The sequence below is a fragment of the Syngnathus acus genome, chromosome 2, assembly GCF_901709675.1.
Source record: "Syngnathus acus chromosome 2, fSynAcu1.2, whole genome shotgun sequence".
In the NCBI taxonomy this organism is placed as follows: domain Eukaryota; kingdom Metazoa; phylum Chordata; class Actinopteri; order Syngnathiformes; family Syngnathidae; genus Syngnathus; species Syngnathus acus.
This window is the reverse complement of record NC_051088.1, coordinates 9,539-141,697: the sequence shown is the minus strand read 5'-3', so window position 1 is coordinate 141,697 and position 132,159 is coordinate 9,539. Positions and strand designations below refer to the sequence as shown.

Below are 132,159 nucleotides of genomic sequence, written 5' to 3'. Positions count from 1 at the left end.
GCCCACAGTGTCAGCGCATTTACACAGTTGGATGCTGAGCGTAAACTGCTTTGTACAGTGAGTTGGGGCTCACTGCATGAAATTGGACAGTCATTGGATACATCAGAATCAGAATTTGCTTTATTATCATTGTCAGTGAATCGTAGACTACATCTCTAGGATGAGGCGGTTCGGTAGGCACTGGTTAGCACAACCGCCTCACAGGTAGGAGGGTGCGGGTTCGATTCCACCCCCGGCCCTCCCTGTGTGGAGTTTGCATATTCAAGATTCAAGAGTTTTTTATTCGCCATGTTTGAGCGTGCCTGTTAGGGTTTGCAGAATATCTTCATCGTATGATTATGTTGGAATGTAACCTGTAATAATTTACCTAGCTTGTCCTGTCTTACCAAAAGTAGTAGACCAAAGTGCTAAGATCTTTTCACCTGATTGACTAGCTGCAGAGGAAGCAATCAAAGTTGCTTTGTTTACACAAAGTCGTAAAAGGCCCCCTGCTATGCTTTGATCAGCAGGGAAGCGCCTTCACCCCATCCTGTGTTCCCACACCCCCACTTTCAACCCCACTCTGTTTCTCTCAATAAATATGCACCTGATGAGGCCTGAGTCAGACTTCATTCGACCATCGCTGTTGTTTACAGCGACGAGTGAACTCTCCACCTGCAGGTGTCTGAAACGACTAACTTGTCTCCAGTGTGGTTCTTGCAAAATAAGTTAGAGTGAGCACTACCCTAACATTTTGGTGCCGAAACCCGGGACCCTCATACCCGCCATCTGGCTGACGGAGGACGACGCGCTGTACACCGTCGACGGGCCAGCGTCCATTAGGAGGACCTGGTAAAGAAAGACCTGGGAAGGAAATTCTTCGCTGGGCCAGCGTCTTAGGTCTGCCTTCGTCTGACAGAGGTGGATTGACGGGATCCGGCAGTGCAACGAACCAGGGGACAAGTAAGTTAAAGAAAAAAGCGCTGATACGGCTTTGGTTTGTCCTAGCTATGAGATACGGCTTTGGTTTGTCCGGGCTATGAGATACGGCTTTGGTTTTTCCAAGCTATGAAACAGCTGGGATTCTAGTCCCAGTGGAAGGAACGGGCTAAGAAAAGACAGAGTCTCTTTTTCCTAATTGAAGAAGGGCGTAGATTCTTTTTTTTTTGTCCGTTCTTCCAAGCTGTTTGGGAGGGTTTTACACCCATCCTGGATAGGCCTAAAGATAAAAAGCGCTGGAGTTTGTGTGGTTGAGAGTGCGACTGGTAGGATAAATTGACTGCAAAGAGAAATTGGTGGAAGGTCAATTTAAACCTGCGTTGAGGATCCTCAAAGAAAATTAAAAAAAATAAAAAATTGTATGAACCTAAAATACCAAATTAAGATGGGAAACAAAACCGGTAAATCCCTAGCTCTTGAAGGAGATGAGAAGTACATGGCGTGTAAATTTCTTAATTGTATGCAATACATGCCAAAGTGGAAGAAAAAGTATGGAGTAGAAGGGAAGTTGAAAGTTGAAGTGTGGAAGATAGTGGTTGATGTTTTGGAGGAGAGTGTAGATAGGAAAACAAAGGGACTGAAAAAGAAAAGAAAAGAGAGAGTTGAATTGTGCTAGACCAGGGATGGGCAAACTTTTTGACTCGCGGGCCGAACTGGGTTCTAAATTTGGACCGGAGGGCCGAACCAGGAGCAGATGGACGTAGTGTTTGTGTGAAGTAATATAAGCGACCTGTAAAGGTCATTGCATAAAAGATTTTGGCCTTTAGTAGGTAGTAAAGCATGGATATTCCAAACAAGTTTTTTGAAAACAAATGCATTTATTAACAGCATTAAAAAAAAAAAAAAAAATTCACTAAAAAACTGCTATCAGTGATTCTCATAAAATACGACACTGTTATTATGAATAACAGTCTCCATCACTTCAGTTGCCTGCAGGTCAGATTAATGAAAGATGTTTATCTTATGAGATCACATCAAACGGCAAACATTCTGACCAAATATATCATCTTGAAGAATCGGTGAAAGCATACATCCAAATAAAGTAATCAAAACGGCAACACGGTGAGGGGTATCTGAAAATCAGAGCAGAGTTTTAACTCACAAACATCTGGTAACAGAGGTGAGGAAACGGGAAACACTTCCTTAAAGTAAGCCTTAAGAACTTTACAGGTTAAGATTAGTCGCAAACAGGTGGTGCATCAATGTCCTTGAGCATCCTGCATTGTTTGAAAATGAGAATGGTCGCTAGCTTCAATCCCTGCTATGTGTACAAATCATATTCAAAATGCATTTTTTTACAACAAACTTGAGAGCCTCCCCTTCATTTTCAGTGGGAACAGTGTTGTTGGTCTCCCTTTTTTGCTAGTGCGTCATAGTCTGGAGTCAAATTTGTTGTGGCAATTCTTAGGAGAGATCCGAGGTGTTGGTCCGTTTACCTCGATCTGTGACGGGTTGATGTTGACGTGGCTGAACGTCACGTCGCGTACGTCGAGCCAAATTGGCCACTCTTTTTTTAAACACTCGGCACTGTGTCCACCTTGCTTTTCCTTGGGCGACTCATTTTAATAGAAGGATTCCAGGGGAAGGTTTGTGGGTGGCTTTAACGTAAAACTGTATCTGAAAGCGCGAATTACAAGAATGCTGTCGTCACAGCCCACACTCTAAATTCGGGACTGATACAAATTGAGCGCGAGTGCGCCATGTCCGTACTACTGAGTACGTGCACGCACTTGTGAGTGTGCACCGAGCTTTCTGACACGGCTTCCGGTAGTAAATGCGCAGGCGAGCGGTTCCCCATCTACTGGGGAAACGCAGTCATTGCAGGCAAAATGACCAAAAAAAAAAGTTTAATAATACAATTAATTCAGGGTTGGCGGGCCGGATTAAACGGTCCCGTGGGCCGGATGTGGCCCGCGGGCCGTAGTTTGCCCACCCCTGTGCTAGACTGTGGTTGAAGGCTTCACAAGAGAGATCTTGTGCAAAGAATGCGAACTATATTTCGAAGACGAGCGAATTATGGTCATTTGGCAGGAATAAAACAGAAGCCTGGGGAAGATACTGATGATTTTCGCTTAAGATTTGAAAAAGAATTCAGGGTGCATAGTGGCACCCCATTCAATGATGCAGCTGAGAGTGCTTATCAGCAACGTCTTAAAAACGTGCTCATCACTGTTTCCCCCCCCCCCCCCCGACTTCGGCAACTGGGTGAGGAAACATTTGGTGGAAGTAGATATTGCAAGTGTGACAACAACTATGCAATGGGCCAGACATGCTGAAAAAGTGATCAAAAGAGGCAAAAGTTCTGATGTATTTCATCTAGGTGATGATGATGATGTTGACCTAGATGAAGATACAACAGTCTTCTTTCATGGGTCCCAGCAGGCCAGAGGAAGAGGTAGAGGCCAACAAGGTCGTCGAGCTCGAGCTGGCAGGCTCCCCTAACCCAAACCCCCACCATCGGAGCTGTCCGTGACATCACTCCCATCAATAACTGCACCTGCCATCTATGCAGGTGACTTCAACTGTCAGCACACAGACTGGGGTTACAACCACACAACACCTAATGGAGTGGCGCTGAGTGAATGGGCCTCCAACACTGATGCTCTGCTGCTGTACAACCCCAAGGAGCCTCCAACGTTCTTCTCTGCACGCTGGAACACCTCCACCAACCCGGACCTGGCCCTCGCCATCTGCCACAGTAAAGACCCGAAACCGGAGAGACGCATCCTGGATAGGTTTCCCCGATCACATCACCGGCCATCCATCATTAAAGTCCCAGCACTGGTGGAACCGGTACCAGGGAAACCCGTCAAGCGATGGAACTTCCGAAAGGCCAACTGGGAGTCGTATGCTGAGGAGACTGAAAGAAGGTCAGCTGGCCTGCCAGACCCAGACACAGCCGATCTGGATGCGGCCTATGCAGCCTACTGCCAGGTCTTCCTGGGTGCGGCAAAGAAGACCATCCCACGGGGCTATAACAGGAACTACATCCCGGGTTGGGACAAGGAATGCAGCCGCCTTCTGTGTGATCACCAGAGGGCTAGCTCCAGAGAAGAGGTGGACATGACTGCAGCAGCACTGCTCCAGAAGCTGGATATCACCCGTAGGGCCAGATGGACAGAAGTCGTCGAATCAATCGACTTCACCCATTCTAGTCGCAAGGCGTGGCAGACCATCAACCAGCTCACAGGCAGAAATACAACACCCCACAGCTGCCCAGTCACAGCAAATGCCATTGCATCCCATCTCCTGAAGAACGGCCGCTTCCCGGATGTTGATAAAGTTTTTGCCCGACTGATATCGTGTGAGGTGTCTGGCCTCTCGGGAGCGGCCAGTGTCGATTCCAACCTCTCGGGAGAATTCACAGCAGAGGAACTCAGTGAGGCCTTGAGCAAGCTCAAGCCAGGCAAATCCCCTGGCCGTGACAACATCCACCCAGAGTTTGTCATCCACCAGAGCACAACAACATCTGGTTGGCTCTGTGCTTTCTTTACATCATGCTACCGGAGATTAAAGCTCCCAAAGACTTGGCGCCGTGCCTCTGTCATAGCTCTGCCGAAGCCAAATAAACCTGCAGAAGATCCTAAGTCATACAGACCAATCTCGCTGCTCTATGTCCCATTTAAGATCTTGGAGAAGATGATCCATAGCCGCATCGAGCCAGTGGTGGACTCACAGCTCCCACGGGAACAAGCTGGTTTCCGTCGTGGAAGATCAACAGCAGACCAGGTAACACTACTCTGTCAGGACATCGAGGACAGCTTCCAGGACAGTGAGAAAGCTGGGGTAGTGTACCTGGATCTGACGGCTGCATATGACACCGTGTGGCACCGGGGACCCCACCTGAAGCTGCTGAGGACAATACCAGACCGGCACATGGTGAAGTTCATCATGGAGACAATTTCCAACCGCAGCTTCATCCTCCAGACCAGCAGTGGCCAGTGCAGTAGGCTCAGAAGACTGAGGAACGGGGTACCGCAGGGGTCTGTCCTCTCGCCGATGTTGTTCAATGTTTACATCCACGACCTACCTGATACCGCATCGAGAAAGTATGGCTACGCAGACGACCTTGCCATCATGCTGAGCCGACCAACGTGGAAGGCGATGGAAGAGGGTCTTAATGAAGACATGGGCACACTGGTAGCATACCTTCGGAGGTGGCGTCTACAGCTCAGCGTCGGAAAGACAGTCGCAGCGGCATACCATCTTAGCACCAGAGAAGCCAGGAGGGAACTTGAGGTGCGCGTTGACAACAAATGTCTGGAGGTCCAGCAAGCCCCGAAGTACCTTGGAGTGCGTCTGGATCGGACATTATCCTTCAAACAACACCTGGAAGAAGTCAAGGCCAAGGTGACATCCAGAGCCGCGCTGATCCGCCGCCTCGCTGGAACAACCTGGGGAGCCTCCGCTAAGACGCTGCGAATATCCACCCAAGCCCTGGTCTTCTCTGCAGCAGAATACTGCAGCCCAGTCTGGAGCAGAAGCCCGCATGCGAGAAAGGTCGACGTGGCTATTAATACCTCCCTCCGGATAATAACTAGATGCTTGAAACCTACTCCTGTGTCCCTCTTGCCGGTCCTCGCGGGAATAGCACCGGCCGGCCTCCGACGGGAGGCTGCCACCCTCGCCCTGGCCAGGAAGGCACAAAAATATGACTGGCACATCTTGCACAACACCACAATAACACCAGCACCACCAAGCAGACTCAAGTCCCGCCACCCCTACAACAAGGCAGCACAAGAGATGCTCAACTCCACCTCTGAGGACATCTCCAGAGATGCATGGTTGGCAGCAGCTTGGAAGCAGGGGTGGGAGTCGGCCGGACCCTCCCGAGTCCACCGCTACATTTGGGACCCAGGAGATGGCGCCATTGGAGGGGACGACCTAACACGCCGGCAATGGACCACGCTGAACCGCCTACGGACTGGGGTCGGTCGCTTTGGGTCATCAATGAAGACGTGGGGCTTGGCGGACAGTGCGGCATGCGAGTGTGGTGACCCTGAGCAGACCGCCGACCATATAATCAACATCTGCCCCTTATATGGACCACCCTCGGAAGCCAGCCTCTTCGACCTAGGACCAGAGACGCGGGCATGGCTACGCGACACCGAGTTGGACATCTGACGTTACACGAAAGAAAGAAGAAGGTCGCAGGCCTCCATATAATTCAAAATCCCCATCAGATTCAGAGACCTGTTGGAACTGTGGGAAACGGGGACACTTCGCAAGAGAGTGTCGTCAGGCAAAACGACACCAATCAAAGGGTGGAGGAAGTTACGCCCCCTTTTCTTGTCTTCCGGGTTAGAGCAACGCTGGCGTCTGGACTGTTGACTGCCGCTTCTACCCCGAACCGTGTCCGCTATTTGTTTGTCCCCTGTCTGTTTTGTGTTTCCCGTTTTAAGTGTGCCCGTTTTTTTTTTCTTTTCTTTTTCTCGCCTTTTCTCCTGCCCACCGCGTATCTCTGGAGCTCTGCCCGCACCTCTCCGATCCCGCTCCCTCTGACTACGAGCTACGCTAGCCAGCTAGCCAACCCACCACCGGACCCTCCTACCTCCCGGCTCTGAGCCTGTAGCTGCTTGCTCTTGGCTCGGCAAACGGCTCCAACCCAACTTGCTGGCCACTTGGCCGCCGTCCTCGGGGGGAGCACCCGCTCGCTGCGAGCTCGTCGGTCGTGGCTCGGCTGGGTGCCGCCATGACACACTGGGGCGTGCTGTTTGCACGGGTACAGTCGGGATTGACCAACACCACCACCCACTCCACCAACATCACGACTCGGTCCACTGCTGCTTCCATGCATTTCACTGCCTACCAACTTCTAGTTAACCAGCTACTAGCTATTTCTACCATTTTACCTGGATTATTCCCAGCTGCTGTCACGTCTCATCTCCTGCATGAACTATCACTTCTGCTACTCCGGGCTTCCATTCCACTAACTTCTCGTCCATTTGTCTACACTGCTGCTGATCTTCATCATTTCAACAATAATCACCGTCTCCCTGCTGCTGCTGCCTCAGCTGCCAGTAAGGCTGGGATCCTCCGCCGTCGCCGCTACATCCACCGTAGCTCCGGACTATCTTTTAACCGACATTTCCCTGATGGCTCACCCATCCCCTCTTTCTGGACTAACTCTCGCCCCCCCGTCACCCCCACCTTCCGTACTGTCAACTTCAACAATCTCCGCTCCCCCACCCCCGCTCCTTCATCCATCTCCCTCGCACTGCTGAACTGTCGCTCCCTCTCCAACAAATCATTAGTTATTTTCGAACTACTATTGGACAATAATTTGGATCTGCTCCTTCTCTGTGAAACATGGCAACAGCCCCTGGACTATTTTACTCTCAACCAAGCCACTCCGTCTAACTACAGCTACATCGCCAAACCCCGCCTCTCTGGGCGAGGAGGTGGTATTGCTGTCCTCCATAAGCGGTCCCTATCCATCACTGAATTGGACCTCAACCTCCCATCTATTTCATCCTTTGAATATCTCGCTTTTTCCCTCCCCAACTCTACTACTGCTGTTCTTATCTACCGCCCCCCCAAGTCACATCCGTCTTTTCTTTCTGAACTTTCTGAACTTCTCACCATCGTATCCTCAGTCTCCTATCGCCTCCTACTAATCGGTGACCTCAACATCCACATCGACCAGCCAACTGCTCCACTGACGTCTGACTTCATCTCCCTTCTGGACTGCTTTCATCTCACCCAGCACATCAACTTCCCCACCCACACCAAAGGCCACACCCTGGATATAGTATGCTCCTCCTTTCCACTCACATCCAACCCCCGTCCTCTCACCTTTCCACTGTCAGATCATCTCTGCATCCTCTTCTCCGCCCCTCTACCCTCGCCTCATAAATCCACAAAACGCACCATCTCCTACCGCAACATCAAGACTGTAAACCCAATCACGCTTTGCCAGCTCTTAGCCTCTGCTCTTCCCTCCGGCCCCACTTCTTCCTCCCCTGATGACCTTGCCACCACGCTCAACAACATCCTTTCTGACTCCCTTGATTCCCTAGCCCCCTGGAAAACTTCCTCTGTTACATTCACTAACTCTGCCCCTTGGTACACACCGGAACTCCGCACCATGAAGCAAACTGGCCGTCAACTCGAACGCCTCTACAAAAGAACCCGCCTCACCGTCCATGCCGAAACCTTTAAACAACACATCTCCTCTTATCGTGATGCTCTTCTTGCTGCCAAATCTGCTTACTTCTCATCTCTCATTAATAACACCAACCGAAACCCCCGCATACTGTTCTCCACCGTCAACAAATTGCTCCAGCCACCGGTCACCAAGCCACCCTCCTCACCCGCCCTCTGTAACTCCTTCCTTGCCAACTTTAACAACAAAATCACCCAAATCAACAGTTCTCTGACCGACACCATCAATAACTCCTCCTCCCCCACCTCCCCTGTCCTCCTGCCCCCCCTTCCTGACCTCCCGCTCTTCCCCTCTCTCACTGCCTTCTCCCTTGTCGACTCCTCCACTATCCTAGACATCATTACCTCATCCAAGACAACCACCTGCTCTCTCGACCCTCTTCCAACGACCTTAACTAAGGCCTGCCTCCCTGTCCTCCTCCCCCACCTCACCACCCTTTTAAATCAGTCTCTATCCCTTGGCCACTTTCCCACTGTCTATAAACTTGCAGCCATCACCCCATCCTCAAAAAGCCCACCTTGGACCCACTCAACCTCTCCAACTACCGTCCCATCTCCAACCTTTCATTCCTTTCCAAAACCCTCGAACGCATTGTCTCCGCCCAACTCCACACCCATCTCCAGTCCAACAACCTCTATGAACCCTTCCAGTCCGGATTCCGCCCACTTCACAGCACTGAAACAGCTCTAGTTAAAGTCACCAACGATCTCCTCATTTCTGCAGACTCTGGTGCCCTCAACATCCTACTACTACTTGACCTTAGCGCAGCCTTTGACACTGTGAACCATTCCATCCTCCTCCAAAGGCTGCGCCAACTAGGTGTTGAGGGCACTGCACTCGACTGGCTCACCTCCTACCTCACCAACAGAAACCAGTTCATCTCGCTCTCCGGTCACACATCCATCCTCTCCCCAGTTACACAAGGGGTCCCCCAAGGCTCAGTTCTTGGCCCCCTCCTATTCATCTGTTACCTCTTTCCCCTTGGTACTGTCATCCGCAAACTCAATCTGGACTTCCACTGCTACGCTGATGACACCCAGATCTATATACGTACGACACCAACCCGTAACCCTTCCCTCACCCATTTTGAAACCTGCATCTCTACAATAAAAGCATGGCTGACCCACAACTTTCTCAAACTCAACAGTGACAAAACAGAGCTCCTCCTTATAGGCACTAAATCATCCCTTAATAAAACTGGATCCATCACACTCACCATTGACTCCTCAAACATCACTCCCTCCCCTCTGGCACGCAACCTTGGCGTTATTTTTGACCCCACACTGTCCTTTCAACCTCATGTTAGCTCAGTTGTCAAGACCTCCTACTTCCACCTCCGACGCATCGCCAAAATCCGGCACTGCCTTTCTCTCCCTGCCGCTGAATCTCTCATCCACGCCTTCATCTCATCCCGGCTTGACTACTGCAACTCCCTTCTCACTGGAATCACTGCTCACTCACTCCATAGACTTCAACTAGTCCAAAACTCTGCTGCCCGCCTCCTTACCCACACCCGGTCCCGTGAACACATCACTCCTGTTCTCCACTCTCTTCACTGGCTCCCCATTAAGGAGCGTATCATTTTCAAGATACTCCTCCTCACCTTCAAAGCCCTTCACCACCTGGCTCCCACTTACCTATCCGACCTCCTTGTCCCCTACTGCCCCAACCGTCCCCTCCGATCCTCCAATACTTCACGTCTGACAGTCCCAAAATCTAAACTCAAATCCTTCGATGACAGAGCCTTCTCCTGCACATCACCCCGACTCTGGAACTCTCTCCCTCAGTCTGTCTGTGACTCACCCACACTCCCCATATTTAAGTCCCGTTTAAAAACGTACCTCTTCTCCCAAGCTCATGACCTCCCCGACCCATAACTGGTTTCCTCTTCTTAATTTTATCCGATTGTTTCTTCCCCGTCCCCCTCCCCTCATGTATGTCTTTGCCTTGTTCCCTGTAAGCGTCTTTGGGTTTTTGAAAAGCGCTATACAAATTTAATGAATTATTATTATTATAATCAAAGGGTGGAGGAAGGGGCAGAGGAAAAGCCAAATTGTCAGCATGACTAGATTCCTCCCCTGTGATCTCTTGTGCTCATACAGAGAAAGAAATAACAGATGTCCATATGAAAGCAAGACATGTCATTGTCAGATTATTAGAACGTTTTTTAGATTGTTAGAGCTCCTGTCCATGCAAGGAGTATGACAATGCTGTTGTATGCCCAATGACAAATGACCAGAGATCAAATTGTGTATGTACACTAAAGTTACAATTTGCAAATCAAGTGGTAAATGAATGCGACTGGCTTCTAGAAGATAAATAAAAACTTAGAATGTGCTGTCCTCGTGTGCGTGGGAGGGACCAGCTCATGATCGACCACAGGAAATGGCCAGCCTGTGACGAATCATTGGTGCTGGGATCTACCTTACGCGCAGGGCTGTGCATGTGTGTTAAAATGATGAAAATTGGCTAAACTTTTAGTGTACAGTAATTTGCTAGACTGTGGTCTATCCAATTTGCACCGCAGAACAGAAACGCTTTTGGAAGATAAAAATGAGAGGAAAAGAGAGAAATCTGTTTGCGAGCAGAAACTGATCCACACTAGTGCATGTTAAGTAAGAAACGACAGAACATGCTTTCAGGAATTGGAAGAATCAAAATTGTGAATTTAAGACATTCACATTTAATAGAAATAATTGACTGGTTGTGTTATAAGATTATACAAACTTCTATATGCGAGCTGAATCTGAGAGATTGGGTTCTTCAAATTTAAAAACAAAGAAAACTGAGAAGCGTTTTGGAAAGAAAGTCAAATTAAATGATGATAGAGTCATATGTGGTAAAGAACACATCCTCCCAAAAAGTTTGTCAAGGTGTGAGACATGGGCGTCGCCAAGCCTCAGAAGGAGGGAGAATGTTGTACAGAGAGTGGAAGATAAAAAAAAATATATATATATACAACACTTTACTACATATAGATTCTCTAATACATATGGCGTTGTACCATTGAGTTAGATTTTTTTTTCTCAAACTTTTGCTGTAAACAATTGGAAGATGATTGAAAAGTAACTGAAGACGCTATGAGGAAGTGGTGTAGCTGTTTGGAAGGGCACGCGCTTATGCGTTTCCCTGGCTAATCAACATTATTTAACTGATAAGGGGATGGGCAAAGCAACCATCTGCTACAGGACTTACGGTCCATTCCTCCAGTAACCAAGATCAGAGAATCTCCTTTACAACAGGAGGCAATAAATGGGATAGCCTCTGTCATAAATGGTCTTTGGTCAGGAGGAGTCATTCGGAAGTGCTCAAACACTTCTCGCGAACACTCTCATTTGCCCAATTCAAAAGGGCAATAAAATTGACTGGTGAATGATACAATATATGCAAAAAGCAGACGAAGAACAGTCCTTGGCAGATTACATGATCAGAACGCTCAGACTGACAGCGGTGTCAAATGCAAATTTACTGCCGCCTGATCTTTCATCCTCACAGGTCGACAACGCCATCAAGCCAGGAGACTGGGTCTACATCAAAGTCATCAAAAGAAAGAACTGGGCCAGCCCACGGTGGGAGGGACCATTCCAAGTCCTGCTGACTACCCCCACCGCAGTAAAGATCGCTGAACGGCCCAGCTGGATTCACCTCAGCCACTGCAAGTTGCAGAGAGTGCTGGACCCCTAATTCGGAGTGGTGGGGAAGGCTGACTTCAAAGGGGTTGTCAGGGTTTTCCAAACTATCTTGATCGTATGATTATGTTGGAATGTATGTAACCAGTAATAAATAACCTAGCTAGATTAGTTTTATGCTTACGTTGGTGTCTAACCAGTAATAAATTACCTAGCTTGTCCCATCCTACACAATGTCGTAAAACATCCCCTGCTATGCTTTGACTAGAGGTCAAGGGTTTTCTCTTCCCTATCCAGTCCACTGTCACCCCCACCCTGTTTCTCTTAATAAAAATGCTCATGCAGGAGGCGAGAGGCAGACGTCATTCGATCATCGCTGTATGCACAGCGACGAATTGACTCTCCGCCTGCAGGTGCCCAAAAAGACTTAATTGTCTCCCATGTGGTTCTTGCAAAATAAGTTAGAGTGAGCACCACTCTAACATTTTGGTGCCGAAACCCGGGACCTCTCATACCCGCCATCTGGCTGACGGAGGAAGACGTGCTGCATTGTCGACAAGCCAGCGTCCATTAGGAGGACCTGGACAAGAAAGTCCTGGGAAGAGAACTTCTTCGCTGGGCCAGCATCTTAAGTCTGCCTTCGTCTGACAGAGGTGGATTGACGGGACCCGGCAGTGCAAGGAACCAGGGGACAAGTAAGTTAAAGCCCTAAAGTTGTGTGATTGTGTTGTTGTGAAACGCGTAAAAGTAAAAGTGCACAGAGGAAAAAAATAAAATAGGCAGGACAGAAGATTTTAAGTCTTGTGGAAGGAGGGGGTGTTGTAGAGTCCCCCTCCGGATGAAGTGGCTCTTCTGGAGCAGTGGTTTTCAAACTGTTTTATATATTTTTGTAAAATCTCACGTACCTCCGTGTACCCTCATTTGACAACCACTGTTCTAAGGGGTACAACTTCGCGTTGGCAGGGCTGGGTAACAAGACTGTTGTCTTTAGTTCCCAGGGAAGGAGGGGGTGTTGTAGAGTCCCCCTCCGGATGAAGTGGCTCTTCTGGAGCAGTGGTTTTCAAACTGTTTTATATATTTTTGTAAAATCTCATGTACCTCCGTGTACCCTCATTTGACAACCACTGTTCTAAGGGGTACAACTTCGCGTTGGCAGGGCTGGGTAACAAGACTGTTGTCTTTAGTTCCCAGGGAAGGAAGGGGTGTTGTAGAGTCCCCCATCCGGATGAAGCAGCTCTTTTTTTTTAAAAAGAGGACTTCGCGTAGGCAGGGATAAGAGTTTGTGTGGTTGAGAGTGTGTCTGGTAGGATAAATTGACTAGAAAGAGAATTTGTTGAAAGGTCAATTTAAACCTGCATTGAGGATCCTCAAAGAAAAAAAAAAAGATTGAAAAAAAAACTGGAAAAACTAAAATTAAGATGGGAAAAAGGAACGATAAATCTCTAGCTCTAGAAGGAGATGAGAAGTTCATGGCGAGTAGATTTCTTAATTGTATGCAATACATGCCGAAGTGGAAGAAAAAGTATTAAGTACAAGGAAAGTTGAAATGTGAAAAAAATAAAAATAAATAAATAGAAAGGTGAAAAGTGATGAGGCTGCTTAAAAAAAAGGCAAAAGTTCTGATGTATTTCATCTAGATGATGATGGTAATGATCTAGATGAAGATACAACAATCTTCTTCCAAAGTTCCCAAAGGGGCAGAGGAAGAGTTAGAGACCAACAAGGCCGCAGGCCGCCGTATAATTCAAAACCCCCATCAGATTCTGACAACTGTTGGAACTGTGGGAAATGTGGACACTGGTCAAGAGAGTGTTTTAGAAAGAAAAAGGAAAAAAAGCGGTGCCAATCAAAGGGCGGTGGAAGAGGCAGAGGAAAAGTCACATTTACAGCATGACAAGCTTCCTCTACTTTGACCCCTCATGCTAATACAGAGAAAGAAAGAATAGATGCCCATATGACAGCAAAACATGTCATTGTCAGAAATATTAGAACATTTTTTGGATTATTAGAGCTCCTGTCCATACAAGAAGTATGACAATGCTGTTTGTATGCCCAATGACCAGAGATCAAATTGTGTGTGTACAGAAAAGTTAAAATTTGCAAATCAAGTGGTAAATAAATGCAACTTGCTTCTAGAAGATAAATAAAAAGTTAGAATGTGCTGTCCTCGTGTGCGTGGGAGGGACCAGCTCATGATCGACCACAGGAAATGGCCAGCCTGTGACGAATCATTGGTGCTGGGATCTACCTTTCGCGCACGAGAGCTGTGCATGTGTGTTAAAATGATGAAAATTGGCTAAACATTTAGTGTAAAGAAATTTGCTAGACTGTGGTCTATCCAATTTGCACCGCAGAACAGAAACGATTTGGAAAGATAAAAATGAGAGGAAAAGAGAGAAATGTGTTTGCGAGCAGAAATTGATCCACACTAGTGCATGTTAAGTGTCGAGCCCTCATGAGAAATTTGAAAAAGAAACGACAGAACATGCTTTCAGGAAATGGAAGAAGCAAAATTGTGAATTTACGACATTGCAATGCTACATTTAATAGGAATAATTGATTGATGATGTTATAAAGTTATACAAACTTCTATATGCAAGCTAAATCTGAGAGATTGAGTTCTTTAAATTTAAAAACAAAGAAAAAATTCAGATTAATTTGCCAGTAGTTTTTATGAGTTGAGGTTTTTTTGGATTGATGGATTGTTCTATCAGGAACCTCGAGTTGAAGATGGTATATGAATGTTGTGTGGTGAGCTTGGATGAATTGAGACCAAAGACTCCTTTTTGGAGACTGTATGTGAGATGCAAATGAGCATTGATGAATGATTCCCTGAATGAAAGGAAAATACAGGTTGAATGGTTGAAGTTGTTGGCGACTACTATGGAAAATTAGTAGAGCGACTTTGATGAAAGAGTGATTTTGAGTAAGTTAAATGCTAAAAAGAAAAACGTAGCTTTTGGATTGATAATTAACAAGAGAAAAAACTGGAGAACCAGTAACACATCCAGAAGATGTGTGAGCTGGGAAATTGAGAAGCGTTTTGGAAAGAAAATCAAATTAATTGATGATGGAATCATATGTAGTCAAGAACACATTCTCCCAGAAAGTTTGTCAAGGTGTGAGGCATGGGCGTTGCCAAGCCTCAGAAGGAGGGAGTGAATAGGACAGATAGTGGAAGATAGTAATAATACAACACTTTACGACATATGGATTTTCTAATACATTTGGTGTCATACTGTGGTAAATTTCTATTCTGGTATCATGCAATGTATATCTCACAAGTAAGCCTAAGTGTGACCGGGTCATGTTTCAGGTCAGGTTTGTGCGGGATTGTTTGGGCCTTGGTCCATGATCTCATTGGCACGAGACATCTGGTTTCCATTAACAACTGACAAGATATGCACCCGAGTGAGGAAAGGGAGGCTAACTCATAAATAATGAGGAGATATTGGGAGTAATCTGTTGGTCCTTTCTTTAAAACCCTTCCTGGTGTAGATAGGTTAGCAACACGAGAGATTTAGAGGTTCAAAAGAAAGACCGTTAAAAGAAAACAACATTACTGATTTGGACAATTGCAGGCTAACAGGAGCATGAGAAAGAAGAGCTAAGAAGCGGGATCCAATTTGATCAGGGAGATTGGAAATTCACAACACCATATTCTAAGTCACATTTTGAGCAAGCATGACACAAGTAATAACGTTTGAGAGATCAAGACATAGATCAGGGCTAGATGTCGAACGCAGACCTCGATGCGTTAATTTTGAATAATGATACTGAAAAAACAATGTGCTGTCCCATTAAATTGGAACTAGAGACAGAACGTAGCTCGAAAATAGGATGAGTTGCAGGACTTACAACATAAAGACGAGATCACTGTTACTAGGAGAATTTGAAGTTTGGTAAACAAACGTTACTAGCAGCAGCTACATTTGGTTACAAGTTTGATGTCCCAGTCTGTCGCTCTCAGTGCCAGGATCCCTGAAACTCGATCCCGAGACTCTGCCTGCAGCCGTGGACGTCTACAAAACGGTGCCTGGCTTTGACGCATCTTTGACCTTTGGCAAGGACAAGGAAAGACTGTTGTTGTGCTTGGAGGGGGGCAAGTACACTCCAGAGAAAAGACGACATCCTTGGGGACGAGAAAAGACAGTGAGAAGCAGAGGAACTCACAATGATGAAAATGGACTCATTTGAACAATGGACTCATTCGAGAGTGATGGATGGGTTGGCTCTGAAGCAACAACAAAAGAACACCAACTTGAGAGTGTGAGGTGCTGAAAAAGATATGGACTTGAAGTGTCCGACAACCAAATCGCACTCCTTGCTGTGGCGTTACCAAACTTGATGGAGCTTGGCTCAAAGTGGAAGGGAGCTTCATTGTGCACTGGGTTTGACAGAACTGAGGAGATTTGTGAAAAAAATTAGATAATGCGTAGAGCTACAGAGAAAAGCATTATAATCGGAGACTGAACAGATTTGGATAGAACAAATAGGCTAAAACGGTAGGAAACATCTGATATTTTGGCTCGTCAGGCTCAAGAAGGAGAGGTTGAGTTATATACATTTTAGAATAGGACATTTGGACTAAAGTGAATTCAGTCAAGAGGAAGCTAGGTTCCTCAATGTACCTACTCAATAAAATAGTAAGTTTGTTGCCCCACAGTGGAGTTTGGGTGGTCAGAAAGTTGGATACGTTCAATTTTTGACTTTCACACAATCATGCATAGGAGTCGCACAAGGCGGCAGTTAACAATAGGGGTCTGACTGCAATAGGGGTCACTTACAACTGCACCGACATGGAAAAGTAGAAGCAAGGGAGTTGAGTAAAGGATTATATGCTAAACAGTCCGCTACACAGTTACCAATAGGAGGTTCTATCAAAAGAAGCTACATGAGAGATGTATAGAATCCCTTTGTCTGTGTTCTGTGTTCGTGCGTAATCTCTGTAAAGTTGTGTCAGGCTGTTGTCGTTTGTCTGAGCCTTGGGTGCGCGCTCGGTGTGTGTGCGTTTATGTGCACAACCTGTGTGGGTGCGAATGTGTTAGGAAGAAGACGGCATGGATAAGGGAATCTCCTTTAAGACAGGAGGCAATAAATGGGAAAGCCCCTGTCATGAACGGTGTTTGGTTAGGAGGAATCAGTAGGGAGTGCTCAAACTCTTCCCGCAAACACTCCTATCTGCCTCGTTAAAAAGGGCATTACAATTGACTACAAGAGTTGCAAAGGGCAGATGAAGAACAGTCCTTGGCAGTTTATATGATCAGGACCCTCAAACTGAAAGATATGTCCAATGCAAATTTACTGCCGCCTGATTTTTCCTCCTCACAGGTCGACAACCCCATCAATCCAGGAGACTGGGTCTACATCAAGGTCATTAAAAGAAAGAACTGGGTCAGCCCACGGTGGGAGGGACCATTCCAAGTCTTGCTGACTACCCCCACCTTAGTGAAGATCGCTGAACAACCCAGCTGGATTCACCTCAGCCACTGCAAGCTACAGGGAGTGCTGGGCGCCTCATTTCGGGGTGGTGGCGAAGTCTGCGAACAACGATTCCAACTCCGCTAGGCGGGGGTATGTCTCGGTGTTCCTGTCATCTTAGTAGCAACGGGGCTCCAGATGCCAGGTGGATCCTCTGCTGCGTTGTGGTTGGAGCATGCTATGGTCTATGGACTCATCTGAACAGACCAAGTGATGATGTTGACCGTGGGAAACGATGGTCACACGATGAGAACTTTGAGGACCGGTCATGAGACCCCAGAAACCCATACGAAACCAACACGTGGTACCGGTACGTCAAGTTCACTGAGAGCCCACACACAGGAGGGGTGTTATGTGTGTTCAAAACACCCCCCTTCCTCCACGCAAGTTCACTTGGAGGCCAGGGCAATGAATGTCACTGAAGCGAAATGTATGGCATCCATGGGAGGAGTTGGATATCAACACCGTGCTGTCACCGTCAGCGACGCTACCCCTACTGCCCTGGACTCGCAGAAATGAATCTGTGATTGAACTCTTTTGGATTGATCCCAATGTAACTGTTGGAGGACGACAGATGCCACAAGTGGCCTAAACAAAAAGGCTACCTGGAATGGACTACACGTGTTTCATCCGAGAAAACAAGACCCACGAATGCATTAACGACAACTGCTCTCCAGGAGGAAACTGGATGGGAGCTTTGGACATCACCGCTGTGTGCCAGGATGGGAGAGCCAGTTCAAGGCGTAGGGGCTCTCCTGCCAACATGGCTGCACCATTGGACGGGACCTAATTCATTCAGAACGGATCGTGGCTTTGTTTTTTTGTTTTTTATTGATAGCATTCTGGTCGCCTAAGGCAGAGGGACCGTGTGAGACTTTTCCTGCGATTTAACATCGGCCAGCAGGTTTTTAGATCACACACTAAGTTTGAACTGGAGTATTGAGGAACTACCTCATCTTCACTGGAAGTTATTGCTATCATTGTTTATTATTTTTACTATTCTTCTTTATGTTTTCTTGCTTGTGTTTGTGGATTGGGTTGACATAATCATATGATAAAACAGGAGGGATATGTCAGGGTTTTCCAAACTATCTTGATCGTATGATTATGTTGGAATGTATGTAACCAGTAATAAATAACCTAGCTAGATTAGTTTTATGCTTACGTTGGTGTCTAACCAGTAATAAATTACCTAGCTTGTCCCATCCTACACAATGTCGTAAAACATCCCCTGCTATGCTTTGACTAGAGGTCAAGGGTTTTCTCTTCCCTATCCAGTCCACTGTCACCCCCACCCTGTTTCTCTTAATAAAAATGCTCATGCAGGAGGCGAGAGGCAGACGTCATTCGATCATCGCTGTATGCACAGCGACGAATTGACTCTCCGCCTGCAGGTGCCCAAAAAGACTTAATTGTCTCCCATGTGGTTCTTGCAAAATAAGTTAGAGTGAGCACCACTCTAACAGGGGTCCCATCATTTAGGGTGGGACGTCTCAATGTTGGTGAAGAAAACAACGATCCCCACTCCGCTAGGCGAGGGGATGTCCCGGTGTCTCTGCCATCCTAGTAGCAACGGGGCTCCATATGCCAGGTGGATCCTCTGCTGCGTTGTGGTTGGAGCGTGCTATGGTCTATGGACTCAACTGAACAGACCAGGTGACAATGTTGACCGTGGAAAACGATGGTCACACGATGAGAACTTTGAGGACTGGTCATGGGACCCCAGAAACCCATACGAAACCAACACTTGGTACCGCTACGTCAAATTCACTGTGAGATCGCACACACAGGAGGGTTGCTATGTGTGTTCCAAACTCCCTCCATCCTCCACACAAGTTCACTTGGAGGCCAGAGCAATGAATGTCACTGAAGCGAAATGCATGGCATCCATGGGAGGAGTTGGATATCAACACCGTGCTGTCACAGTCAGTGACGCCGACCCGTCCCGCCCTGGACTTGCGGAAGGTACCTGTGATCAGCTTTTCTGGACAAATCTCAATGTGACTGTTAAAGGACGAACACTGCCGCAGGTGGCCTACACAGAGCGGCCACCTGGAGTGAACTATACGTGTTACATCCAAGGAAGTGAGACCCACAAATGCATTGACAGAGACTGCTCTCCAGGAGGGAACTGGATGGGAGCTTTGGACATCGCCACTGAGTGTCAGTATAAGAGAGCCATTGCAGGTGGTGAGGGCTCTCCGACCAACATAGCTGCACCATCAAACGGAACATACTTCATACAGAATGGCTGGTGGCTTTGTGGTCACAAGGTTTATCCGATGCTGCCCGCCAACTGGACAGGAGTGTGTGCACCAGTGTGGGTAACAGACCACACCTACAGGATACAACATCGTCAGCTGACGACAGCACACAACTCTTCTGGATGCCGACGCAGGGCGATTACGACCTTTGACCCCCATGACCCTGTCTGGGGTGCGAATGTTCCGGACGACCATAAAGTATGGCCTGTCGGAAACAAAGTTGTTCATGCGCTTTTTCCTTGGATCGGAGTTGGGAAACAATCTCTCTTCATCGAGACACTGAACTATCGTTTTCAATCCTTTGTGAATCTCTCACTGCAAGTCGATGATGGACAAAATAGAGAGATCCAGGCTATTAGACGAATGGTCTTGCAAAACAGGATGGTTCTGGACTTGATGACGGCAGTACAAGGTGGTGTGTGCCACATCATTGGGACTTCCTGTTGCACATACATTCCAGGAGATAACGACACGCACATCAAGGAAGCCATGAACTCACTGAGGAATTTACAGCAGGCCATGTCGGAGGATAACATCCCACATCAATGGGATTTCTTTTCATGGCTATTCTCTGGCGCTTGGTGGCAGTTGCTGTTGAAACTTGTGACTCCTGTGCTTGCTGTGCTGGTATTGTTGTGCTTGTTTACGACCTGTGTTATCCCATGTTTGAAGTCTGCTGTGACAAGGTTTGTGTCTTCTACCGTGGCACAAGTACATATACAACTTCTCAGAGATGACGGATGTGATGACTATGGTGTGCTGCGAGACGTGGATTGCGTAGATGCTGTTTAGCTCAGCATTATTTTACAGAAACTTGATGATTTGATCATCGAAAATGCCTTGCAAGTGATGGGTACAATGATGTACTGTTTCTGTGTTTTTCTTTTTCTTTTTTATTGATAATATTCTGGTCACCTAAGGCAGAGGGACCGTGTAACTCTTTTCCTGCATTTAATCTAGCCGCAGGTTTTTCAGTTGCACACAAAATTTGGACTGGAGTATTGAGGGAAATACCTCGTCTTCACTGGGAATTATTGCTGTCATTGTATTTTCTTTCTTATGTTTGATTGATCGGGATTGACATACTCATATGATAAAACAGGAGGGATATGTTAGGGTTTGCAGAATATCTTCATCGTATGATTATGTTGGAATGTAACCTGTAATAATTTACCTAGCTTGTCCTGTCTTAACAAAAGTAGTAGACCAAAGTGCTAAGATCTTTTCACCTGATTGACTAGCTGCAGAGGAAGCAATCAAAGTTGCTTTGTTTACACAAAGTCGTAAAAGGCCCCCTGCTATGCTTTGATCAGCAGGGAAGTGGCTTCACCCCATCCTGTGTTCCCACACCCCCACTTTCAACCCCACTCTGTTTCTCTCAATAAATATGCACCTGATGAGGCCTGAGTCAGACTTCATTCGACCATCGCTGTTGTTTACAGCGACGAGTGAACTCTCCACCTGCAGGTGTCTGAAACGACTAACTTGTCTCCAGTGTGGTTCTTGCAAAATAAGTTAGAGTGCGCACTACCCTAACAGTGCCAAACAAGGAATTTGACTTCGGTAAATCACACCCTCTGTTCAACATTTAGGTGACTAACAACACTCAGGACATGTGAAAAATGGCACATATTCTCAAACATCCCCTGATCTTAAACTCCCAAAAGGGCAAGGAAAAACTCAAAACTCCAGCTAGGGGAAATGAGAAACCTTGAGAAGAGACCACAGATGGGAAGGTCCCTCTTCCAGGATGACCAGGCTGCAATGGATGCAGAGAGGACACATAGTACAAACAGTGTAGACAAATTCAAAAAAGGTGTGGAGAGCAGGATGTTATTGCACAGTAATGACTCTGAGACTCTAAGAGTGGTGTGAGTTCATCAGAGCAACAGCCTGGGGGAAGAAGCTGTCTCTGTGTCTGCTGGTTTTGGCGTACCGAGCTCTATAACGCCGTCCGGAGGGGAGTAGTTCAAACAGACTGCAACCCGGGTGAGAAGGGTCTGTAGAGATGTTCCTTGCACGTTTCCTGGTCCTGGACAGGTACAAGTCTTGGATAGATGGGAGGTTGATTCCAATGATCTTTTCTGCAGTCCTGATTGTCCGTTGCAGTCTGTGCTTGTCTTGTTTGGAGGCCGATCCAAACCAGACAGTGATGGAGGTGCAGAGGACAGACTGGATGATGGCAGTGTAGAAGGTCTTCAGAAGCTCTCGCGGCAGGTTGAACTTCTTGAGCTGTCTCAGGAAGTACAGCCTCTGCTGGGCCTTCTTCCGGACAGAGTCTATGTGGCCGGTCCATTTCAGGTCCTGAGAGATTGTGGTTCCCAGGAACTTGAAGGTGTCTGTGGAGAGAATAGTATTACTGCAGATAGTGAGGGGTAAAAGTGGTGAAGGGTCTCGCCTGAAGTCCACTGTCATCTCCACGGTCTTGAGCTGGTTCAGCTCCAGGTGGTTTTGGCTGCACCAGTGGACCAGCCGCTCCACCTCCTGTCTGTACGCAGTCTCATCACCGTCCTGGATCAGTCCGATGAGAGTGGTGTCGTCTGCATACTTCAGGAGCTTCACAGGAGAGTCACCTGAGGAGAAATCATTGGTGTAGAGAGAGAAGAGCAGTGGGGAGAGGACGCACCCCTGAGGGGCTCCAGTATTGGTGGTCCGGGTGTCAGATGTGATGCCCCCCAGCCGCACACGCTGTCTCCTGTTGGTCAGGAAGCTGGTGTTCCTGTCTGGGTACTGCGGACAGTTGGGAGACTCCGTCATGCCCAAGATGAAAAGGTTTAATGGGCTAGGCAGGATATCGTACACTGTCTGGACAAGGAATCTTTTGTGCTGTGGCTCCGCTCGTCACAGCTCTGTCCATGACTTTCAGTTGATGGCTTACACCCAACTTGTCCAGGTACCCTACTGCCTCTGGATTACAGCTCTGCTGGTCCTCCGCTCCCCACCTCCTTCCTCACCTCCTCTTGCACCAGTGCATCTGTCCTTCCCCTTGGCCTTCTCATACTGTGATGTTGTAAAGGTCCCCAGGCCAGCTCCACTACGGGTTACGGTTCCAACCAGGGCTCTGTGTCGTAGTCGAGACTCTGCCTGTGATACAGCTTCATTGGCTCTCCACTTCCCTCCGGTTTTCACTTTGACCCCTGCCTGGGCCACCTTGGGGTCGCTAGAGTTCCTGTACATCAGGGGTCCCCGAACTTTTTCCTGTGAGGGCCACATAACTTTTCCCTTCTCTGATGGGGGGCAGTTTGTCAGTTTGTAACAAAAAAAGTGTGATGATTGCAGGAGTGCCTAAATGTAAAAATGTATTGTTTTCCAGAAAGCACAAGCAAATAACCCTTTCTGGATTCTTCACAGAACAAAAGTCAGGAAATAAATAATAACACTATTCATGAAATAAATAATAACCAAATAACCTTCTCTGGGTTCTTCACAGAAAAAATCCAGGAAACAAACAACACTATTTTGGAACATAAACTTTCTGTTGTGCCGTGCACAATCTTAACAGGTCCAATTCATGTTAACAACTGATACGAAACAAAATAACATTATTCAAAAATGAAACGAAAATGAAATGAAACGAAACATAACAAAACAAAATGGTATTATATGTACTTTTCGAAAGTAAAAAAAAACTTTTTTGTTTTTTTAATTTATTTGCATTTTATTAAACCTACAAATGTGTCAGATCATTTTCCTGTAGTTCTCGCTAATGGTTGATAATGAAAAAAGTTCATAACTAAGGAATATTTTATTTGCAAAAGTCCAACTTTATCATTAAATACAAATACACATGTATGAAAAAAAGATCTAAATGCTCTCTGGTATTGTTCAGGGGGCCGGACCAAATGTGGAGGTGGGCCATATTCGGCCCGCGGGCCGTATTTTGGGGACCACTGCTGTACATCATTACTTCTCCAGCACTTGTCACCTTAAACTCCTCTTCTAGTGATCTCAGGGGCAGTTGGAGCTTGGTGTTACGTTCATAAAGAGCAATGTTGCTGAGGCTCTTAGGCAAACCCAGCCACCTGGAAGCTGCTGACTTTCCTCTCTAAGCCCTCCATGATTGATATGGGAGACGTCGACGAGCAGAGGTCAAAGTACTGTAGGCATGATGCCATGTTGGTAGATCAAAGCCTTGAACTTACTGGGAAGCCTAGACCGGTCCACTGCTCTCAACCAGCTCTCCAGCTCCTGACAGGTTTCCTGAACCGATGCTGAATCCTTTTGCTGTTAAATACCTTGCATTCACTGGTTTCTCAGATACAGTTGGGATTAATACCCCTCGGATGCTGAAGCGGAACCTGTCCACAACTTTGCCCCTCTTCAACACCAGTGACCTTGATTTTTTGGGCTTGCACCTCATCTTTGCTTATTCACACAGCTCCCCCAGCCCTTGCAGGATCACCTACTCGCTGGTACTGACTTGGTGGTAATAGTCAGGTCGTCCATGGACGCCCTCACTTCCTGGTCCTTTCTTTCTGGCTCTGTCAGTGCTGTTCAGCTCTGCAGAGAGTCAGCAGCTTTCTTCTCAGGATAGTTCGCAGCTCTACCAAGGGGGGCGGGGAATGTTGCTCCTCGCTTGCCCCCTTGAACAGCGTCTTGAGAGACTTGAGCTCCTGCCAGATCTGGTGGATTTTTGCAGCTCTCTGGTTCATGGTGAAGGATGCTCTTTCTGTCCTCTTTTCCACTGCTCTAAATCTTTCCACAGCTAGACTGACAATGTCTGTCATCATCGTTTGCAGCCTTAAGGCCGTGTCGCCCTTCGCGGACCGAAGGAGTTTTGTATTCTCATCGAACTGCTCCCAGACTGCCGTCTTGCAGATTTGTGGCCATTTGACTCGAACCCTCTCCGGAGGTCTGTTCTGGTGAATTGGTTGCAACTCTTGGAGGTTCCTGGTTCTGTGGGGTATTTCCGGGCCTGGCTCCTCCTGCATCTCACCAGTTTGAGGACCTGTGTGTTGTGGTGCGAGCTCTCCCTCCAAACATTTCATCCGGGTCTGGTGAATCGTAATACCTCAGCTGCTCTTGCAAACCTTCCCGCATCTGCACCTCATGTTTGTTGTCGATTGTCATTATTGCCATTTGATTTTTGCCACATTAATTGTTGTCGATTATTGCTATTTTTCATTAACCTTAGGTCTGTCAGGTTGGTATGGTCATCCTCCCCCCCTCTCGAGCATCCCTGGGGGTATGTTTCTGGTCGCCGCTGGTTTTGCCAGCAAAGTGATTGGTAGAATACATCTCTGGAATGCTCCTGTGCACATAGTCAGTGATGTAACCAGGGGTGTTTCAGGTCTTTCAACATCAAACACCCTCACCCAGGCGACCCAGCCATGGTTGCTCAGACCCGGCTTGAGTTCAGGTGCTATTTGATACTCCACCTGGAGGCTTTCTCTGCTTCCCCTGTGATGATCTTGATGGCTCTTTTCCTCTCCATCCCGGTAATGCCCAAGGTTTTGTAGCGTGATTGGCCCGCAAAGCCTCTGCAACCAACCTTGATGGGCATACGCTTCGCCTCCCAGCTCCGCATGCAGCAGTCAAGGACCAGTTCCTCATTCTTGGTCCTATTTCTCTCGTGGGCCTCGTCTAGTCTGTCCTCCCATGGCTCTGTCAGCTACAACAGGGTAATGTTTGTCTCCTCTGAGACCAGGAGGATGTCTAGCCTCAGGGTGTTTATGACTAAAAATATCACATGCTGGGCTTTATCCTGCTCATCGGGTGCTCTGGGGGTCTATGGGTCATTGTGCTGGCCCTAATGCTCGGTCTCTGCATGATAATTGGATGATCTGTGTGAGCGGAGCTGAGCTTCCACCCATTTGAATGACCAGCAGCCACCGCTGGTCTACACGCATCAGTGTGAACATTGTTGGATTTTGTCCACAATTTAGGGAGCGCGCTATCTGCGCCTCACGGCAAAAGCCTTTGCCAATCACCTGTTATCCAATTTACTCACTGCGTGCTCGTTTGATTTCTTCAGATTTAGGAAAATGCTAAGACACTGAAGCAGAAATTAGACTTACACAGGTTGGTTGAGTTCAATCACAATTCTTGTTAAGAAAGCTCTGTTTTCAGGAATGTACAATACAGCGCTGGGCCTTTCAAGAGCAGAAAGTCTCCATTCAGAAAAGGCAACGTTCAAGGTTCTTTGGTCAGCTTATATTCAGTTGCACAGGCCGGTGTGGGGCGAGTTTGATGGGTGATGAGTCGTTGGGGTGGGGCGAGTTCGCAGTAGAGTTTGATTCAATGGGAGTAGGTGCTGGTTATGGACGATTCGGTGTGTGTGTGGGGGCTGCCGTCTTCCATCCTGTCTTTCGGCCTTGGTGATCATCTTTGGCCGAGTCCTTGGCTGTCTCCCTCTGGCACCTGCTGGTTTTATCTCCAAGTGACCTTCCTGTAAACATTCTGCTCCATTCTTACACTGTCGCACCTCATCCATTCGTCATTCTTTCAATTTTGTCATTTTGTACGGAATTATGTGAGCTTTTGGCTTTGACATCATCAATTTATTAATGTTCCCTGACTATGCAAAGTTTGTTCTTTTGATACTCCATGTCTTTGCTTACATCATTACATTCTTAGTTTAATCATGCTTCCAACCGTATCTCTTCTTTGTTAGGCAAAATATTTCCCTCTGTGCAGAGCGTTCAGTAGTAATCGAAAAGCTGGCGTCTCGCATTAGTCAAAACATAAGATACAATCAAGTACTGAACATTTTTAGACGACTTTGGCAGTGTCCGTGATTTAGAGAAAAAACATCAGGCATGCATTACACAGTTCCTTAAGGGTCATTAAGCTATTTAGGCAATATATCAAAAAACATTTGTTATTTCAAAGTGCTCAGAAATATATATCAGATCATAAAGTTATAAAAACCTTTGTCATTACCACCTATCAAAAATGTCTAGTTATGTCTTCTTTATTGATTTGGTGTGTCGGTACAATTATATGCTTAAAATGTTTCTTTTATTGATTTAATATGTGAATATACTTTTCTGTTTATGTACTTTATTCAATGGGGTTTGAGCATATCTGTTTTTGTAGCTAGGCAGGACTTTTTGTATTTCGACCCCATTCCTTCAACATCTATACACACAACGAGAATACAATATGAATAACTGCTTATATGTGAATTTTTATGCAGATTCACACACAATTGTGTGAACGTCACACTCTCTGGATGGTCCACAGGCACTGGGCCAGGTTTTCATGGCCTGCTGCTGCTGTCGAGTAGGCCAGCAGAACTCGACTGAAGGGTCTCCCGGCTCTGCTCCCCTACTGCTGAAGGCAGATAAAGAGGCGGCCATCTTCTTCGACAAAACTAAAGATGTGTCTACCATCTTGTCTATCTCCAGTTAGATGCTCATCCTTTGTTCTTTCTCATCCCATTCCTTCCATTAAACAGTGACTCTACTTACTATCTGCACTTCCTGTCTTCCTTTCTGCAGCATCATCAGAAGTCGTCATTGAAACTGAAGATTTGGTTTAACAAGGCCATGAAAAAGAGATACACAAAGATGATGTTTAGGGGGCAGTTTGAAATAATTGTGTTGATCTTAAGCATGAAAAAAATCAATCAAGTCTAGATATCTAAACTTGAATTAACAAACATTATCCTATTGCGGTCACATGATCATTATTTTTTTGCAAAAAATGTTGATGAACAACCTTTTGTAGACTTTAACCCACTGAAGTGAGTAACAATGTACTTTGCATTTGAAAACTAATGGCTCACTGGCCTGTTGTCACCCTGGTTATCGTCACATAATTGACAAGATATCCGCGGGGTTATAAAAGGTATTAAAAGGCAGTAAATTACAGTGCCTTGCGAAAGTGTTCGGCCCCCTTGAACCTTTCAACATTTCGCCACATTTTAGGCTTCAAACATAAAGATATAAAATTTTAATTTTTTGTCAAGAATCAACAACAAGTGGGACACAATCGTGAAGTGGAACGAAATTTATTGGATAATTTAAACTTTTTTAACGAATAAAAAACTGAAAAGTGGGGCGTGCAATATTATTCGGCCGCTTTACTTTCAGTGCAGCAAACTCACTCCAGAAGTTCAGTGAGGATCTCTGAATGATCCAATGTTGTCCTAAATGACTGATGATGGTAAATAGAATGGACCTGTGTGTAATCAAGTCTCCGTATAAATGCACCTGCTCTTTGATAGTCTCAGGGTTCTGTTGAAAGCGCAGAGAGAACCATGAAGACAAAGGAACACACCAGGCAGGTCCGAGATACTGTTGTGGAGAAGTTTAAAGCGGGATTTGGATACAAAAAGATTTCCCAAGCTTTAAACATCTCAAGGAGCACTGTGCAAGCAATTATATTGAAATGGAAGGAGTATCAGACCACTGCAAATCTACCAAGACCCGGCCGTCCCTCCAAACTTTCATCTCAAACAAGGAGAAGACTGATCAGAGATGCAGCCAAGAGGCCCATGATCACTCTGGATGAACTGCAGATAACTACAGCTGAGGTGGGAGAGTCTGTCCATAGGACAACAATCAGTCGTGCACTGCACAAATCTGGCCTTTATGGAAGAGTGGCAAGAAGAAAGCCATTTCTCAAAGATATTGAAGGAATAGGGGCAAAAGACACAAAACCCGCCTAGCCACAATACCAGATACGCTCACATCTCTTTGGATAAAGTATACAAGCAGACAAGTATATTCATGGAATCAACCAATAAAGCAGACATAACTAGACATTCTTTGATGCAAGATAATAACAGAGGTTGCTACAACTTTATGATTCAATATGTATTTCTGTGCACTGCAAAATAAATGTATTTTGATATGTTGCTTACATAGCTTAATGACCCTTAAGGAACTGTGTAATGCATGCCTGATGTTTGTTCTCTAAATCATGGACACGGCCAGAGTCGTCTTGACCGTACAGTACTTGATTATATCTTGTGTTTTGATTAAACGTCATATGTCGCCTAATGCGAGACGCCAGCTTTTAGATTACTACTGAACGCTCTGCACAGAGGGAAATGTTTTGCCTAACAGAAAAGATATGGTGGAAAGCATGATTAAACTAAGAATATAATGATGTGAGCAAAGACATGAACTAACTTTGCATAGTCAGGGAACAGTAATAGATTAATGATGTTACAGCCAAAAAGCTCACATTAATTCGTACAAAATGACAAAAGTGAAAGAATGAGGTACGACAGTATATGTGCAAGGATGGAGGAGAATGTTTACAGGAAGGTCACTCGGAGATAAAAACCAGCTGGTGCCAGAAGGAGACAGCCAAGGACTCGGCCAAAGATGATCACCAAGGCCAAAAGACGGGACGGAAGACAACAGCCCCCACACACACACACCGAATCGTCCATACCAGCACCCACTCCGATGGAATCAAACTCTACTGCGAACTCGCCCCACCCCAACGACTCATCACCCATCAAACGCGCCCCACACCGGCATGAGCAACTGAATATAAGCTAACCAAAGAACCTTGAACGTTGCCTTTTCTGAATGGAGACTTTCTGCTCTTGAAGGGCCCAGCGCTGTATTGTACTTTCCTGAAAACAGAGCTTTCTTAACAAGAATTATGATTGAACTCAACCAACCTGTGTAAGTCTAATTTCTGCTTCAGTGTCTTTGCATTTTCCTAAATCTGAAGAAATTAAACGAGCACGCAGTGAGTGAATTGGATAACAGGTGATTGGCAATGGCTTTTGCCGTGAGGCGCAGATAGCGCTCCCTAAATTGTGGACCAAAATCCAACAATATCCATAAAAAGTCTTGTTTAAAGTTTGCCACAAGCCACCTGGGAGACACACCAAACGTGGAAGAAGGTGCTCTGGTCAGATGAAACCAAAATCGAACTTTTTGGCCACAATGCAAAACGATATGTTTGGCGTAAAAGCAACACAGCTCATCACCCTGAACACACCATCCCCACTGTCAAACATGGTGGTGGCAGCATCATGGTTTGGGCCTGCTTTTCTTCAGCAGGGACAGGGAAGATGGCTAAAATTGATGGGAAGATGGATGGAGCCAAATACAGGACCATTCTGGAAGAATACCTGTTGGAGTCTGCAAAAGACCTGAGACTGGGACGGAGATTTATCTTCCAACAGGACAATGATCCAAAACTTAAAGCCAAATCTACAATGGAATGGTTCACAAATAGACGTATCCAGGTGTTAGAATGGCCAAGTCAAAGTCCAGACCTGAATCCAATCGAGAATCTGTGGAAAGAGCTGAAGACTGCTGTTCACAAACGCTCTCCATCCAACCTCACTGAGCTCGAGCTGTTTTGCAAGGAAGAATGGCCAAGAATTCCAGTCTCTCGATGTGCAAAACTGATAGAGACATACCCCAAGCGACTTGCAGCTGTAATTGCAGCAAAAGGTGGCGCTACAAAGTATTAGCGCAAAGGGGCCGAATAATATTGCACGCCCCACTTTTCAGTTTTTTATTTGTTAAAAAAGTTTAAATTATCCAATAAATTTCGTTCCACTTCACGATTGTGTCCCACTTGTTGTTTATTCTTGACAAAAAATTAAAATTTTATATCTTTATGTTTGAAGCCTGAAATGTGGTGAAATGTTGAAATGTTCAAGGGGGCCGAACACTTTCGCAAGGCACTGTAAATGAGTGAGAAATTAGACCATTAAAAAGTAGTACCGTATTGGCCCGAATATAAGACGACCCTGATTATAAGACGACCCCCTCTTTTTCAAGACTCAAGTTTGAAAAAATACTTTTTGAACGCCAAATGTAATTTTTATACAGAAAATGATTGCATCTGAAACAAATGATCATAAAAATATATTCGAGAGAAAAAGCACGTTATTTTGCCTCACTCATATCATGCAAAAACTGTCTATCACATATGCAAAAAATGGTAAATGCCATCTGTTGAGGTATTAAATTTTTGAATTGCTATTCACCTGTAAGACCCATTTGTATTGCTTGCCTATTCCAGAGATAAACATTCATCACATTAAGCAAATTCTACCACTTCAACAGAAGGAACCTTAGCTCAGTTGGTAGCACAAGCGTTTCCTAATACGAGCCGTTTTTGCGTGTGAGATCGAAACTCAGTTTTTTTTTATTACACTCATTCATGTCACGATTTGTGCAGTATTTTTCGTTCTAAACATTTAACGTTTTTGCATAATTAGTACATTTGTGGTATAAGATTACGCATTCATTCGCATTCAACATAAACATTCATCACATTAAGTAAATTCCACCACTTCGAGAGGAGGAACCTGATTAGCTCAGTCGGTAGCACAAGCGCTTCCTAACACGAGCTGTTTTCGCGTACGGGATCGAAACTCACGTGGGTTCGAAACCCACGTGGGATTTTCATTACACAAATTCATGTCACGATTTGTGCAGTATTTTTCGTTCTAAACATTTAACGCTTATCATTTGTAACTCTCGTCATTTTCCCATTTATTTTAACATAAATTATTTTCTTTTTTATTCTTCCCGTTTATCATTTTTAATGCTTATCATTTGTAACTCTCGTCATTTTCCCATTTATTTTAACATACCGTTTTTTTCCGTGTATAATGCGCAAAATTTAACTAATTTATTGTCCTAAAATCTGGGGTGCGCATTATACATGGGTACAAATTTTTTTAAAATTTTTTTCAAACAAAATTTTTTTTTTTTTTTTTTTTTTTTTTAAGAAAATCATGGTACAACAAAACTGACCGACAATAGTGTGTTTGTACTGTGCTCTGGTCATTTCGTCAAAGAAGGGATAATAGTCCTCTTCTCTTCTTGACTGACAATGAATGTGATAGTTTAATACAGTGGTTCCCAAACTTTTGCAGGCTGGCGCCCCCTTTGGCTCCCCAGTGAATTCCTAGCGCCCCCCCCCAGGCATTTATATAAATAAATAATACATTTATATAAATAAATAAATAATACATTTATAATATCATTACCATTACGTTGAATTAGTGGGAGCACTGAGTTTGTTTCTCAGAAACGAGCCGGTCCCATCTAGACGTAATCGGAGACAATGACACCCGAAGTGATTTAAGGTTTGTCTTTTATTGCAGGATGCTTGGTCTCCATGTGTTGAAGCAGTTTTGAATGCTTCACTGCCTGGTTAGTTAGCCTGTCGCCACATATTAGCTTTGCGGGCTCGACTGGGGAAACATGTCACGTGACCGGGACGAGTGTCTTGACCTGAATTAATTGATCGTCGATAAAAAAAAATATTCTGTGCGGCTTGGCGGCCCGGTACCAAGTGACCCACGGACCGGTACCGGTCCGCGGCCCGGTGGTTGGGGACCACTGCCCTAACCAGCTCAACACAACACAACACGGCGCGTTCTGGCGAGTCCCCAATTTCATGTTGACTTGAACTCAAGATGATGTTGACCGCCAGAATGCGGTTTTTATTATAAGATAAAATTCTGACCATTACAAGCTTGAAATTACAAACCTGAGCTTTTGCTTTTGTAGTCTATGCTGTCGGATCTGACTGGGCCAGAGCGGCGTGTTGTGTACAAATCGACTGCCGCCCCCCTACCGCCCCTTTCTTCCTCACCGCCCCCCCAGATCTTTCCACCGCCCCCAGGGGGGCGGTACCGCCCACTTTGGGAACCACTGGTTTAATACAATCAGCAAATAACAAAATGCGTATTACAGGTAATATTTTATTTCACAACACTTTGCCTTGTTCCTTTCGTCTCTGCTGTTCACTTCAAACACGCTCCATACGAACGCAATGCTCTCGTATCAGACGCTTGCTCGATCACCTGCTCGTTTGCTTTCACAATGTACCCTACACAAATCCGAAACATTTGTTGCGGCTCCGAGTCACGAGGGGCAAGTTTTGGTTTCCAAGGGTGTTTTTATTCCTCTTCAACGTCTCTCCCATACAGAGCCGCCTTTTTCACATGTCCGCACGTCACTTTCCTCTCTTTTCATCTGATCGCGGTGGTGCCTTTATGGGCAGTCGGAGAAATCAACACCAACAAAAAAATATACATCCAGCCTAGTTAAGACGATACCAAAGACTATAAAAATGGGACCCATTGCCTCCCTGCGTGTGTGACGATCATTGGGACTTAAAAAAAAAAAAAAAAAAAAAAAAAAAAAAAAGAAAATTGGGTGCGTATTATACATGGGTACAGGCTTTTTTCCAGCATCAACATGCCATTTTTAGGGTGCGTATTATACATGGGGGCGCATTATACACGGAAAAAAACGGTAAATTATTTTCCTTTTTATTCTTCCCGCTTATCATTTTTAACGCTTATCATTTGTAACTCTGGTCATTTTCCCATTTATTTTAACAAATTATTTTCCTTTTTATTCTTCCCGCTTATCATTTTTAACTCTTATCATTTGTAACTCTCGTCATTTTCCCATTTATTTTAACATAAATTATTTTCCTTTTTATTCTTCCCGCTTATCATTTTTAACGCTTATCATTTGTAACTCTCGTCATTTTCCCATTTATTTTAACATAAATTATTTTCCTTTTTATTCTTCCCGCTTATCATTTTTAACGCTTATCATTTGTAACTCTCGTCATTTTCCCATTTATTTTAACATAAATTATTTTCCTTTTTATTCTTCCCGCTTATCATTTTTAACGCTTATCATTTGTAACTCTCGTCATTTTCCCATTTATTTTAACATAACTAGTGGATATTTTTACATTTACTAGTTGACTAGCAAACATTTTGCGCCTCACTAGTTAGCTTGTAAAGTAAAAATAGATTTAAGTAGCTAAGTAGTCTGTGTTTGTGCATTCACGAGTAAACATGTAACTCATAACATGCAGCTTCTAGTTCACTAGCTGCAATCCCTCATGACAACACGTCAGCTAGTGTAAAACATGCAAATAAAGTGGGTGGGATGGTGACAAAATCTGAATCCTGATTGGTGTATTTCAACTGTATAGCCAATAGGAACCTTGGATTTACACATCTGTCCCACCTCCTCATTAATTTTTTGTTCAACTAGTTCACTCGTGAGCAGGTCGGCATCCATTAGTTCTACTAGTGAAAATTTTTTACCTCACTAGTAGAACTAGTTAAGTCAAAATTCCGCAGTAGTGTATATTTGGGGCATGACTAGTAAACAAGTAAAAAACAATGTAGACTCACTAGTTTGATATCAAGGATTCATGGGGCTTTCACTCGTTAACATGTCAGTGTTTTACCCATCCGAGTTACCGAGTGAGTATATCAGCTCTTACTAGTTACTTGTGCAGAAAATCATAGGTGACATGTATACTTAACATGTTGGAATCCATCATGTTTGAGTAGTTTGCATGTTGCTAAAAATAAGTGACTGGTTTAAGTTTCTGTGCAACTTGTATGACAATGTGAATAACTAGTGTAGCTCAATGTCCAACTAGTGCTGACAGACCTTACTAGTGAAGAACACTGATGTCCGATATCAAGGATATGGAATAAATGCTCAAATGGGGTATATATGTGGTTTCTTCAGGTTTCTATATCTGGTGTATTATTATTGTTTTCATTATTAGCATTTTATTTATTGATTACTGTTTGATAATGGGACGTCAAACGCTGCGCGTTCGCTTCTCTTCTCGGGGGGGGGGTGCTAATGGGACGTCAAACGCTGCGTGTTCGCTTCTCTTCCGGGGGGGGGGGTGCTAATGGGACGTCAAACGCTGCGCGTTCGCTTCTCTTCCGGGGGGGGGTGCTAAGGGGACGTCAAACGCTTTGTGTGGCGGGCTCCATCTAGTGTGGAAACTGAGAAGTGCAACAGAGTTGAGCTCAAGCTTCTTGTGCGGGCCATATTCAATTATGTTTTCAGAATTTGCTGCGGGCCAATAAAAACTGGACCGCGGGCCGCAGTTGGCCCGCGGGCCGTAGTTTGGAGACCCCTGATCTAAATCTATGACATATTGGAGGTTTATGTTACAGTATAAGATCTATAAAACGTTTCTTGGAATCATATGCTAATATAATAGGACGTCTACCTTTCTTTTTAAATTTGTCCCATTTATAGAGGTCACATTTTATAAAACCTTTCACAGCACTGTATATATTGTAAGCGTATGGCATCACCAGCAGAGGGAAGCATATAAACTCACTCTATTGGGTGCAACCCTTGAGGTCAACGCTAAGCCAACATGTCAGGATTGCTTTTGTGTTTATTTTGAACAGAAGAAACAATTCACATAAAAGGCAGATGGGCAGGAAAAAAAGAGACTGGGAGGCGGTCAAGGATCAGGGCTACTTTAAAGGCACTTGTTTTTCAAGAGAGGAACCTTGTCTCCATGGTAGGAAGTTGTTTTTTTGTGGTCACGAAGAACGCAAGCTCAATCAATACAATTCAGCAGAGTCCCAAAACAAAAGTAAAAAAAGAGGCAGCGCAGTCCACTTCAGGTACTTTTCAAAAATGTACTCGTGTGTCAAATGGCCTTTGCAGGAGGTATGATGACAGACACAAGGCACCAAGTTTGAAGACCTAAGCCAGACAGGATCTTGTGACATTCCTAAGGAGCTGGCATCACCTAAATGCAAGGTTACGGTACCAGTGAGAGAAAAAAAATCAGTCATGGTTATTTGCAATATCATGACAGCTCTCTCTCATTTACAAACACACACACACGCGCACGCACACACGCACGCACACACACACACACACACACACACACACACACACACACACACACACACACACACACACACAATGTGCGCTCATGGCCGAAGCCAGGCGTGTTGCAGACATTCAGCAGCGGTTGCTCTGTGTTCTGGCTCCAGCTCTAACATGCCAGACAGGAAACCGCTGAACTGAGCAGCCTGTTCCAGCGGCCACTCGTACTTTTCTAGAAGAATCTCAAAGAGAGCCCATCGCTTCAAGCTGGCGATGTGGCGGAGGTCACCTGACGGCCACATATGGATCACATAATATAATGTGCACACACACCAAGGACTTACGTGGGGGCTCACCTTGTCTGTTGAAGTATTCTCTAGAGTATCTGCCAGACAAGGCGAACGGCAAAGGGATGGAGCCCAACAACTCGATGATATGAGCGATGTGATCTGAACAAAAAACATCAACGTTACTCCCTGCACTGTGTCTGTGCAATGGTGCTGTCGTCAATGAAAATTAGAGGCTTGTTGACGAGACTATTGATGCTCAGATTGATCGGTGACCGATCATCATTGGCCGATATTTGTGAAAAAGATCAGTAAATATATATACTATATATATATTTATAAACCAGATTCGGTTGAAGTTGGGAAAATGTGTAAAATGTAAATAAAAACAAAATACAACGATTTGAAAATCCTTCTCAACCCATATTCAATTGAATACACTACAAAGACAACATATTTAATGTTCAAACTGATAAACCTAATTGTTTTTTGCCAAATAATAATTAACTTAGAATTTCATGGCTGCATCACGTCCAGTAGAAGTTGGAAAAGGTGGCAAAAAATACTGCGAAAGCTGAGTAAAGCTCATCAAACAGCTATTTGGAACATCCCACATGTGATCAGGCTAATTGGGAACAGGTGGGTACCATGACTGGGTATAAAAGGAGCCGCCCCAAACATGCTCAGTCATTCACAAGCAAGGATGGGGCGAGGTTCACCACTTTTTCGTTTCGCTTCGTTTCGTTTCGTTTATTTCAAACGTGAAAAAAGAATAAGATTATTGTACACAATGAAAAGACGTGATAAAATACATGCATATACATATATACACATACAGACATACCTACATACATACATATACATATATATATACATATAAAAATATACATATACATATATATACATATACACATACACATGCACACATCCATACACACAAACTACAAGCGTAGCAATAAAGATATAACCGCAAAAGAACCATAAGTCACATTCACATGTCTGAAAAGGAGTAGGAAGAAGTACTTTGTCCACAACTGCGTGAGAAAATAGTTGAACAGTTTAAGAACAACATTTCTCAAAGCAAAATTGTAAGGAATTTAGGGATTTTAACATCTACGGTCCATAATATCAAAAGGTTCAGAGAATCTGGTGAAATCCCTGCACGTAAGCGCCACGGCCGGAAACCAAGACTGAATGACCGTGACCTTCGATCCCTCAGACGGCACTGCCTTAAAAACCGACATGAGTGTGTAAAGGATATCACCAAATGGGCTCAGGAAAACTTCAGAAAACCACTGTCAGTAAATACAGTTCGTCACTACATCAGTAAGTGCGGGTTAAAACTCTACCATGCAAAGCAAAAGCCGTTTATGAACAACATCCAGAAACGCCGCCGGGTTCTCTGGGCCCGAGCTCATGTAAAATGGACTGATGCACAATGGAAAAGTGTTTTGTGGGCTGATGAGTCCACTTTTCAAATTGTTTTTGGAAACACTGGACGTCGTGTCCTCCAGACCAAAGGGGAAGCGGACCATCCGGACTGTTATCAACGGAAAGTTCAAAAGCCAGCATCTGTGATGGTATGGGGGTGCATTAGTTCCCATGGCATGGGTGACTTACATTTCTGCGAAGGCAACATAAATGCTGAAAACTACCTACAGAACATATGCTGCCATCCAAGCGACGTCTTTTTCTTGGATGCCGCTGCTTATTTCAGCAAGATAATGCCAAGCCACATTCTGCACATTACAACAGCGTGTCTTCGAAGTAAAAGAGTCCAGGTTCTCCCCTGGCCCGCTTGCAGTCCAGACCTGTCTCCTATTGAAAATGTGTGGTGCATTATGAAGCGTAAAATACGACAGGGAAGACCCCGGACTGTTGAACAACTGCAGCGGTTCATCAAGCAAGAATGGGAAAGAATTCCACATGAGAAGCTAAGATAATTAGTCTCCTCTCTTCCAAAACGTTCATTGAGTGTTATTTAAAGGAAAAGGTGATGTAACGAAGTGCCCTTTCCCAACTTCTACTGCACGACTTGAAGCAATGAAATTCTAAGTTAATTATTATTTGAAAAATAAAATAAAGTTTATGAGTTTGAGCATTAAATATGTTGTCTTTGTAGTGTATTCAATTGAATATAGGTTGAAAAGTATTTTCAAATTTTACACAATTTCCCAACTTCAACCGAATCCGGTTTGTGTATATATATATATGTGTGTGTGTGTGTGTGTGTGTGTGTGTGTGTGGGTGGGTGTGTGTGGGTGTGTGTGCTTGCGTGTGCGTGTGTGTGTGTGTGCGTGTGTGTGTGTGTGTGTGTGTGTGTGTATGTATGTATGTATCAGGGACGTGCGGTCAGAGGAGGCAAGGGTTACGCCTCCCCTGCCATCATGAAAAGGGGAAAAACAAATTAAATTGTTTTTATTATAGAGTCATTTTAATTTCAATAGTTTTGTTTCATTTTGAACCAAAATCGCAGAATTTTTATAGTTATTTTAAAACCGAAGACGATTCGCTCGGAGGAGCCAAATTCCTGTATTGCCTCCTCTGAGGCCCTTTTATTAAACCTACAAATGTGTAAGATCATTTTGCCGGACCCTGTATATATTGCTGTGTTGGTTTATTCTGTTCATTGGTGCCACATATAAATGGTGACCTCGACGTGATCCTTTGGGGATTTTGTGACTTGCTCTGCACTCTACAATATTACAAGCCCGTTTGGGACACATAAAGGTAAGGGGGACCCTTTTTCAATAAATCTCCTGGCTGCTTCGTAATATTGTGGAGTGGGAGCACGGCCGAAACTAGTGACAAGTTGTTAGAATCTCCATGTTCAGAAATCCTGATTGTAAATATGTGTGGATACCGGGGAATTGTGATTTGATGGGATGTCTGGATACCGGTGAATTGTGAGGAAATTTTGAGAGAACTTCCCATCAGATATGAACCTGTGACACGCAGGGTTAAGTAATTGCTTCGCGACGATTGCTCGCTACTATGTGCTACGAGGCAGGCAGCATACACAATTGTGCAGAATTTGTACTTGTGTTTCTCAAGTGATTCACAGCAACACAGGGTGGGGAGTTATTGGTAACTCCTGTATCAGCTGTCACTGTCTTTCAAATGATTCATGGCTAACTAACGTGGGGACGTCCCGATAACTTTCCTGTATCATACTGTCAGTCACTTTCGCGCCTGCATTCCTCCTCTAAGCACGCTTCTTTACGCTCAGTCACAAGCTGTTACAATACTTGCTACAACACCCCAAAGTTTAAAATTACTTCTTTACCAGGATCCGACTGCATTACAGCCCAGGGTAGAATCAAATCTAAGTCCGTTTTTGCGGTGTAGTATAATAATACTATACGCATATATGCAAGCTGTTTTCTCTGTGGCAAACAACCATTAAGACTTTGAACAAATACATATTGTGAAAACTCTGCATTCACCTGACTATGATGGAATATTTTGACATTGAGCAAACATTTGACTCTTGCGCTTGCCTGCGACTAGAACCATGGAGACAAAACTGCCGACTTGCTCTGTTTTGTTGTTTTACCCAATTTCATTGCAGCCCCAACCGCAGTCCAAGGAGCAGATTTTTGGTTGTTTGCGAAACAACTGGACTGCAGTCTTGGAGAAATGTGGTCTAATTGTTGTTTGATGTGTGAATGAGAGTGTTTCACTAGTATGGGCGTGAGACGTAATCCTGAATTTTATCTCTGACGGCCCCTAGTGTTTGGGCACATGTAACCTTACCTTCATCTCTTGTGTAATCTTCGCCAGAATGAGGTTCAAATAAATAATCACCAGTAGCCAATTCGAACGCCTGAAATATTCAAAACACAAACATGACTCTTTGCATGTGTATGCGCTGTTCATTGTGTGCTGCGTGTATCTGATCGTGTGTGTACCATGCAAGCGACGCTCCAGATGTCAGCTGGCGGTCCATACTCAGCTCCAATCAGAACCTCCAGGGCACGGTACTGTCTTGTCTGAATGTCTTCGGTAAAATGCTTGTGCTGTGTGGCGGAGACAGAGTGGGGATAAGCAGTGTGAGTGGTCATTTTTCATAAAGATGTTGTGATGCCGAAAGTACAGAATGTTACCACATTAAGAGTCTCACCACCCAGCAAGCATTTCCTAGATCAGCAATCTTCACTCGCAGCTTGTTGGCGTTTTGAGGGTCAAGAGGACTGAGGACAAAGTCTGATGCGCTTAACACTGTTACCACACACCGAGACACACATTGACAAGTAGTATCCTTTTTGTCAAAATTAGATTGTTGTAATGTGTACTGTTCAATTGACCTTTCGCTAAGCCACACCCAAACAGACTGGCCGATCGCAGCAGAAGAAAACAGAGACCTGACATTCCTAGAAGCACTGTTAAATTCACCAGGGTTTTAGTTTTTTGTTTTGTGATTAAACGATGTGCTTGGGGCAGCTGCACAAGAATATAAGTGAATATAAGTGGTACGTTGAAGGGAAATGTTTTTCATTCCCTTTTTATTACCCCAGTGTAAGCCAGATAAATGCAAACTCTGGTTATCCGCATTGACATTTGAATCACGCATAGTCATTTGAATCACTCACAGGGTAAACAATTACTTAAAAATGATTACCTTATCTGTAAAATGATCAGCTGTTCTCTCAAAAATGCCAACGTTGGTGAAGCTTTAATCTGATAAACTAATCGGTCTGTACATGCTTTTGATTGGAATATTCTGATAGACCGATAGTTTTTTGCATTTGAATGACTGCACATTCCAAACGATACCTCGAATAGCAATACAAATGTGTTCCAAAAATCGTTTCTAATTATCTCTTAGTCGAGATTTGTCATTTCAACATACCGTAATTTTCGGACTATAAGTCGCACCGGAGTATAAGTCGCACCAGCCATAAAATGCCCAAAAAAGTGAAAAAAAACATATATAAGTCGCTCCGGAGTATAAGTCGCATTTTGGGGGGCAATTTATTCGACAAAATCCAACACCAAGAACAGTCATGAACGAGCAACAACAGGCTAAACGATAGCTATGCTAACGTGACATAAACACAAACTAAGAGCTGAGAACGGCCCTGACGTAAAATTCAGAGTTATTCAAAAAACTATTACATAAATAACACGTTAATAAAACCATCTGCGTCACTCCAATTCATTAAATCCATCAATCGTCCTTTGTCAACAATGCGTGCGCGCCGCTGACGGCTCTTGTACTTAAAAATATTCCACAGGCCCATATAACGATATATAAATTATATATCAAATAACTATTATATAAGCAATAATGTTATCAAACCATCTGTGCACTCTAAATCATTAAATCCATCGATCAAATTCCTCGTCCTTTGTCAACATCGCCGCGCGTGCGCCCTGACGTCAGCCTCGTCGTTATTCCACAGATCTACTATATAACTATATTGTAGCGTTAACAAAGTTCAAGGAAAGACGTGGGTTTGGTAAACGGCTCTTTATTTAACAAAACAAACTTACAGGCGTGTGGCGGCGTGGACGTCCAGCCACGAAAGGGGACGAGAGCTCCATACGATAGGACCGGGCGTGCGTAGAAGCCATGACCGAGCCCCATGCACCGTCCCTGGACAGCCACCCGGCCGAGCGCCGGCGCCCGACTTCAATCCACGAAAGTGAAAGAAAGCTGGACGAGTCGATCTTTGTCCTTTATGTAAACAACCGTCGCGCTGCTGACGCGCGACGTCGCGTCGCGCTGCTGTCGCGCTCGCTGTTGTCGCGCGTCACTCGTCCAGCTTACTTTCACTTTCGTGGATTGAAGTCGGGCGCCGGCGCTCGGCCGGGTGGCTGTCCAGGGACGGTGGATGGTGCTCGGACAATGCTTTTACGCACGCCCGGTCCTACTCTACCGAGCTGCCTTTCAGCTCCGTGGATGGAAGTCGAGGCCCGGCGATCAGCCGGGTGGCTGTCCGAGGACGGTGCATGGGGCTCGGTCATGGCTTCTTCGCACGCCCGGTCCTATCGTATGGAGCTCTCGTCCACTTCCGTGGCTGGACGTCCACGCCGCCACACGCCTGTAAGTTTGTTTTGTTAAATAAAGAGCCGTTTACCAAACCCACGTCTTTCCTTGAACTTTGTTAACGCTACAATATAGTTATATAGTAAATCTGTGGAATAACGACGAGGCTGGCGTCAGGGCGCACGCGCGGCGATGTTGACAAAGGACGAGGAATTTGATCGATGGATTTAATGATTTAGAGTGCACAGATGGTTTGATAACATTATTGCTTATATAATAGTTATTTGATATATAATTTATATATCGTTATATGGGCCTGTGGAATATTTTTAAGTGCAAAAGCCGTCAGCGGCGCGCACGCATTGTTGACAAAGGACGATTGATGGATTTAATGAATTGGAGTGACGCAGATGGTTTCGCGCTGCTGTCGTCACTTGAAATTCAAATTACAGTAATCCCTTGCTACATTGCGGTTCGTTTATCGCGGTTTCATTTTTTTTTTTTTGAAATTTTTTTTTTGAAATTTTTTGAAAAAAAAAAAAACACATATAAGTCGCTCCTGAGTATAAGTCGCCCCCCCACCCAAACTATGAAAAAAACCGCGACTTATAGTCCGAAAATTACGGTACTGTAGTTCAGGGGTCACCAACTCCGGTCCTCAAGGGCGCCAATCCAGCCTGTTTTAGGTGCAGCCCTGCAACAACACACCTGATTCAAATGATCAGCTCATCAGCAAGCTCTATTAAGGCTGATAGCGATCCTGATTATTTGAATCAGGTGTGTTGCAGGGGGGATACATCTAAAACAGGCTGGATGGTGCCCTTGAGGACCGGAGTTGGTGACCCCTGCTGTAGTTCATCACACTGGGATCTTGTGCCATCTTTGCTTAAACAGCACATTTTTCAGTGGCAAACAAAGGCTATACAAAAAATGAAAAGATAAGTAGATACATTTGCAAGTAGTGAATTGCTAAAAGTCAATAAGCATTGTAAAAGTAAAGAGAGAACTGACAAAGTTGCGCTATAATGTGAATGATGTGTTTGCCTAGCATTTAAATTTGGTTAGCTTGAGTGGATGTACTGCACACCGTCTACTTTGGTTGAAATTTAAAACTGATTTGAAACCAAGGCCTTACCAAAACAAAGGGAGTGCAGACGGTTTAATGCTTACGCCACATTCAGACCAAATGTGAAATATCGTAATGTGTTGTTTGCTTCATGTGTTTTAACGAGGAGGTGACTTCACTGCGGGTTGCTTTAACAAGACAAGCAGAGGGGCACTCATCTTTCGGGGGGAAAAACAGTTACACATTTTCAGTCAATCTGATGACCGACGATGATTGAGCTGGCTGTAAAAAGGTATCTTGGTTTTAAAATTTTAAACAATTAGATCTACTAACAAGATATTCCGACTTCTTTGCTCTGAATCATAATTTTGTATCGGTCTGTAAAGGAAGGTGGCTGTGTTGTATACCTCTCTGCAGAGCTAAACGATTTTGGGGGGTTTATACGAGAATCTTGTTTTTTTTTTCTGCCCTCCCATCGTCCTCAAATATAATAGCAAATTTGGTCCTTGGAGTCGTTTCACCCCAGGAACATTTACCTTATGAAAATTGTTTACAGAATTTTTTGTGAAAGACACTTTGTTTGTTGAATACATAAATAAGCCGATGAAAATCATTGAGCTGACCTCTCTATCACCACCATCAGGTCAAATCTTTATATCCATCCATCCATCCATCCATCCATCCATCAGAATTCAGCACCCCTGAATCCCACAAGCCACCCTTTTCCAACCCTCACTGGGAACGAATCCGACTTACTGCCGGAAATGCGGACCAAACTCTTGTCTTCTTCCACTTATCCGGGGTCGGGTCGTGGGGGCAGCAGCTTTAGGAGGAACTCCTAGACTTCCCTCTCCCCAGCCACTTCGTCCAGCTCATCCCGGGGGATCCCAAGACGTTCCCAGGCCAGGTGACAGACATAGTCTCTCCAGCGTGTCCTGCGTCGTCCACGGGGTCTCCTGCCGGTGGGCCATGCCCGTAACACCTCCCCAGGGAGACGTCCAGGAGGCACCCTGATGAGATACCCGAGCCACCTCATCTGGCTCCTCTCAACGTGGAAGAGCAGCGGCTCTACTCCGAGTCCCTCCCGGATGACTGAGCTTCTCACCCTATCTCTAAGCGAGAGCCCGGACACCCTAGGGAGAAAACTCGCTCCAGTGAGAGCTGGAGATCACGACTTGAAGAAGCCAACAGCACCACGTCGTCTGCAAAAAGCAGAGATACAATGCTGAGGTCCCCAAACCGGACACCCTCAACGCCTCGGCTTCTGTCCATAAAAGTTATGAACAGAATCTGTGACAAAGGGCAGCCTTGGCGGAGTCCAACCCTCACTGGGAACTAATCCAACTTCCTGCCGGAAATGCGGACCAAACTCTGGCATCGATGATACAGGGACCGAACAGCCCTTATCAGTTGGCTCGGCATCCCGTACTCCCGAAGCACCCTCCACAGAACTCCTTCTCCAAGACCACAAGACACATGTGGACTGGTTGAGCGAACTCCCACGCCCCCTCAAGGATCTTACCGAGGGTATAGAGCTGGTCCACTGTTCCACGGCCAGGACGAAAACCACACTGCTCCTCCTGGTTTGACCTCCCGACGGACCCTCCTCTCCAGCACCCCTGAATAGACCTTACCAGAGAGGCTGAGGAGTGTGATTCCTCTGTAGTTGGAACACACCCTCCGGTCCCCTTCTTAAAGAGGGGAACCACCACCCCAGTCTGCCAATCCAGAGGCACCGTCCCCGATGTCCACACAGTGCTATAGAGGCGCGTCAGCCGCACAACATCTCGAGCCTTTAAGAACTCCGGGCGGATCTCATCCACCCCTGGGGCCTTGCCCTCGAGGAGTTTTTTAACTGCCTCAGTGACTTCGACCCCAGAGATTGGAGAGTCCACCTTATTCTCCATAAGGGGTCTTTTCAGCCGTGCTTTGTCTGGCCCCTCACCTCGGACCCTTTTGCCATGGGTGACCCTACCAGGGGCATGAAGCCCCAGACAACATGGCTCCTAGTATCATTGGGACACGCAAACCCCCTCCACCACGATATGGTGACGACTCACGGAGGGGCAAATCTTTATATTAGAATTAATTTGATTTAATACAAATCTTGTCAAATTTATTTCTCAACTGTCTGGTTTTGGTGATGATGGAATATGACCTATGCCTATGTTTTATTTTTTTTATCTAATTTTTTAATTATATTCATGGTAAGTTACTGTAACATATTATTCACCCCTCTTCTTTCATTATCCGGGCTTGGGACGCTCTGGTTTATTCTGTCTCACCTTCCCTAACATTCTAACCTTCCTTTTGAGCAGTTCCTCAGACACGGCATAAGATGTGAAAAAAATATCACATGTAATGTTATGCCCATGCAGTCCTTCAGCCATATCAAGCACAACCCTTGTGGCTGGGGTTTTATTCAGGTGCTTTGCTGGCAAATTGTGCATGTACACCTGCATATTTCAGGCAAAGCTAGAGTGTGCATGACATGCTGCCCATATTTTGAACCCATATTTGGCTGGTTTACTAGGCAAATATTGTCGAAAGGAAAGTGCCCACAAAACGCATCTAAGCACTATAAACAGGGGTACATGCAGCCTCCACTTGTCCCACATATCCCTTATTGCTGCAAGTTCGTCACATTCTCGTCGGCCCTGCCTTGTTCGTTTGTCATCAAATCATATGACATGGGATAAAACATGGAATGTCTTCAGAGACATGGAGGCTGGAAGTATTGCTCTTCGATTCTATCCAAAGGCTTGATGTTGCTTCACCTTTTGATTTGTAAACCGAAGTCAAATTCCTTGTTTGGCACGCTCAAACATGGCGAATAAAAACTCTTGAATCTTGAATCTGTAAACCCCTGTCAAAATTAGCAAGCCAATGTAGGCTTCCAAGTCAACTAAATCCAAGTGTTTCCAACTGTCCCCAAACACTCGCTTCCCCTCTAAATTTGGCATCCCAAAAACAATATTTCTGTTGATGGTGTCACGGAGAGCTCGAATGATGACTTGATGTCGTCAACATGGCTGGCTGTATATCTGGTGGGTCCTAGAACCCTTTTGATAACGTTGGGAGCACTAAGTCTACCCTGCTGATTCAGAGGGAAACGGACCATATTATCTTTCCATTTCTGGAAGAGATAGTGTCTGCTGGTGTTTGAGGGACAACAGGAGGGGCAACACTCTCATTCATATCAGATGAGGATTCCTCAAAATCAGGATCCTCCTCAAGACAATCCTGTCTCAGAGACACTTGCTCTTTGTCACTTTCCCCGTCAAAGAGCCTGTTCATAACCTCTTTGACAGTAAACATTTTTCTAGACGACATTTTCAGAGACAGGCAGATAGCAGTATACTCAATGAGGAATGATTTACGTAGATAGAGGACTGCAGCGAATGCTTTTATATGTTTGCACCTCCCTGATTTTGCATGAACCACCAATGTGCCGTATTGGCCCGAATATAAGACGATGTTTTTTGCATTGAAATAAGACTGAAAAAGTGGGGGTCGTCTTATATTCGGGGTCTAGACATTATACCCATTTTCACGTGTGCGCAGCGGTAAGTTAAAGGTTGCTGGTATCGACTGAGTATGTTGCTGTTATCGCGTGCGTCTTTGACACAAAGTGAGTATATACATTTCATTGTTACTACTGTCCACTGTTGTGCCGTTTGTCCGATCGCGGTTTGCTTCGTGTGCGCGCCGTTTGATTGACAGCTCCGGCGCGCTCATAATCGATTGAGTCATGTTGCTGTGATCGTGTGCGTCTTTGACACAAAGTGAGTATATACATTGCATTGTTACGACTGTCCACTGTTGTGCCGTTTGTCCGATCGCGGTTTGCTTCGTGTGCGCGCCATTTGATTGACAGCTCCGGCGCGCTCCTTTAAGTTTGCCTCGCATCTTACGAGTAGCCGTTACGCAGCTGCACGGCGACTAACGGTCGCCAGCAAATGTATTTTGTTGTCTCGATCGATGACTTATGTTTGGTGTGTTGCCGAGAGTATTTCATTTATGGTTATTTATTATTATTATTTGCCAATAATTCAGTAAAGCAATCAAAACTGAACCACGTCTTCCTTCCTGTGTTCTGACCGACACCCGGGGGTGAAAAGAGCATATCCATCTGAGCCAACCCCCTATACAGTCCTCAGGCTCCCCAACAATAGCGGTAGCAGTTTGCATTATTTTATTGCAATGTTTTTCCTTATTCAGATTTGTTTCAAGACTAGTTAGACTTCACTTTGATGGTTAATGCAGTTATTGCAATTTTGTTGTTTTATCACAGTAGATTGGTTTATTTACATTTCAAAAACCAGAAGCCATTCATTTACAAATGTGATTGCACTTTAGTTACCATATTTAAATGTTCAGATATTAAGATGTGATAGACAGTTTTTGCATGATTTCAATGAGGCAAAATAACATGCTTTTTCTCTCGAATATATTGTTATAAATTCATTTGTTTCAATCATTTGTTTCAGATGTAATTATTTTCTGTACAAAAATTTAATTTGGTGTTCAAAAAGTCTTTTTTCAAACTTGAGTCTTGAAAAAGAGGGGGTCATCTTATAATCGGGGTTGTCTTATATTCGGGCCAATACGGTACTAGTGGAGTACCCTGCCCTCCACAGTGCGTAAAATATCAACTCTTCTTTGGCAAACATGAGTACGGTAGGACACGCACCCACGCACACACACACTTTCATGCCCATGGTGCGGGAAATCTCACTGAAAGAGAGGTTTTAACAGCTAAAACATCTTGGGGTCAAATTTACCCCAGAGGACGAACAATACGTGCTTATGTGTTTAGTACTTTGAAAAAATATCATCATAAAAAAAATTATCCTTAATCAGTTGTTCCCATTAATTAAGAAAAGCTATGAAACGTGAACCAAAAAAATTAAAGTCAACTACTAATTTTTAAATGATGAACATTGAATGGGGTCAAATTGACCCATAGGACGATAGGAGGGTTTATGGGGTCTCATCCCTCACACTCACCAATCAACAACATGCTACTGTGGACATTACACAGTGCCGTAAAAAACAGCGTTCCGTCATATTAGAATCATAATGCAAAAAAAAAAAAAAGACGAGGCGAGATTAGAAATTGGCATGACGAGATTTAAGTAGTCTTGCCAAGATTATCATGCTGAGATAAAAAAAAAAGTGAACACGCCAAGATAAAATGCCATTGTGACGAAATTTCTAGTTATCATGAAGAGATTAACTTCTGGATGGCTTTGAGGAAATTCTGGTGCAACATTGGACATCTCAGGAAGGAGAAGCAGTGCACTGTTAACACTGTACAGTGCCGACTGGGTGCTGCTGACCTCGACACGAGACGCCGTGAGTCGGTGGGGAGATTAATTCAAAGACCTCAATTCCACTGACACGCCTCTCATTGTGGAAGCAGAGCCGGGGGACTCTGAGGTGGGCTCACCCATCTCTGGGGTTGAAGTTATCAAGGTAGTTAAAAATATCCTCAGTGGCGGATAGAGGTCGTACAGAGCGGGCGCACTCCTGTGGCCGTAACCGCCTCTGTATGGAAGAAGGGCGTATGCCCGGAGTTCTTCAAGGCTCTAAATGTTGCGGGGCTGTCCTGGCTGACGCGCCTCTACAGCATCGCTTGGACATTGGACAAGGTGTATGCCCGAGTCCGCGATGGCTTTTGATGAGGACTTTGGTGTCTGTCGCGTACTCACAGCCACCTCCTCTAAATTCACTTCATCGTTTTGCTGTACTGCACTCATGACAAGCAATAATTTGCTCGATTGTTAGCCGCTTGAAAGCTTCCGTTTCTTCATATTCCAAAACTCCAATTGCCACTCACTATGCTTGAGCCGGTGGCGGCTTTTGAAGCGGACTTCCGTGTCTGGCCCTTACTCACAACCATTTTCTAGATTACGAAGAGCAATGGTTTGCTCAGTTGTAAGCCACTTGAAAGCCGATCGCTTACGTTTCGCCATTTTCTCTCACTTTCTGACTGCTGGGATAGGCTCCTTTATAAACTCTACAACAACATTCTCCATTGTTTTTCTATGTGGGCTGGGCTTATACAGTTTACGTCACCTCTCTATGAGCCAGCAAGAGCAACTCTGCCATCAAGTGGTCGGAGTTAACCACTACAATGTTCTATAGACTTGATTTTAAGTGGAGAGGTGGTTGGGAGTCTTATCTACCCATCAATAAAAAAAAGAGTTGACGAGAATACTTGTCGACAGGATCCTGCGTCATTAATGTCAATGACGAGTATTCTTGTTGCTGGCATACAAAGAGTTAGTCGGCTCCAAGAAAAGGCTGCCACTAACAATGGCATCATAAAAGGAAACCAGTAAGTACGACAAGATAATGTAATGAGTTTGGGCCGCATTTCCAGCAGTAAGTCAAATTCGTTTCCAATGAGGGTTGGACGCTGCCAAGGCTGCCCTTTGTCACGATTCTGTTCATAACTTTTGCAGACAGAATTTTTAGGCGTAGCAAAAACATTGAGGGTCTGGATTGGCGGCCTCAGGATTGCATCTCTGCGGTTTGCAGATGATCTGGTACTGTTGGTGTCACGAACGGAGTGGTGGAAATGGAGCAGGGCGACCAAGTGCAGCTTGGACCAGGGTTTATTGCAGGAACTCAAAACACAGACTTGGTAGACTGACATAACTTACTGGCAAAATCAACAACAGGAACCGAACAGAGACGTGCGACAAAACAGACAGGGTGGCCTTCCATGACAGCAGCAAATGCATGCAGGCAATGCTCCGACAGGGAGTGACACACAAACAGAACTTAAATACAACACAGGTAACAAGAGGCAGGTGAGTATGATTACACTAATCACGGGCACACAGGAAGGGAGGGGCGAGCACACAGACACACAGAGACGATGACAATCTACACACATAACCAAACTGGGGACGAGACATGACAGAACCCCCCCCACAAGGGACGGCTCCCGACGTCCCAAAAACCCAACCCCCCACGGTGGCACGCGGGGGGGCAGCGCACAAGTCCAGACGACCCTGCTGGTCTCTGAAATAGCCTGAACCGCGCACGACGGCGACTTGGGGCACAGAACCGCACTCGGGCGGCGACTTGGGGCACAGAACCGCACTCGGGCGGCGACTTGGGGCACAGAACTGCACTCTGCGGCATCCAGGGGCCCAGGGCCACACTCGCGGCACGCACTGGGGACCTGAACCGCAATCAGCAGCAACTTGGGGGACAGAACTGCACGCAGCGGCGGTCAGGGGCCCAGGGCCACAATCGCGGCACACACTGGGGGCCTGACGCGCAATCGGCAGCAACTTGGGGAACAGAACTGCGCTCAGCGGCGTTCAGGGGCCCAGGGCCACACCCGCGGCACACACTGGGGGCCTGACGCGCAATCGGCAGCAACTAGGGGAACAGAACTGCCCTCGGACGGCAACTCGGGGAAACAGAACCGCAAACGGCGGCAACTCAGGGACAAAACCGCAAACGGCGGCAACTCAGGGACAGAACCGCGCTCGGGCGGCGACGAGGGGAACCGAACCGCGCTCGGGCGGCTACTCACACAAAACCCGCACTCGGGCGGCTACTCACACAAACGCGCACTCGGGCGGCTACTCACACAAACCCGCACTCGGGCGGCTACTCACACAAACCCGCACTCGGGCGGCTACTCACACAAACCCCCACTCGGGCGGCTACTCACACAAACCCCCACTCGGGCGGCTAAAAAAAAAAGTCCTCGCCGCAATCAGCGGCACTCGAAAGTCCGGACCGCGATCAGCGGCATTCGTAAGGCAGCAGCAAGAGCCACCACGCGCCGCAGCAGTGGGAGTGGGGCCAGGGATGATCGCGGGTCCGGCGCAGGCGGCTTGAAGTCGGGCGACGTCAAAGGGCCATGCGACGCTGGGGTGGAGCCCGATGGCGACCGCGAGTCTGATGACGCCGGGAGGCACTCCGATGACGGCCGCGGGTCCGGCGTCGCGGCAGTGGAGTCCGATCGCGGCCGCGAAGCTGCTGTCGCCAGAAGCACTCCGATGGCGACCGCGAGCCTGATGACGCCGGGAGGCACTCCGATGGCGGCCGCGGGTCCGGCGTCGCGGCAGCGAAGTCTGATGGCGACAGCGGAGCCGATCGCGCTGGAACCCGCTCGGACGATGGACGTGGATCGGGCGTCGCAGTGGGAGCTGGTGGTGGAGGGATGTCCAAGCGCTGGTCGCTGTAGTGGTCGGAGCATTCTGTCACGAACGGAGTGTGGAAGATGGAGCAGGGCGACCAAGTGCAGCTTGGGTTTATTGCAGGAACTCAAAACACAGACTTGGTAGACTGACATAACTTACTGGCAAAATCAACAACAGGAACCGAACAGAGACGTGCGACAAAACAGACAGGGTGGCCTTCCATGACAGCAGCAAATGCATGCAGGCAATGCTCCGACAGGGAGTGACACACAAACAGAACTTAAATACAACACAGGTAACAAGAGGCAGGTGAGTATAATTACACTAATCACGGGCACACAGGGAGGGGTGAGCACACAGACACACAGAGACGATGACAATCTACACACATAACCAAACTGGGGACGAGACATGACAGTTGGCTTCTTCAAGCCGTGATCTCCAACTCTCTCTGGAGCGGATCGCAGCAGAGTGTGAAGCGGTCGGGATAAAAATCAGCACTTCCAAATTGAGACCATGAACCTCTGTTGGAAAAGGGTGGCATGGGGGATGAGATCCTGCCCCAATTAGAGGAGTTCAAGAATCTTGGGGACTTGTTCACGAGCAACGGCAGGATGGACCGTGAGATCGACAGTCGGATCAGCGCAGTGTCTGCTGCTGTGATGCGGATTCTGTACTGGTCCATTGTGGTAAAAAGGGATTTACCGATCAATCTAAGTTCCTGCCTCACCTATGGTCACGAGCTATGGGTCATGAGCGAAAGATACACGATCCTGGATACAAGCGGCGCAGATGAGTTTCCTACCCAGTGTTCAGGCTATCCCTTAGAGATAGGGTAAGAAGCTTGGGCATCCGTAAGGGACTCGGGGTCGGGCAGCTGCTCATCCATGTTGAGAGGAGCCAGATAAGGTAGCTCGGGCATCTCATTAGGATGCTTCCTGGATGGATGGATGGATGGATGGATGGATGGATGGATGGATGGATGGATGGATGGATGGATGGATGGATGGTGGACGGACGGACAGCCGGGCGGGCGGCTAATAATAATAATAAAGATTTTTTTCAGGTTCCTGTGAGGATCTTTCTATTTGAAACAGTATTTAGGTCACAAGGTTCACTGTTTCTGTATTTTAGTTAATAATTACTTTAATTATAATTACTTTTAACTATGTATTACTTTTAATTATGTATTATGATTGTGCTTCATGAAAAAGTACTGGGCACCGAAGTTCAAAACAGAAGTTGTCTTTTCAATGTCAGATAACAATATTATGTATATTTCCGTGCTCTGACACAAAAGAAGCATCCAGCAGCACGATTATCTTATTATATGTGTGTTCTACATAGTGTTGCTGTTTGTAATAAAGTTAAATAACAACAAGACTGTAATTAATAATAATTAATTGTTATTATTATTATTATGCTTACAATCTTTTTAAAAGCTGCTTGTTTACTAAACACAAAATCTAATCAGAAAGTTCAGGGCCTTGCATGGCAGCATTCTCACAATGGTGGAATATCTTAATTTCGTTGTGTACCAGTTGTACAATGACAATAAAAGCATTCTTCTTCTAATGCTGGGCCCTAAGGTAGCAGCCACGACTAAGAGGTCGATGTAAAAAAATATTAATAATATCATCTATTTGTTTTGCTTTTATTTACACTATTTTGCACCACAGAGTACTGGGTTTTGAGAGCTACACATTAATAAGTCTCAACATTATTTGCATTAAATTTAGCTGTTGTGACAGTTGGTCCTTCACGTTGCTATACTTATTTTATTTGGTTACATAGCGTTGGTCCTTTATTTGGTCACACAAGGTTGGGAGCACCCTTTTTTTCTAAATAAGCTTGAGTTACTCAGTTACACATTCTCAGAATGTTTATCCTTCCATGTCTTCTGCATCCAGCCTTGCTCGCTACTGTTACTTTGAAATTTTGTATATACTAGAGTTATACCTTGCCTCTCGTATCCTGTCTGCTTCTGGGTCCAAATACCGCATCAATTGTGACATCAGCTTTGCCCAAGGACTATGCTGTTTTTGCTATTTGTTAAATAGATTGCATTACATCACATTAGATTTCAAAACCCACACATGAAAATGAAAAATGTAAAAAGAAGCGGATTGAAGAATGAACTTTCTGATTCCATATTAACCTTTTCCATTTAAATAACACAATCAGCAACTTCCATTATGATTTCTACACTTATACATTAACCATTGCTAATAGGAACAAAAGATTCAATTAATACTATGGTCTGAAGTTTAGGCCATGTCGCTAAACTTTCATTCAGCAACGGTTTCTGTTTGAAGCAGTCTGGTTATAGATTTGAATGTTTTTCATGTTTTGATGTCATTTCCCGTCATGTTTGTGTTACTGCACATGTGAAAAGCTTCATTTAAATAAAATCACAAATCGAATCAAAATCACAAAGTCTCTTCCACAGACCACAACAATATTGTATTCGCTCATTGCTATTTCACAACACACGTTGTGTTCAGGTGTTTGTGTTTTTTAACTATATTTGGCTGCAGTATGTGCTTGTTCATGCGCATGCGTGAGATACGTTTTGGATGCCAATTGGCTGTCGATGCAATGCCAAAATTTCACTTCAGTCCACCCACGCGGGAGGCATGGACAAAGGAGCAAAATTTCCGCTTTGAACGCTTCAATCACCCTGCCGGTCATATAACCGCAATGACTACAGTATATTTGAGATAAGTGAACGGTAGGGGCCTCGGCGAAAGGTCAATCATTTCTCCAATTGGGAGGGTATTCTCACTATCTTGTCTACCAGAATATCCTGACTTTGTGGAAAGCGTTGATTCAGACGTGGCTGAGATCACGGAACTGGAGAGCCCTGACACACCGGAGGCAGGGCTGGAGAACCGCCCATGACCGTGGCCATTACAACAGTCCGCCAACAAAGAATAGGATGACAATGGGCTCACTTCGTCATAGGTTGCATTGCAGGAAGTGTTGCCGTTGATGAATGGTGGGCCTGTGGAAGCAATATATTTTTTAATTAAATCCACAAGCATGTGCGTATGTATGTGATTGTGTGTGTGTGTGCATGTGTGTGAGTGTGTGTGTGTTCACTAGGGCTTTGCGATATGCCCAAAACTTCCTATCTCTATATTTTTGCTAGATATCTTGATAATAATAGGAAGAAGTGTGTGTGTGTGTGTGTGTGTGTTCATTTGGGCTGTACGATATGGCCAAAACGTCCTATCTCTATATTTTTGCTAGATATCTTGATAATAATAATAAGAAGTGTGTGTGTGTGTGCGTGTGAGTGTGTGTGCGAGTGTGTGTGTGCGTGCGTGTGTGTTGTGCATGTTTGTGCACGCTTGTGTTAACTGCATTATGTGTAATGATTTATCCAATTTGAAAAAAAAAAAATTACCCCTAGATTCCTATACAACATGTTGCATTGTATGACTTTTTATTATCGACAAAAACATACCGAGAGTCAAGGAAGACGCAACTTGACAAAAGCCACATGAAAGTTGATGCTCTTGGCCATTCACGTGAATACACAGGCGAGGACGAGCAGCTTGTATATTTTCCCAACAAGCGCTGCTGTTTCATCCATGGGCAATGGGGAAATCAAAAATATGTTCATGTTGTGGTGGACATTAGGACAATGCCTCTCACCCAAGCAGGCATGCAGTTGGGGGAGTGTTTAATTTTTTTGGCACAATATTGTCCTCGCTATTATTCACTTGTTGGCAGTTTTGGAAGAAAGACGTGTTTTCACAGTCAACCGGGTGTGCTTCTTCTTTTTGCCACAACATAATGTTCTGAAGCTCAATACATGTATACCGTGTATATTTTACAATTTTCCGCAAATATTAAGTACAGTTGAACCCCGGAAGTTGACCGCCTCGGTAGTTGACATGTTCGTTTTTTGCCGCAGAATTTCCGGAAATCTTTGTCTCGGTTGTCGGATAAAGCTTCAGAAACTAAGATAAGTTGGCATTGTTGTTTAGCTGGTTTTAAACCATTGACACACACGAATGCAGTCGTGCGTGGCACACTTCCAGAAAGCTCCCCCCGCAAGAATGCAAGATCACGGGGGTTCACGCTGAGAGTTGAGCTCACGTAATAACAACCAGGTAAAAACAGCTATTGTACATAGTAGCTGGAAAGCTGCACCGGCGAGCCCACAAGATCACAGGGGTTCAAGTTGAAGAGTTAAGTTCACGCGATAACAACCATTCAAAAAGAGAGCTAAAGTATGTTATATTAAGGAAGCTGGACAGCGGATCTTTTTCAGCGCAATCTTTAATGCGGGGCCTTTTAAGTAATGAACATATTAGTGAGATGCAACTCAGCTCAACCTCCATACTGGACAATGACACGGTAGGTATTGTAAGAGAAGCGAATAGTAGGGGCCTTGGTGAAAGGTCAATCGTTTTTCTGCATCACACTGTATTTGTAAACAATAGCTATTCTTTTGTTCACATTGATTCGTATTGGGACATTATTTCCAAGACTTTGGCTCTTTTACCTTGGTAAGTATGTTTTGTGTTTGAGTAGTGTTATTTTGTCATGATTAATTTATTTTCAGCTCATAATTTTCTTTTAAATGTCCGACATGTCATGCGCCACATACGGAACGCTACGGCTTCGCTTGTCAATGCTTCTTTTAGTAGAAATTAGCGTCAAGATCCAGGGTTCTACTGTATGCTGCGGCTCTGCATGGCTCTGCTCCCCGACCCTGCATCCTCTACAAGATGACCATCATTGGCTGACTTATTTTTTCATTTTTTTTCCATGTCAAATTTGAAAGGAGCAATGTGGTTAGCTGGACTGAGCTAAACATGCAACTCAAGTGTGGCAATGTCACATGACTGATATTGGCCTAATTTCGATGTTAATATCTTTAATGTTCATATCTTGATTTTGATACGATTACTAGGGGTGGGGGTGGCTCGGTCAGCACGTCCGCCTCACAGTTACGAGGGTGTGGGTTCGATTCCACCTCCTCTGTGGAGTTTGCATGTTCTCCCCGTGCCCGCGTGGTTTTTCTCCGGGCATTCCCGGTTTCTTTCCACATCCCAAAAACATGCTTGGTAGGCCGATTGAGCACTCCAAATTGCCCCTCGGTGTGAGTGCGGATGGTTGTTCGTCTCTGTGTGCCCTGGGATTGGATGGCAACCGGTTCAGGGTGTCCCCCGCCTACTGCCCGATGACTGCTGGGATAGGCTCCAGCACATCCGCGACCCCAGTGGGGACAAGCGGTATAGAAAATGATGGATGGAACTAGAGGTGGGCATTGTCCCGGTCTTTCCAGTCCCCATTAGAGCCTCGCCCAGTCGGTCCGAGTCAGCCGAATGCCATAGAGAACGGACTTACCAGTACTTCATCACAGCCAGATGCTGCACACTTAACATGCAGCCAAATAAACAACAAGTAAAATAAAACAGAGGTGTATACCTTTTGGTCCCACAGACTGCAGTGATGCATCTCGTATTGTTTTTGTACGACCGATCACCACGCTACGCGTGCGTTTCTTTTGTTGTTGTTATTTGGCTGTGTCTGCTTGCGTTGTGCCTGCTTGTGACGTAGAAATTATGGTCTAAATGCCAATTGGCTCTCACCAACGAGGGGCAGGCTGGGCCCACATGGGTCAAGGACACAAAACTCAAGGATGGAGGACGATGACCGCCTCTGACAAAATATTGCCCAGCCCTAGTTTACAATATCATAGAATTACTGTACGTGTGTACTCACAGTTTGAGTGTGTGTCGTCTTCCTCATCCATCTTCTGCACACAAACAGAAGACATATTTAATGTAATTGATTGTTAATTAATAGTGCAGTATTTTTAGTAGCACTTTTTGTAATAGTTGCAGGTGTGACTTGTATGTAGTCAAATTAGAGTTCAGACTTGCAACCAAGATTCCCATTCCCCAATGAATCGATGTGTCTGCCTCGCATTAGAGTTACAATCATGAGAGCTGGAGTTGTTTACATTGGAGCTGGCCACACATCTACAAAACATAATTGTACTAAATTATTGAGCGATTCAATTGATATAGTTAATGACATCATTTTAGATTCAAAATCCCTCAAATGCTTTTTATATTTTATGTTTGAATGTTATTTTCAATCAATTTTAATTCATTTTTCGCTCGTATACATCGCTGGCGCCGCATATATACATCAAGCACGCAATCGAGATAATAACAGCGATGAGGAAGAGTAGACGAGACAGCGGAATGCAGTGTCTTCTGTGGGAACAATTGGGATTTTGCAAGAAAGGATATCGACTTGACAAGACATTTTCCGTGGATAGCCTTTGCAAATGCCCAATGAAATATAACGGGAACACAACATTTGTTGAGGCATCTCAACAGTTGTTGTGCCAATATATAGTTCCCCTGCAGGAGCGGACACAAATTGAGTGACAGAGGTGCAACATTACTTGTTGTCATTTAAAGACACGGACATACATTTGTGTTTCCTGATTTCCAGTTTTATGTTTTTTTTTAAAGAGTGCTTGCATTGAATGATCAGTAGCTGCGTAGAGAAGCAAAGGAACTGTACACACGTTCACAGTTTACTCAAGGTGCCTCCACCACTCATACAGTCGTACATCTCAAATATCCATAGAAATACTCATTTAATGCACCAAACAGCAAAAATTTGTCAGTAAATGAGCACATTGGAAGTTTTGTAATGTATTTGACCCACCAAAATCAGAACAGGTGGTTAGCCGATTATTTTTTTTACAGCGATAACTACGTGGGCACAACAGTTTGTAGATAATTGAAAATTGACTACAATTTTTTGGAGTTGACTATAGCCCATAGTGGTAGCACTACAACGAAAAATAAGTTCATAGATGTCTTCAGGACTAGACTCTCATTAAATCTACAAACGTTTTACAAGATAGGATCATGTGGGTAATGTTCAAGCTACTTTTAAAGTCAAACCTACACAGAATTTTTAAGTAAATAAAAAATGGACACCTTCCTGTTGGGTGTAATATATAGCTGCGAGGGGCTTTTAGTAGGTCTCGAGCTAGTAAATGTATTGATATTTTTCAAAGAGCTAGGAGGAATTTACATCCGGGGCTGCTTTTTTAAACTTTTGTTGGGTGCTTCATTGAACCATAAAAAAAATATCACACAATAACTAATAAAACATTGATGATTAAGCCAACCCCTTGTGTGTGCGCAAAGTTTTAAAAGTTTTGGTGCACGTTTAGACAATCAAAGTAAGTGCTATTTACTTGGGAACCACGGCAACAGCGCTTCGCAAAATGTTTGTGTTTTAACATAGGCCTGTTCTAAAGAAGAAAAATACCTTATTGTAAATAAAGTACATGACAGTGAGTGTTGAGCCAACTGTAACATGGATGAGTGTCTAATTATGTTGTGTGTTTGTGTGGGAAAGTGTGGGCAGATTTACTCTTTACCATTTGCACATACAGGACTAAAGAACAATGTACTTCTTTTCTAGCTGAGAGAAGATGAATAAAGATATAGTAGAACTAATACAATGGGGTGACCAGACGTCCTCTTTTTCCCGGACATGTCCTACTGTTGAGCCCTATATTTTAAATATATTTTCACCATTGCTAAGACCATAAAAATTTGCGTTTTTTGTTTTGAGTTTTTTAGCAAACAATGTGTTCCCACGACAACAGTAGTGGACAAAATAAAAAGCTTTGGTTGGATTTGTTCCATCGTGAACATCTTTAGATGCTTTAGCATCTACAGTTTCGAGTAGAGAAACCCAGACTCTCCTCGCCCCAGCCATTTTGTCCAGTTCGTCCTGAGGGATGCCAAAACGCTCTCAGGCCAGCCGAGAGACATAGTCTCTCCTATGTGTCCTGGGTTAGGGTTAATCCTAACCCTTCCTCCTGGGACTTCCACTGGGGAGGCATCAAGGCAGCATCTTAATCAGATGCACGAGTTAACTCATCTGGGTTGACAAACTGGGATGGTGGTCCAACTCCAGAGTAATCACACTCCTCTGCCTCCCTGATAAGGTCTATTCAGGAGTGCTGAAGAGGAGGGTTCATTAGGCGGTCGAATTTCAGATTCATTGTGTGGAGGGTGCAGGATCAGGGCGCTGTAGCTCAGTGGTACAGTGTTTGTCTCCCAACTTGCAGGTTATGGGTTCAATCCTCATTCCATTTCCATGGTGACCATGTCCAAGTGTCCTTGAACAAGACACTTAACCCTGAATTTGGCACCTGGAAGCGCCCTGCATGGCAACAGCCACCCGCTGGTAGAATATCTTAAATTCATTGTGTATCGGTTGTACAATGACAATAAAGTCATCCTATTCTACCAAACCTACAGATCACTGAGTAAGTCAGATTATTTTCCGGTGTAGGGTTGGACTCCGCCAAGGTTGCCCTTTGTTTATAAATTCAATTGACAAAATTTCTCGATGCAGCCTAGGCATTGGGGGTCTGGTTTGGTGACATCAGTTTCGCATCTCTGCTATTTGTATATGGTGGTGCTTTTTTTTTACCATCACTTAATGTCATTTTTTTTGCCCTTTTCTGTAAGCCAAGATTAAACCTCCAAGTAAGATAACCTGTTACTGTCTTTGATACAAATGTACTTTTTTTTGGTTTATTTCTTTTATTTTTCTTATTTGTTGGCTTCTTTAGCCATGATCTCAAACCCTCATTGGGGCAGCTCTCAGCAGAGTTTGAAGTGGTTGGGATGAAAATCAGCATCTCGAAATGGGCTGTACTTGTATAGCACTTTTCTACCTGCGTCACACAGGTTCCTCATTCACCTACTGATGACATACTACCATCTACCCCAGACATGGGCAAACTACGGCGTTTAATCCGGCCCGCCAAACCTGAATAAATTGTATTATCAATTTTTTTGGTCATTTTCCCTGCAATTACTATGTTTCCCCAATAGATGGGGAAGCACCCGCCTGCGCATTTACTCCCGGAAGTGCGTGTACGTACTAAGTAGTACGGACCCGGCGCACTCCGCGCTCTATTTCCATCAGTGCCGAATTTCGAGTGTGGGCTGTGAGGTCAGCATTCTCGTAATTCGCGCGCTGAACTTTCAGATACAGTTTTACGCTAATGCCACCCACAAACCTTCCCCTGGAATCCTTCCATTAAAATGAGTGGCCCGAGGAAAAGAAAGGTGGACACTGAGTGCCGAGTGTTTAAAAAAAGAGTGGACAATTTGGCTCGACCTACGTGTGTGAGCAGACGTTCAACCACATGAACGTCAACAAAGCCCGTCACAGATCTAGATTAACGGACCGACACCTCGGCTCTATCCTAAGAATTACCACAAACATTTTTACTCCAGACCATGATGCACTTGCAAAAACGGGAGACCAACAATACTATTGATTTCTTTATTACTTTATTTAGATGTATTCTTTCACTGATTCTTCAAGATGACGTATTTGGTCAGAATGTTTGCCATTTGATGTGATTTCGCCTCATTAGATAAACATATTTCATAAATCTGACCTGCAGGTGCTGAAGTGATGGAAACTATTACTCATAATAACAGTGTCGTATATAATCAGAATCACTGATAGTAGTTTTTTGGTGAAATATTTTTTTAATGCTGTTAATAAATGCATTTGTTTTCATAAAGCTTTTTTTGAATATCCATGCTTTACTACCTATTAAAAGTACAAACCTTTTATGCAATGACCTTTACATGTCATTTCTATTACTTCACGCAAACACTACATCCATCTGCTCCTGGTTCGGCCCCCCGATCTAAATTTAGAACCAAATTCGGCCCGCCAGTCAAAAAGTTTGCCCACCCCTAATCTACCCTCACGAGCTGTGGGTCCCAAGGGATGTTGTCCACCTGAAGAAAGTCCTATCAACCCTTTTTGGTCTGTGTTTCGTCCACAGAATGTCCGAGCTCTCCCAAAGAGGTAGGGTGAGAAGCTCGGTCATCCGAGAGGGACTCAGTCGAGCCGCTGCTCCTCCGTGTTGAGAGGAGCCCGGGGCACTGTCCCCGATGGCCACATGATGTTGTAGAGGTGTGTCAACCAGATCAGCCCCACAACATCCAAAGCCTTTCAGTAACCTTGCTACTCAGGAGCTTTTTAAACACCTCTGTGATTTCAAACTCAGAGATAGGAGAGCCCACCTCAGAGTCTCCAGGCTGTGCTTCCTCAAGAAGGCGTGATGATGGAATTGAGGTCTACTCCCCACCGACCCACAATGTCCCCAGTCTGGGTCAGCAGCACCACGTTTCCACTCTACAGTGTTAATGGTATACGGCATAGGATGGTGTACCAGCATTTCCTCAAAGCCGTCCAGAACTCATTTTACATGGCTTCACCACGTTTTTGTCTCAGTAACCGCCAAAGCTGCCTTTTGTTTGTCCATGCAGCACCTGTCAGCTGTCTCCGGAGCCCCACAGACCAAAAAGGGTTGATAGGACTTTCTTCAAGTGGACAACATCCCTTACCGCTGGTGTACACCAGCAGGTTCTGGGATTGCTGCCACGAACGGTACCAGCCACCTTACGGGCCACAACTCCGATCAGGAGCATCAACAATGGAACATGATCCACTTAGACACCCACTTCTCTCAGATTGTGGGTAAAGTTCTGCCGGAGGTGTGCGTTGAAACGCTTTCTGAAAGGAGGGTTTGTCAGACATTCCCAGCAAACTCTAACAATACGTTTGGGTCTGCCAGGTCGGACTGGCATCTTCTCCCACCATCGGAGCCAGCACAACACCAGGTGTGCTGATCAGTTGACAGCTCCGCCCCTCTCTTCCCTCTCTTCACCCAATTGTACAAAATATGCGACCGCAAATCTGATGACACAACTACAAAGTCGGACATTGAACTGTGGCCTCGGGTGTCCTCGTACCAAGTGCTCATATAGATACACTTATTTTTTAACATAATGTAACGGACAGTCCATGACGAGCAAAGTCCCAAAACAAAACACTAACTGGGCTCTGATCAAGGCGGCCATTCCTCCCAATCACGCCCTTCTGGGTCTCACTGTCATTTACCACATGAGCATTAAAGTCAGCCGGCAGATTGGTGGAGTCTCCAGGAGGGGCACTCTACAGCACTTCTTCTAAGGACTTCAAAAAGGGCGGGTACTCTAAACTGCTATTTGGTGCATAGTCACAAAGGACTATGAAGAGGAAGGCTACCCTCATGTCCACAGGGGTGAACCTCACAAGGGTAAACCCCAGTGTACAGGCGTCAACCCATGGGGTAATAAGTATGCCCACAACTGCACTGTGCCTCTCAAACAGTGGCAACTCCAGAGTGAAAGAGAGTCCAACCCCTCTCGAGATGACTGGTACAAGAACCTAAGGTATGTGTGGGGCAAGTCTGACTATGTCTAGTCAGAACACCTCTGCCTCGCACACCAGATTGGACTTCTTCCTGGCCAGAGAGATGACATTCCACATCCCAAGAGCCAATTTATGTAACCAGGGATGATGATGATTTGATGAGTTTGCCTACCTTGATGTGTGTGCAGTTTCATGAGTTTTCGTGCAGGTTGAGACCATCAAACTTAGCGTTGTTTTTGTAAACCCTGCGTTGCCATGGCAACAGCATTTTACGAGCTGATTTTTCATCATTTCCGTCCGACCGCACAAACCTCCGGTTTTCCACATAGAACGCCGCAGAGACGATCTACATTTCTACATTTTTCTTTGGATTATTTTATAGTATGTATTCTATCTGCCCTCTCTGCATCCATTGCTGCCTGGTCATCCTGGAAGGGGGATCCTCCCATCTATGGTCCCTTCTCAAGGTTTCTCATGCTTCCCCCAGTAGGGATTTTTGAGTTTTCCTTGCCCTCCTGGGTTTAAGATCAGGGGATGTTTGAGAATAATTGTAAATTTTTTGTATATGTGAAACCCTTTGAGACTTGCCTGTGATTTATCCATCCATCCATCTTCTTCCGCTTATCCGGGGTCGGGTCGCGGGGGCAGCAGCTTCAGGAGGGACTCCCAGACTTCCCTCTCCCCAGCCACTTCATCCAGCTCATCCCGGGGGATCCCAAGGCGTTCCTAGGCCAGCTGAGAGACGTAGTCTCTCCAGCGTGTCCTGGGTCGTCCCCGGGGTCTCCTACCGGTGGGACATGCCCGGAACACCTCCCCAGGGAGGCTCCAGGAGGCATCTTGATGAGATGCCCGAACCACCTCATCTGGCTCCTCTCAACGTGGAGGAGTAGCGACTCTACTCCGAGTCTCTCCCGGATGACCGAGCTTCTCACCCTATCTCTAAGGGAGAGCCCGGACATCCTGCGGAGAAAACTCATTTCGGCCGCTTGTATCCGGGATCTCGTTCTTTCGGTCACGACCCATAGCTCGTGATCATAGGTGAGGGTAGGAGCGTAAATCGACCGGTAAATTGAGAGCTTTGCCTTTTGGCTCAGCTCTCTCTTCACCACGACGGACCGGTACAGAGTCCGCATTACTGCCGACGCTGCACCGATCCGCCTGTCGATCTCGCGCTCCATCCTCCCCTCACTCTGTGAACAAGACCCCCAAGATACTTAAACTCCTCCACTTGGGGCAGGATCTCATCCCCGATCCGGAGAGGGCATTCCACCCTTTTCCGATCGAGGACCATGGACTCGGATTTGGAGGTGCTGACCCTCATCCCGACCGCTTCACACTCAGCTGCGAACCGCTCCAGTGAGAGCTGGAGATCACGGCCTGAAGAAGCCAACAGCACCACGTCGTCTGCAAAAAGCAGAGACGCGATGCTGAGGTCCCCAAACCGGACACCCTCAACGCCTCGGCTGCGCCTAGAAATTCTGTCCAGAAAAATTATGAACAGAATCGGTGACAAAGGGCAGCCTTGGCGGAGTCCAACCCTCACTGGGAACGAATCCGACTTACTGCCGGAAATGCGGACCAAACTCTGGCATCGGTGATACAGGGACCGAACCGCCCTTATAAGTTGGCTCGGTACCCCGTACACCCGAAGCACCCCCCACAGAACCTCCCGAGGGACACGGTCGAACGCCTTCTCTAAGTCCACAAAACACATGTGGACTGGTTGGGTGAACTCCCATGCACCCTCGAGGATCCTGCTGAGGGTGAAGAGCTGGTCCACTGTTCCACGGCCAGGACGAAAGCCACACTGCTCCTCCTGAATCCGAGGTTCGACCTCCCGACGGACCCTCCTCTCCAGCACCCCTGAATAGACCTTACCAGGGAGGCTGAGGAGTGTAATTCCCCTGTAATTGGAACACACCCTCCGGTCCCCCTTCTTAAAGAGGGGAACCACCACCCCAGTCTGCCAATCCCCGATGTCCACGCAATGTTGTAGAGGCGTGTCAGCCATGACAGCCCCACAACATCCAGAGCCCTTAAGAACTCCGGGCGGATCTCATCCACCCCCGGGGCCTTGCCACCGAGGAGTTTTTTAACTACCTCAGTGACTTCGACCCCAGAGATTGGAGAGTCCGCCTCAGAGTCCCCAGGCCCTGCTTCCACAATGGAAGGTGTGTAGGTGGAATTGAGGTCTTCGAAGTATTGTCATGAAGGCTATTTCATTCAAAAATATAACACCATCGTGGGAGAATTCCGTATTGTTAATCAATGTAATTGATTATTAACTATTAAATCATCTTTCTCATGAGCGCCGCCCCCAAGTCCCCCATTGTCAATTAATTATTAGTACGTTCATTGGCTCATCAACAATTAATGTGCACGTTGAAGGGCATCTTGCTGGGTCAGAGGGGGCAAAAGGCCCCAAATATGAAAATGTTTAACAGATGCACATCATGCGATCCTCAGATGTACTTACCATCGGGGTCATAAGTCAATTATGTGGATCGGTAGCCCCAAGGTTTAACTCCGCGGCTAGTGCTTTGGGCTTGCTATACCTTCCAACCCGGGGTCACCGGTGCCGTGAGTGCGATTCCCAAGTTGGGTGAATATTTTTTTACGCAATGCCAGGCACGGCGGACTTGAACTTGCACTTGGACCGCCCAACTTTTTATGCAAATGAGGAAGATGGTGCTGATAGGCTGGAAAAAGTCTCCTTCCATCCCGCAATGTCGCACAGAGGAGCATCAAAAAGTCTCTGGAGCTCCAAGCTCTATTCTAAACTGAACAGGAGAACAGCCATTTTCTACTTCCTTTCATAATTTGCCTCATTTTTGGCCTTTGATTGAGGTCATATTTTATCAAAGGAGCTTTTAGTCTGATGTTGTTCTTTTTCAAAAAAAAATCAAATTTTAATGTGCTAGTATCCCAATGTGCCTAACATTCCCAGGGCAGCTCTAGTATGTAAATTAGTTTTCACTGTTATGTGGTTGATACCCAATTATATTTACTGTTGGAAATAACAAATCCGTGTAATTGCTGTAATCTTGACACGTATTTTGATTCTTTGCTTCTTAACCGTGATAAAACCGAGATGTTGATCATTTGCCCTCCTTGTCATCATCACCTATTTAAGTCTTGATACAAGTAATACAACCCAAAATGATTCAACAGAAAATCATATGAAATTATACGTGACTCACTCTCTTGTTTCAAACACACATTATCACACATAACACAGAAATCATAATTCATGCTTTTGTTACGTCTGGTCTCAATTATTGCAATGTATTCTGGTCTCTGGTCTTGCTATACCTAGACAAAGTCTGCAGTTAGTACAAAATGCTGCAGCTAAAACATGGTTTTATTACTGTGATAGCCATCTTGCATTGGTTCCCGATCCACTTGCGATGGGATTTCAAGGCTTTGTTACTTACCTATAAAATATTACACAGATTAACATCTTCCTATTTCATTGACTTATTGGTACTACATCTTCCATCATGAAACCTTCTTTCACAAAACATGGTTCTTTTAATGACCCCGAGAGCCAAAAAGATGTCCCCAGGTTCTAGCGCATTCTCTATTTGGGTACCAGAGCTCTGGAAATCACTACTTACAGTTATTTGTAGAAATAGATTATTGGTGCTTCACTCCCCTCCCTGAAGGACATTTACACCTCCCATCTCACCCGCAAGGCGACCACGATTGTGAGTGATGTGAGTCACCCCGCTCACTCTTTGTTTGATCTTCTGCTCTCTGGGAAGAGGTACAGGAGCCTGCGCTCCCGCACCACCAGACTCACCAACAGCTTCATTCTCCAGGCTGTTAGGATCCTGAACTCTCTCCCCCTTCTGCGTAGTACTTTTGCGCTATATTCTGACTTTCTGCTGTATGCACACTTGCTCCATTTTTGCTCCTCTTATTTATTGTGTTATTGTTTATTTTTATTTATTCATCACTCTATTATTCATTGTTGTGCCTTCTTGTTTTGTTTTTTGTATTGTTTGCTTGTATGTATATTGTGTACTATGTCTTGTCACCGTGGGATAGTGGGAACGTAATTTCGATTTCTTGTGTGTCTTGGCATGTGAAAAAATGACAATAAAGCAGACTTTTGACTTTGACTTTTGACTTTGAAATATTCAAACCTGATTAACAACGTATTTGTATCGTCTGACCTTTTGTTAAGATAAATATTGGCCTATTTGACAACTGATTCTACTCTCCAAACTGAAAGTTGCTATCTCGATTCGGCTCCGACTAACCGGGAAAAGATTTGAGGTGAACCACCACTTTGCAGTCGCTTTCGTTGAGATTTCTGCATTGAGCAACACTTCACTGAACATCTTCCTGCGGTGCTTCTCCTGATTGTATAGACTTTCACTCTATTTTATCTCATCTTGTTTCGTATCACATTGTGTTAAATTTGGCACACTATCCAATGCAGCCTCGTCGTCCTAAAATGGGGTCTTCTCCCATTGGTGGCCTCTTCACAAGCGTTCTCATTTTGCCCTGAATGAGTTTTTTTTTAGTTTTTCCTTGCGCTCCTGGGTGTTAAGATCAGGGATGTCATAATACTGTCAATTGTGGGAATGTGAAGCTCTTAAAGATGTTTCTTTGATAAATAGCTGTATAAATACACTTGACCAGCTCAGTGGCCTAGTGGTAGAGTGTCCGCCCTGAGACTGGAAGGTTGTGGGTTCAAACCCCGGCCGGGTCATACCAAAGACTATAAAAATGGGACCCATTGCCTCCCTGCTTGGCACTCAGCATTAAGGGTTGGAATTGGGGGGTTAGATCACCAAATGATTCCCGAGCGCGGCACCGCTGCTGCTCACTGCTCCCCTCTCCCCCAGGGGATGGATTAAAATCACACGGGGATGGGTTAAATGCAGAGGACAAATTTCACCACACCCAGATGTGTGTGTGACGATCATTGGGACTTTAACTTTAACTTTGACTTGACACGTGCTTCTTCTTTGTTTTGGCGGCTAGCAAATACTTTTGGTCCATTACCAGCACGTTCTGGCCACCTGCAGTAACACATTAAAACTATTTCTCAACTGTAAAAAGAAAACGAACCTGATTAGAGAATGGAGACTTCTGAGCTCTAATTTTAATAAATATAAGTTGCACCCATTGTAGGACCAGCCAAACTATGAAACAAAGTGAGACTATAGTCCAAAAAATGCTGGGGTTTTTTCTTGACGCAAAAAAATGCTGTTTTTTTTCTTGATGCATTTTTTGACTTGTGTTATTTATACTCTAGGTTGATTTATAATATGAAAGAAAAACGTAATTATGTAATGTAATAATTCAGGATTAGTCAATAGAGACGCTACTAGAATTGGTAATAGTACCGTGGTACAAGTATGCTTACAAATAAGTGTGATTGCAGTACCTGAATATCCATTAGTCGCTCCTTTAACAGTTTTTCTTGCCGCTTAGCTTTTCGCTTCAATTTTTTCTTCTTGTTTTTTGAAATTTTACCAACCTACAAACACACATACATAAGAGAATGAATTAAGACACAACAAAATTGTAAATTCAGTTCAATCACATACTATAACTGTGAGCAAAGGCATCACACCAAATTATGGCCCTCCAGAAGGCCAGCGCTATACTCACACAAACTATTGTCTAATGTATCTTTAAGTTGTTTTACTATGGTTCAGGAATTGTTTTTGTTTGGGCTCACAGTATCATGTATCGAAATGCAGGTATATAAGGACGCCCAAAGTAGACTCCAACATGACTACTATATTTTCATTCCTAATGGTTACTTATGATTTCAACATGGGACTGCACTACATCCTGCGCCACCTAGACACCCCAGGGATGTACGGCAGGATCCTGTTTGTGGACTTCAGTTCGGCATTCAACACCATCACACCCGACATCCTCGACCAGAAGCACATCCAGCCCGCGGTGCCTGCCTCCACCTGTCAGTGGCTCACCAGCTTCCTGACCAACAGGAGAAAGCATGTGAGGCTGGGGACCATCACATCCGACACCCGGACCACCAGCACTGGCGCTCCCGCCAGGGGTGCGTCCTCTCCCCACTGCTCTTCTCTCTACACCAGGGGTCACCAACTCCGGTCCTCAAGGGCGCCAATCCAGCCTGTTTTAGGTGCAGCCCTGCAACAACACACCTGATTCAAATGATCAGCTCATCAGCAAGCTCTATTAAGGCTGATAGCGATCCTGATTATTTGAATCAGGTGTGTTGCAGGGGGATACACTCTAAAACAGGCTGGATTGGCGCCCTTGAGGACCGGAGTTGGTGACCCCTGCTCTACACCAACGATTGCTCCTCAGGCGACTCTTCTGTGAAGCTCCTGAAGTATGCGGACCACACCACTTTCATCGGACTGATCCGGGACGGTGACGAGACTGCGTACAGACAGGAGGTGGAGCGGCTGGTCCACTGGTCCAGCCAAAACCACCTGGAGCTGAACCTGCTCAAGACCATGGAGATGACAGTGGACTTCAGGAGAGACCTTTCGCCACTTCCACCCCTCACCATCCTCAGTAATGCTATTCCCACCACAGACACCGTCAAGTTCCTGGGATCCACAATCTCCCGGGATCTGAAATGGACCGGCCACATAGACTCTGTCCGGAAGAAGGCCCGGCAGAGGTTGAACTTTCTGAGACAGCTCAGGAAGTTCAACCTGCCACAGGAGCAGCTGAAGACCTTCTACACTGCCATCCAGTCTATCCTCTGCACCGCCATCACTGTCTGGTTTGGATCGTCCATCAAACAAGACAAGCACAGACTGCAACGGACAATCAGGACTGCGGAAAAGATAATCGGGACCAACCCTCCCATCTACCCAAGACCTGTACCTGTCCAGGACCAGGAAACGTGCAAGTAACATCCTCTACAGACCCTTCTCACCCAGGTCACAGTCTCTTTAACTCTCCCCTCAGACGGCATTACAGAGCGCTGTACGCCAAAACCAGCAGATACAGACACAGCTGTTAGAGTGGTGCTCACTCTAACTTATTTTGCAAGAACCACACAGGAGACAGTATGCCCTTTTAAACACCTGCAGGTGGAGATTCATTCGTCCCCCCCCCGTCGCTTGCATACAGCGATGATCGAATGAGGTCTGACTCTGGCCTCTTGCAAGAGCATTTTTATTAAGAGAAACAGGGTGGGGGTGAGAGTGGACTGGATGGAGAGAAAGCCCTTGACCTCTAGTCAAAGCATAGCAGGGGGTGTTTTTAACGCCGTTGTGTAGGATAGGACAAGCTAGGTATTTATACAGGTACATTCCAACATAAGCATAAAACGAATCTAGCTAGGTTATTTATTACAGGTTACATTCCACATAATCATATGATCAAGATAATCTGGAAAACCCTGACAAAGCTCTTTCCCCAGGCTGTCGCTCTGATGAACTCACACCACTCTAGAGACTCAGAGGACATCACTGGGCAATAATCATCCTGTCTTGCCACTTAAATGTTGTAGTCACCTGGATGTTGTAGTCACTTAAATGTTGTACAGAGCTGAGATCAATCAGAGTTCAATTCCTTGCTTGGCATGCACCAAACTTGGCACAATAAAGCTGATTATGATTAAGCATTCAAGATGAAATCCGTTTTTAATCGCAACTGCCCCTTCAGCTGAAAAATGGTAAATAGTAAATGGGCTGTACTTGTATGGCACTTTTCTACCTTTGGTACTCAAATTTCTTCACACTGCTTCCTCATTTACGTACTGAGGCGCAACTGGTGGTTGAGTGTTTGCCTCAAAGACACTTCGACATGGTCACAATGGCTGAGGATTGAATCTCCAACCTTTGGGTGAGAGACGACCACTCTGAGGCATGCTGCTTCCAATGCACACCAGTCTCTAAATTAAGGCTACGCACTCCTTGTCAATACATGGTACATACATGGTTTTCCTTTTTTTAGCCTTATTATGAAAAACTGCGGCTATCTGGGGCATGGCAGTCAGCAGTCTCTTCTGAGCAGATGTAGGAAATATAGGGCTGTCAATTTAATGCGTTAATAAGATTAATTAATTACGCAGCAAATTAATGTGCTGTAAAAATAAATGCAATTATTGTGAGTGTCAAGTGCACAAGCATTTAAAATTTGGCCATCCAGTAGGCTGCGGGTGGTGATACTTTTTTCTACATCTTAACCGAGCAATTAAATCACTCGGCATCTCACAATTCTCTCCGTTTCTATTTACACCATAAACAGGCTTAGACTCACTGACTCGAACATGAACGTTGATTGCTATTGATAAACGTATTCATCAACACAGTTTAGGTAAGGCATCACGGACCAGAGTGCAGCATAGAACAAACTGAGCCAACTCATTATCACATCAAATCCATCCAATCAATTCAGCTGTGGTGCAAGCTTAATAAAATGTTTTGTTTCTAAGACCACAAACAAAATAAATAAAGGTAAATCACACCTTTTTAACAACTACTATAAACACGACTAATAACTTTTAGTTTGGAAAAAAGAATAAATTATAAGAGAGCATTATGGGAGAAGTCACATTTTTAGCACATTGTGTGACGAACCAGACAGGGCAACCATTTGTAGCACAAACTTGTTTATTGACTAAAGGGGAAGTGGAAGACTGGAATGCAGGAAGAGCAGGTGCAGCAGGGAAGCAGTGCCGATGGAGGAGACATGGTGCTTGGATGTGGCTGGTTACTTGCAGAGAAGGAACAGGCAGGTCGGCAGATGGGTGGCAAACAAGCAGATGTCATAGCAGCATGCGTTGTCAAACCAGGCAGGGGCAAGGCGAATACATGGTCAAGGACAGGCAATAGGTCAAGATGGGCAGAGTTCAGGAACCGACAGTCAAACAGGCAGGCAAGACATGGTCAGGTACAGGCAATAGTTCATGCCAGGCAGAGTTCGAGGACGGACGTTCAAACAGGCAGGCAGGCAAGGTCGGCAACAGGAGTCAGTTTGGGAACACCCAGTGAGTTGGCGGAATGGATAGACAGACAAACGGACGGATGGGTGTGTGTTTTTTTTTGAACGGACGGATGAATGGTTGGATACTGGTTGTCAGCCATTTGCAGAGCACATATGAAAAAACAACCATTCACACTCAAGCCTATGGACAATTTGGAGGGGTCAATTGGCTTACCACCTGTGTTTTTTTTTAATCTGGGGGGAAACCGGAGTCCCCAGAGGAAACCCACACAGGCATGAGGAGAACATGCAAACTCCAGACAGAAAGGCTAGGTTAATGGAACCCTGCATCTCTGAACTGTGAGGCGGATGTGCAAACCAGTGTTCTACTGTGCTGTCCTAATAAATTTAATTTGGTTAAATTGTGGTGGAGCTCCCATCCGTGGGTCGTCACCTTACCGTGATGGAGGGGTTTGCGTGTCCCAATGATCCTAGGAGCCATGTTGTCTGGGGCTTCATGCCCCTGGTAGGGTCACCCATGGCAAAAGGGTCCTCGATGAGGGGCCAGACAAAGCAGGGCTCAAAAAAACCCTTATGATGAAAAGTATATATGGACTCAGATTTCCCTTGCCCGGTTGCGGTTCACCGGGGCCCCCCTTTGGAGCCAGGCCTGGAGGTGGGGCTCGAAGGCGAGCATCTGGTGGCCGGGCCTTCGCCCATGGGGCCCGGCGGAGCACAGCCCGAAAAGGAAACGTGGGTCCCCCTTCCCATGGGCTCACCACCTGTGGGAGGGGCTAAAGGGGTCGGGTGCAATGTAAGCTGGGCGGCGGCCAAAGGCAGTGACCTTGGCGGTCTGATCCCCGGCTGCAGAAGCTGGCTCTTGGGACATGGAATGTCACCTCTCTGGCTGGAAAGGAGCCCGAGCTGGTGTGCGAGGCAGAAAGGTTCCGACTAGACATTGTCAGACTTGCCTCCACACACAGTTTGGGTTCCGGTACAAGCCCTCGAGAGGGGCTGGACTCTATTCCACTCTGGAGTTGCTCACGGTGAGAGGCAGGGGTGGGTATACTTATTGCCCCCCAGCTGGGCGCCTGCACATTGGGGTTCACCCCGGTGAACGAGAGGGTAGCCTCCCTCCGCCTTCGGGTGGGGGACGGGTCCTGACTGTTGTTTGTGTCTATGCACCAAACAGCAGCTCAGAGTACCCACCCTTTTTGGAGTCCGTGGAAGAAGTGCTGGAGAGCGCTCCTTCTGGGGACTCCATCGTTCTACTGGGTGTTCAATGCTCACATGGGCAATGACAGTGAGACCTGGAAGGATGTGATTGGGAGGAACGGCCCCCCCGATCTGAACCTGAGTGGTGTTCTATTATTAGACTTCTGTGCTCGACACGGATTGTCAAGATTGAACACCATGTTCAAACATAAGGGTGTCCATGTGTGCACTTGGCACCAGGACACCTTAGGCCGCATATCGATGATCGACTTTGTGGTCGTGTTATCGGATTTGCGGCCGCATGTTTTGGACACTCGGGTGAAGAGAGGGGCGGCGCTGTCAACTGATCACCACCTGGTGGTGGGTTGACTACGATGGTGGGGGAAGATGCCGGTCCGACCTGGCAGGCCCAAACATACTGTGAGGGTCTGCTGGGAACGTCTGGCAGAATCCCCTGTCAGGAAGAGCTTCAACTCCCACCTTTGGCAGAGCTTTTCCCACGTCCCGGAGGAGGCGGGGGACATTGAGTCTGAGTGGACCATGTTCCATGCCTCCATTGTTAAGGCAGCCAACCGGCGCTGTGGCCGTAAGGTGGTTGGTGCCTGTCGTGGCGGCAATCCCCGAACCCGCTGGTGGACACCGGCGGTAAGGGATGCCGTCAAGCTGAAGAAGAAGTCCTATCGGGCCGTTTTGGCCTGCGGGACTCCAGAGGCAGCTGATAGGTACCGGATGGCCAAGCGGAACGCGGCTTCGGCGGTTGCTGAGGCGAAAACCCGGGCATTGGAGGAGTTTGGTGAGGCCATGGAGAACGACTTTCGGACGGCTTCGAGGAAATTCTGGTCCACCATCCGGCGTCTCAGGAAGGGGAAGCAGTGCACCGTCAACACTGTTTACAGTGGAGGTGGCGTGCTGCTGACCTCGACTCGGGACGTCGTGAGTTGGTGGGGAGAATACTTCGAAGACCTCCTCAATTCCACCGACACGCCTTCCATTGTGAAAGCAGGGCCTGGAGACTCTGAGGCGGACGCTCCCATCTCTGGGGTCGAAGTCACTGAGGTAGTTAAAAAACTCCTCGGGGGCAAGGCCCCAGGGGTGGATGAGGTCCACCCAGAGTTTTTAAAGGCTCTGGATGTTGTGGGGCTGTCATGGCTGACATACCTCTGAAACATTGCATGGACATCGAGGACGGTGCCTCTGGATTGGCTGACTGGGGTGGTGGTTCCCCTCTTTTAGAAGGGGGACCGGAGGGTGTGTTCCAATTACAGGGGAATCACACTCCTCAGCCTCCCTGGTAAGGTCTATTCAGGGGTGCTGGAGAGGAGGGTCCGTCGGGAGGTCGAACCTCGGATTCAGGAGGAGCAGTCTGGCTTTCGTCCTGGCTGTGGAACAGTGGACCAGCTCTACATCATCGGCAGGATCCTCGAGGGGGCATGCGAGTTCGCTCAACCAGTCCACATGTGTTTTGTGGACTTAGAGAAGGCGTTCGACCGTGTCCCTCGGGAAGTTCTGTGGAGGGTGCTTCGGGAGTACGGGGTACCGAGCCAACTGATAAGGGCGGTTCGGTCCCTGCATCACCGATGTCAGAGTTTGGTCCGCATTTCCGGCAGTAAGTCGGATTCGTTCCCAGTGAGGGTTGGACTCCGCCAAGGCTGCCCTTTGTCACCGATTCTGTTCATAACTTTTATGGACAGAATTTTTAGGCGCAGCCGAGGCGTTGAGGGTGTCCGGTTTGGGGACCTCAGCATTGCGTCTCTGCTTTTTGCAGACAACATGGTGCTGTTGGCTTCTTAAAGCCGTGATCTTCAGCTCTCACTGGAGCGGTTCGCAGCCGAGTGTGAAGCGGTCGTGATGAGGGTCAGCACCTCCAAATCCGAGTCCATGGTCCTCGGTCGGAAAAGGGTGGAATGCCCTCTCCGGATCGGGGATGAGATCCTGCCCCAAGTGGAGGAGTTCAAGTATCTTGGGGTCTTGTTCACGAGTGAGGGCAGGATGTAGCGCGAGATCGACAGGCGGATCGGTGCAGCGTCGGCAGTAATGCGGACTCTGTACCGGTCCGTCGTGGTGAAGCGAGAGCTGAGCCAAAGGCAAAGCTCTCAATTTACCGGTCGATCTACGCTCCTACCCCTCACTTATGGTCACGAGCTATGGTTGTGACCAAAAGAACGAGAGCCCGGATCCAAGCGGCCGAAATAGGTTTCCTCCCGCACGGTGTCAGGGCTCTCCCTTAGAGATAGGTGAGAAGCTCGGTCATCCGGGAGAGACTCGAGTAGAGCCGCTGCTCCTCGACATTGAGAGGAGCCAGATGAGGTGTCTCGGGCATCTCATCAAGATGCCTCCTGGACGACTCCCTGGGGAGGTGTTCCGGGCATGTCCCACCGGTAGGAGGACCCTGTGGACGACCAGGATGCGCTGGAGGACTATGTCTCTCAGCTGGCTGGGAACGCCTGGGATCCCCCGGGAATGAGCTGGATGAAGTGGCTGGGGAGAGGGAAGTCTGGGAGTCGCTCCTAAAGCTGCTGCCCCCGTGACCTGACCCTGGATAAGCGGAAGAAGATGGATGGATGGATGGATGGATGTGGTGGAGCTGCAAAGTTGGGTGGAAGTGTGTGTGATAGCTTGTATGTGTGCTGTTGAGCCTAACTGCTGTGTCACAAAGATTGACATGAAAGTGAGGCCAAATAAAGAAGCAGTATTCCCATACTAAACAAACGCTGAGATCAAAGGAGCATTACAACAAGTGATCGCAAGGGGAGGAGCAAGTCCAAAAGTCTTTGCCTATTCGTGTGTGACTGGGTGAGTGGTATGGAGTTGGTGATGACATACAACTATTTGGCTGTTGTATTGAGTTTTGTTCAATCAGTTAGAAGTCAAGATAAGCAAAACAACCAATCACAACACAGCATCTGGTACAGTGAATCTGTTACCTGAACGTCAATGGGAGCTGTGCTGACTGGCGAGACATATTCAGAGAAAGATGGAATGAAAGATGAAGAGAGGAGAAAATGAGAACAGGGAGCAGGAAGTGCATAAAATCTGGAACTGGCTTTTAAAAGACAGCAGCAGACCAGTCAGGCAAAGAGGAGCATACTAGCATCGAGTGTGACAGATTCGTCAGCCTTAAAGAAGAGTCTGAAAAATCAGTGACTTTCACCTAATGAGCCAGATGGAGGCGGGGCTCCCGCTTTCTGCCAAATGGTGGCTTCGGCAGCCAGCCTCCTGATGTAGACCTCATCCACATCCAGTAAGATATTCTCTGGTTTGATGTCTGTGTGGATGATCTTACACTTTGTGTGCAGGTAATCCAGACCCTGTAGCACCTGCAAACATGTCAACACAAACATATGGAACAACACGTAACACAAAATCAGAGTTTGTGTGTGTGTGTGTGTGCGTGTGAGTGTGCGTGTGTGTGTATGTGTGTGTGTATGTGTGTGTGAGAGAGAGAGAGAGAGAGAGAGAGAGAGAGAGAGAGAGAGAGAGAGAGTATTGGCGTGTTTGTTACCTGTCCGATGATGCTCTTGACGCATACAAGAGGTAGGCCCATGTAGTTTGACTTGATGATCCACTTTAACAGCTGATGACCAAGAACCTCGAGAACCATACACACATCTAACAATGGCTGAGGAGAACAAAGACTCAAGTGGACATGGTCAGACAGACAGGCAGATCGGGTCAGTCAGGTGGGACTGGATGAAGGATACGAACTCCATTGACTCCAGAAATTTTGAAATCATCGATTAATTGGACAATCTTGTCCCTGTGGGGGTCGGAGGGGTCACTGTCCCTCACCTGGACACAGAGAGGCACTGTGTTGCCTATTCGATGGGCACATGACCACGCAAAATGAAGGAATATGGATTGACTCAAGCAGGGATCACCAACACGGTGCCCCCGGGCACCAGGTCACCCGTGAGGACCGCGTGAGTCGCCCGCAGGGCTGTTCTAAAATTAGCTTAAATAGCGGCACTTATCATTGAGCTGCATCTATTTATTTTAATTTTGCTATGTTGTTTAAATCACACTTACATGTGAACTAGAAATGACAATTAATAAATAGAAAATGCAATCCTGGAGAAGAAGAAGCTGAAAATTTGTTGGGGAATGGTTTTCGCGTGAAGCGCAAAAAATGATAAATAAATATAAATATTTGGGGAATGCTACAGAATGATGTTGAAAGTTGGAACGGGTTGAATCGGTCAAGTAATGTAGGAATTAGAAGGGAAAAACAAAATGTTGTATAATTTGACGTGAATTTTAAAGTTGAAAATTTAGAAATTTTGGTAAGTGAGAAGTTGTGGAATAAGATGCATAGTTAAGATTCAAGATTCAAGAATTTTTATTCGCCATGTTTGAGTGTGCCAAACAAGGAATTTGACTTCGGTACATCACAGCCTCTGTTCAACATTTAGGTGACTAACAACAATCAGGATGTGTGAAAAATGACAAATATTCTCAAACATCCCCTGATCTTAAACGCCCAGGAGTGCAAGGAAAAACTCAAAACTCCAACTCGGGGAAATGAGAAACCTTCAACCGATTCACTCCGTTCCACTTTTCACTTATTCCAAATATTCATGACACCGTTGCTTACATTTTTTTGTTCAAAAAATCTTCCGTTTTCACAAAATTCGCAAATTTCCGGCAAATTTTTCCCCATTCATTCTTAATGGCAGATTCAACATTTCACATTTACATTGTTCCAGTTTGAAATTCACATAATTCAACACATTCAAATTACATTGGGGACATTCCCAAACTTGCCAAATTCAAAAATTTCACGTTTTCACTTTTAAAATTTGCACAAAATTTTGCAAAATTTCACTCAATTTAGTTTTTCACTTCTAATTTCTACATTTTTCCACCGATTCAACTGGTTCCAACTTTCAACTGTTCATCTTTTGCCTACCTATTCCACACCTTCCCACTTACCAAAATTTCCAAATTTTCAATTTTGAAATTCACACCTAATTTTCCAAAAATTTAGTTTTTCCCTTCTAATTTCTACATTTTTCAACCGATTCAACCCATTCCAACTTTATTCACTTTGTTCACCTTATGCTTACCATATTCACCCCCTTCACCCCCACTTCCACTATGCTTTCACAATTCAACCCTTGACCCCCACTTCCAGTGACCCTGAAGTGACCCAATGAACCCAGAATGAACCGAAAGTGCCCCAAATCAAACCGGAAGTGACCCCAAATGAACCGGAAGTGACCCCAAATCAAACCGGAAGTGACCCCAAATGAACCGGAAGTGACCTTAGGTAAACCGGGAGTGACCCCAAATCAAACCGGAAGTGACCTTTCTAAACCGGAAGTGAGCCCAAATAAACCGGAAGTGACCGAAATAAACCGGAAGTGACCCAAATCAAACCGGAAGTGACCTTATTTCATAACTTAACATTTTTAACGCTTATCATTTGTCACTTTTTTGTAACATTTGTAACATTTCATTTTTAACGCTTATCATTTGTAACTTTTTTGTAACATTTGCAACTTAACATTTTTAACGCTTATCATTTGTAACTTTTTTGTAACATTTGTAACTTAACATTTTTAACGCTTATCATTTGTAACTTTTTTGTAACATTTGTAACATTTCATTATCAACGCTTATCATTTGTAACTTTTTTGTAACATTTGTAACTTAACATTGGCCTTCGCCTTCACACGCAATTTCTCCAGAAATTGCAATTCTAGTTAGTGTGAAGGTGAAGACCTTCACACTATTGTTATTCTACAACATTTTGCGCTAGCTTTCCGCTAACTTTCTTTGGCGCTTAACTAGTTCCACATACTTCAACCGAGTCACTCCGTTCCACTTTTCACTTATTCCAAATATTCATGGCATGGGTGCTTACATTTTTTTCGTTCGAAAAATTTTCCGTTTTCGCAAAATTCACAAATTTACGGCGAATTTTGCCCCATTCATTCTTAATGGCAGATTCAACATTTCACATTTACGTTGTTCCAGTTTGAAATTCACATAATTCAACACATTTAAATCACATTGGGGACATTCCCAAACTTGCCAAATTCAAAATTTTCACGTTTTCATCTTTTATTTTGAAATTCACACCCAATTCACCAATATTTCCTTTTTCCCTTCTCATTTCTACATTTTTCAACCCATTCAACCCATTCCAACTTTCAACTGTTCATTATTTTTCTACCTATTCCACAACTTACCAAAAACTTCACATCTTTTATTTTGAAATTCACACCCAATTCCTTTTTCCCTTGTCATTTCTACATTTTTCAACCGATTCAACCCATTCCAACTTTCAACTGTTCATCATTTTTCTACCTATTCCACAACTTCCCAAAAACTTCACATCTTTTATTTTGAAATTCACACCCAATTCCTTTTTCCCTTCTCATTTCTACATTTTTCAACCGATTCAACCCATTCCAACTTTCAACTGTTCATCATTTTTCTACCTATTCCACAACTTCCCACTTACCAAAAACTTCACATCTTTTATTTTGAAATTCACACCCAATTCCTTTTCCCCATCTCATTTCTACATTTTTCAACCGATTCAACCCATTCAAACTTTCAACTGTTCATCATTTTTCTACCTATTCCACAACTTCCCACTTACCAAAAACTTCACATCTTTTATTTTGAAATTCACACCCAATTCCTTTTTCCCTTCTCATTTCTACATTTTTCAACCGATTCAACCCATTCCAACTTTCAACTGTTCATCATTTTTCTACCTATTCCACAACTTCCCAAAAACTTCACATCTTTTATTTTGAAATTCACACCCAATTCCTTTTTCCCTTCTCATTTCTACATTTTTCAACCGATTCAACCCATTCCAACTTTCAACTGTTCATTATCTTTCTACCTATTCCACAACTTACCAAAAACTTCACATCTTTTATTTTGAAATTCACACCCAATTCCTTTTTCCCTTCTCATTTCTACATTTTTCAACCGATTCAACCCATTCCAACTTTCAACTGTTCATCATTTTTCTACCTATTCCACAACTTACCAAAAACTTCACATCTTTTATTTTGAAATTCACACCCAATTCCCTTTTCCCTTCTCATTTCTACATTTTTCAACCGATTCAACCCATTCCAACTTTCAACTGTTCATCATTTTTCTACCTATTCCACAACTTACCAAAAACTTCACCTCTTTTATTTTGAAATTCACACCCAATTCTTTTTTCCTTTCTCATTTCTACATTTTTCAACCGATTCAACCCATTCCAACTTTCAACTGTTCATCATTTTCTACCTATTCCACAACTTCCCACTTACCAAAAACTTCACATCTTTTATTTTGAAATTCACACCCAATTCTCCAATATCTCCTTTTTCCCTTCTCATTTCTACATTTTTCAACCGATTCAACTCGTTTCAACATCATTCTGCAACATTCCTTAAATATTTATTCAACTTCTTCACCTTCCCACGCAATTTCTTCAGGAATTGCAAATTCTAGTTAGTGTGAAGGTGAAGACCTTCACACTATTGTTATTCTACAACATTTTGAGCTAGCTTTCCGCTAACTTTCTTTGCCGCTTAACTAGTTCCACATACTTCAACCGATTCACTCCGTTCCACTTTTCACTTATTCCAAATATTCATGACATGGGTGCTTACATTTTTTTCCTTCCACATATTTTCCGTTTTCACAAAATTCACAAATTTCCGGCAATTTTTTCCCCATTCATTCTTAATGGCAGATTCAACATTTCACATTTACGTTGTTCCAGTTTGAAATTCACATAATTCAACACATTCAAATCACATTGGGGACATTCCCAAACTTGCCAAATTCATAATTTTCACGTTTTCATCTTTTCTTTTGAAATTCACACCCAATTCACCAATATTTCCTTTTTCCCTTCTCATTTCTACATTTTTCAACCCATTCAACCCATTCCAACTTTCAACTGTTCATTATTTTTCTACCTATTCCACAACTTACCAAAAACTTCACATCTTTTATTTTGAAATTCACACCAAATTCCTTTTTCCCTTCTCATTTCTACATTTTTCAACCGATTCAACCCATTCCAACTTTCAACTGTTCATTATCTTTCTACCTATTCCACAATTTACCAAAAACTTCACATCTTTTATTTTGAAATTCACACCCAATTCCTTTTTCCCTTCTCATTTCTACATTTTTCAACCGATTCAACCCATTCCAACTTTCAACTGTTCATCATTTTTCTACCTATTCCACAACTTCCCAAAAACTTCACATCTTTTATTTTGAAATTCACACCCAATTCCTTTTTCCCTTCTCATTTCTACATTTTTCAACCGATTCAACCCATTCCAACTTTCAACTGTTCATCATTTTCCTACCTATTCCACAACTTCCCACTTACCAAACATTTCACATTTTCAATTTTGAAATTCACACCCAATTTTCCTAAATTTCCTTTTTCCCTTCTTATTTCTACATTTTTCAACCGATTCAACTTGTTTCAACATCATTCTTCTTCACCTTCACACGCAATTTCTTCAGGAATTGCAATTCTAGTTAGTGTGAAGGTGAAGACCTTCACACTATTGTTATTCTACAACATTTTGCGCTAGCTTTCCGCTAACTTTCTTTGGCGCTTAACTAGTTCCACATACTTCAACCGATTCACTCCGTTCCACTTTTCACTTATTCCAAATATTCATGGCATGGGTGCTTACATTTTTTTCGTTCGAAAACCTTTCCGTTTTCGCAAAATTCACAAATTTACGGCGAATTTTTCCCCATTCATTCTTAATGGCAGATTCAACATTTCACATTTACGTTGTTCCAGTTTGAAATTCACATAATTCAACACATTCAAATCACATTGGGGACATTCCCAAACTTGCCAAATTCAAAATTTTCACGTTTTCATCTTTTATTTTGAAATTCACACCCAATTCACCAATATTTCCTTTTTCCCTTCTCATTTCTACATTTTTCAACCGATTCAACCCATTCCAACTTTCAACTGTTCATCATTTTTCTACCTATTCCACAACTTCCCAAAAACTTCACATCTTTTATTTTGAAATTCACACCCAATTCCTTTTTCCCTTCTCATTTCTACATTTTTCAACCGATTCAACCCATTCCAACTTTCAACTGTTCATCATTTTTCTACCTATTCCACAACTTCCCACTTACCAAAAACTTCATCTTTTATTTTGAAATTCACACCCAATTCTCCAATATTTCCTTTTTCCCTTCTCATTTCTACATTTTTCAACCGATTCAACTCGTTTCAACATCATTCTGCAACATTCCTTAAATATTTATTCAACTTCTTCACCTTCACACGCAATTTCTTCAGGAATTGCAAATTCTAGTTATTATTCAACTTATTCCTCCCACTTTTTTGGCACCTAACTAGTCCCACATGCTTTAACCAATTCACCCCGTTCCAACTTACACACATTCCAAAAATTCACGTGACGCTTGCTACTATTTTTTTTGTTCATAACATTTACCGTTTTTGCGTAATTAGCAAATTTGTGGCTTAAAATTCCCCATTCATTCTTAATGGCACAATCAACACGACCCATTGTTCCGTAGTGGGTTCGATTCTCACATTGGGCGTCTTGTCATTACACAAATTCACACGACGCTTGCTACCGTTTTTTTCATTCTAAACAATGACCGTTTTTGCATAATTAGTAAATTTGTGGCATAAAATTCCGCATTCAGTCTTAATGGCATATTCAACATGAGCCCCACATTAAGCGAATTCCACCATCTCAATAGAAGGACCCTGGTTAGCTCAGTTGGTAGAGCATCAGACTCTTAACGTCAGCATCGTGGGTTCGATCCACGCATTGGACAACTGCATCATTTTTCAAATTTTTTCACGTTTTTGCATAATTAGTAATGTTTTCCCGCTTATCATTTTCCCCATTCATTTAATTTTCATCATTTATCATCATTTATCATTATCATTATTATTATCATTATTATCATTATCATCATTTATTTCCCTTTTTAGTCAAAAGGTTTGCCCACCCCTGCCTTACTCAGTACCCAGGAAGTAGCCCTCGGTTTAAGAAAGGTTGGTAACCCCTGGACTAAAGCTTTGTGATGCATTCCATGTATGACTATGTCTCGACAAGTTGTACGGCTTTGTGCTGGACTAGGCGTGTAATGCTACATATAACATTGTGTGTGGTCCTATGTCCAGTAATGTATGTCCAAAAAAAGTATCGGACTACGTTTAGGGATAGGTCCAGGCCAAAGTGCAGGACTTTGTACAAGAGTAGGTGCAACACTATGAACAGGGCGAGGTGTAAGACAAGCTTTAGAGCTTCATGCAGGACACGAAGAAGGGTTAGGTAAAGGATGTAAATGTCAGAGGCTTGACACTCACACATCTAAGCAGTTTGATCTCATCCAGTGCAGTCTCTGTGTAATGGGGTGCACTTTTCACCACCTTCAATGCCACAAAGCGCTTCTTCCTGACAACAAACAAAGAGAAGGCACATGGTAAGGGACATGACTGCAGGCAAAGGTAGAGAAACCATACAAACTGTACAGAAACATACTGCAGGTCCCAGCAGAGCCAGACAGTCGAGAAATGTCCCCAACCAAGTTTGCGGACCACATGGTACCTCCCGTTAAATAGGTCCCCAATGGTGACTGGGTAGTAACCACCTGGAGTACAAAGATCAGAAGAGTCTCAAATATACTTAATCCAGCTAATGGTCATGTAAAAAGATTCCTGAGATGTCCAGATAAGGTTTTATTTTACCTTTGCAATAATCTGATGGGTCTTCTTGCTCTTCATCATCAGAGTCCAGAAGCTGACCATGGGGCAGTCTTAACGTCGCAGGTGGGGCCGGTGATGCCATGGCTTTGCACGTTGGCACTGATGATATCACAGAACTTAAATGGTTAGCATTTGTGAGCAGTGATGGATTTGTGTGGGACGGGCTTAATGGAAGACTAAAGGCTTCAGCTGGGCACAGGGTGTTGGTTTTGGCTGCTGTCAGACAAGAGTTTTCAAATGTTAAATAAGTCCATGTGCTGAAATCATATGGCATTTCCTTCTTGACACTTGATGGTGATTGGCTAGTGCTATGAGTGGGACTCTGAGAAGGGACGGGAAATGACTGGTTGTGGGCAGGAATCTGAAATGTGACAGGATGTGCATGGTTGTGTGCAGGGTTTTGAGATGGCATACCAAATGAATGATTTTGGCTGGGGCTCATGGCTGGGACAGCATGTGACTGGCTGTCAGTGGCGTTCTGAGAGAGTTCCGGGAGACTCTGAAACGTGACAGGGTGTAATTGGCTATGGGAAGGAAGTGAATAGGTGTAGGTGGGGCTTTGACCTGGATCAGAAAGGGCCTGAGAGTGGAAGGGGCTCTGACATGGGACAGAAAGTAAATGCCTGGTCTGAGGTGAAACAGGAAATGATGTGCAGTGGGTGGGACTCTGGGATGGAACAGGAAGTAGCTGGCTGTTGGCAGGGCACTCGTGTGAAATAGAAAGTGACTGGGTGGGCCTGTGATGTGCGACAGAAAACAGTTGGCTGAGGTGTGTCTCAGTAGGCAGCAATGCTATAGTGTCAAGAGGTAGGAGTATGACACTGTCAGGAACATCTTTAGGACAGTGCAGGCAATCTAAAGGGGTATGTGTTAAATCTGTGGTGGGTGGGTCCATGTGGGGGAATCTTGTATCCATAGAGTGGGGGGTAACTTCTTGGACTTCAACTGTGGTGTCACTATGAGTACTTTCTAGAGGTGGGACTGTTTTGGTAGTTAAGGGTGGGACTGAGAGATCTTCCTGCATCCAGTGCTGTGGTCTGTCACAATGGTCATCACCACTAGAAGAGACAGAGACAATGACTAAGTACACTCAGTAATGAAAAGAGGCAAGGTTTCACTAACATATTAATGACTTTTGATTAATGATTACCATCTTCAGCAGCAGTGCAAGTAAAATATCATCCCAAACTAGAAAATGAAGGCGAAGAAGCTGAATAAATACTTGGGGAATGCTGCAGAATGATGTTTAAAGTTGGAACGGGTTGAATTAGTTGAAAAATGTACAAATTCGAAGGGGAAAAACGAAATTTTGGAAAATTTGGCGTGAATTTCAAAGGGGAAAATTTTGAATTTTTGGTAAGTGGGAAGTTGTGGAATAGGTAGACAAAAGATGAACAGTTTAAAAATGGAATAGATTGAGTTGGTTGAAAAATTTAGAAATTAGAAGTGAAAAATGATTTTTTTTTTAAATTTGCAGAAAATGTAAACGAGAAAATGTGAAATTTTTGAAATTGGCAATTTTGTGATTGTCGGAAATCTTCCCCAATGTAAATTGAATGTGCTGAATGATGTGAATTTCAAACTGGAACAACGTAAATGTGAAATGTTGAATGTGCCATTAAGAATGAATGGGGAAACATTTGCCGTAAATTTGTGAATTTTGCAAAAAAAAGAACATTTTTGGAATAAAAAAAATGCAAGCACCCTTCGCGTGAATTTTTGGAATATGTCGAAATTGGAGTTGAGTGAATCGGATGAGGCGGCTCGGTGGCGCACTGGGTAGCACGTCCGCCTCACAGTTAGGAGGGTGCGGGTTCAATTCCACCTCCGGCCCTCCCTGTGTGGAGTTTGCATGTTCTCCCCGGGCCTGCGTGGGTTTTCTCCGGGCACTCCGGTTTCCTCCCACATCCCAAAAACATGCTTGGTAGGCCGATTGAAGACTCCAAATTGTCCCTAAGTGTGAGTGCGAGTGCAAATGGTTGTTTGTCTCTGTGTGCCCTGCGATTGGCTGGCGACCGGTTCAGGGTGTCCCCCGCCTACTGCCCGATAAGGGCTGGGATAGGCTCCAGCACTCCCGTGACCCCCGTGGGGACTAAGCGGTTCAGAAAATGGATGGATGGATGAATCGGATGATATATGTATGTGGAAGGAGTAGCAGGACAAAAAAGTGAGGAGAATAAAATAGAAGAACTAGAAAATGCAATTGCTGAATAAATACTTGGGGAATGCTGCAGAATTATGTTTCAAGTTGGAACGGGTTGAATTGGTTGAAAAATTTAGAAATTAGAAGAAAAAAATGAAATTTTGGAGAATTTGGCATAAATTTCAAAACTGAAAATTTGGAATTTTCGGTAAGTGGGAAGTTGTGGAATAGGTAGGCAAAAGATGAACAGTTGAAAGTTGGAACGGGTTGAATCGGTCGTAAAATGTAGAAATTAGAGTTGAAAAACAAAGTTTTGGAGAATTTGGCGTTAATTTCAAATTTCAAAAATGAAAATGGAATTTTTGGTAAGTGTGAATTTGTTGAATAGGTAGGCAGAAGATGAACAGTTAGAAGTTGGAACGGGTTTAATTGGTTAATAAATTTAGAAATTATGAGTGAAAAACGAAATTTTGGAGAATTTGGCGTGAATTTCAAAATTGAAAATTTTGAATTTTTGGTAAATTGAAAGTTGTGGAATAGGTATGCTAACGATGAACAGTTGAAAGTTCGAACGAGTTGAATCGGTTGAAAATGTAGAAATTAGAAGTGAAAAATGAAATTTTGCGAAATTGTTTGCAAATTTTAAACGTGAAAACGTGAAATGTTTGAATTTAGCAATTTTGGGAATGTCCCCAATGTGATTTGAATGTGGTGAATGATGTGAATTTCGAACTGGAAGGATGTAAATGCTTTGGAATGGGTTGAATCGGTTGAAAAATGTAGATAAAATAATTGTAAAAGGAAATTTTATCAAATTTTGCGCAAGTTTTAAATGTGAAAATGTGAAATTCTTGAATTTGGCAAGATTTGGAATGTCCCCAATGTGATTTGAATGTGCTGAATGATGTGAATTTCAAACTGGAATGACGTAAATGTGAAATGTTGAATCTGCCATTAAGAATGAATGGGGAAAAATTTGTTGGAAATTTGTGAATTTTGTGAAAACGGAAAATTTTTGGAACGAAAAAAATGTAATCAACGGTTGATATTATAATATTTATATATTTATAATATTATAATATTTGGAATAAGTCATAAGTGGAACGGAGTAAATGGGTTGAAGTATGTGGAACGAGTTAAGCATCAAAAAAGTGGAGGGAATAAGGAGAAAAATAATAAAGGACAGGAATAACAATTGTGTGAAGGCGAAGTAAATTTCAAAATTGAAAATTTGGAATTTTTGGTAAGTTGAAAGTTGTGGAATACGTAGGCTAAAGATGAACAGTTGAAAGTTGGAACGGGTTGAATCGGTTGAAAAATGTAGAAGTTAGGGCGAATGTTAAATCCCCGTAGAGAATGAATGGGAATTTAAAAAAAAAATTGCGGCAAACATTTTTGAAATTTGGAACGAAATGAAAAATACAGGTTCATGAGGTTCACTTTGGATTTCAAAAGTTGAAACTGGTTGAATCGGACAAAAATTTTAGAAGTTAGAGCAAATGCTGAATCCCCATTGAGAATGAATGGGAATTTTAAAAAAAAATGGCGCAAAACATTTTAGAAATTTGGAACAAAACGAAATATGCGTGTTCAGGAGGTTCACTTTTGGGGTTCAAATGTTGAAAAGGGTTGAATCGGACAAAAACTGTAAAAGTTAGAGCAAATTTAGCTATTTAGGGCACTTCGTGTTGAAATAAGGTCACTTCCGGTTTATTTGGGCCACTTCCGGTTTATTTATGGTCACTTCCGGTTTGAAAAGGTCACTTCTGGTTCATTTGGGTCACTTCCGGTTTGACTTGGGGCACTTCTGGTTTCATTTAGGTCACTTCAGGTTCAATTTAGGGCACTTCCAGTTTAGCTCGGGTCACTTCCGGTTAATTTGGGGTCACTTCTGGTTTAAAAAAGACACTTCCAGTTTTGCTGAGGTCACTTCTGTTTATTTGGAGTCACTTCCGGTTTATCTGAGGTCACTTCTGGTTTATTTGGGGTCACTTCCGGTTTGATTTGGGGCACTTCCGGTTCATTCTGAGTTCATTCGGGGGCACTTCAGGGTCAGTCCAAGATGGCCGCCACACTGGAAGTGGGGGTCAAGGTGAATTGTGTAAGCATAGTGGAAGTGGGGGTGAAGGGGGTGAATATGGTAAGCATAAGGTGAACAAAGTTAATAAAGTTGGAATGGGTTGAATGGGTTGAAAAATAAAAATGAGAAGGGGAAAACTAAATTTTGGAAAATTTGGTGTGAATTTCAAAATTGGAAATTTTTGGTAAGTGGGAAGGTGTGGAATAGGTAGGCAAAAGATGAACAGTTGAAAGATGGAACGAGTTGAATCCGTTGAAAAATGTGGAAATTGTAAGTAAAAAAAAATATTTGAGTTGAGTTGAAAGAATCGGACAAATCTTAGAAATACTACGGAGGTGAAATACGCAGTTCTAGTTATTATATATTTTCGAAAGGAGAGGGTTTGGTCAAATATAACACAGATTGGTTACAGTATCACTTTGGGTGATAGTACATTTATCCATAGTTACAGTGGTTTCCTTAAATAGGTGGTGATAACGAGCAGGACCAATTATCAACATCTTGGTTTCATCCGGGTTAAAGCGTAAAAAAAGAGGAGGATCATAAGACACATAGCAAATAAAGCATTGAGTAAGAAATCCATCCATTTTCTATACCGCTTGTCCCCACAGGGGTCGCGGGCGTGCTGGAGCCAATCCCAGCCATCATCGGGCAGTAGGCGGGGGACACCCTGAACCAGTTACCAGCCAATCGCAGGGCTCACAGAGACAAACAACCATCCGCACTCACACCTAGGGGCAATTTGGAGTTCTCAATCGGCCTACCAAGCATGTTTTGGGGATGTGGGAGGAAACATGAGTGCCAGTGAAAAACCCACGCAGACACGGGGAGAACATGCAAACTCCAAACAGGGAGGGCCCGGAGGTGGAATTGCAACCGCACCCTCCTAACTGCGAGGCAGACCAGTGCGAGACCGTACCACCTAAGTAAGAAATAAATAACAATAATTATAAATAATTGTCCGGTAATAAATAAAGTATTTAAGGTAACTTGGGTATGCCAATCAAGTGACCTCCCTTTTTTGTCACCGTTCCTATCAGCTCCTTCCCCCAATCGAAGAGTTATATAGTTTGATGGCATGAGGAACAAAGGAGTTCTGCAGTCTGTTGGTCCGCCACTTGGAAAGGAGCAGTCTTTGACTGAACGAGCTCCTCTGAGCAATGATGATGGTGTGGAAAAGGTGGCTGACATTGTCTATAATGTCCCGCAGTTTGTTCAGTTCCTCAACTCAGCCATCGCCCCCAGAAAGCCCAGCTCCTTGACGATCACAGAGCCTGACCCGTTCGTCCAATCTGGAAGCGTCCTTCTTGGATGTGCTACTTCCCCAGCACACCACGGTGTAGAAGAGGCCACTAGCAACCACAGACTCGAACATCAGCCGCGGCGGCACTTCAGATCCGTGAGGAGAAGGTGTGTCAGATGTTCCGGAGACAGAAGGTCAGGAAGGCACCAGGCCCAGATGGCGTGTCCCCCTCCTGACTGAAAGTCTGTGCTGAACAGCTGACACCCACCTTTGCACGTATCTTCAACCGTTCCCTGGACCTGTGTGACGTGCCCTCGTGCTTCAAAAGCTCCACCATCGTACCAAGAAGCCCGCCATCACAGGACTGAATGATTACAGACCCGTCGCCCTAACATCTGTGGTCATGAAATCCTTTTAGAGGCTAGTGTTGAGCCACCTGAAGGACACAGGCCCCCTGCTCGACCCACTGCAGTTTGCCTACCGGGCAAACAGGTCAGTGGACGATGCGGTCAACATGTGACTGCACTACATCCTGCGCCACCTAGACACCCCAGGGATGTACGCCAGGATCCTGTTTGTGGACTTCAGCTCACTATTCAACTCCATCGCTCCCGATATCCTCCACCAGAAGCTCATCGAGCTCACGGTGCCTGCCTCCACCTGTCAGTGGATCACCAGCTTCCTGATCAATAGGAGACAGCATGTGAGGCTGGGGAGCATCACATCCGACACCCGGACCACCAGCACTGGCGTGCCCCACGGGTGCTTACTGTCCCCATTGCTCTTCTCTCGCTACACCAACGAATGCTCCTAGGCGACTCTTCTGTGAAGCTCCTGAAGTATGCGGACGACATTACTCTCATCGGACTGATCCGGGACGGTGACGAGAATGCGTACAGACAGGAAGTGGAGCGGCTGGTCCACTGGTCCAGCCAAAACCACCTGGATCTGAACCCGCTCAAGACCATGGAGATGACAGTGGACATCAGGAGAAACCCTTCGCCACTTCCACCCCTCACCATCCTCAGTAATGCTATTCCCACCACAGACACCTTCAAGTTCCTGGGATCCACAATCTCCCGGGATCTGAAATGGACCGGCCACATAGACTCTGTCCGGAAGAAGGCCCGGCAGAGGTTGTACTTTCTGAGACAGCTCAGGAAGTTCAACCTGCCACAGGAGCTGCTGAAGACCTTCTACACTGCCATCATCAAGTCTATCCTCTGCACCTCTATCACTGTCTGGTTTGGATCGGCCACCAAACAAGACAAGCACAGACTGCAACGGACAATCAGGTCTGCGGAAATAATAATCTGGACCAATCTCCCATCTATCCAAGACTTGTACCTGTCCAGGACCAGGAAATGTGCAAGTAACATCTCTGCACACCCTTCTCACCGAGGTCACAGTATGTTCAAACTACTCCGGTCCGGACGGCGTTACAGAGCGCTGTACGCCAAAACCAGCAGACACAGACTTCTTCCCCTAGGCCAGGGGTCGGCAACCTTTTTTATTCAAAGAGCCATTTGGGACCGCCCCCCAATGAAAAGAAAGCCCCCGGAGCCACAACCCATTTTGACATCATTATATATATTTTGCATGTATATATTATGCTATGTATAAAAAACTATTGCATTTATGAAACTGAAATCAACGAACTGCTGCAGAGAACACATAATTTTATTTCTGCATGTAACAAAAAGCATTTTACACTTGGTTGATGTTTAATTTCAAATAAATTGTTCATTATTATTAAAAAAAACAATTTTTTATGAACATTATATTACATTATGAACAATATATTACAGGGCTAACATTGCCCCTGAGTGGAAAGGAATGGAACACCATTATTAAAAAAAAATCAACAAATGTATTGACAGTGCAGCCTTATAATAAATGATCACATGAATTGGAATGCCTTCCGTCACTCCTCCCCCACCGTCTGTTGTCTTCCGGGTTAGAGCACGCTGGCGTCAGATTTGTTGACTGCCGCTTCTGTCCCGGACCGTGTCCGTTACTTGTTTTTCGTTTTCCCGTTTTCAGTGCACCCGTCTCTTTTATTTTTCTCGTGTTGTCTTTCGTCCACCTCGCACCCCCGCAGCTCCGCTCTCACCTATCTGTTTCCTCTCCCTCGGACTACCAACTACGTTAGCCAGCTAGCTAACAGCCAACTGGCCAAAACCACCACCGGACCCTCCTGCCTCCCGACTCGGAGCCTGTGGCCGCCTGCTGTGGACTCGACGGCAGCTCTGGCCCGGCTCTCTGGCCTTCCGTCCGGCGTCCTTGGGGGACGGGCTCCACTCCCTGCGGGCTCGCCAACTGTGGCTCTGCTATGTGCCGCCGTGGTGCGTTGGGGCCTGCCGTTCGAGCGGGTGCAGTCGAGGTCGACCGGCATCACCACCTGGTCCACTGCTGCTTCCACACGAGGCTGGGATCCTTCGCCGTCGCCGCTACATCTGACCAGCATTTCCCCGATGGCTCACCCATCTCCTCTTTTTGGACTACCAACCCCCCGTCACCCCCACCTCCCGTACTGGCAACCTCAACAACCTCCGCTCCCGCCCCTCCTGCTCCTCCATCCATCTCCTTCGCACTGCTGACCGATGTCTTGTTAACTATAACCTACTGTCTCTCCCCCCCCCCCTCCACTCTTTTTTATTCCATGTAAAAGCGACTTTGGGTTATTGAAAAGCGCTATATAAATTGAATGAATTATTAATTATTATTATTAAATAAAATACCCGGTGTCTATTTGAGTCCTCGTATTTAAGAAATAAAAATCCAAACTTACCCAACCCACTGAACAAAAAATGCAAACAGCCTGCAGTCACCTGTCCTCTTATTTATGAGATAAAAATCAAAACTTATCCAAATATTATCCACCAGCACTGAACGAACAATGCAAACCAAAAAAATGCGCAGTCTGCTTCTGTCCCATCGCGTGTACTGGAGCGTGCAGCCAGTTGTCCTCCTGAATTAAAAAAAAGGACTACTTCACTTAATATATAGTTATCACGCTGGTAGTGTGCTGGAAAAACGCCGGCTGCCAGACGTGAGGGACGCCAGGAATTCGAATGTCGCACATCGGCGGATGTGACGCATTTCGGGCGGTAAAAATATTGAAAACGTTTAATTTTAATGTTACAAGTTTACCATAATCTTCAAATTCAGAATTATATTTTAAAATGAACAAACTAAAATAAAATAATTTTTTTATAAAACTCATTATTTTCCAAAGTCACAGGGAGCCACAACAGAAGGATGAAAGAGCCACATGTGGCTCCGGAGCCATGGGTTGCCGACCCCTGCCCTAGGCTGTCGCTCTGATGAACTCACATAGACTCAGAGACATCACTGTGCAATAACATCACACTTAAATGTTGTTAGTTACCTGAATGTTGTCAGTCACTTAAATGTTGTACAGAGGCTGAGATCAACAACCGCAGTTATATTCCATGTTTGGCATGCACAAACGTGGTCAATAAAGCTGATTCTGATTCTGCTACTGATCAAAAGCTTGTTGCAAATGTTGAACTACATCTAACTTGGACTAAAGAACTACATCCTGGTCTGCATCTTCCTGTGCAGGTGGCTAGTGTGTGCCCAGTTTACCATCCAGCCACACCCCAAGACACGTGTTCAAGTCCACCGCCTCTACCGCACTACCCTCCAGTAGTACTGGCCTAGCCTTTGATTCAGACTTTCCAAAGTCTATGACCAGCTCCTTTGTCTTGTAGAAGTTGAGCTCCAGATGGTTGGTGCAGCACCAGGCGACAAAGGCCCCCACCAGACTCCTGTACTCCTCATTGTCATCCTTCATACACCCCACAATGGCTGTTTCATCCGCATACTTCTGTAAGTGACACAGCTCAGAATTGTCTGAGGTGTACAGGGTGAAGAAAACAGAGACCAGCACTGCATTCTGGGTGATGTCTCAGCCTGATGTACAGCGGCCTGCCTGTCAAAGATTCATGAATGGAGCAGGGCGACCTTGTGCAGCTTGGATCAGAGTTTATTGAAGGGAAGGTGGTAGTGGATAACAGAGACACAGGCGGGACAGAGGCTCACGATCAGCGGGCAGGAAACAAGTCCACTTGGACCAGGAACAGAGACAGGTAGTGGGCACTAACTGTGAGCCTACACACGAGACCGGTGGGAGTGCAAGAGCGGAACAGGAACGGAATGGGCAAACACAGACTGGAATTAACAGTAGACATCAACAAGGAGAAACACGCGGGCAGGGTTTAAATACAAACGTTAACAAGAGGGAGCAGGTGACATTCGTTACAGTGATTACGGAGGCGTGGCTGAGGGAAAGTTGCCAGCTGGGTAGCATGTGGCACGGGAACTGTAACCCTTTCCCTGGTAACAAGTTACCGTAATTTCCGGACTATAAGCCGCACCGGACAATAAACCGCACCAGCTAAAATTGGGGGATATTTTAGTGTTTTTCTTATATAAGCCGCACCGGACTATAAGTCGCACGTGCACACGCGTTTTTTACAAAGAAAGACCGTTCACAGAAAGCCTTTTTAAAGTTTTAATAACATACTTTAACATGTCTTTCTAAACATTGCCTGTGACGCAGCAGTAGTACCGCAGCAACACGGAAGTGTGCACGCGAGTTATTAACAAAGAAAGACTGGACACAGAAAGCTTTTTTAAAGTTTTAATAACATACCTTAACATTTCTTTCCAAACACTGCCCGTGAAGCGGCAGTAATACCGCAGCAACACGGAAGTAACACAAGACTAATAGGGCTGGATTAAAAAAAACATAAAAGTCACTGAGACGCGGCGGTAACACAGCAGCAACACGGTAGTACAGCACCAACAGGGCTCGTTAAAAAACATACCAGTAAAAGTAAAAAAAGAGCTTCATCGTCTTCATCTTCCTCCTATGCACTGAAACCATCAAAGTCTTCCTCCTCAGCGTCCGATTGGAATAGCGTTAGATATCCTTCGCCTGACACTTTCTCAGTCTCTCTTTCGTCGTCGCTTTTATGCATTTCTTCGAGTGTGATGAGGGTCTGTTCATGCTAATTTTATTCATGCGCGAAGCGCTAAATTACATTAAACTAGCGAGCGACACGTATAGCTCCAGAGTAGACGGGACCACGAAATAAAGAAAAGGGTGATGCAACACAATGTCATCAACATCGACTGCCTTTAGCTTAAAAGCGGCTTCATATGCATTTCTTTTGTCCCCCATAATGACAGTTTGTGTATAAAAGCTTCCTTTCAGTAATGTCCGTCTTGATCTCGTTCTGTCTCTTCTTTGTGTGAATTATACGCCACTATTCGCCTATCAAAACACAAACTAGCACGTCTTCTTCGGCGCATTATCTCTTCTTCGTCTGTCTCGCTCTTGCTTCCTGCTAGAGCGCCCCCTGGAGGCCGTAAAAATCCATAAATACGCCGCGCCGCCATTTAAGCTCTATTTCCCTCTTTGACAGCCAAATCAATTGCTTTTAACTTAAAAGCTGCATCAAATGCATTTCTTCGTGTGTTTTCCATGATGAGGGTGTGTGCGTGATCCGCGAAATGTTCAAAACACAAACTAGCACGTCTTCTTCGGCGCATTGTCTCTTCTTCGTCTGTCTCGCTCTTGCTTCCTGCTAGAGCGCCCCCTGGAGGCCGTAAAAAAACATAAATACGCCGCGCCGCCATTTAAGCCTCGGGGTTCAAAGTAACCTTCTGAATAAAATGCATTAAAAGTTCACGTTCATTACAACTTGTTTTTGGTGAGCAAAATGTCAGAATAATTGAATTTAAATGCTGATTGATTGGGTTTTAATACAATGCAGATGGTCCAAACAGCGCCACTGCTTTGTGTAATCTGAGTCACATGGCAGAGTAAGAGAAAGGGTTTAGAGCCCTTTGACGCAGGTCACCTAGCGTGCATTCCTACTAAAGCTCATAATAGTCACAAGCAACACAGCCAGAATAAGCAGCAGCCATAGTAGTGTTTCAAAATAGTATTTTTGTTGTTGTTTTTTTCTTCAAGATACCGCAGTGTATAAAAGTGATCAAGTCATCACAAAAATCACGAAAAAAATCCTTATATAAGCCGCACCTGACCATAAGCCGCAGGGTTCAAAATTTTGGAAAAAAGTCGCGGTTTATAGTCCGGAATTTACGGTACTTTTATTCAGTAATTGAGTTAATAAATCTTACTTTTTTGAATTAGTGAGTACCCAACACTGTAATTTAAGGGCTATTAATAATTTGTGATATAGCCTACCTTTTACGTTTTTTAGCTTTCTTTTTAGGTTAGTTTTCTGCCTTCCCTTGTGCTTGCTTTGCTTATAGGCTACAATTTATAATTCTGTCTGAACTCGACAAACATGAGATATCATTTTAAGATTGTGCAGTGCAAAAAGACTCTTACAAGTTCAGTTATTAGGTCTACTTATTTCTCTTCAGCTCAGTGGACTAGTGGTAGAGTGTCTTCCCTGAGACTGGAAGGTTGTGGGTTCAAACCCCGGCCGGGTCATACCAAAAACTATAAAAATGGGACCCATTGCCTCCCTGCTTGGCACTCAGCATTAAGGGTTGGAATTGGGGGGGTTAGATCACCAACTGATTCCCGAGCGCGGCACCGCTGCTGCTCACAGCTCCCCTCTCCCCCAGGGGATGGATTAAAATCACACGGGGATGGGTTAAATGCAGAGGACAAATTTCACCACACCCAGGTGTGTGTGACGATCATTGGGACTTTAACTTTTTTTAACGTTGGGCCGTAATTAGCTAATGGAATGTCCATATCTCAAGCTAGTTTCATAGACGATCATTTGCCATTTGCTAGTGCAACTATATTTCATGACAACTGTATTTTGTGTCATAACTGAAAGTGTGCCAAGCATAGAATTTGTGGGATACCAGGAGCTATTCGTTCCTTTCTTGAAAGCCAACTTAATGTCCTTTATGACCAGCTCAGATGCCTTGTGGTATGAGTGTCCGCCCTGAGACTGGGAGGTCGTGGGTTCGATCCCCGGCCGAGTCCTACCAAAAGACTATAAAATGGAACCCGATGCCTCCCTGTTTGACACTCAGCATTAAGGGTTGGATTGAGAATGCTGTGAGGAGCTGCGCCCCACAGTCATTATTAGCAATGTACAGCTTCTACTATGGAAGCTTGTCTGAGGACGACCTAACTAAAATTAGAGTTATCACATTATTATTTATTATTATTATGCATTCAATTATTTCATACATTATTATATTTACAATAATGACATAGCATGTAAAGTCATACATTTAAATTTATAATTCTTGGAGGGTACGCCGATACGTACGAACCCGGGCCTCACAATTTTCTTGCGTCAACTTATGAACCAATTTTCAACTTCCGAATCGACAAACCAGCTACCCCTTTCTTTCAGTGGACGGTGAGGCACATGTTCATGGTACACCTCCTTAGGGCCCGAGGCAAAAATATGTCAAGGGGCCCCCCTAACTAAAGTCATCTCCCTGAAGACCAGAGAAACAAAATTTGACTGACTCAAATTAAATTTAATGTGAAAAAAATGGACAATTACTCAGTTTTAAATAATCAGTTGCTCCACCTCCTACTCAGTAGCAGCATCTACACAAGTGTCCAAATACGACAGGGGTGTCCAAACTTTTTGCAAGGAGGGCCAGATTTGATCAAGTGAAGGGGCCCGGGGGCCAATAGTTTTTTCAGGACATTTTTTAACTACAAAAATTTCATGCAAATACACACTGTTATAAAACAAATGTCATTGTCCCAATTGTCTTTATTTTTTTAATGACAAAATAACCAAATATAAGCCACTCAGGCAGATGTGAACAACTCTTAAAACACAAATTCTGCCTTTCATTCATATCTGAAGAGTCAGATAACATTGGACAAACTGTATGAAATACCTTAAATTTACATGAGTTTAAAATTATTTTTGCCTCATGAACATTTTAAACGGGAGTTATAAGTAATGCAAAGTTGTCTGTTATTATTAAAACTTAAAACAAGTGAATTTTGCTCTTGCTCTTACAATATCTTTCAGAAAGTAATAGTTTGCGTCATGTCTACAGGTTCATAACATCAACAGTATTAACATGGCCACTTTGTAGCTTGCTTTAGTAATATTTACTTTTGACTCGCAGCCCCGCGTCAAGAATTGCTGTTGTGATGCCATTTCAGCTTGGAGCTGCTTCACTATATCAGCGCAGTCGTATGTGTTACCATGATTAGTCTGATAGTGTCTCTTTAGGTTGAAATCCTTAAACAAGGCAAATATCTTCCAAATTACAAATTAACACACTTGCCTTGATTTTCAGTGAGGAAGTATCGTAATTCTCATTTCTCTTGAAAGTGACGGCCCTCAATGTCAACTTTCCTCGTTTTCTTTGCAGCCGCCATGGGAGAAATGAGCGGAGAGGGGTGGCGCTGCCACCCTTTGGAAATAGGAGAAATTACAGTTTCCAGTTTCATGATTTTTTTATTCAGTTTGACAGTGCAGGCGGGCCATAAATAATATATTATAAGACCGAAGCTGTGGGCCGTATGAAATCTGACCGGGGGCCGGATTTGGCCGCGGGCCGGACTTTGGACATGCCTGAAATACGACAACAACAAATACAACTTTATTCAACAAAACATCGGGAGACAGTCAGATTGCTCCTCATTGCAGCATCCAATCATGCAGTCTGTCAGTCAGTCTCGCACACACGCACGCGCACTACTCTATTACCAAGCATCTCAAGCTGACTTACAACAGGGGTGTCCAAACTTTTTGCAAGGAGGGCCAGATTTGATAAAGTGAAGGGGCCCAGGGGCCAATGGTTTTTTCGGACATTTTTTAACTACACAAATTTCATGCAAATACTGTTATAAAACAAATTTCATTGTCCCAATTGTCTTTATTTTTTAAATGACAAAATAACCAAATATAAGCCACTCAGGCAGATGTGAACAACTCTAAAAACACAAATTCTGCCTTTCATTCATATCTGAAGAGTCAGATAACATTGAACAAACTGTATGAAATACCTTAAATTTACATGAGTTTAAATTTATTTTTGCCTCATGAGCATTTTAAACAGGAGTTATAAGTAATGCAAAGTTGTCTGTTATTATTAAAACTTAAAACAAGTGAATTTTGCTCTTGTCATTTATAATATCTTTCAGAAAGTAATAGTTTTTGTCACGTCTACAGGTTCATAACATCAACAGTACTAACATGGCCACTTCGAACTATTTAATATTAAGTAATATTTACTTTTGATTTACTTTTGACTCACAGCCCCGCGTGAAGAATCGCTGTTGTCATGCCAGTTCAGCCTGGAGCTGCTTCACTTTATCAGCGCGGTCACTCCCTGTTTGCTTGTCGTATGTGTTAGCATGTTTAGTTTGATAGTGTCTCTTTAGGTTGAAATGCTTAAACAAGGCAACCGTCTCTTTAGAAATTAGACAAACACAATTGCCTTGATTTTCAGTGAAGAAGTATTGTAATTCCCATTTCTCTTGAAAGCGAAGGCCCTCAATGTCAACTTTCCTCGTTTTCTTTGCAGTCGCCATGGCAGAAATGAGCGGAGAGGGGTGGTGCTGCCACCTTTTGGTAATAGAAGGAATTACAGTTTCAAGTTTCTTTTTTTTTGTATTCAGTTTGACAATACAGGCGGGCCATAAATAATACATTATAAGACTGAAGCTGCGGGCTGTATGAAATCTGATTGGGGACCGTATTTGGCCCGCGAGCCGGACTTTGGAAATGCCTGACTTAGAATGTCACTGAATCAGTCGATCAGTGACACACAATGATCCAACATGAATATACAGCAAAGGTGTTTTTCTTCTTTTGTAATATTATGGTGATGAAGGTGATATAAAATTTGGTCATTTGTTGTGCTTACAATACATACTTCCGGGTCGCGGGCATGCTGAAGCCTATCCCAGTTGTCATCGGGCAGTGGGCGGGGGACACCCTGAACCGGTTGGCAGCCAGTCGCAGGGCACACAGAGACGAACAACTATCCGCACTGGCACTCACACCTAGGGGCAATTTGGAGTGCTCAATCGGCCTGCCAAGCATGTTTTTGGGATGTGGGAGGAAACCGGTGTGCCCGGAGAAAACCCACGCTGGCACAGGGAGAACATGCAAACTCCACACAGAGGCTGGGTTATACCAACAAAGATAAATTTACATATATGCTAATCAGAGATGAGCAAAACCATGTTCAAAATTTGTTAATCCTGTTTTAAAATTAAGCAGAGCTCTGTTGAACCATTGAAGGAATGGGGTCGAGATACAAAAAGTCCTGCCTAGCTACAAAAACAGATATGCTCAAACCTCATCGAAGTACATAAGCAGACAAGTATATTCACATATTAAATCAATAAAATAAACATTTTAAGCATATAATTATACATACACACCAAATCAATAAAGAAGACATAACTAGACATTTTTGATAGGGGGTAATGACAAAGGTTTTTATAACTTTATGATCTGATATGTATTTCTGAGCACTTTGAAATAACAAATGTTTTTTGATATATTGCCTGAATAGCTTAAATGACCCTTAAGGAACTGTTTAATGCATGCCTGATGATTTTCTAAACCACGGACACTGCCAAAGTCGTCTAAAAATGTTCAGTACTTGGTTATATCTGATGTTTTGACTAATGGTAGACGCCAGTTTTCGATTACTACTGAACGTTCTGGACAGAAGGAAATATTTTGCTTAACAAAGAAAATATATGGTTGGAAGCATGATTAAACTAAGAATATGATGACGTCAGCAAGTACATGGAGTATCAAAAGAACAAACAAACAAAAACATGGTAAGTGGTGAGTACAAACTTTGCATAGTCAGGGAACATTAATAAATTGATGATGTCACAGCCAAAAGCTCACATAATTCCGTACAAAATGACAAAATTGAAAGAATGATGAATGGATGAGGTGCGACAGTGTATGTGCAAGAATGGAGTAGAATGTTTACAGGAAGGTCACTTGGAGATAAAACCAGCAGATGCCAGAGGGAGACAGCCAAGAACCCGGCCAAAGATGATCGTCAAGGCTGAAAGACGGAAAGGAAAACAACAGCCCCCACACACATCGAATCGCCCATAATCAGCACCCAACCCCATGGAACCAGCTCTCACCAAACCAGCACCCACTCCCATGGAATCAAAATCTCCTGCGAACTTGCCACACCCCTGACTCATCACCCATCAAACTCGGTCCACACTGGCATGTGCAACTGAATATAAGCTGACCAAAGAACCTTGAACGTTGCTTTTTCTGAATGGAGACTTTCTGCTCTTGAGCATGGTCGCACGAAAGGCCCAGCGCTGTATTGTACTTTCCTGAAAACAGAGCTTTCTTAACAAGAATTGTGATTGAACTCAACCAACGTGTTTAAGTCTAATTTCTGCTTCAGTGTCTTAGCATTTTCCTAAATCTGAAGAAATAAAACGAGCACGCAGTGAGTAAATTGGATAACAGGTGATTGGCAATGGCTTTTGCTGTGAGGCGTTGATAGCGCGCTCCCTAAATTGTGGACCAAAACTCCAACACCATCTAAAATTAATCTCAGTTCCATAAAACTTATTTAAATTTTGTCACGGAAGGAACAGGCAGAAACAAGGAACAAGCTGGTACTGTCTGCCACCCGGCAACGGCTCCCTCCTTTCAGTCAATGCGTGTGCGATCTTGCAGCAGGGGATGTTCACAGGGGTATACTTTGGAACACCACTGGCCATACACCGTCGCAAGCTCTACGATCTGCATACCTTTGCCTTTATGATTTCCAGTTTCATATTTATAGTCTTAGGAGACATACTGTTTTGACACTGCTAACGTGCCGAGCAGGGGCGGATCTAAGATTCTAGGAGATCAGGGGCTTAGCCCAGATGCCGATTTATGTTTTCTGTCTATTTTGCTGACTCGCACATAAAAAAAATTATTTTTGTACTTCAACTTACCACCAGTTCAAAGCAGAGAAAGGCACGGAGAACCGTCTTGTATCAGTGGCGGCGCGCCCAATACGCGCACTACAAGTGTTAGGCCTCGTGTGACGCGCGTGACGTCATTATTGATTCTGTCGTGTGTTGTAGACTAGTAGCTCTGCATGGCTTGCAGCAGTGTGTCGTAGACTCGTAGCGGCAAAGATGTTGCAGCATTTTAAATCGGGGAATGAAAAAAGAAAGGTGTTTATGACAATGAACAAAGAAGGCAGTCAGGTAAGGAAGGCAACGTAACCTCTTTCTTTAGATGGATAGGCTGCCCATTGCCTTTGTTCTGTGGTTAATTTCGTATGGAACATGAGGGAAAATCTTGCACAATGCCGAGTTAAAACATGTCCAGGTCTTCGATACAGTCAGTACGCAAATGCGTTGTAAACTAGGGTTCATTGTTAATGTTTTACTCTTGTTTTGAGAACCACCAGCTGACTAGTGTTTTGTTTAGCCTCTGCAACCTAAGTCTGTGCATTTGAATCAACAGAGGAGAAAGTGTGAGAGAGGAAAGGGTGTTTTGTTGTCAACGTTTTACTGTTGTTTCCAAAGTTGTAGTAGTTAGACTTAGACAAACTTTATTGTCATTTTGTCTACACAGGGTGCATACAAAACGAAATTTCGTTGCATACAGCTTTCAACAATGTAGTGATATTGCGGTTGAATAAAAGTAACATTCTATATAAAAATATAAAATAAAATAAGATAAGTATAAAGTGCAGCAGTGATAAAGTATGTAACAGTGCAGGAAACAAAACAGTATTTACAAAGTGTGCAGAGGAATGCTAACCCAGGTTGCGTACTTTTAAATTAACATGGATTATAAAGGTTCAGCAAGGTTGGCAGTGCGAGATAGTGGTTGCAGTATGATAATGTACAGATTCTGTGTATGTGTGATGCAGAGACCAGTTTAGAGTTCAGCAGTTGAGAACCATCAGCTGACTAGCCATTCGTTTAGCCAATGAAACGTCACTGCAAACGAAACAACGGAGGAGGGAGTGTGAGAGAGAGGAAGGGGTAGTGTGTGTGTATGCGTGCGTGTGTGTGTTTGTGTGTGTGTGTGCTTCTATTAATGGCTGGCCTGTCAAATAATCCTCTCTGAATAAACTGGACACCAGCTAGCATAGGCTAGAAGAAGGGAGGCTGGAGTCTGGACAACCTGGCTAAGCTTAGCGCAGTTCATGTCCATGCAGTGGTGAGCTGTGCATGTCACATGTGCAATGAGTGCAGGGAGCATGCATCCATCTATAAATTAAGAGTCCACATGCATCTCTCACCAGGTCTCCTCAGTGCGGACCCTGCGGTGCTTTTTGCCTCGCCGCCTGTGCTTCTTGTTTATGCAGACAGGGGTTTCACGTGCAATCCCGGCTGATGCTGACAGACAGAAAAACAACAACATATGTTGTCATCAAAAAGCCATGAACACATTCTTTATCTTAAAATGGCTTCCTTTAATTAGAATCCCGTGGTGGATTTGTGTGAGTTTAAACTCTTTGTTTTTGTTCTGAAAAACAAAGGTTGGTGGCCTCGACTTTGTTGCTTCTTTGTTATCTTTTTCGTCATCGTCTTTGTTGTCATCTACTTCGTTGTGTCATCATCTACTACTCTGTTTATAAAAGCACGAAGATGAATCAGCCGGAAGTAGCCATGGCAACTTACTTTGAAGAATAACATCAATAAGGAACACCCGAAACCACTAGGATTGTACCTTTGGCTAAAGATGTCAGATTACAGTTCAGGTAAAATAAAAACAATAGCATAGTTATTTGCTGATGTTTTACCATCCTTATCCTGCAGTCGACGACTAAGCACTCCCCTCGCCCGTATCAAAATGTTCACCTCTTTACTACACTGATAGCCCCCCAAAAACATCGGCTAAACAGCAACGCCGTGAAAGGTGAACCACAATATACCAAGGGAACACTGTACAAGTGGAAGTGACATCAATGAGTGTCAAATGAACGTGTATTTTTGTGGTCGTGCAGCTCTTAAGCACTTAGCATGTTGACCTGCTCATGACCACATTAAATGCACGAGTGAATGAACATTGACTTCTGTAACCAGCACCCGATCCATTATACTTTACCTATGAGCATTGTGGATCCCAAGCGGGGCTGACAGTTATCCTCTACCTAAGCTCAACAGACTTGAGAGACAGTCCGACTTCTCTGGTGGTTCCTAGTGGCACCGGGTAAGAACTGGGTCACGGTCTGAGCTGGTGAGTGGGGTGCGCTGTCGGAGCAGCTGACGCTCTATTCTCAGCCTGTCAGACCTTCCCCTCTTTAACTCACGGCATGCCGTGGTGAACAGAGCATCTTTCCACACCGGCTCAGTGGTTTGTTTGTTCCATAACTTCTTGGGTTATTCTTGGTGGGCTGCTCTTGAAGAGATTGATCACAGCTGAGAACAGCTGCTGACACCAAACACTTTGGCACAACACCGGCATGAGCACTGGCCACGGAGTGAGAGAGAGAGCGAGAGAGAGACAGACAGAGAGAGAGAGAGCGAGAGAGAGAGAATAATAAGTAGACAGGTAATACATGCACGTTAGTGTAATTTGACCTCAAAACAGTTTAGCCTTTATACTTCATCTTTATTGATGGACTCCGGGTCCAAGTAAAACAAGACAAAATAAAAACCACAAGTTTGAGACAACAGACAGCACTCAAAAAGCCCAACACACAGGAATGAGCATGCTAAAGAGCAATTCTTAGTTTAAAAAGCATGCAATTATGTAGCCAATATTTTCAGAACATTCAAGTATGACCCATGAGTTGGGTGTAAACTGTAAGTTAGGGGTTCTGTGCATGGAGGTTGCTGATCACTGTCCAATTTTCAAAGTTTCAAAATCTTCTAAATATAAGAGAACAGTTAATTTAAAAAACACAGCTAAATTTAAGTCAGTGATCAGCAACCATCCATGGACCGATATCCTTCATTCTGTAGACCCACAAGAATCTTACACTCTGTATCTCTCAAGCTTATGACCTGTGTTTTCCCCTTAGATTGGTGTCTTCCAAACCTCATCATAACCCATTCAAACCATGGATAACGTCAGCATCATCAAATCTGTAAATACTAAACATAGAGTGTACAAAAAATATTTTCTTAGTCCAACACCATTTAATCATGCTCAATTGAAAAACTATATAAACAAATTAAATCATATTATTAGAGGAGCTAAAAAACATTACTACAACGAAGAGCTTTCTAAACATAAAAACGACATGACTATGTTGTGGAAAACAATTAACTGTATCCTCAACAAAAACAAAACATGCAAGAAACTATCTAAAGAATTCAACGCGAAAGGAGGGCTCATTTCTGACCCTCAGGAAATTGCAAACAATTTCAATAAATTTTTCTCAGAAGTTGGTCCTACTCTGGCCTCAAAGATCTCACATAGTAACCATAATCCCCTCCATCCATCCATCCATCCATCCATCCATCTTCTTCCGCTTATCCGGGGTCGGGTCGCGGGGGCAGCAGCTTCAGGAGGGACTCCCAGACTTCCCTCTCCCCAGCCACTTCATCCAGCCTCATCCCGGGGATCCCAAGGCGTTCCCAGCCAGCTGAGAGACGTAGTCTCTCCAGCGCGTCCTGGGTCGTCCCCGGGGTCTCCTACCGGTGGGACATGCCCGGAACACCTCCCCAGGGAGGCGTCCAGCAGGCATCCTGATGAGATGCCCGAGCCACCCTCATCTGGCTCCTCTCAACGTGGAGGAGTAGCGACTCTACTCCGAGGTCTCTGCGGATGACCGAGCTTCTCACCCTATCTCTAAGGGAGAGCCCGGACATCCTGCGGAGAAAACTCATTTCGGCCGCTTGTATCCGGGATCTCGTTCTTTCGGTCACGACCCATAGCTCGTGACCATAGGTGAGGGTAGGAGCATAAATCGACCGGTAAATTGAGAGCTTTGCCTTTTGGCTCAGCTCTCTCTTCACCACGACGGACCGGTACAGAGTCCGCATTACTGCCGACGCTGCACCGATCCGCCTGTCGATCTCGCGCTCCATCCTCCCCTCACTCGTGAACAAGACCCCAAGATACTTAAACTCCTCCGCTTGGGGCAGGATCTCATCCCCGATCCGGAGAGGGCATTCCACCCTTTTCCGATCGAGGACCATGGACTCGGATTTGGAGGTGCTGACCCTCATCCCGACCGCTTCACACTCAGCTGCGAACCGCTCCAGTGAGAGCTGGAGGATCACGGCCTGAAGATGCCAACAGCACCACGTCGTCTGCAAAAAGCAGAGACGCGATGCTGAGGTCCCCAAACCGGACCCCTCACGCCTCGGCTGCGCCTAGAAATTCTGTCCATAAAAATTATGAACAGAATCTGTGACAAAGGGCAGCCTTGGCGGAGTCCAACCCTCACTGGGAACGAATCCGACTTACTGCCGGAAATGCGGACCAAACTCTAGCATCGGTGATACAGGGACCGAAACCGCCCTTATCAGTTGGCTCGGTACCCCGTACACCCGAAGCACCCCCCACAGAACCTCCTGAGGGACACGGTCGAACGCCTTCTCCAAGTCCACAAAACACATGTGGACTGGTTGGGCGAACTCCCATGCACCCTCGAGGATCCTGCTGAGGGTGAAGAGCTGGTCCACTGTTCCACGGCCAGGACGAAAGCCACACTGCTCCTCCTGAATCCGAGGTTCGACCTCCCGACGGACCCTCCTCTCCAGCACCCCTGAATAGACCTTACCAGGGAGGCTGAGGAGTGTAATTCCCCTGTAATTGGAACACACCCTCCGGTCCCCCTTCTTAAAGAGGGGAACCACCACCCCAGTCTGCCAATCCAGAGGCACTGTCCCCGATGTCCACGCAATGTTGTAGAGGCGTGTCAGCCATGACAGCCCCACAACATCCAGAGCCCTTAAGAACTCCGGGCAGATCTCATCCACCCCCGGGGCCTTGCCACCGAGGAGTTTTTTAACTACCTCAGTGACTTCGACCCCAGAGATTGGAGATTCCGCCTCAGAGTCCCAGGCCCTGCTTCCACAATGGAAGGCGTGTAGGTGGAATTGAGGAGGTCTTCGAAGTATTCTCCCCACCGACACACGACGTCCCGAGTCGAGGTCAGCAGCACGCCATCCCCACTGTAAACAGTGCTGACATTGCACTTCTTCCCCCTCCTGAGACGCCGGATGGTGGACCAGAATTTCCTCGAAGCCGTCCGGAAGGTATTCTCCATGGCCTCGCCAAACTCCTCCCACGCCCGGGTTTTTGCCTCAGCAACCGCCGAAGCCGCGTTCCGCTTGGCCATCCGGTACCTGTCAGCTGCCTCCGGAGTCCCGCAGGCCAAAACGGCCCGATAGGACTCCTTCTTCAGCTTGAAGAAGGACTGGTGTCCACCAGCGGGTTCGGGGATTGCTGCCACGACAGGCACCAATGACCTTACGGCCACAGCTCCGGTCGGCCGCCTCAACAACGGAGGCGCGGAACAAGGTCCACTCGGACTCAATGTCCCCTGCCTCCCCCGGGACGTGGGAAAAGCTCTGCCGGAGGTGGGAGTTGAAGCTCTTCCTGACAGGGGATTCTGCCAGACGTTCCCAGCAAACCCTCACAGAGCGTTTGGGTCTGCCAGGTCGGACAGGCATCTTCCCCCACCATCGGAGCCAACCCACCACCAGGTGGTGATCAGTTGACAGCTCCGCCCCTCTCTTCGCCCGAGTGTCCAAAACATGCGGCCGCAAATCCGATGACACGACTACAAAGTCGATCATCCAACTGCGGCCTAGGGTGTCCTGGTGCCAAGTGCACACATGGACACCCTTATGTTTGAACATGGTGTTCATTATAGAAAATCCGTGTCGAGCACAGAAGTCCAATAATAGAACACCGCTCGGGTTCAGATCGGGGGGGGGGCCGTTCCTCCCAATCACGCCCTTCCAGGTCTCACTGTCATTGCCCACGTGAGCATTGAAGTCACCCAGTAGAACGATGGAGTCCCCAGAAGGAGCGCTCTCCAGCACTTCCCTCCAGGGACCCCAAGAAGGGTGGGTACTCTGAGCTGCCGTTTGGTGCATAGACACAAACAACAGTCAGGACCCGTCCCCCAACACGAAGGCGGAGGGAGGCTACCCTCTCGTTCACCGGGGTGAACCCCAATGTGCAGGTGCCCAGCCGGGGCGCAATAAGTATACCCACACCTGCTCGACGCCTCTCACCGTGGGCAACTCCAGAGTGGAAGAGAGTCCAGCCCCTCTCGAGAGGGCTTGCACCGGAACCCAAACTGTGCGTGGAGGCAAGTCCGACTATGTCTAGTCAGAACTTTTCTGCCTTGGACACCAGCTCGGTCGGGCTCCTTTCCAGCCAGAGCGGTGACATTCCATGTCCCAAGAGCCAGCTTCTGTAGCCGGGGATCAGACCGCCAAGGTCCCTGCCTTTGGCCGCCGCCCAGCTTACACTGCACCCGACCCCTTTGGCCCCTCCCACAGGTGGTGAGCCCATGGGAAGGGGGACCCACGTTTCCTTTTCGGGCTGGGCCGGCGGCCCCATGGCGAAGGCCCGGCCACCAGACGCTCTCCTTCGAGCCCCGCCTCCAGGCCTGGCTCCAGAGGGGGGCCCCGGTGACCCGCGTCCGGGCGAGGGAAAACGAAATCCATTTGTTTTATTCATCATAAGGGGCTAGTGTGAGCCGTGCTTTGTCTGACCCCTCACCTAGGACCCATTTGCCATGGGTGACCCTACCAGGGGCGTGAAGCCCCAGACAACATGGCTCCTAGGATGATAGGGGCACGCAAACACCTCCACCACGATAAGGTGACGACTCACGGAGGGGCATAATCCCCTCGAATTCATGAATTCTCCTATCTTAGATCATATGAATCTCTCAGGTGTTTCTGGAGATGAGGTTCGGAAGACACTAGAGCAGGGGTCACCAACTCCGGTCCTCAAGGGCGCCAATCCAGCCTGTTTTAGGTGCAGCCCTGCAACAACACACCTGATTCAAATGATCAGCTCATCAGTAAGCTCTATTAAGGCTGATAGCGATCCTGATTATTTGAATCAGGTGTGTTGCAGGGGGGATACATCTAAAACAGGCTGGATTGGCGCCCTTGAGGACCGGAGTTGGTGACCCCTGCACTAGAGAGTCTGAAAGATTCTTCTCCAGGTTGTGACAATATTGACAGTAAATTATTGAAAACCATCCAGGAACATATTGTACAGCCTTTAACTCATAATTTCAACCTTTCATTAGACCAAGGAACAGTTCCTTCTGAACTAAAAATAGCCAAAAGTATCCCAATTCATAAAGATGATGACCCAGCCATTTTCAATCATTATAGGCCTATTTCTGCTTTGCCTGCTATATCAAAAATACCGTATTTATTCTTATTATCGCCCAGGGCGATAATTAGAGAAGGCTTATGTCCAACAGGGGGGGTGGGCGATTACACTTTTTGTCCGATCGCCAAGGGGCACCGAAATGGGCGATATGTATAGTTTCCTTATGTAGTATGCCAGTGGTTCTCAAAACTTTTCAGTGATGTTCCCCCTTTGAAATATTTTTTCAGCCATGTACCCCCTGACCAGCGCAACACATTTCTGGTCGAAAAGAAAGCGGTACAGGATTTTGCCATCAGTGTTCGATTTATTAAAGTTAAACAACTTGTAGCAATGTACCTGACAGACACATTTATGTTTCAAACAATGCATATAGAAACAAAAAAAGATAAACAGTAAACAGTGACCACCAAGAAGGCATAAACCCTTTCAAACTCTTTAGAGTAATCTTTCTTGCAATATTTCTTGCAAGGAAATAAAAATATACATAACTAAAATGTGTTCACAAAAATAAATTAACTTACTTATAAATAAATATCTTGTTTACAAAATAAATTGATAACTTAATAAATAAAGATTTGCTCATAAAAAATTATCAACTTTACCTCTTTGGGATAAAAAAAAAAACTTTTTTTTCTCTTAAATTGAATTGTTGCATTGAACATTTGATTTTGATTTGACAAGCATTGAACAGTCTTGAAGCTTGAATGAGTCTTTTGCACTCATACTACATTTTAGTGAGAAACATGGGCTTGTACCTCACTTTGTCATCCTTGGTGGCAGGGAGGCAAATGCTGTGATCAAGTTCTTCTCCAGGCTCAGTCTGTTTCTTTGCTTTGTTTTGATCACAGTCATTGAAGAGAAGGAGGTCTCACATAAATGTGGAGGCAAAGGGCAGCAGCTGCTCCAAAGCTTTCTGTCCCAGCTCAGGGTGCTCCTGCCTCACACACACCCAAAACTGTGTGAGAGTGGTGCGCAACTTCATCTGCAGGCCACGGTCAGATGCCACTTCCATCAGTTTTTCCTGGTGAGTGACAGGAAGCTTGCGTCTCTTTGCTTCAGACAAGAGAAATGGGTTTCTCACCCAATCCAGCTGTACAGATTTCTCCTCCATGTCAGCAAAGTAGCAATGAAAGCCCTTCATCAAGTTAGCCAAATGTCCCACTATGACTAACTTCACTGGAGCTGTCTCCACATCTTCATTGGAGAGAAAAGCATCCACCTGAAGAAAGCAGGTGAAATCCTCGTGACCACATGCCCTTTTCCACAGCTGTTTACTTCAGGAAACCACCCACCTTGTCATACAGGTTCAGGATACTGGTGTCCTTGCCCTGCAGAGACACAATCAGTTCGTTCAGTTTGCTGAATATATCTGCCAGATAGCAACGCTTTGCAAGCCAGTCCGTGTTCTCGAACAAGGTGGCATGGGGAGATCCGTGCTGTCAGAAAGGTGTGCACTTCAGCTCGTAACTCCAACAGCCTGTTGAGTATCTTCCCTCGAGAGAGCCAGCGCACTTCTGCATGCAGGAGGAGTTGCGTGTGTTCAGCTCCCAAGTTTTCACAGAGGCGGCGTAACAAACGTGCATTAAGTGGCCTTGACTTGATAAAGTTGATCACTTTGATGCTGTCGTTCAAAACATCATGCAACACGGGGCTCATTTTCTTGGACGCTAAGGCTTCCCTGTGAATCACACAGTGAGTCCACTTAATGTTGGGATTTTCCTTTTTAATCCGCGCAATGAGCCCTTTCGTACTGCCCGTCATTGATGCAGCCGCATCTGTACACACGCTGCTGCAGGATTTCCAGCCGATACCATTTTCAGAGAAAAATGCGTTAACGACATTAAAAATGTCCTCTCCGGTTGTTCTCACCTCCAGACTTTTGCAGAAAAGTATGTGTTCACAAATGTCGTCAGTCTCAATGTATCTCACAAAAACAACAAGCTGTGCATTTCCACTGACATCTGTGGATTCATCCAGCTGGAGTGAAAAAGAGTCGCCAGGTTTTCCCACAACTTGTTCGACAATGTCTGCACCCATTCTGTCTATTCTACGGCAAACGGTGTCATTAGACAAAGGCACAGTTTTTAATGTATCCGCAGATTTTTTGTCTAGTATAGTTTTGGCCAATACAACGGCGGCGGGGAGCAGCAGCTCTTCAGCTATGGTGAATGTTTTTTTGGCTTTAGCTACGAGTAAAGAAACCGCATAAGAAGCCTTCAGGGCTTTGGCTGATGTAGTGGAGGCTTTTCACATTGTGTCTTGGGATGACTTGAAGTCAGAACGTTTCCTCCTGAAGAACTCCGGTGGCTTACCAACATGGCATCCGTGTTTTGTGGTGAGATCCACTGGAGATGTGCCGGCTTCATGCTAGCGTTGGTTAATTTCTCCCCGCAAAAAAAGCACAGCGCTTTGGGTGGGTTACAACTTGTGGACGTAAATACCATCAAACAATAGTCTTCCATGTACTGTCGGTACTTCGTCGGCTCTGGTTTTGCTTTCATTTTTACTTGTTTCTCCGTGTTTTCAACAGCAGCATCGCTGCTACGCTTCAGCCACATCCCATGTTATAGTGTGTCATCAAGGCAACCACAGGTGACTGCTATTGGTTTGTGGAGAGTCCGTTTATTAAGGATTAAAATTGAATACTGAATATAAAACATACATTTGTATTTCATCAAACTTTTTATAACAAATTCTCAAGACAATCAGGCTTACTGTTTTTTTTTGTTTTTTTTAATACCGGTATATATTTTTGTAAAATCTCACGTACCCCCTGGAGTACCTCCACGTACCCCCAGGGGTACGCGTACCCCCATTTGAGAACCACTGCGCTAAAGGGCCAAACACGAGGGCAGGACATTTGTGATGCTGTTTTGAGTTGTAGATAAGCGAAAGGAATAAACACCACTCACCTGGTGTCAGTGTCTACTGATGGGGCACCCAGCATGACAGGAGCACAAAAGGGCTTTGTGAATTTGCTTCAAAAGTCACTGGATGAAGAGCTCATGACGTTTCACTGCATCCTCCACCAAGAAGCGCTGTGCGCACAAACTTTCCCCCCTGACTGTGTGGAAGTGATTAACATCTACGTCAATCTATCTAGATAGGAAGATAGTGAACAAAATAATTGCGAACGGGTTAAGCCACCGACAGTTTTGTTCATTGTTAGAAGAAGTTGACCATGCATATTCGGATCTCCTGCTGCACAACAAAGTCCGGTGGCTGCCAAGGGGAGAGGTGCTAAAATGCTTCGCTACCTGTCTGGAGCATGTGAAAACCTTCTTGGAAAGCAAAGGCCTCAGCTATCCTGAACTGGAAGATCTCAATTGGCTGAGTAAGTTCTACTTCATGGTGGATATGACAAGTCACTTGAACACGCTGAATAAAAATCTCCAAGGAAAGGGAAGCACAGCCCTGCAGATGCTGGAAGATGTTTTGGCATTTGGCGCAAGATGACAGTGTTCGCAAGAGATGCACAAAAAGGTACGCTCTCTTACTTTTCCTCCCTAAGAGAGTTCAAAGAAGCGAACAATCAAATAAATCATGATTATTTCCACCGTGCCATCATTACAATACAAGCTGCATTTGGAGAAAGATTCAGTGACTTCAGAAAGGAGAAGCCTACCCTCTCTTTCCCTGTCACACCGCTGGACATCGACCCATCCCTGCTGAACAGAGTTGCATTCACCGGAGTAAGTAAGCCTGATCTAGAAATTGAACTGGCCGACATAGCGGATAAAGATTTATGGGTAAATAAGTTCAAATCACTGACGGCGGATATTGAAGAAGTCGCCCGTCAGAAGGCTACACTCGTTAAAGAGCACAAATGGAGTGCTATGGAGAAACTCCCCCACCCCGACAAACTTGTTTTTGAAACATGGAGTGCCATTCCTGACACTTATATTAACATGAAGAAGTATGCATTTGGAGTCTTGTCCATCTTTGGCTCAACATACTTATGCGAGCAATTGTTCTCGAGAATGAACTTCATAAAGAACAAGCACCGTTCCTGCCTCGTAGATGAGAGCCTACAGGCCTGTATGAAGATCAAAGTCACATCCTACAGCCCTGACATAGGAAGATCTGCAGCGAAGTTCAGACACAGAAGTCACATTAAACAGGTAAGAATTAAATATAATTTGATAAACTATTACTTTTCCAGGATAAAAAAAATCTCTGAGCTGATGTAGATTTTTTTTTGTATGTTCAGGTGCTTCAGTTTATTGCTGGCTGAGCAAAAAACCCGAAGAGGAAGAGAGAGCACTGACATGGACTTGTCAAGGACGGTCCTAATTTTATGTTTAATTTTAAAGGTCAGCTAAATGTTTTATTATAAAGTGGGCTACTTTTTGTTGTATTCAGTGGTTATAACAGCCGAAGAGGACGAGAGAGCACTGACATGGACTTGTCAAGGACGGTCCTAATTTTGTGTTTATTTTTAAAGCCCAGCTAAATGTTTTATTTTAAAGTGGGCTACTTTTTGTTGTATTCAGTGTTTATAACAGCTAAAATAAAAAAAAAGATGAGAACTTTTAAAAGTTTACAAGTTCCGTTATTTTGTGCGGCTCCCTACAATTTGTTTTTGGCAGACGAGGGGGCAAAATGGCAAAAGAGTGTCCGCCCTGAGACTGGAAGGTTGTGGGTTCAAACCCCGGCCGGGTCATACCAAAGACTATAAAAATAGGACCCATTGCCTCCCTGCTTGGCACTCAGCATTAAAGGTTGGAATTGGGGGGTTAGATCACCAAATGATTCCCGAGCGCGGCACCGCTGCTGCTCACTGCTCCCTCTCCCCCAGGGGATGGATTAAAATCACACGGGGATGGGTTAAATGCAGAGGACAAATTTCACCACACCCAGATGTGCGTGTGACGATCATTGGGACTTTAACTTTAACTAATGGAGTCTCATTTCGGTCCCTGAAAATCAATCGCAATGGCAATATTGAGTGTGATAAGATGATTTTTCAAAAACCTACCTGGAACTGCCAGAAGATGCTGCGTGTGTGTCTGTGGTAGTATTGTCTGAGGGGGATGTACTCCACGCCATCTTTGCCGCCCATCAGGTAGCCCTCCACGTGTTTAAAGAACCACGGTTTGAAGTGCAGCCCGATTCTGTTGATCCGAAGGGAAACATCACAAAGATTTGTCAGTGCGATGGGAATGTAATTATTTATTTATTTTTATATAAAAATCCTATCTTGTTGGGCTCGGCGTGCTCGCTCATGCTACACGTCATGATGACGGCGGAGTCCAGCATGTAATGGATGTGTCATGTTCTGCCCTCTGGGAGGCGGTACAGGAGCCTGCGCTCCCGCACCACCAGACTTTCCAACAGCTTCGTACTCCAGGCTGTTAGGATCCTGAACTCGCTCCCCCTTCAGCGTAGCGTCCTGTTCTTGCTGTATGCTCACTGGCTCGGTTTTGCCCCTCATATTCAATGGGTTATTGGTCTGTTTTTATTCATCGCTCATTTTATTTTATTTATTATTTATTATTTATGGTTTGTGCCTTCTTGTTTTTGTTTTGTGTCGCCTACTTGTATGTCTCGTCACCGTGGGATGGAGGAAACGGAATTTCGGTTTCTTTGTGTGTCTTGACATATGAAGGGATTGACAATAAAGCTGACTTTGACTTTGACTTTGACTTTGATGTTGTCCTGTTTTGTGGGCTTTCTTGTCTTGTCATGTCACTTCCTGTTTTATTGTGGTAACTCTCATTTCAGTTCGTGGGTCCTTCCTCTGCACGTCAGTCCACTTGACTTCCCGGATCCCCGACTGCGTACACCTGTGTCGTTGGCCCTGATTGTCTGCACCTGTGTCCTCCTCCTCCCGTGCGTGTATATAGCCTGCGTTTCCCCCTTGTCTTTTGCCAGTGCGTCTTGATTTATCACGAACACTAGCGATCCCGAAGTCACAGAGACTCCCTGAGAAAGCCTAGACAAAAGATACCTTTTGCCCAAGCTCTGTTTTGTTTCGTTGGATTTTTGCCTTAGTAGTTCCCTCCGTTTGAGGCGTTTTTTGTTTGCTGTTCTCAGCCTTTTTTCCCTCGTGTTGAGGCGCTTTTAGTTTTTGCCTTTTTTTCCCTCATCTTGAGGCGCCTTTTGTTTTTTGGTGCTGCCTTCCGTTGGAGAAAATAAAACACTTTTGGTTGGAACTCTGCATTCGAGTCCTCTCCCTGCTCCACGCCTGACAGGATGCCCTCCACAAAAGTGTTGCGCTTGTCTCGCGGCGCCTCGGCAAAGCACTATGTTGTTTTAAATAAAAACATGAAGAACGCACGTTTGCGTCAGTCAATTTTAATTTTTAGAAAGGATTATTCTCATTTGATGTCTTTAAGTTCATTCGCGTTCTGCCATTGAAGCGGGGTGCATTCAAAGACAGACGGAATACTCATTCACTTCACCAAAAAGCAACGATATAATTACGTGAGCTCTTTGCATAAACCTCGATGCAAAGAAACTCCTCTTTTGAGGTACCATTACATGCCACAAGGAGTATATATTACAAAGGAGACTTTATACTTAATTGTGATCATCATTCATCCATCCATTTTATTACTCAGGTATTTTCAAAGCAAATTAATATTGTTGCATTTATCAATTTGCTTTAAAATGACAGCGCAATATAATTAAAAGCTGACACTATAGCAATGTCAAAAGTGTTTAAGAAAAGCCACACACGTTCTGTGATCAAATTTTTCATAACGAGAATGATTTGAGTGAATTGATTTGAATGAATAATTGAGAAGAAATTTCAGTTCTGAAGCCTCCTTTTGCCCCAAGTAAAGTGACAGGTGGTGGGGAGGGGGGATAAAAACTGTAAAAGTAACTCTATAAAAAATGTCAACCTGTGAGAATTTGTGCCCCCCTCCCATTTTGAGAATGGTGAGTCCTGGACATCGACTGGCTTTTTTTTCTGTCTTCCTGGGGGTCTGTTCAGGTTGTGTGGCAAAGTTGAACAGATTCCCTCATTCCTAGGATATGATCACTCCCCCCCCCCCCATTTTGAGAACAGTGGGTCCTGGACTCCAACTGGCTCTCTTTCTGTCTTTCTGGGGGTCTGTTTAGGTAGTGTGGCAAATTTGAACAGGTTCCCTCATTCCTAGGCCAAATTACAGGGGGAGAACACAGCCTAACAGTGGCCCCGTGAGGATATGTTCCCCCCCCCCCCTCATTTTGAGAACGGTGAGTCCTGGACTCCAACAGTTTTTTCTTCTGTCTTCCTGGGGATCTGTTCAGGTAGTGTGGCAAATTTGAACAGGTTGCCTCATCTCTAGCACAAATTACAGGGGGGGAACAGATCCTCACGGCGGCCCCGTGAATAAATGTTCCCCCCTTTCATTTTGAGAACGGTGAGTCCTGGACTCCAACTGGCTTTTTTTCTGTCTTCCTGTGGGGCTGTTCAGGTTGCGTGGCTAATTTGAACAGGTTCCCTCTTTTCTAGCCCAAATTACAGGGGGGGAACACATCCTCCCGGCGGCCCCGTGAGGAAATGTTCCCCCCCCTCATTTTGAGAACGGTGAGTCCTGGACATTGACTGGCTTTTTTTTCTCTCTTTCTGGTCGTCTGTTCAGGTTGTGTGGCAAATTTGAACAGGTTCCCTCATTCCTAGCCCAAATTACAGGGGGTGAACAGATCCTCACGGCGGCCCCGTGAAGAAATGTTCCCCCCTCATTTTGAGAACGGTGAGTCCTGGGCTCCAAATGGCTTTTTTTCTGTCTTCCTGGGGGTCTGTTCAGGCAGTGTAGCAAATTTGAACAGGTTCCCTCATTTCTAGCAGAAATTACAGGGGGGAAACATTTCCTCACGGGGCTGCCGTGAGGAAATGTTTCCCCCCTCATTTTGAGAACGGTGAGTCCTGGACTCCAACTGACTTTTTTTCTGTCTTCCTGGGGATCTGTTCAGGTAGTGTGGCAAATTTGAACAGGTTGCCTCATTTCTAGGCCAAAATAAAGGGGGGGAAGACATCCTCACGGCGGCCCCGTGAGGATATGTTCCCCCCCCCCCCATTTTGAGAACGGTGAATCCTGGACTCCAACTGGCTTTTTTTCTGTCTTCCTGGGGGTCTGTTCAGGTAGTGTGGCAAATTTGAACAGGTTCCCTCATTCCTAGGCCAAATTACAGGGGGGGAACATATCCTCACGGCGGCCCCGTGAGGATATGTTCCCTCCCCATTCAAAACGGTGTATATGTGTGTGTTTAATAAATGAGGTGCACTTCGATTTACATGTTTGAAAAGCTAAACGAATACATATTTTAGGAGAGGGTTACAAATGTTCCTTTTAACTGTTGTATGATGAGTACTCATAGTGAAAAAATTATTGAATGCATTGTGCAGTTCGAACTTAATAATAACGGAGAATAAAAAATAAAACGATTTGTGCAGTGATACCTTTTATTACTGCACTTTATCAATTTCGTTGTCCTTATTTTGGTCAAATAGTTTTGTTTCTTAACCATATAACATACCAGGGCTGTGGGTTCGGAATCGGGGACTCGGACTCGGTCGGACTCGGTCATTTTTGCCGGACTCGACAATAAAAAAAAAAGAGGCAAGACGCAGCCAGAGAGTGTCAGGTTACAGTCCGCGCGGTAGGAGTTGGAAGAAGCAGTAAAAACTCCACCAAACTCGTCGTAATGACCCGTGATATATGTTATATCCTTACTATTTTCCAGGTTCTTAGATAGCAAGAATAGGTCGGACAACGACGTGAATGATAACTGCTTTATTCCTTACTCACAGTGCGTTCACAGGGCGTACCAGAACAACACAGAATGCCCATCCCACTGCCGGGGTTTTTCTACTACGGAATTTGAGTTAGCCCAAAATACACAACATCTCTTCCCCTCTTACAATGAACGTGCTATATGCATGAACAACATAGTCTTATGCACCTATAACTTGACATCTTCAAGATCTATCAATAACTACCATTAAACAATTATCATATATGGTCCAGACAATAATATTCCCATGAAACCTTAACTTTGGGTGAGGGTGGACTACCTCGAATTATACCGAATTATAGCGAAAAACCGATGTCGTACGGCGTCGTACGGCGTCAACACTATGTTGTTTTCAATAAAAACATGAAGAACTCACGTTTGCGTCAGTCAATTTTAATTTTTATAAAGGATTATTCTCATTTGATGTCTTTAAATTCATCCGCGTTCTGCCATTGAAGCGGGGTGCATTCAAAGACCAGTCGTACAGACGGAAACGTTTTGTGATCAAATCTTTCATAACGAGAATGATTTGAGTGAATTGATTTGAATGAATAATTGAGAAGAAATTTCAGTTCTGAAGGCTCCTTTTGTCCCAAGCAAAGTGACAGATGGTGGGGAGGGGGGATAAAAATTGTAAAATCAATTCACTCAAATCATTCTCGTTATGAAAGATTTGATCACAAAACGTGTGTGGCTTTTTCTTAAATGAACACGTTTGACATTGCTATCGTGTCAGCTTTTAATTATATTGCGCTGTCATGTTAAAGCAAATTAATAAATGCAACAATATTAATTTGCTTTGAAAATACCTGAGTAATAAAATAAAATGGATGGATGGATGAATGATGATCACAATTAAGTATAAAGTCTCCTTTGTAATATATACTCCTTGTAGCCTGTACCCAAAAAGAGGAGTTTCTTTGCATCGAGGTTTATGCAAAGAGCTCACGTAATTATATTGTTGCGTTTTGGTGAAGTGAATGAGTGTTCCGCCTGTACGACTGGTCTTTGAATGCACCCCGCTTCAATGGCAGAACGCGGATGAATTTAAAGACATCAAATGAGAATAATCCTTTATAAAAATTACAATTGACTGACGCAAACGTGAGTTCTTCATGTTTTTATTGAAAACAACATAGTGCTGACGCCGTACGACATGGGTTTTTCGCTTTCCAAATAAGGGGTCGTCACTAATTATTTGTGTTTAGATAAATGTCTGAGCTATAATGGTGTAATTAATGATTAAAACGTGAAAGTATCTGTTTATTGTATTCGTTTATATGTTTAATAAAGACAAAGCCATCACAAAACTGTTGTAATTATTTAGATTTTGATCTAAATTAGCCTTGAATAAAGACTAAGCAGTCACATGAATTAACAGAAAAAATGGACAGCCGGACTCGGACTCATGGTCTAGAGGCCGGACTCGGACTCGGTGCAAAAATCCGACCGAGTCCACAGCCCTATAACATACATCAAAAATAATAATTTTAAACTTTATTAAGAAATAAAAAAAAAGCAAAATGTTCTTCAAGCAAGCTTCAAATATTCGGTTGGAGGCTCCCCGACACATACAAGATGGAACCACCTGCAACACTCGTCACACTGAATCTGGTAAACAAAGAAAAAAGCAAGATTATTCAATGCAGCACATACATTTTAAAATATTACTTAAATATTACTATTAGTTAAAAACATCAAAATGCACACTGTTGAAAACATAGAACAACAGACAATAATTTACAATGAATGTGTAATTCAATATATCTCTTAATCATCACATGCATTAGTTAACAAGACCTGACATAATTACTCATCTGTTGTCTGTCATGTGTAGCTTCCCCACAAAAAAAAGCACAATTTAGATAAATCATCTGTGAAAACAAAGACAGAAGGATTGCTATAGTACTTCCCTGTGTAAAACTTAACTGAGTTGTATATAGCATTGATAGCACAGTCAAGACCATTCTTTGGGTGGCAATAACATCTCTTGGGTGCATATTACTTATCAGTCTCTAATAGAAGCGTTGTGGCAATTTGCAGCCTGTACTTATTTATACCATGTGTCTTTGCTGAGAAATCTATTTCTTCATTTGAAAGAAGATGTTATTGCAAACTGAAAAAGACAATGTCAGATGTTTACAGTGCATAAAGAATGCTTTAAATGTTTGCCATCTTTAGCCTATATATCATACAAAAAATTCTGCTGTCAGACAATAATTTGTTTTAGTCCTTTGTTGTATGAACTCTAAATTAGTTTTTTTAGTTTTGAGTAATGTTTGATTAAGTTTTTGCATACTTGAGTAATATGAGTTTGGTAAATATTGTCTGTAAATCAAATGCATACTTTCAAAGCAAAGACACCACAAGAGGTTGAATCTTGTTGCCTGGGATGGGGGACAGTGCCACAAGTCCACCTGGAAACATTGCACCCTTTCTTGCGCATGAACGCCCTGAAATATAAGAGCCAGTACATATCAACACAAATTTCAAGTTTTATCCGTCAATTACGTACATCATTTGTATTGTTAAAAACAAAAACCTAGTCCACTTTCAAAAGAAAGCGCACATCTTCAGTTAAATGTTGATATATCACAATAGTACTTTGACTTTTAGAAGCTGTGCTTACCGGGTTGATTCCAGGCATTTTTCAATGTCCATTTGAGACTCACCAAGAGGATCAAGTAGTAAGAACCTTTTTTCTCCTGGCATGATTGCCTATATTTTAAACACAAAATATGAGGTTTTATTACTCATATGCATGAATTATTAAACATTTTGCACATAACTATATATTTTTTGCTGTAATGTTACTCCCTCTTGTGGCATTAAAACATTTCTTTACCGCCAGCTTCCAATGATTATGCTCATTGACGATGCCAACAATAAGCTTGTATTCCACCGGGTTGATCTAAAAATAAACAGAAGAAAAAAATACGTCAATAATTTCAAGAAAATGTGTAAAAAACAAAATTAATGCCAATTGAGTTTTTAATAAAATTGTTACAGAGGCGTAGCCAGGAATTTTTCCAGTAGGGGCGCACGCCCACAGGAAAAAAAATCGAACATCACCCACGCCGTTCGCTGATCGCTAAAACAACATCCGTTGTCCGGGAGGCAAACGGTGAATGGATAACATCGCGCACATAGAATAGCGCAAGCACTCGCGCAAGACCGAAAGAAAAAAACGGCATGAAAATGAAGAATCGAAAAAGCTCGATTTCTTTTCAACCGGGGCGCAGGGAGTCCTAACCGGGGCGCCGCCCCGGCTCGCCCCGGCTTGGCTACGCCTCTGAATTGTTATAATGTCTTAATAATGTTGTTGGGCCACTAATTGGCCCAACAACATTATTAAGACATTTAACTTCTTAACTTCATTGATAATTTTGCAAGATATAATTCAATAAACAGTACTAATACAGACAGACCTTGAGTCTCTGGCTCTTTCCATTCCGTAAATTAGTCAATAATTTGTTGGTAAATAGTTGGGTCCATTGTGCGGCAGCGTATTGTTGTCAGGAAAGAAATGGCGAAATGACATTAAGTGCGCACTTACATGGTGGGGTAAAATGGGTGCTTCGGTGACAAGTTTGAATTCAAGACAATATTGTTTGACCAAAAGAAGGAAAACAAAAGTATCTATTTGTTTATTTATTTATTTAGTATCCAATATTGTAAAGTTATCAGTGCACAAATCTTTTATTTACATATACACCATTTTAAATGGGGGGCGGGGGGGGAACATATTCTCACGGGACACCCGTGAGGATGTGTTACCCCCCTGTGACTTGGGCTAGAAATGAGGCAACCTGTTATAGTTTGCCACACCACCCGAACAGACCCCCAGGAAGACAGAAAAAAAGTAAGTGAAGGTCCAGGTCTCACCTTTCTCAAAATGGGGGGATGGAACATATCCTCACGGGGCACCCGTGAGGATGTGTTCCCCCCCCTGTAACTTGGGCTAGAAATGAGGCTGTCACGTCTCGTCCCCAGCCGTTCCACTACGTGTCTGTTGTTATGGTTTCTGTCTGTGTGCTCGCTCCTCCCCTCCTGTGTGCCCATGATTAGTTTGATTATTCTCACCTGCCTCTTGTTACCTGTCGTGTATATAAGTCCTGTCTGCCCCTCACGCCCCGTCGGATCATTGTTGTTGTCTTGATGTCTTTTTGGTCTCTTTGTGTCACGTCCCTGTCGGTTAGTCCTCTAGTTGTTTTGTTAAGTCATGTCAGTTTGCCGAGTCTGTTTTTGTTTTCTCCAATAAACCCTGGTCCAAGGTGCATTTGGTTGCCCTGCTCCATCCGATCCGTGACAAAGGCAACTTGTTATGGTTTGCCACATCACCCGAACAGCCCCCCAGGATGACAGAAAAAAAGCCAGTGTAGGTCCAGGTCTCACCTTTCTCAAAATGGGGGGGGGGGGACACACACATATTCTCACGGGGCTGCCGGGAGGATGTGTTCTCCCCCTGTAATTTGGCCTAGGAATGAGGGAATCTGTTCAACTTTGCCACAGAACCTGAACAGACCCCAGGAAGACAGAAAAAAAGCCAGTCGATGTCCAGGACCCGCCGTTCTCAAAATGGGAGGGGAATACAAATTCTCACGGGTTGACATTTTTTATAAAGTTCCTGTTACAATTTTTATCCCCCCTCCCCACCACCTGTCACTTTGGTTGGGACAAAAGGAGGCTTCAGAACTGAAATTTCTTCTCAATTATTCATTCAAATCAATTCACTCAAATCGTTCTCGTTATGAAAGATTTGATCACAAAACGTGTGTGGCTTTTTCTTAAATGAACACGTTTGACATTGCTATAGTGTAAGCTTTTAATTATATTGCGCTGTCATTTTAAAGCAAATTGATAAATACAACAATATTAATTTGCTTTGAAAATACCTGAGTTATAAAATGGAATGATGAATGATGATCATAATTAAGTATAAAGTCTCCTTTGTAATATATACTCCTTGTAGCATGTAATGAGCACTCTGAAGCACCCAAGAGCACTTTTTACTTTGCCAACCTAACCAGAGTGACGGGAGAGGCACCATCCAGAAAACGTGCTCAGCTCGTCGAGAAAATGCGATTTAAGCAATAAAACTAAAATGCTTATAAACCAAACGTTGCAGGTGGTCATTTCTTCATGCGCAGTGATAAACTCGGCACTCTGAAGCCCCCAAGAGCGCTTTTTACTATGCCAACCTAACCAGAGTGACGGGAGAGCCACCATCCAGAAAACGTGCTCAGCTCGTCGAGAAAATGCGATTTAAGCAATAAAACTAAAAATGCTTATAAAACATAAACCAAACGTTGCAGGTGGTCATTTCTTCATGCGCAGTGATAAACTCGGCACTCTGAAGCACCCAAGAGCGCTTTTTACTAGAAAACGTGCTCAGCTCGTCGAGAAAAAGCGCTCGAAGCAATACAATTAAAAATGCTCATAAAACATAAACCAAACGTTGCAGGTGGTCATTTCTTCATGTGCAGTGATAAACTCGGCACTCTGAAGCACCCAAGAGCGCTTTTTACTTTGCCAACCTAACCAGAGTGACGGGAGAGGCACCATCCAGAAAACGTGCTCAGCTCGTCGAGAAAATGCGATTTAAGCAATAAAACTAAAAATGCTTATAAAACATAAACCAAACGTTGCAGGTGGTCATTTCTGCATGCGCAGTGATAAACTGGGCACTCTGAAGCCCCCAAGAGCACTTTTTACTATGCCAACCTAACCAGAGTGACGGGAGAGGCACCATCCAGAAAACGTGCTCAGCTCGTCGAGAAAATGCGATTTAAGCAATAAAACTAAAAATGCTTATAACACATAAACCAAACGTTGCAGGTGGTCATTTCTTCATGCGCAGTGATAGACTCGGCACTCTGAAGCCCCCAAGAGCGCTTTTTACTATGCAAACCTAACCAGAGTGACGGGAGAGGCACCATCCAGAAAACGTGCTCAGCTCGTCGAGAAAATGCGATCTAAGCAATACAATTAAAAATGCTGATAAAACATAAACCAAACGTTGCAGGTGGTCATTTCTTCATGCGCAGTGATAAACTCGGCACTCTGAAGCACCCAAGAGCACTTTTTACTTTGCCAACCTAACCAGAGTGACGGGAGAGGCACCATCCAGAAAACGTGCTCAGCTCGTCGAGAAAATGCGATTTAAGCAATAAAACTAAAAATGCTTATAAAACATAAACCAAACGTTGCAGGTGGTCATTTCTTCATGCGCAGTGATAAACTCGGCACTCTCAAGCCCCCAAGAGCGCTTTTTACTATGCCAACCTAACCAGAGTGACGGGAGAGCCACCATCCAGAAAACGTGCTCAGCTCGTCGAGAAAATGCGATTTAAGCAATAAAATTAAAAATGCTTATAAAACATAAACCAAACGTTGCAGGTGGTCATTTCTTCATGCGCAGTGATAAACTCGGCACTCTGAAGCACCCAAGAGCGCTTTTAACTAGAAAACGTGCTCAGCTCGTCGAGAAAATGCGCTCTAAGCAATACAATTAAAAATGCTCATAAAACATAAACCAAACGTTGCAGGCGGTCATTTCTTCATGTGCAGTGATAAACTCGGCACTCTGAAGCACCCAAGAGCGCTTTTTACTTTGCCAAGCTAACCAGAGTGACGGGAGAGGCACCATCCAGAAAACGTGCTCAGCTCGTCGAGAAAATGCGATTTAAGCAATAAAACTAAAAATGCTTATAAAACATAAACCAAACGTTGCAGGTGGTCATTTCTGCATGCGCAGTGATAAACTGGACACTCTGAAGCCCCCAAGAGCACTTTTTACTATGCCAACCTAACCAGAGTGACGGGAGAGGCACCGTCCAGAAAACGTGCTCAGCTCGTCGAGAAAATGCGATTTAAGAAATAAAACTAAAAATGCTTATAAAACTTAAACCAAACGTTGCAGGTGGTCATTTCTTCATGCGCAGTGATAAACTCGGCACTCTGAAGCACCCAAGAGCGCTTTTTACTAGAAAATGAGCTCAGCTCGTCGAGAAAATGCGCTCTAAGCAATACAATTAAAAATGCTTATAAAACATAAACCAAACGTTGCAGGTGGTCATTTCTTCATGCGCAGTGATAAACTCGGCACTCTGAAGCACCCAAGAGCACTTTTTACTTTGCCAACCTAACCAGAGTGACGGGAGAGGCACCATCCAGAAAACGTGCTCAGCTCGTCGAGAAAATGCGATTTAAGCAATAAAACTAAAAATGCTTATAAAACATAAACCAAACGTTGCAGGTGGTCATTTCTTCATGCGCAGTGATAAACTCGGCACTCTCAAGCCCCCAAGAGCGCTTTTTACTATGCCAACCTAACCAGAGTGACGGGAGAGCCACCATCCTGAAAACGTGCTCAGCTCGTCGAGAAAATGCGATTTAAGCAATAAAATTAAAAATGCTTATAAAACATAAACCAAACGTTGCAGGTGGTCATTTCTTCATGCGCAGTGATATACTCGGCACTCTGAAGCACCCAAGAGCGCTTTTAACTAGAAAACGTGCTCAGCTCGTCGAGAAAATGCGCTCTAAGCAATACAATTAAAAATGCTCATAAAACATAAAACAAAAGTTGCAGGTGGTCATTTCTTCATGTGCAGTGATAAACTCGGCACTCTGAAGCACCCAAGAGCGCTTTTTACTTTGCCAACCTAACCAGAGTGACGGGAGAGGCACCATCCAGAAAACGTGCTCAGCTCGTCGAGAAAATGCGATTTAAGCAATAAAACTAAAAATGCTTATAAAACATAAACCAAACGTTGCAGGTGGTCATTTCTGCATGCGCAGTGATAAACTGGGCACTCTGAAGCCCCCAAGAGCACTTTTTACTATGCCAACCTAACCAGAGTGACGTGAGGCGACCGGGTGCGGACGCTAACTCACGCCCGGCAAGAGCGCTCGGAAGGCGGATAGGCTTTCACGGAAGCCTCGCTAGCCGGTCCGCGGGCCAAATAGGGTTCCATAAGGGACCGGGCGCGGACGCTAACCCACGCCCGGCAGGAGCGCTCGAAAGGCGGATAGGCTTTCACGGAAGTCCCGCCAGCAGGTCCGCGGGCCAAATAGGGTTCCATAAGGGACCGGGCGCGGACGCTAACCCACGCCCGGCAGGAGCGCTCGGAAGGCGGATAGGCTTTCACGGAAGCCCCGCCAGCCGGTCCGCGGGCCAAATAGGTTCCATAAGGGACCGGGCGCGGACGCTAAACCACGCACTCAATTCGGCACTCTGAAGCACCCAAGAGCGCTTTTTACTAGAAAACGTGCTCAGCTCGTCGAGAAAATGCGCTCTAAGCAATACAATTAAAAATGCTTATAAAACATAAACCAAACGTTGCAGGTGGTCATTTCTTCATGCGCAGTGATAAACTCGGCACTCTGAAGCACCCAAGAGCACTTTTTACTTTGCCAACCTAACCAGAGTAACGGGAGAGGCACCATCCAGAAAACGTGCTCAGCTCGTCGAGAAAATGCGATTTTGTGGTGTGCAAGGACTGGAGTCGGAGGCGGAGTGACAAACGACGGTGCCAACGGCAGTTGTTTTAATGACATTCGTAATTATTCTTATTCAACAACGGGCAGACTCTTTTCCCTTCGAGATCCTAACACACACTGAACTCAACAGGAAAGTCCCACACATGTAAACTGTCCCACCGGAACTCTGTAACGTGAACTTAGGTTCCGGGTGAATTATGTCAACCCACCACACAAGCCCCCCCAGAATTCACCCATAGTCAAAATCGCCACGCCGGAAAGGGACGACAGCCCGACCACGGCGGGTGTAGGTGGCAGGGGCTGGCAGGGGGTCAGGGGTAGGGGGCGCCGCCGGAAAGACCGCTGGGCTGGACGGTCTTGTTGTCTCAGGCCTACCGCCGATGTCCACGACCATGCTCTTGCCCCCGTGCTGTAAGACCTTAAAAGGCCCGTCGTAAGGCGGGCGCAACGGTCCGCGGTGGGCGTCGTGGCGGATGAACACAAAACTCGCCGAGCGCAGGTTGGTGGGCACCCGGGAAACAGGGGTGCAGTGCTGTGATGTGGGGACAGGTGCGAACGTCCTGGCAACTTCCAGCAGGGAGGACCGCTGCCTGGCCGCCGACCAAGGCGTTGTGGCGTCCGGAATGAAGTCCCCAGGAACCCGTAGTACCTGGCCGTAGACGAGCTCAGCAGACGAGGACTGCAGGTCCTCCTTTGGGGCCGTCCTGAGGCCCAGCAAGACCCAGGGAAAGTCCCACACATGTAAACTGTCCCACCGGAACTCTGTAACGTGAACTTAGGTTCCGGGTGAATTATGTCAACCCACTACAATTTAAGCAATAAAACTAAAAATGCTTATAAAACATAAACCAAACGTTGCAGGTGGTCATTTCTGCATGCGCAGTGATAAACTGGGCACTCTCAAGCCCCCAAGAGCGCTTTTTACTATGCCAACCTAACCAGAGTGACGGGAGAGCCACCATCCAGAAAACGTGCTCAGCTCGTCGAGAAAATGCGATTTAAGCAATAAAATTAAAAATGCTTATAAAACATAAACCAAACGTTGCAGGTGGTCATTTCTTCATGCGCAGTGATAAACTCGGCACTCTGAAGCACCCAAGAGCGCTTTTAACTAGAAAACGTGCTCAGCTCGTCGAGAAAATGCGCTCTAAGCAATACAATTAAAAATGCTCATAAAACATAAACCAAACGTTGCAGGCGGTCATTTCTTCATGTGCAGTGATAAACTCGGCACTCTGAAGCACCCAAGAGCGCTTTTTACTTTGCCAAGCTAACCAGAGTGACGGGAGAGGCACCATCCAGAAAACGTGCTCAGCTCGTCGAGAAAATGCGATTTAAGCAATAAAACTAAAAATGCTTATAAAACATAAACCAAACGTTGCAGGTGGTCATTTCTGCATGCGCAGTGATAAACTGGGCACTCTGAAGCCCCCAAGAGCACTTTTTACTATGCCAACCTAACCAGAGTGACGGGAGAGGCACCATCCAGAAAACGTGCTCAGCTCGTCGAGAAAATGCGATTTAAGCAATAAAACTAAAAATGCTTATAAAACATAAACCAAACGTTGCAGGTGGTCATTTCTGCATGCGCAGTGATAAACTCGGCACTCTGAAGCACCCAAGAGCGCTTTTTACTAGAAAACGTGCTCAGCTCGTCGAGAAAATGCGCTCTAAGCAATACAATTAAAAATGCTTATAAAACATAAACCAAACGTTGCAGGTGGTCATTTCTTCATGCGCAGTGATAAACTCGGCACTCTGAAGCACCCAAGAGCACTTTTTACTTTGCCAACCTAACCAGAGTGACGGGAGAGGCACCATCCAGAAAACGTGCTCAGCTCGTCGAGAAAATGCGATTTAAGCAATAAAACTAAAAATGCTTATAAAACATAAACCAAACGTTGCAGGTGGTCATTTCTTCATGCGCAGTGATAAACTCGGCACTCTCAAGCCCCCAAGAGCGCTTTTTACTATGCCAACCTAACCAGAGTGACGGGAGAGGCCACCATCCAGAAAACGTGCTCAGCTCGTCGAGAAAATGCGATTTAAGCAATAAAATTAAAAATGCTTATAAAACATAAACCAAACGTTGCAGGTGGTCATTTCTTCATGCGCAGTGATAAACTCGGCACTCTGAAGCACCCAAGAGCGCTTTTTACTAGAAAACGTGCTCAGCTCGTCGAGAAAATGCTCTCTAAGCAATACAATTAAAAATGCTCATAAAACATAAACCAAACGTTGCAGGTGGTCATTTCTTCATGTGCAGTGATAAACTCGGCACTCTGAAGCACCCAAGAGCGCTTTTTACTTTGCCAACCTAACCAGAGTGACGGGAGAGGCACCATCCAGAAAACGTGCTCAGCTCGTCGAGAAAATGCGATTTAAGCAATAAAACTAAAAATGCTTATAAAACATAAACCAAACGTTGCAGGTGGTCATTTCTGCATGCGCAGTGATAAACTGGGCACTCTGAAGCCCCCAAGAGCACTTTTTACTATGCCAACCTAACCAGAGTGACGGGAGAGGCACCATCCAGAAAACGTGCTCAGCTCGTCGAGAAAATGCGATTTAAGCAATAAAACAAAAAATGCTTATAAAACATAAACCAAACGTTGCAGGTGGTCATTTCTGCATGCGCAGTGATAAACTCGGCACTCTGAAGCACCCAAGAGCGCTTTTTACTAGAAAACGTGCTCAGTTCGTCGAGAAAATGCGCTCTAAGCAATACAATTAAAAATGCTTATAAAACATAAACCAAACGTTGTAGGTGGTCATTTCTGCATGCGCAGTGATAAACTGGGCACTCTGAAGCCCCCAAGAGCACTTTTTACTATGCCAACCTAACCAGAGTGACGGGAGAGGCACCATCCAGAAAACGTGCTCAGCTCGTCGAGAAAATGCGATTTAAGCAATAAAACAAAAAATGCTTATAAAACATAAACCAAACGTTGCAGGTGGTCATTTCTGCATGCGCAGTGATAAACTCGGCACTCTGAAGCACCCAAGAGCGCTTTTTACTAGAAAACGTGCTCAGCTCGTCGAGAAAATGCGCTCTAAGCAATACAATTAAAAATGCTTATAAAACATAAACCAAACGTTGCAGGTGGTCATTTCTTCATGCGCAGTGATAAACTCGGCACTCTGAAGCACCCAAGAGCGCTTTTTACTAGAAAACGTGCTCAGCTCGTCGAGAAAATGCGATTTAAGCAATAAAACAAAAAATGCTTATAAAACATAAACCAAACGTTGCAGGTGGTCATTTCTGCATGCGCAGTGATAAACCCGGCACTCTGAAGCACCCAAGAGCGCTTTTTACTAGAAATAGTGCTCAGCTCGTCGAGAAAATGCGCTCTAAGCAATACAATTAAAAATGCTCATAAAACATAAACCAAACGTTGCAGGTGGTCATTTCTTTATGTGCAGTGATAAACTCGGCACTCTGAAGCACCCAAGAGCGCTTTTTACTTTGCCAACCTAACCAGAGTGACGGGAGAGGCACCATCCAGAAAACGTGCTCAGCTCGTCGAGAAAATGCGATTTAAGCAATAAAACTAAAAATGCTTATAAAACATAAACCAAACGTTGCAGGTGGTCTTTTCTGCATGCGCAGTGATAAACTGGGCACTCTGAAGCCCCCAAGAGCGCTTTTTACTATGCCAACCTAACCAGAGTGACGGGAGAGGCACCATCCAGAAAACGTGCTCAGCTCGTCGAGAAAATGCGATTTAAGCAATAAAACAAAAAATGCTTATAAAACATAAACCAAACGTTGCAGGTGGTCATTTCTGCATGCGCAGTGATAAACCCGGCACTCTGAAGCACCCAAGAGCGCTTTTTACTCGAAATAGTGCTCAGCTCGTCGAGAAAATGCGCTCTAAGCAATACAATTAAAAATGCTCATAAAACATAAACCAAACGTTGCAGGTGGTCATTTCTTTATGTGCAGTGATAAACTCGGCACTCTGAAGCACCCAAGAGCGCTTTTTACTTTGCCAACCTAACCAGAGTGACGGGAGAGGCACCATCCAGAAAACGTGCTCAGCTCGTCGAGAAAATGCGATTTAAGCAATAAAACTAAAAATGCTTATAAAACATAAACCAAACGTTGCAGGTGGTCATTTCTGCATGCGCAGTGATAAACTGGGCACTCTGAAGCCCCCAAGAGCGCTTTTTACTATGCCAACCTAACCAGAGTGACGGGAGAGGCACCATCCAGAAAACGTGCTCAGCTCGTCGAGAAAATGCGATTTAAGCAATAAAACAAAAAATGCTTATAAAACATAAACCAAACGTTGCAGGTGGTCATTTCTGCATGCGCAGTGATAAACCCGGCACTCTGAAGCACCCAAGAGCGCTTTTTACTAGAAATAGTGCTCAGCTCGTCGAGAAAATGCGCTCTAAGCAATACAATTAAAAATGCTCATAAAACATAAACCAAACGTTGCAGGTGGTCATTTCTTTATGTGCAGTGATAAACTCGGCACTCTGAAGCACCCAAGAGCGCTTTTTACTTTGCCAACCTAACCAGAGTGACGGGAGAGGCACCATCCAGAAAACGTGCTCAGCTCGTCGAGAAAATGTGATTTAAGCAATAAAACTAAAAATGTTTATAAAACATAAACCAAACGTTGCAGGTGGTCATTTCTGCATGCGCAGTGATAAACTGGGCACTCTGAAGCCCCCAAGAGCGCTTTTTACTATGCCAACCTAACCAGAGTGACGGGAGAGGCACCATCCAGAAAACGTGCTCAGCTCGTCGAGAAAATGCGATTTAAGCAATAAAACAAAAAATGCTTATAAAACATAAACCAAACGTTGCAGGTGGTCATTTCTGCATGCGCAGTGATAAACCCGGCACTCTGAAGCACCCAAGAGCGCTTTTTACTAGAAATAGTGCTCAGCTCGTCGAGAAAATGCGCTCTAAGCAATACAATTAAAAATGCTCATAAAACATAAACCAAACGTTGCAGGTGGTCATTTCTTTATGTGCAGTGATAAACTCGGCACTCTGAAGCACCGAAGAGCGCTTTTTACTTTGCCAACCTAACCAGAGTGACGGGAGAGGCACCATCCAGAAAACGTGCTCAGCTCGTCGAGAAAATGCGATTTAAGCAATAAAACTAAAAATGCTTATAAAACATAAACCAAACGTTGCAGGTGGTCTTTTCTGCATGCGCAGTGATAAATTGGGCACTCTGAAGCCCCCAAGAGCGCTTTTTACTATGCCAACCTAACCAGAGTGACGGGAGAGGCACCATCCAGAAAACGTGCTCAGCTCGTCGAGAAAATGCGATTTAAGCAATAAAACAAAAAATGCTTATAAAACATAAACCAAACGTTGCAGGTGGTCATTTCTGCATGCGCAGTGATAAACCCGGCACTCTGAAGCACCCAAGAGCGCTTTTTACTAGAAATAGTGCTCAGCTCGTCGAGAAAATGCGCTCTAAGCAATACAATTAAAAATGCTCATAAAACATAAACCAAACGTTGCAGGTGGTCATTTCTTTATGTGCAGTGATAAACTCGGCACTCTGAAGCACCCAAGAGCGCTTTTTACTTTGCCAACCTAACCAGAGTGACGGGAGAGGCACCATCCAGAAAACGTGCTCAGCTCGTCGAGAAAATGCGATTTAAGCAATAAAACTAAAAATGCTTATAAAACATAAACCAAACGTTGCAGGTTGTCATTTCTTCATGCGCAGTGATAAACTCCGCACTCTGAAGGACCCAAGAGCGCTTTTTACTATGCCAACTTAACCACAGTGACGTGAGGCGACCGGGCGCGGACGCTAACTCACGCCCGGCAAGAGCGCTCGGAAGGCGGATAGGCTTTCACGGAAGCACCGCCAGCAGGTCCGCGGGCCATTTAGGGTCCCATAAGTGACCGTGCGCGGTCTCTAACTCACGCCCGGCAGGAGTGCTCGGAGGGCGGATAGGCTTTCACGGAGGTACCGCCAGCCGGTCCGCGGGCTATTTAGGGTCCCATAACTGACCGGGCGCGGTCTCAAACCCACGCCCGGCAGGAGTGCTCGGAGGGCGGATAGGCATTCACGGAGGTCCCGCCAGCCGGTCCGCGGGCTATTTAGGGTCCCATAACTGACCGGGCGCGGTCTCAAACTCAGGCCCGGCAGGAGTGCTCGGAGGGCGGATAGGCATTCACGGAAGTCCCGCCAGCCGGTCCGCGGGCTATTTAGGGTCCCATAACTGACCGGGCGCGGTCTCAAACTCAGGCCCGGCAGGAGTGCTCGGAGGGCGGATAGGCATTCACGGAGGTCCCGCCAGCCGGTCCGCGGGCTATTTAGGGTCCCATAACTGACCGGGCGCGGTCTCTAACCCACGCCCGGCAGGAGTGCTCGGAGGGCGGATAGGCATTCACGGAGGTCCCGCCAGCCGGTCCGCGGGCCATTCAGGGTCCCATACATGACCGGGCGCGGTCTCTAACCCACGCCCGGCGGGAGTGCTCGGAGGGCGGATAGGCATCCACGGACGTCCCGCCAGCCGGTCCGCGGGCCATTCAGGGTCCCATACATGACCGGGCGCGGTCTCGAACTCAGGCCCGGCAGGAGTGCTCGGAGGGCGGATAGGCATTCACGGAGGTACCGCTAGCAGGTCCGCGGGCCATTTAGGGTCCCATAAGTGACCGGGCGCGGTCTCGAACTCACGCCCGGCAGGAGTGCTCGGAGGGCGGATAGGCTTTCACGGTGGTACCGCCAGCCGGTCCGCGAGCCATTTAGGGTCCCATAAGTGACCGGGCGCGGTCTCTAACCCACGCCCGGCAGGAGTGCTCGGAGGGCGGACAGGCTTTCACGGAGCTCCCGCCAGCCGGTCCGCGGGCCATTTAGGGTCCCATAAGTGACCGGGCGCGGTCTCGAACTCACGCCCGGCAGGAGTGCTCGGAGGGCGGATAGGCTTTCACGGTGGTACCGCCAGCCGGTCCGCGGGCCATTTAGGGTCCCATAAGCGACCGGGCGCGGTCTCTAACTCAGGCCCGGCAGGAGTGCTCGGACGGCGGATAGGCATTCACGGAGGTACCGCCAGCCGGTCCGCGGGCCAATTAGGGTCCCATAAGTGACCGGGCGCGGTCTCTAACCCACGCCGGCAGGAGTGCTCGGAGGGCGGACAGGCTTTCACGGAGCTCCCGCCAGCCGGTCCGCGGGCCAAATAGGGTCCCATAAGGGACCGGGGGCGGACGCTAAACCACGCACTCAACTCGGCACTCTGAAGCACCCAAGAGCGCTTTTTACTAGAAAACGTGCTCAGCTCGTCGAGAAAATGCGCTCTAAGCAATACAATTAAAAATGCTTATAAAACATAAACCAAACGTTGCAGGTGGTCATTTCTGCATGCGCAGTGATAAACCCGGCACTCTGAAGCACCCAAGAGCGCTTTTTACTAGAAAT

At 45.0% G+C, this 132,159-nt stretch overlaps 1 protein-coding gene and 5 long non-coding RNA genes across 9 annotated transcripts; 4 read left to right on the top strand and 2 right to left on the bottom strand.

The window, feature by feature from the left end:
- Positions 1-35,046: 35,046 nt before the first annotated feature.
- On the bottom strand, positions 35,047-102,645 carry LOC119135227 (SRSF protein kinase 3-like). 3 transcript variants are annotated; one of them, XM_037272697.1, is made up of 17 exons: positions 102,311-102,645; positions 101,502-101,598; positions 82,758-83,833; positions 82,552-82,660; positions 82,377-82,464; positions 75,715-75,802; positions 75,516-75,622; positions 75,165-75,330; positions 74,938-74,963; positions 67,302-67,394; positions 56,348-56,378; positions 53,403-53,609; positions 39,497-39,594; positions 39,285-39,392; positions 39,130-39,199; positions 35,443-35,535; positions 35,047-35,375 (listed from the first exon to the last, which is right to left on the bottom strand). In XM_037272697.1, the coding sequence occupies exons 1-17, from the start codon at positions 102,318-102,320 to the stop codon at positions 35,191-35,193; spliced, it is 2,652 nt and encodes an 883-aa protein (XP_037128592.1). In that variant the 5' UTR covers positions 102,321-102,645; the 3' UTR covers positions 35,047-35,190. The 3 variants fall into 3 exon arrangements, with proteins under 3 accessions (XP_037128592.1, XP_037128583.1, XP_037128602.1); XM_037272688.1 differs by having other exon boundaries at positions 56,348-56,381; positions 102,311-102,644; XM_037272707.1 differs by lacking the exon at positions 67,302-67,394 and having other exon boundaries at positions 56,348-56,381; positions 102,311-102,644.
- On the top strand, positions 77,692-81,535 carry LOC119135238. Its single transcript, XR_005100515.1, has 3 exons — positions 77,692-77,718; positions 79,481-79,483; positions 81,346-81,535. It is a non-coding gene; the product is annotated as an uncharacterized LOC119135238 (long non-coding RNA).
- On the top strand, positions 84,072-85,339 carry LOC119135243. Its single transcript, XR_005100516.1, has 2 exons — positions 84,072-84,154; positions 85,307-85,339. It is a non-coding gene; the product is annotated as an uncharacterized LOC119135243 (long non-coding RNA).
- Positions 86,275-87,093, top strand: LOC119135255. The gene is made up of 3 exons (XR_005100519.1): positions 86,275-86,739; positions 86,885-87,010; positions 87,047-87,093. It is a non-coding gene; the product is annotated as an uncharacterized LOC119135255 (long non-coding RNA).
- Positions 87,166-106,840, top strand: LOC119135259. The gene is made up of 3 exons (XR_005100522.1): positions 87,166-87,268; positions 103,802-103,808; positions 106,827-106,840. It is a non-coding gene; the product is annotated as an uncharacterized LOC119135259 (long non-coding RNA).
- Positions 106,841-118,519: 11,679 nt separating this feature from the next.
- On the bottom strand, positions 118,520-119,176 carry LOC119135245. Of its 2 annotated transcripts, XR_005100518.1 has the most exons (3): positions 119,100-119,166; positions 118,884-118,972; positions 118,520-118,707 (listed from the first exon to the last, which is right to left on the bottom strand). It is a non-coding gene; the product is annotated as an uncharacterized LOC119135245 (long non-coding RNA). The 2 variants fall into 2 exon arrangements; XR_005100517.1 differs by having other exon boundaries at positions 118,884-119,176.
- Positions 119,177-132,159: the final 12,983 nt, after the last annotated feature.

Coding starts and splice junctions, on each gene's coding strand:
- LOC119135227 (XM_037272688.1), bottom strand. Junction 82,661..82,757: donor CCCATCAGATTATTGCAAAG/GTAAAATAAAAC, acceptor TTTGTACTCCAG/GTGGTTACTACCCAGTCACC. Junction 75,623..75,714: donor TTCTGGAGTCAATGGAGTTC/GTATCCTTCATC, acceptor AGCCATTGTTAG/ATGTGTGTATGGTTCTCGAG.